The sequence below is a fragment of the Dendrobates tinctorius genome, unplaced genomic scaffold (assembly GCF_039654945.1).
Source record: "Dendrobates tinctorius isolate UK_male_01 unplaced genomic scaffold, ASM3965494v1 ptg000107l, whole genome shotgun sequence".
Taxonomy (NCBI): Eukaryota; Metazoa; Chordata; class Amphibia; order Anura; family Dendrobatidae; genus Dendrobates; species Dendrobates tinctorius.
In genome coordinates, this window is record NW_027361775.1 from 9,029,274 (window position 1) to 9,173,452 (window position 144,179).

The 144,179-nt window shown below is 44.4% G+C and overlaps 1 protein-coding gene across 1 annotated transcript; it reads right to left on the bottom strand.

Moving 5' to 3' along the window:
- Positions 1–37,385: 37,385 nt before the first annotated feature.
- Positions 37,386–103,899, bottom strand: AGPAT5 (1-acylglycerol-3-phosphate O-acyltransferase 5). The gene is made up of 8 exons (XM_073589173.1): positions 103,421–103,899; positions 94,502–94,568; positions 91,121–91,236; positions 89,881–89,970; positions 68,315–68,405; positions 63,948–64,109; positions 40,836–40,959; positions 37,386–40,201 (listed from the first exon to the last, which is right to left on the bottom strand). The coding sequence occupies exons 1-8, from the start codon at positions 103,637–103,639 to the stop codon at positions 39,976–39,978; spliced, it is 1,095 nt and encodes a 364-aa protein (XP_073445274.1). The 5' UTR covers positions 103,640–103,899; the 3' UTR covers positions 37,386–39,975.
- Positions 103,900–144,179: the final 40,280 nt, after the last annotated feature.

The window sequence follows — 144,179 nt, forward strand, 5'->3', positions numbered from 1 at the left end:
CAACGGGCACCACCATGGGGAGACAGTAGAGGAGTCAAGCTAGCCAGATTTTTAACAGCCGAGACCATAACCCCTCCAATGGACGAGATATTGGAGTGAACAACAGACCATGCGGGAGTCCACTTCAAACTCAATCTGGCCATCCACTGAGATAGGTGGCGGAGTAGATGGAAATTCCCCAGAGGAAGACCCCAACGGTTTCAAAAGAGCTTTATGGAACACGTTAGGGATCCGCAGAGACGGGAGGAAGGCGCAAACAGAAGGCCACACAATTGACCACCTCCATGATCTCATAAGGGCCAATGAACTTGGGCCCCAAATTAGTAAAAACTTTAAGCTTAATATTTTTGGTGGACAATCAAACCTTATCTCCCACCCGGAATACTGGCCCCACAGATTGTCTCTTATCGGCAAAGAATTCATACCTACCTACCTACCCTGAGCCTTCCCAATGTTCCTCTGAACCTCCTGCCACACCTCCCCCAATTGCCGAACCATTAAATTAGCTCCAGGACACCCTGAAACAAGTCGGGAAAATTTAACAAAATGAGGGTGAAACCCATAATTGCATAAAAAAGGGGAGGTGCCTGTGTACTGCCACCGGCAAGGAGGAACACCAATCGTCCTGCCGAGCAGTGGCCAGACATTGCAAAATCTGTTCTAGGGACTGATTGGTCTTCTCCATCTGACCATTAGTCTCAGGATGATATGCTGAAGAAAAGGTCAAACTCATACCCAACCTTTTATAAAAAGTCCTCCAGAACCCGGACACAAACTGCACCCCCCTGTCTGAAACCACACACAAAGGCACATCATGCAGCCGCACCACATGCTCCACAAACAATCTAGCCAGCATCTCCCCATTAGGCAGACCTGTCAGCGGGTACAAAATGCGCCTGCTTACTAAATCTGTCCACCACCACCACCAAATGACCATATTACGATTAGAAGGACGGTGATAAAATCCATGGACAAATGAGTCCATGGAATATCAGGAATTGCCAATGGCACCAATTTCCCCAGCTGGCCGATTATGGGAGTTTTTCACACGAGCACATACCTCACATGACGCCACAAACTTCACCACATCCGAGGCCAACGAAGACCACCAAAACAAAATGGAGATACCTCTACTGGTAGCCGAGATCCCAGGATGACCACTCAGGGCCAAGTCATGAAGCTCCCGTAGTATCCTGAGATGCAACTGAATAGGCACAAAAAGATTATTAACAGGCAAAGACGGAGGGGCCAGGAACTGAGCTTCATGCACCTCCCGCTCCAATACCGAAGAAACCCCAGCCACTACCACACCGTGCTGAAGAATGGAGGAAGGAGGTTCAGGGGACGATACTGGGTTCAGACTATGAGACAAGGCATCAGCCTTGACATTTTTAGAACTGGGCCATAAGGTAATAGTGAACTGAAACCGCGAGAAAAAAAGTGACCATCTAGTCTGTCTCAGTGTCAACCTTTTAGCAGACTCGATGTAAGCCAGAGTTTTGTGGTCTGTAATCACAGTGATAAGATGGACTTCCCCCTCCAAATTATGCCTCCATTCTTCAAACGCCGATTTAATGGCTAGTAACTCCCTATTGCCCAAATCATAGTTCCTCTCCACAGAAGAGAATTTCTTTGAAAAGAAAGCACAAGGTCTTAAATAGGTAAAAGTGGCCAGTCCTTGCGACAATACTGCCCTCACCCCCACCTCTGAAGCGACAACCTCCACAATAATCGGTTCCGACGGGTCTGGTTGAATTAATACAGGGGCAGACATGAAACATTTTTTCAACGTAGAAAATGCCGCTATGGCTTAAGCTGACCAATTCTTGGTATCCGAGCCCTTTTGAGTCAAGTCAGTGAGAGGTTTAACAATCTGTGAAAACCCCCTTATAAATTTCCTATAATAGTTCGCAAACCCCAAGAAGCACTGGAGACCTTTTAGATCTCTGGGTTGCACCCAGTCCACAGTGGCCTGAACCTTTCTGGGGTTCATACGAAACCCTTCAGCCGACAAAATAAACCTCAGAAAGGACAATTCCTGGATTAAAAACAAACATTTCTCAGGTTTTGCAAAGAGACAGGTCTCCCGGAGTCTTTGGAGAACCGCACGAAGATGACCAATGTGGGCCTGCATCTCCACAGAATACACAAGAATATCATCAAGATACACTACCATGAACTGCCCAATAAAGTCAGCAAAGACATGATTAATGAAATTTTGGAAAACAGCCGGCGCATTAGTCAGATCGAAAGGCATAACCAAATTTTCGAACAGACCCTCAGAGGTGAGGAATGCAGTTTTCCACTCATCCCCCTCCTATAAGCGGATAAGATTATATGCCCCTTGAAGATCTAATTTAGAAAACCACTTAGCCCCAGACAATGGGTTGTATAATTCAGGGATAAGTGGGAGAGGGTACGTATTTCTCACAGTGATCTTATTTAACTCTCGGAGAGTGTGGAATGGGCGCAACCACCAAAAAGAAACCAGCCGCCACAGGGGACACAGAGGGGTGAATGTGCCCTTTACGAAGACTCTCAGAGATGTATTCTTTCCTGGCAGTTCGCTCAGGACCAGATAAATTGTATAAACAGGCCTTGGGCAATTTAGCATCAGGAACAAGATCTATATTACAATCAAGTGGGCAGTGTGGTAGTAAAACCTCAGCCTCTTTTCCGGAGAACACATCTGCAAAGTCCTTCAGGTACACCAAAATACCCTCCAGACTGACAGATGACAGAGACATAGAAGCAAGACAACCCTCAGAACAGTTAGGTCCCCACTTCACAATATCCCGGGACCCCCAGTCAATAAACCGGGTTATGAAGCTGCAACCAAGGAAACCCTAACACTGGGCCAGCAGGGAGATTATCCAAGACAAAACATGAAATACACTTCTGGTGAAGGGCCCCCACCTTGAGGGTGAACTCTTCAGAGATGAAATTAACACTGCCCTTGGTGAGAGCTGTAGAGTCAATGGCCACAATTTTAATTGGAGTACCCAATCTAACTGTCCCTAACTTACAGCTGGCCACCAATTTAGAGTCAATTAGGTTCATGGATGACCCACAGTCAACAAAGGACGAAGTGGAAGTGAAGCAGTTCTCAACACCAAGTTCCACTTTTAACAGTGCTTTAAGAAATGAGGAAAAAAGTTCCTGTGAGTCCAGGCAACCTCCTCGGTAGTTACGCAGACTTAGGAGTTTCCCGACACCTTGGGAGTAGGAGGACAGGAGGGACAGTCCTTCTTCCAATGTCCTGGAGCACCGCAGTAAAAACAAAGCTTGCCTTCCCATCGACTTCTCCTTCCATGGGCCCACCAGTTTTTGAGGGTTCTGGCTTAACCGGAAGGAAAGGAGCCTCCCATTGCTTGACTCCTCTCTCCCGTAACCTCCGATCCATGCGGACGTCATGAGTCATGGCTTCTTCCAGAGAGCTGGGAGGAGGATGAAGAGCCAAATGGTCAAACAGTCCCCTCCAGAACTGACACCTCAGTGCCGAGTCGTTCAAGGACACCTCTGGGGACCATTGCCGAAATTCCGAAGTACCATTCGGCAGAGAGCTTTCCATGACATAGACCCATAATAGTGTCCTCTGCCAATCTGCCTCGGTCCGGTTCATCATAGATGAGCCCAGAGCCTCAAAGAACTTATCCACAGACATTCTCTCAAGGGAGGTCAGGGGTGAGGAAAAGCCCAAGACTGCGGACCCTCCCTCAGTAAAGATATAACTATCCCCACCCGCTGATTCTCATCCCCTGAAGATCGGGGTCTAAGGGAAATCAATAGTTTACAACTCTCCCTGAAAGTGCGGAACTTATCCTTCTCACCAGAGAAGGTGTCAGGGAGTTTCACCAAAGGCTCATGAGAGTGCAGAGACACGTCAGTCACCTCACCAGTCTTACTGACAGAGGCAGTCCCCCGGGGCTATCCTAACTGTCTCAGCAACCTCCCTCTGCACCTGCTTCTGAGAAGTAACCAAAGGCCTGTGCTCCACAGATATTTCCTGCATCACCTGAGTAAGGTTGGCCATTTGGTCCGCCAAAGTAGGGATCAGATCCATACCACCACACACAGTGAAGGAGAAAAGAAGGGATCCCCCAAAATTATAAGAGTCAGTGATAATGTTGTGTTGCCATGGGTGCAGTACCATAGGCAACCACCAGAGGGCAACCACAGCTCACCTTCAGGGGAGTAGAGGTGCAGCAGCGGGCGCCACCAAGGGGAGACAGTAGAGGAATCAAGCTAGCCGGGTCGTTAACAGCCGAGAGCGCGGTGCCAGAGATATGAGATGGAGAGCTGAGTCAGAGAACGAACCAGTGAGTCAAAGCCGGACGGGGAGCATGGTATCAGAGACTGAAAACAGGAGGAGGGGTCTAGAGTTGAAGCAGAGTCATACACTGTAGGGAAACGCTAAGTCAGGGATAGGGAACGGGTAAGATACAAATACGGGAAGTCAGAGGCAGAAGGATCACTAGGGTATAACGGGTAACCTGCTCAAGTCAAAGACCAAAACTATCACTGACAAAGGCTGCCAGCAATAGCACCAATAAATAGCTGTCCCAAACTCAAAGAGAGGCAGGAAAAGTTAACCCCACCATGACCAGGCCGGAGAAGGAAAAGGAGAAAGTAACCCTGGCCTGGATCATGACAATAATGACTCAAAGATTCCCAAGTTAGTGCCATTGAAACTAAGGGTGTGACAATATCCCGATGAAAAGAAATAGTGATGATTCTTTAATGAGTGGATATAATTGAATACTGCAGTAGTTCTACAGGAAGCCATGAGCTTCTTTTTGTACATATCTTATTAAAAGAGGTTTTTCCAAGAACAAAGTTAAGTTTAAAGTTGATTTTAATCAATACATCTTGGAATAATAATAATTTCCACAATTGGATGTGTTTAAATAAAATGTTCCTGTGCTGAGATCTTATAAATGTGCCCCTGATATGTACTGTGTAATGGCTGTGTCTGAGACTGTGCAGGGACATGGGCTGGTCATACCACATCTCCTGGGCAGGGGGGCGAGGTATACAGACATTACGTTTGGGATCTCAGGTTGATTCTTTTGTGAGATAAAGCATTTCCCTGCATGTTTTTAAAAATGTTTTGCCTCAAAGAAAACAGTTATAGGATTATCTCAGCACAGGAACATTACTTCTAAACACATCCAACTTTGGAAATTATTATTATTCCAAGATGTATTGATTAAAATATACTTTGTTCATGGGAAAACCCTTTAAGATAACGCTAGTAGCACAACAATGTCTCCAGCGCCATTCGGGCACCCATTGTAGTTTTTTGCAATATTCGAGTGGCAGAGTGTATTTTTTTTATATTATTCAGGGAATATGGTGTGTTTTTAATATTCAAGAAAGAACAATACATTATATTATCTTTATATTAATGGGGCATTGTGCTATATTTTTAGTATTTAGGTAGCACAATATTGAACAATTGGTTGAACTAGATGGACTTAAAGTCTTCCTTCAACCTTAATAACTATGTTACTACAGTATGTTACAATATAATTTATTTTAAATTCTGGCCACACAGTTATGATGCACACTACATTATTTTTATATTATGGCGGTGCAATATATTAATTATACATTTAGAAGGCATGGACAGTATATTATTGTATATTTAGGACGCACAGTATAATTGCTTTATATTCTGGGGGTGAAGCATGTTAATTTTATATTCAGGGGGCACAGTATCTTAATTTCTGGCTTACAGCCCAGACAGAGTATCTTGCCATCTCACGAAACAAAGAAACAGTCTGCTTTCTATTGAAGAAGATTTGAGAGTGCCTTCTCAAAAATCCACATATATACAATATAATCAGGACACTTTTAGGAATCAGGAATATTTAACAAATTAACTACTCTTAGAAGTCAAATTACTGGACTTTGGATATGGATAAGGAAAATAAATTGAAGACAATGTTCACAGAACTTTAGTATCACAGATGCGCTGCTGCCCCATACATCAAGACTTTCAGTCATGCGATGCTTTGGGAGAAGCACGCCCTTCTTCCTGATTAATCTTTGCCTTGTACCACTTCTTTAAAATTGTTGCTCTCTAATGTCTGTAAATGGCAATTGTGATAAAAAATACAATTATAGCAGAAATGCTGTTCATTATGATAAAATTATTCACAAACCAACCATAAAGAAAATAGACATTAAAGGGATTGTCCACTACTAGGACAACTTCTTGAGCTAAACGTTTGGCGCCAATGAAATAAAAAGCCTACACTCACCTCTCATGTTGGCGCCATGCCAGCGGTGCTGGCACTCACGTTTCCAGGCCTCCTGTGCATGAGCCTGGCGCCCAAATCCAACATCAAGAGGAAGAGAGAGCAGCCGCAGTGTGGGGTATGAGAAGGGGTTGTTCTAGTAGTGGTCAACTTCTTTAAAGTTCCCTTAGTAAACTTTTATGATTTACTCTATATGCTCGTGTATAAGCCAAGTTTTTCAGCACCTTTTTTTTTTGCTGAAAAAGACCCCCCTCGGCTCATACTCGAGTCACACTTACTTGGCATCTGCTGCAGTACGGGTGTTCCCCGTCTCTCCTGCTCATCTGCATGTTCCCCTGCAGCCTCTGTGAGTGTTCCATTTGCTGACAGGGTCAGCAATCGGCGTTACCACCAGGGCAAGTGCCAGGGTCCTGAGCAGGCAGGGACACCGGCACGCTATGGGGGCCAGGTGCCTGTGCAGCCGCTTGCTCAGGCCCTCAGTACTGGCGATGTTCACCTCTCCCCGTTCCACTGCTGCGGTGTGTCTTCCATGTCCTCTGACTGTGAAGTTCATGTCAGAGGATGCAGAGAGACAGCAACGCTGAAGAACAGCGGTCAGCAACGAGAGGTGAGTATGTCATTTTTTTTGCAGCATTATAAAGTATATGGACATCTTATAGGGCCCATCATGAACTTTATGGAGCATATTGTATGGGGCATATTTTGTATAGAGCATGTTATGGGGCCAATGATCAACTTTATGGAGTATTATATGGGGCATATTTTGTATGGAGCATGTTATGGGGCCAATTATCTTCAGGAAAGCTTACAGCCTGCAATGATCCCCGCTGCCTCCTCACCATCACTGGAGCTACCGCAACCCCCCCAATCTACTGTCTCCTTCCCCATTATTCTGTAGAATGTAAGCCCGCAAGGGCAGGGTCCTCTCTCCCCTCTATATCAGTCTGTGATTGTTAGTTTGTTTACTGTAAGTGATATCTGTAACTTGCATGTAACCCGTTCTCATGTACAGCACCATGGAACCAATAGTGCTTTATAAATATATAATAATAATAATAATAATAATAATAATAATAATAATCAACTTTATGGAGCATTATATGGGGCATATTTTGTATGGAGCATCTTATGGGGCCCATAATCAACTTTATGGAGCATTATATGGGGCATATTTTGTATGGAGAATCTTATGGGGCCCAAAATCAACTTTATGGAGCATTATAAGGGGCATATTTTGTATGGAGCATTTGCTGCATTTCCACCCTAGGCTTATACTCTCGTCAATAAGTTTTCCAAGTTTTTTGTGGTAAAATTAGGTGCCTAGGCTTATACTTCGGTCGGCTTATACATGAGTATATACGGTACTTGTGGGGAAAAACCAGTGTGGAACATTACAAAAAAAGTAAAATGGAAAGATTTTCCCCTCTTTGTTGTTTTGGATCTGCTCTTTGCTGTGCATTATAAAACGCTAATTTAAATTCTGAACTTAATAAACCTGTGTGAATGTGGCCCAAATGGACGCTCAACTACAGAGCTACATACCAATAATAAAGGATAGGACAGAGAAAATTACACAAACAAGTGAAAAGGAATTTATCGTTGACTTTTCACAAGCAATAGTTTATCAATTTTTAGAATATTTGTGCAATATTTCTGAAATCTGATTTGTCAATTTAACAAAATCATTTTTGTGCTGTCTGGAAAACATCTGTCAAATTAGAGGACATACTCCTGAATATAGGCAATGCCAACATAGAACAAAAGATGGCAGCAGTGCATTATACATACCTCTGCAGAAAAGCCTGATTTTTTAAGTGCACAAAACATCATTATTACTATATGATTCACATACCAGTGACAAATAAACAGGTAGTATAGTAGTAACAAACAATTATAAAAGATAAAGAGGTCATTGCTAATGACAGTTACCTATATAACGTCAGGCTGTATGGAATGTAATTACTTATGTTCTCTTACAGCATGTGAAGGGTTTATACATATAATTTGTACTTTGTTCTCCTTGTCTATAGAATCGCGTTAGCGATATCTGAAACTATTATTTGCTATTACAAAAGTCATGCTATGAAGTAATTGTTCATTAGTTAAAACCCACAATAATAAAACTACTAACAGAAATAATAATGAATTAATTGATTAACGTATAATAACTGATAAAAAATAAAATGCTTAAAATCATGAATTTTACCTTCGCAGTGAGTTACCACATTACCACTGCATAAAAAATAATAAAGTACATTACTAAATATTTAGCTACAAAGGAGTCAGATATACATTACTGCATAGCATTCAGGCAAATAGTATGAAACAACATCCAACCCCTTATTGTCAGTACCTCTGTCAATCCAGGGTGCTGAAAACATTAAAGAGGATATCCGGGACTTTAAAAAAAAATGGCATGCGGTTGCTAACAGAGGCAACTACCTGTCTGCTGTACCAGGTGCCGGTCATTGATCGCTCCTGGGAGAGATTCAGCTACATCCTGTCAGCAGAGCAGAGGGACTACTGATGTCATGCTGATTGACAGCTGGCTCTCCACTGCTTAATTTGGGCAAACCGGCTGTCAATCAGCATGACACCAGTAGTCCTGCCCTGTCAACAGGAAGAGAAACTGCTGCTCTGTTTGCAGAGAGCAGCTGAATCTCTGGCAGAAGTGGTCAATGAACTGCATCGGGCACATCAGACAAGTAGTTGCCTCCCAGAAATCCCCTTTAGGCCGGCATCACACTAGAGAGGAATACGGACGAATGAGAGGCGATAAAACAACACATTGCACACGGACAAATGATTCTCTATGGGTAGCTCCCATCAGCCGTATTTTTCTCTCGTATTTTCTACAGTCCATGCCAATCGCAGCATGCTGCGATTGTCAGCGTATTACGACCGTAGTACGCCAATGCAAGTCTATGGGTGTGCAAAAACATCGCATTACACACGGACCACCCGTGTGACTTGAAAGAAATACGCCAGACTTTTCCTGGTGACAGGAAATGGGCCAATCCATCATCAGGAAGCTTAGACATGCAAATTAGCTCAAAAAGCGCTCCAGACATACAGGAAGTACGCCTCCACGGAGTACAGCATCATGGCACCCTACCAGAATCTCAATGTGGAGCTGCTAATTGTTCTTGTGCATAATCGCCTGGAATTATGGGAGCAACAGGATGCACATTATGCCGACCGGGAAAGAAAGGAGGCTGTATGGAGGCTGCATGGAGGCGCATATGTCGCAAAATGTTCCCTGATTTTGGTGATCGGCCACGTGAGGAGTAGCAGAACATAAGTACGTGCACATAAATTATGTATGTCAAATTACCTGCCATCCCAAAAAAATGTTATAAGTAGGCCCCCCACATCCTGTGCTTCTGATATTGGGCTCTTGTGTCTTGTAAATTATTTTTGGACCCACTGTTTGACCCTGAGAGAATGTTACCCTGTCCCCAAGCTCCTCATAATGCCTAGCAAAAACAGTTTAAAGAGTTGCTAATTGCCACATGAGCTACTGTGACCCTGTGCATCTGGTCTGGTTGCACCAATGCTATTTTCCACCCTGGGTAGAACTCACACCCTAGTAGGCCACATGACTTTGATACTAGTTCAAAAACTTGTTTTACGCAAATTGTAAGTTTTCATTCTTTTATGTCACATTGCAGTCGAAGATGTGATGAGACGCTGGCGCAGCATCCGTGACCAGTATCGCCGTGAGCGCCAGCAACGGGCAAGAAGTGGTTCCCACACAAAGCGGAAATATGTTTATTTCGACCGCCTCTCGTTCCTCGCTCCAATTATGGATCTCAGACCGTAAGTATGACAAAAACACCGCATGACACAAATGCTTTATAGGGCCCAATCAAAAATTTCCTTTTTCTACATTTTATATTTAATCACAGAACTCAGTTTAACCTCACTGAAAGGGAGACAGGGTCTGAATCAGAGGCCATCGATCCTGTAGGTGGAGGGGTTGAGCTGTCTCGACCATCTTGTGCGCTTCCAAGGAGCCAGGCCCAAGTCACTTCTCCGGCTCGACCTGATCCTGCCCTAGAACCTGGGCCGCCACCAGAAACACCACCACCAGGAACAGAGCCACAACAAGGACCGTCAGCTGCATCACCACCCGACATTCATGATGAACAGGGCAACAGCAGCAGCCCAACTGTTTGCCTAGAGGGCTCCCCCAAGCCTGCTGTGCCATCCAGGCGACATAGACAATGGTGCCATATCCCTGCCACTGATACCACGACCAATGTGGATACAGGGGCCCAAAATTCTCGTAACAGAGTTGCCACTGATGATGGGGAGGAGTACTCACGCAGCCTTGCCCATTATCTATGCTCCCTTCCCCGTGAGGTGCGGCTATGTGTGCGAGGATCCATTCAGATCCTAATTGACGCAAGCACACCCCCCAATACCTCTTATGTGCTGTTTGAGTTTCTGGAGAGGTGGCAGCTGTCACCCAGGAATCTCATGCGTCTTAACCCACACCCCCAAGTGCTTGCTCAATCAGGGTCTGAGGATCCTCCAACACGTGGGCCTACACCTCACCCCCTTCCCCCCCTACCCAACATTGGCAATATCATTCCCAAATGTCAGGGTATAACCCAGCACACCAATATGGCCACTTGTTCCCAGCCAATGTTGGAGGCTGGTCCCAATCTGGTTGGGGACGACATGGCCATTTTGGTGGTTTACACTCACGGCCCTACCAGCCTCAACAGGAGAGTCGTCTCCAAAATAGTGCCCAGTATCCACCTCAAGCCCATGAGCCAGCCAACTACTTCCATCATGGGCAAGAGTATGCCCCCACACAGGCCGAGGGCCAAGGTTGACACACTAGCCATCAGGCAACACAGGTTGGGCTGCCGCCTTCTCCACCCCCTACATACTACAATTTATAACTTTGTGTGTGTTTTTGTGGTTAAATGCTGTATTTTAACATTGGAAAAATTTGTTTGTGTTCAAAGGCCAATTCTGGCCATTTTGATAAATAACATAAGGCTTCACAAGGCCTTTAAAAAAAGGGTTCATAAAAAGTTTTCACTTTCAATTGTTGTTGTGTTTATCAATGATGCACTTACATCACGACATGCTGCCATATGCTTACACATTGATTTCTAAACAGAGAAAAGACATAAGGGGTTGCAATATATATAGATTCCCAAAGGCCAAAAAGAAACATTTACAACATGGACACAGCATGCTCTTGCCAAGAAGTTTCCCCCTCAGGTGACAAAGTAATTTGTGAAAATATCAGGCACTTTGAGCCCAGAGAGCGTTCTACGTTGATGGTTGATAGGTGGTCTTGCCCTACATACATTGTCTGACCCACGCACAACACCAGCAGAGGAGGAACAATCAGGTATCCTGGTGAAGTTATGGCCAACGCCACATGCTTTAATTACTTCATTTACATTTTGTTCACTCAGCTGAATGGCAGACTGAAGGACCCGCCATTTTGGCCAATGAATGCCAAAGGAACACTCCACCAGTTGCCGAGCACGTGATAGGCGCAAGTTACAAATTCAGCGCCGGTGATCCAGGTTGCGTCGGGGATATGGCCTTATGACATTGCGCGTTAACTGAAAAGCCTCATCTGCGACAAGGACATAAGGGACTGATTCTTGAGTGGATCCTGGTAGCTGGCGTGGTGGTGATAGATCCAACTGGTTGTTGTGTAGCCGCCGACCCATAATAGAAGTATTGAAGACTCTAAAGTCTCCCGTCCCTCCATAGGCCCCAATGTCAACAATTATAAACTTGTATTGAGGGTCGGCCAGAGTCAACAATACAACAGAAATGTATTGTTTCTAATTGAAGAATTGTGAGCCAGAGTTCGGCAGCTTACGCACCCGAATATGTTTGCCATCAATGGCCCCAATACAATTAGGAAAGTGGCATTCCTCCTCAAAGTCCCTTGATATCCTCAACCAGTCTTCCATCCTGGGCTGGGGCATGACGAGTTGATGTAGTGTTGACCATATTTGACTACATGTCAACCTGACTATGCCAGAAATGGTAGATCTTCCAATGAGAAAATCATGGTGGAAGGCGGCGGAAGACAGGCCAGTGGACAGGAAGCTGAAGAACAACAGAAATGGAACATTTTAGAATGCACAAATTAACAAAACACCAGGTACATACATACCAAACTTGCTAGTGATTCATATCTACTAAGACACATATATTTGGTCGCACAATCACTACGTGATATTCAGTACATATTACACATAACATTCTGGTCTGTAAGTTTATATATATCTGGAATAAGGTGAGGGCATTAAACTTCGGACCAAATAAAAAACAGAGTTTGGGCAACACATCATGAACATAGAGAATGTGGTTGTGTACATACCGTAATGTGAGTAGAAGTCGCTCCTTTGCATATCTAGCTTGGAGCATCCTTGTGTCCTGAAAGGTTATCCCACAGTGCACTGTCTCCAAGAGTAGATCAAATGTTGCAAGGCTCATGTGACAGTATTTGTAAAATGTTTCCGGGTGATCCCGCAGAGAAGAATAGAGGGGATGAAAATGACCTCTTGTGAGTCGTTGCCTCAAAAGTGGATGGACCCACATGCGTCGCCTCCTCCTCGGATCAACAATCACTGGGTATGGCTGGCCAAAGCGCCTGGACAAAACCCAGTTGAAGAGAACACGGTCAGTTGGGGTGAACTGAAGTGTGTCAGACATGTTTGCTAACCAGCAAGACCCCCACACAAGCAGAGCACCAAAATGGGCAGATTGGAGGCTGCCACTTGATGTTGAGGCAATAAATAGGGTTGGTGCTGATGATTTAAATTATGTGCAGGCCTCAAAACTGATAAATGTCCGCTTTGCAAGCCTGCGAGAAAAAAATGGTACACGGATGCCATACGGATTACATACGGATGCTTACATGAGAAAAATACGCGGCCACACCCTGACAACGGATGACATACGGAGCACTATTTAGGGACCATTTATGCGTATTATGGACGTACAATAATGTCTGTATTTTTCTACGTTGTGTGTGACTCCAGCCTTAATGTCAGTTGCTGGTCTAGGGCAGTAAAAGGGTTATTGTTAGTAATCATAGTGGTGTTAAACAGTGAAGGTGTTATAGTCCGAAACATTGGTGGCTCAGAGAAATATAGAGGTTAATATTAGTATCTCTGGTGGTCTAGAGGATACAAGGGGCTAATTCCAATATGACTTGTGGTCTAGGGAACTGGAAATTGCTTATGTATAGCTTATCCTGGGGAACAATCTCAATGAATGTTTCTATGGCAAATGTGCCTTTTGGTGGTCTGAAGTTGCTTTTCTGTCTAAAGCCTAGTACAGAGAGGATAATTAATGATGATCTGGTAAGACCAGATTCGTCATAGTGGATTTGGATTTTTAGAAACGATTTTTCAAGCAAAGGTTTCTGTAGAAATGATGGCGCTTCATTTCAAATTCAAAGGTACGGAATTTGTAGGATGGGCAAAAAGATAACCATTTGTGCACTAAGCACATTTCAGCCAGACCTAAACTATTAGAAGAGATATTAACAATCATTGATGGTGGCCTACTTAAAATCGAGTCACCATCCCTCGACCTTTAGCGCATGGAACAATGCCCCCCTCATTGAGTCTACTTGAAGGTTTCCTATGTTGTCTATAGAGATGGGTTGTATCTGTGTCATTTGCTGTCGATGCTTGAAGCAGAATAATCGGTAGCACCCAAAGAAAACCTTCCTCCCATGCTTCTATCGACTTCTAACTTCAAAGATAAATTAGTGGGTAGAGACATAGCCCCCATGGCAGGGTTTTAAAACAATAATTCATCCACACCTTGAAACAGGGTATCTTTTCTTCCATACAGGGTAAAAAGAGTTGCAAAGTGCATTACCCACAGATGGGCAAAATGGACTTTTTCACAAGTGAGTCATCATTTGCGGTTTAAATAATCAAGTGCCCGTGCAATCTTAGACTTTGGGTAGACCACCCAACATTTATGGCACAGCATCTCAAAGCCAAAATTGCCAAAGCCAAAGCACAAAGCCACCACTCGCCGCAATAATCTACTCTTGCCACTACCACACAATTTTTTTGCCAAATGAGCAACAATATTTCACAGCTGAAATTTCATATGACTGAGCAAGTGCAATTTCCTCATCATGTCATAAGACAGATTGTGAAGTGAATTGCACACTCTCCCTCATACTTCTTTATTCCTTTGCATGGATTCTCATTCATGTGATCTGAAGATGTTATTGTGTTTCTTCTTTGGCTCATTTCTACAATACTGGTGGACATCATGGACAAAACAGGGCCAAGATCAAAATATGGGCCCTTGCAGTTTAATAGCTCATCACAATGCACAATTCTACCTGGAAATGGGCCCCCTTACCTCTAGGCCCCTGTGTGTTTGCCTTTTTACTAGTGCTACACTTTTTTTAACCTACACAATTATCATAAGCGCAATCCAGTAAGGTACCTTTCCTTAGTCACATGTTGTTGAGTACCAGTTGGTTTGCATTTATATGCATATTTCTCTATGGTTTGCTGTGTCTGTATGCTTATGATTATATGTCTATGTATGGGTTTCAATAGAATCATAATGTGCTACTATGTTTATTCTACTTTGTTTCACATAGAAACTTGTCTGGTTATTATCTACAGTACATACTGATTGGTTACACTATCAGGTGCATAGGGTAATAGTCATGGACTAGGGCTGCTGTGTTCCCACACGCTGGCACCCCACATATAAACAGCGTCCCGATTCTCCTGTGCTATGCGTGTGGTTATCAATTCTCACATTTTGCTTGCAGGCCTCTGTTTTCTCCAGTTCTTCAACTTCAGGAACTGCCGCACACAAATTAGGGGACATCCAATTTGTTTTATAATAAAAAACTTTACTTAACAGTCCATTTTCGTTAGAACGAGACATGCAGTATCGAGCACATTGCTGTTTTCAAAGTCCATAACACAGCACATTCTGATGTCTACTGTTTGCGTACCCTGAGCTATCCCTTCCTGATCTGACATCTATAGCCTCTGGGATACTCTGTGCCTCAGTTGGATCATAGGCCCCGGACGTTCCAGGAATGTCCGCTCCGAGTTTATGACTGACTCTCTGTGGCTGCTGAAAAGCCTGTGCTGCTTATGCCCTTGGGACCTCCAACTACTGCTATCTCTCCATCTCAACTATCATGCTATCTCTGACTGACTTTAATCAGGAAGTCCTCCTCTTGTTAATGTTCCTTCTCATCCCACACTGGAGCGGTTCCGGAACGCATTGTTTCTTAACCTGTACCTATCTACTTCCTGATTCTATAGTGCCCACCACTGCACTTTCCCATTCCTTATCTATATCTAATGCTCTATCTATACCTATGTCCTATACATAATCCTATATGTTATACAGAAGGAGCATTACACTTTCTTCACATTACATTAACTGCCCACCTTAGGAGGAGAGGCGTATGACCGTCCCTGTTACACTTTTACAACACCAACTATATTTTTTGTATGCATTTTATTTACCATGATGCTGACACATCATGGCCATTCATCTCTATGACACATCTTCCCATCTCCCCTGCTTCCTACTTACCCATCTCACCATAGACATTTGATCTCTCATTCGCACTATACGTGAGAATGCAGCTTTCACACAGTCGAGATGTTGCTTCCCGAATCTTCTTTTTTTACCTTACATGTGGATCCTACCTATATAAGGGATCTCTCACACCTTTAATGTTAAGATTGTATTTCCCTTTCTACCACACACATTTACATATGAAGCCACATACTGTACATTTATACTTGGTCTGTAACATCAAAGTCTCCATTTACTTATGCTTTCATGTTTAGCTGACCCAAACTTCTGTATATTTCAAAATTATTATTATTATTACTGACATGCTTAGTTTCCTTTGAGAATTTTTGTAGAAGGTCAAAGTTATCGACTGAAACAAATACATGTTGGATTGCAAACAAGTGTCGCCATTACCTGGTTAAGTGATCTGCAGAACTGGTACAAATCCATCAGCGTTCCTGGTTCTGACAAACCTCAGTGCTCTCCCCATTTCTTTTCTCAGTGTTAGGAGACATTCACAAAACCGTATTTAACTGTGTCTTATGGCTGCAATGTCGTGCCCAAACGCAGGTCTCCTGGTCTGAACAACTGCATAATTAGCATATCTGAGCCTCTTAAGTCCTGAATCCCTCACTTGGGTAGGTTGTTGTGGCCATAACATGTTCATGTGAGCGCAACATTAGAGATAAAAGCTTTGAGGTGTCCACAGTGTGACTGTAGGGAAAATAATCTACAGACTCTGGGGGGGCAAGGATAATAGGCTGTAAATAAGGAGAAAAGCACTTGTAAAAGAAATAAAACCAGTATTAAAGCTGTGCCGATATATACATTAGGGAAGACAGCAGTACCCCAGAAACACAAGAACTCACTTGCAACATGTATTTTAGAGGAAATACACACTTTTGTGTAGAAGAAAAAAATCTGGAAGTTGGCTAAGGGTACTTTTACACTTACCGGGTTTTTTGCTGCCCGTTATTGCGGCCCATTTTTGAAAGCCATATCGCCGCAAAAAAGGCAGTCTGCCACAATAACGGACCACAAAAAACTTGCGGATCGACGTTTTTCATGTTTCCAATACTATGTAAATAGTATTGGAAAAAAACGGCATTCCGCAAAACCGGAAGTCACGGTGCACCGCAAAAACAAACGTCCATTTGTTTTTGTGGCCCCATTGATTTTCAAATGGGGGCCGTGTCCGTATGCCGTGAAAACAATCGAGCAGGCTCGATCTTTTTTCACGGCCACAAATACAGCCCTCATGGCCGTACGGCATGCGGCGCATCATAGAGTTTTTGCGGGCCGCAAAAACGTCCTGCAAAAACATAAGTGTAAAAGAAGTCTAAGGCTGCCAACTGCATACCTGGGGATCTTAACATTATTATTTTTTTGTGTAACAAAAAGTAACTAACTATTAACACTTCTAAAATCATTTAGTCCATGCCAAAAGGTGTCCAAATCCATTCATAGTGATTTTTTAAGATCCACTTGAAATTGGATCAGTGATTCCTGTTATTGCTCTAAGACACAGTGACACTAATGTGAACAGAGACCTAGCAGATACCACTACTTTCATCGCGCACATCACACCAAAAGCTACCACCTATCTATGATGGATTACGAGACATTGATCGTCTTATTTTTTTCAGCAATGTCTGCTAACATCTACCGTATTTTATGGTTTCCAATTTTTTATCCTCTCCTCAATATAGTGAAAACTAGCAGTATATTAATTTTCTAAAATATGATGGCAAATAGGTTTAGTTTTATAACTATGTACTGAGACAATGGAAATGCAAAATTCTGGAGATTCTCTGTTCTCCACCGATAAGTCAGCAGTCAGTTAATAGGGTGTCAACTCCAGACTAATGGAGAAGCTGTTTCAGCATTCGATAGAGGATTGGCAGCCAGAATTTGTGTAATCATTGTCCTGTTGAGACTTTAATATTTGTTAGCTGCCACTGCACAAAGAAATAACATTATTAAACTAATCTAGTTTCATTCTCATTATAATTTTAGTCTCGTGGGAAATCAAGGTTTCTGTTTGCCGGGAAAATACATGATTTTTTTCTACTTGTTTTTGCTTTACTAATTAAAATAGTAAATGTAAATTATTATGTAATTTTTAGACTTGTATTTTCCTTTATTGCCAAGGGAAAATTAAAAGTTTTCTCTTCTGACATCATAGAAAAATGGAATAAGATAGCTAGGAGTCAAGGATGTACATATCACATAGACACCATGTGGCTCCTATCGGGCCCTTTGATAGAGAAGGACCAGCCCTGGTTGGCTTCATCACCTGGCCTTTATCACTTTATGCTATCAGGTAAGAAGGACTACATTGCTAGAAAGGAAGAATTTGCTCCATTGGTCAAGGAAACCACAACTAACAACTAATATAGTAATGGAACTCTGTTTCATTAATGTATGTCACTGTAGGGGCCAAGCTCATAGACCATTGTAATGTTTCTTCTGAAATGTCTTTGTCTAAACCAGATGTTCTCCTTGAGCCGTCCTTGCTGTGAAGACTTCACAGACAAGAACAGGCAAGCACTCTCAGACTATCTATTTTTCTGACCAACTCCTGGTTTTGGTTTACAAATACTGATATGAAATACTGACCAAATACGGATACTGCGACCGTAGCTTAAATGTCCAATAGCAAAGGAAGGACCCGCAAAGTACAATTCAATTAACAAATACACAAACGCAGACTAGGACAGGATGACTACCAGGGCAAAAAAAGTGAAAAACTACAAAATGTAAAATATTTTATTAGTGATAACAATAATAGCATATCAGCTGGTAAATAGGGTAGCCTAAAATTGCTACTAGGTGTAGTCCCAGTAGTAAGACAGCAGCCAGAAGAAAATAGTACAATCAGTAGAATTATCTAATGGTTTGACATGTCCGCCGAAGAAGCAGGGCGAAACACGCGCCAGGGTGGAGGGAAGCAGTGCCGTACCTAGTTGTTGCCATGGCTGAATCATGCTATTCATACTAGTAGGTAATTCTTTATACTGACTATACTATTTTCTGTTGGCTGCCACCTTACTAACAGAACTACACCTAGTATAGCTGTTACCAATATTTAGGCTACCACTATTTACCAGCTTGTTTCTTTCAGCCTTAACAATATGAAACTTTGAAGATCCATAACTGAATGATTTCTCCTCTCTTAGGCTTAGATAGCTATTTCCAAATTCTAACTTAGCATTGTTTTACCAGTATTTCTACATTTTAAGAGTTACAGTGATTGACATACTACAAATATGCTATAATTTACTAATGACATACAATAGTTATAGAAGTTATTTTCACATCATTTAGATTACACTGAAAAGCACGTACAACAATTTTTGGACTAACATGGGCACCTTGTGCACATCAGAAGAACTGTTTCTCATGGCAAACACTTTAGATACAGATGGTATGCATGTGTAGCTAATGCATATGGGCACAATGCTATTGGTGGAGTACAACAGCCATGTCCTTTATATATTTGCCTAGAGTCTCTATTTATTTGATAATTTGCATGCAATTACTAATTGTATTTTATTAAGGTTTACTTAACTTTTGCATTTTCTGATCTCCTGACCTGATCATGCGATACTTTTCATTTGTTCTGTGCTTGGTATATTGCAAGCATAAAAATGACATTATTTCATCAGGATAAAGAATGTGGACAATTTATTTTCACTGCATGTAATGTCATTCTGTAAGTTTTGCTGCCAGAGAAAACATCCAATGTGCAAATATGTTTCAGATTATCTACAGCCTGTCAAAACTAATGGTTGCATTTGACAGGCAATAACAGATTTTTCTCCAGATGCCTCGTGTAAGAGTATGCCGTGCATGAAAGAGTGTCTAAGACTTTGTTCACATCTATGTCATGGGCTCCTTTCAAAACTTCTATCACAAATTCCATAAAACTTTACTGAAAAATAGAACCGCACATGACGGACATTCAAGACAAAGTAGACCCCTTGTAAGTTAATAGGATCTGTCAGCTGCTGGAGGTGTCAGTCATGCATAAGTTACAACTTTATAATAATAAGTGCGACTCACACTAGAAAGGGACAAAAAAGGAAACAAAAAAAAAAAAACCTGTCCATTTTCAAACAATCCTACATGTTAAATTCCTTTTTCGAGATACTTTGTGATGACTTATGTAATGCTGGTGTCCCTGCATGTTTCTTCACCCTCCCACCCGCAGGGATGCAGACGTGCTAATCACCATGGCCGCTCTGCAATTCCCCCTGCGTAAGCTTCCGCCGCAGCTCCCGGGGCCCAGAACCTGCGCACGCCATGCAGGTCTCCCGGTAATGCTGTTAAGGGGCAGCGCATCATGTATTTAAGATACCCATCCCCTGTAGAGCAGTGCTTAAGCAACTTTAGTGTCTAGTTAGTCTTGCACTTGCTACTCAGTTGTTAGGTCTCTGTTCCTGAATCCGTCCTGTCTGAACCTGAATCCGCTTGAACCTGAACCCATCCTGTCTAAACAAGCTGTACCAGTATAAGTGATCTGAACCCATCCTAAATCAGCCATCCAGTCTGAACCTGCACCAGTATCCTGCCAATGTTCCTGTCCCACCGGACATTCCTACTCCATAGCTGCAATCCTGACCCTTGGGGTCAGATACTGCAGTACTGGGGACTGCCCTGGAGTGGTACCTGGAGGCTACCTGCAGCTCACGCCTGACATCACCATCAGAGGCTCTAGTGAAGACAAGGTACTCCCTTATTTATACCTCTCCAGGCTAAGAGCGGCCCGTGGTGCACTGGGTTCACACCCACCAGCGTGACAACTTGTGTATTGTTAATTATTTCTGCAATCACTTTTGTATTCCATCAACAGCAAATGCATACCCTAAAAATGAAAGCTACTTTCTATTTGTTTAGTTATTTTTTCTGTTGATTTACACTACCGTTCAAAAGTTTAGGGTCACTTAGAAATGTCCTTATTTTTTAAAGACAAGCACAGTTTATTCCAATGAAGCTAACATTAAAGGATTCAGAAATACACTTTATATATACATTGTTACTGCAGTATATGACTATTCTAGCTGCAAACCTCTGGATTGTAATGCAATATCTTCATAGGTGTATAGAGGCCCATTTCCAACAATCATCACTCTAGTGTTCTTATGGTACTTTGTGTTTGCTAACTGTGTAAGAAGGCTAATGGATGGTTAGAATACCCTTGAAATCCCTTGTGAAAGTATGTTGGCACACCTGAGAACAGTTTGGCTGATTAGAGCAGCTATAAACCTGACCTTGCTTTGAGCTAGTTGAGAATATGGAACATTACATTTGTTGGTTCCACTAAACTCTCAAAATGGCTAGAAAAAAAACTTTCATGTGAAACTCGACAGTATCTTCTTGTTCTTAGAAATGAAGGCTATTCCATGCGAGAAATTGCCAAGAAAATGAAGATTTCCTACAACAGTGTGTACTACTCCCTTCAGGGAAGAGCACAAACAAGCTTTAACCAGAGTAGAAAGAGAAGTGGTTGGCCCTGCTGCACAACTGAGCAACAAGGCAAGCACATTAGAATCTGTAGTTTGAGAAATCGACGCCTAACAGGTTCTCAACTGGCAGCTTCATTAAATAGTACATGCAAAACGCCAGTGTCAACGTCTACAGTGAAGAGGCGACTCCTGGATGCTGGCCTTCAGAGCAGAGTGGCAAAGAAAAAGCCATATCTGAGACTGGCTAACGAAAGGAAAAGATTAATATGGGCAAAAGAACACAGACATTGGACAGAGGAAGATTGGAAAAAAGTGTTATGGACAGACGAATCCAAGTTTGAGGTGTTTGGTTCACATAGAAGAACATTTATGAGATGAAGAACTGAGAAGATGCTGGAAGAGTGCCTGACACCATCTGTCAAGCATGGTGGAGGTAATGTGATGGTCTGGGGTTGATTTTGTGCTGGTAAAGTGGGAGATTTGTACAATGTAAACTGAATTTTGAATAAGGAAGGCTATTACTCCACTTTGCAATGCCAATTCCATACCCTGTGGACAGCGCTTGATTGGAGCCAATTTCATCCTACAACAGGACAATGACCCAAAGCACACCTCCAAATTATGGAAGAACTATTTAGGGAAGAAACAGGCAGCTGGTATTCTATTTGTAATGGAGTGGCCAGCGCAGTCACCGGATCTCAACTCCATTGAGCTCTTGTGGGAGTAACTTGACCGTATGGTATGCAAAAAGTGCCCATCAAGCCAAACCAACTTGTGGGTGGGGCTTCTAGAAGCATGGGGTGAAATTTCTCCAGATTACCTTAGAAAATTAACTGCTAGAATGCCAAAGGTCTGCAATGCTGTAATTGCTGCAAAGGGAGCATTCTTTGACGAAAGCAAAGTTTGAAGGAGAAAATTATTATTTCAAATAAAAATCTTTTTTTCTAACCTTGTCAATGTCTGGACTAGATTTTAAATTCATTTGGCAACTTATTTGATTAATAAAAGTATGAGTTTTCATGGAAAACACAAAATTGTCTGGGTGACCCCAAACTTTTGAACGGTAGTGTATATACTCAGACTCACTTTAATTAGGCCTCAACTTATTCTTATATATTTGTGATGGTCCAGCACCTGGAACGGAGCAAGAGAATGGTTAAGTACTGGACTGCAGGCGGGCGTTTCTGTTATGGGACCCTGGTAAATTATTATATATCATTTGAATGGCTCTATATGTCAATATGCTACTTTCCAGTCAATGAACCTACCTTTGTGTTTTTACAACAAGGCTGACTAAATACCCCTAACCCATGCAAAAAAAAGTACTTTGTGTATGTTTCTCCACAAAAAGAATGTTCCCTTCCAAGAGCTGTAAAAAAAAACTCCTTGCATGTCTTTTATAAAGTATGGAGATTATAGTAAAAGCAAATGGTTTACTCAACAAATTTTAATATATAGTCAAGTTTCAGAGGCTTGAATGCCATCTGACTTTTGCATATTAGCTAAAAAAAATGTAACAAAAACCTTTTTAGCTTGTGATTGGAGATGGTTATTTTCATAACTCCAAAATAAGTTAAAGGAGAGCTGCATGTGCCATTTGACTTAGGATAAGAAACCAAATTAAAAGCAATGGAATTTCAAATATTGTGGCAAGGATTTTTCCACAAATTAATGATTTTTCATATTAGCAAAAAATGAACTATTTTTTATACTAGCCGTATCTTTCAGACCATAAGACGCGCCTAGGTTTTAGAGGAGGAAAATAGAAAATTGAAGCAAAAAATTTGGTCGTCTGCATTAATATCCCCCATTGTTATATATATATATATATATATATATATATATATATATACACACACACACACACACTAGATGTGTGCCCGATGCCATCGCATCGGGAGGGCAGTAACATCACGATGGGGGCAGCTTTGTGGTTCTGGGGATGGCGGCCCACCCACTTCCGTGCAGTCACATCCGGCAGTAATGACGGTGTTTTGTGGCCTGTGCTGGAGATGGTGCGAGGCGCCACCAGAGGGTGGCCGCACCCAATCTCCAGCACAGGCCTCAAGCCGCGGTCTTTCCTGCCGGCTGTGACTGCACGGAGGAGGGTGGGCAGGCAGCGGCGGGATGCGGCGCGTGTAGTCAGGCGGTGGGTCCTGGTGGGGGGCTGGCGGCATCCCTCTCATTACACCCCCTCAGTACACCCTCTCATTATACCCCCTCTTTACACCCCTTTCACAGCCTCGTGATCACAGCGACGGCCTGGATCAGAGCAGCAACTGGGATCCAAGCGGCGGCTAGGATCCAAGCAGCGGTGGTCGGGATCGCAGCAGCGTTCGGGATCACAACGGAAGCCTGGATCCGAGCGGCAGCTGGGATCCCAGTGGCGGTTGGGATCGCAGCGGAGGCCTCGATCCGAGCGGCAGCTGGAATCCCAGCGGCGGTTGGGATCGCAGCGGTGGCCTGGATCTGAGCGATAGCGGAGATCCCAGCGGCGGTGGGGATCGCAGAGGCGTCCTGGATCTGAGCAGCAGTCAAGATCGCAACGGCTTTCGGGATCGCAGCTGCGTCCTGAATCCGAGCGCATCACTTGGGTGTTCCAAAATGGCGGTCGGCGTACTTCCGGTGCGGCGGATTGTGGGATTCGGGGACATCCAGACGGAAGTGGATGACAGACAATTTAAGGCAATTATATATACAGTGTGTATATATATATACAGTGGGGAAAAAAAGTATTTAGTCAGTCAGCAATAGTGCAAGTTCCACCACTTAAAAAGATGAGAGGCGTCTGTAATTTACATCATAGGTAGACCTCAACTATGGGAGACAAACTGAGAAAAAAAAATCCAGAAAATCACATTGTCTGTTTTTTTTTCATTTTATTTGCATATTATGGTGGAAAATAAGTATTTGGTCAGAAACAAGCAATCAAGATTTCTGGCTCTCACAGACCTGTAACTTCTTCTTTAAGAGTCTCCTCTTTCCTCCACTCATTACCTGTAGTAATGGCACCTGTTTAAACTTGTTATCAGTATAAAAAGACACCTGTGCACACCCTCAAACAGTCTGACTCCAAACTCCACTATGGTGAAGACCAAAGAGCTGTCAAAGGACACCAGAAACAAAATTGTAGCCCTGCACCAGGCTGGGAAGACTGAATCTGCAATAGCCAACCAGCTTGGAGTGAAGAAATTAACTGTGGGAGCTATAAGTAGAAAATGGAAGACATACAAGAGCACTGATAATCTCCCTCGATCTGGTGCTCCACGCAAAATCCCACCCCGTGGGGTCAGAATGATCACAAGAACGGTGAGCAAAAATCCCAGAACCACGCGGGGGGACCTAGTGAATGAACTGCAGAGAGCTGGGACCAATGTAACAAGGCCTACCATAAGTAACACACTACGCCACCATGGACTCAGATCCTGCAGTGCCAGACGTGTCCCACTGCTTAAGCCTGTACATGTCCGGGCCCATCTGAAGTTTGCTAGAGAGCATTTGGATGATCCAGAGGAGTTTTGGGAGAATGTCCTATGGTCTGATGAAACCAAACTGGAACTGTTTGGTTGAAACACAACTTGTCGTGTTTGGAGGAAAAAGAATACTGAGTTGCATCCATCAAACACCATACCTACTGTAAAGCATGGTGGTGGAAACATCATGCTTTGGGGATGTTTCTCTGCAAAGGGGCCAGGACGACTGATCCGGGTACATGAAAGAATGAATGGGGCCATGTATCGTGAGATTTTGAGTGCAAACCTCCTTCCATCAGCAAGGGCATTGAAGATGAAACGTGGCTGGGTCTTTCAACATGACAATGATCCAAAGCACACCGCCAGGGCAACGAAGGAGTGGCTTCGTAAGAAGCATTTCAAGGTCCTGGAGTGGCCTAGCCAGTCTCCAGATCTCAACCCTATAGAAAACCTTTGGAGGGAGTTGAAAGTCCGTGTTGCCAAGCGAAAAGCCAAAAACATCACTGCTCTAGAGGAGATCTGCATGGAGGAATGGGCCAACATACCAACAACAGTGTGTGGCAACCTTGTGAAGACTTACAGAAAACGTTTGACCTCTGTCATTGCCAACAAAGGATATATCACAAAGTATTGAGATGAAATTTTGTTTCTGACCAAATACTTATTTTCCACCATAATATGCAAATAAAATGAAAAAAAACCAGACAATGTGATTTTCTGGATTTTTTTTTCTCAGTTTGTCTCCCATAGTTGAGGTCTACCTATGATGTAAATTACAGACGCCTCTCATCTTTTTAAGTGGTGGAACTTGCACTATTGCTGACTGACTAAATACTTTTTTTCCCCACTGTATATATATATATATTTATTTATCTCTCCTCAATCCAGGTATACATGGTCCCCTCATCCCCCATTATGGTATACATGCCCCCCCATCACCATCCTGGTATACATGGTCTCCTCATCCCCATTTTGATATACATGGTCGCCTCATCCCCATCTTGATATGCACTCATCCCTACCCTGGTACAGATGGCCCCCCATCCATATCCTGGTATGCATGGCCCCCTCATTCCTATCCTGGTATGCATGGCCCTCATCCCTATCCCCATCTTGTTATGCATGGCCCTCATCAGAAAAACATAAAAAAATAAACCATTGTGGAGACACGGGGGTCGGGGGTCATGGATAGCTCAACAGCCTCTCCTGCATGTGTTGTGACAGTGAAAAAGCCGCAACACATGCAACTGCGGCGCCAAACAGCTGATTATCGGAAGCCCTTTAGGTATCAGGTTACCGATCCAGCTAGTCGGGAAGCACTATAGCTATACGGATAAGCACTTATCCAAAGCTATTCGATCAACCCTAGTCGTAACCATGGATAACCTCAGCTACATGCTCGTATAAGACATTATTCGAACACTTTCGCTCATCATTAGTGATCTTCCATCCTTGTACTAATCTAGTTGTCCACTTTTGAACTAACTTCTGAACATCCTTTTTAAAATGTGGAGCCCAAAACTAGATCTCATTCTAGATGTGCCCTTGCAAGTGATTTATAAAGGGGTAACAATATGTTATAATAGCAGGATTGTCTCTCTCCTTTTATACATCCTAAAATCTTGTTTGCTTTTGCGGCTGCTGCTTGACATTGAGTACTGCTACCCAGCTTACTTGTAACCAGAATACCCAAGTCCTTCTCCTGCGCTGTAGTCCCAAGTATGCTTCTATTTAATGTATATGCAGCAATAGGATTACTCCATCCTATTTGCATTACTCTACATTTATCAGTATTAAACCTCATTTTCCAAGTGTTTACCCATTCAGACATCTTATCCAGATTGTTTTGCAATATTGTAATGTCATGGTCAATTGTTAATAAGCTACATAGTTTGGTGTCATCAGCAAAGACTGACACTTTACATTACATTAATAAAGAGGCTAAAAAGAATCAGTCCTAGCACAGATCCCTGTGATACCCCACTGCTGACTATATTCCATTTAGAGAATGAACCATTTATGACAATGCATTATTTTTCCTGTCTTTTAGACAGATCCTTACCCATCCGCATATAGTTTCCACCAGTCCATTCCTCTGTATCTTCAGTATAAGACTGTTACGTGGTACAGTATCAAGTGGCTTTGCAAACTCCAGATAAATCACATCAACCGCATTACCAACATCCAGATTTGCCCTTACCGCTTCATGGAAATCCAACATGACGGTTAGTCACAACTTATTCTTCATGAATCCAAGCTGGTGGTCAGTTATTATATTATCTGCAATATATATTTGCAGGTCATCTCTTATAATACCCTCAAAAACTTTGTACACTACCAATCTAAGACTTACCGGATAGTAGCTGCCTGGATCCACCTTACCTTTCTAAAACGGTACCACATCAACCATCCTATAATACTGTGGCACTATGTTACAGGAGAGTCTAAGAAGATGAGATTCACGGGTCTGTCAATTACTCGACTCAATTCCCTCAATATCCATGGATGAATTCCATCTGGCCCAGGGATTTCTTAGTATTTAGTTTCCTCAGATGCAGCTGGAATTCTTGTGTTAAACTATTTAAAAGTGGTGAACTTTGATTTTTGCCCTGTTGATCAGTTCACTGGTGAACATGGATGAAAGGTGCCTGCTCAATATATCTGCCTTCTCTTTGTCCTCTATAATAATCCTGTTATTTAAGGAGCTGATACGATCAGTTTTTTCTTTTTGGCATTAATCACACCTAGTTCTGTTTTTGTTCACTGCATTAAAACGAGTCTGTGAAAAATGGACTGAATGTGGTTGAATAAAGCCTTACTTTTATTGCTTTTTGGAGGTGGGATAAATATTACTTGTGCAGCAAATGACATTACAGACACAGCAAAAATTTATTTTTTTTATCTTTTCAGTAAATTATTTGAGTCTGCACCAAATCAGTGCTGAAATTTATTCTTCCCACTGTGACGGTGGAAGGAGTTAAGCCCAATGTATGACAGGTTGGGAGAGTAATGTCAGTTTAGTATAAGATTTTCACTGGAGTCACAAAATACATTTTTGCATCAATTGTTGATGTAACTTTTTGAGCCAAATAATTTTGGGCATATACAGTAGTGTTCAAAATAATAGCCATTCCATATGACTAACCAGATTATTCAACGTTTTTGGTATGAATTATATTACCTCATGCGAAACAGTTTACTAGTTGAAGTAGATTCTAAGAAAACCAACAGGCTCAGCATTCATGATCTGCATGTTTTTGGAGTCTGTGAATTAGATTAATTGCAAGGGTGTGTGTGCAAAATAATAGCAGTGTGGAGTTCAATTAGTGAGGTCAATCATTCTGTGAAGAAACAGGTGAGAATCAGGTAGACCCTTTTTTAGGGGTGAAGCCAGGACATGTTGTACACGCATTTCTCCTTGAAAGCCTAAGAAACATAGGTCGTTCGAGACATTGTTCAGAAGAACAGTGTACTTCGATTAAAAAGTTGATTGGAGAGGGTATAACTTATAAAGAAGTGCAGACAATGACAGGCTGTTCAGCTAAAATGGTCTCCAATGCTTTAAAATGGAAAGCCAAACCAGAGAGATGTGGAAGAAAACAGAAGACTACCATTCGATTGGATGGAAGAATATCCAGAATGGCAAAGCTTCAGGCAATGATCAGCTCCAGGATGATCCAAGACAGTCTCAAGTTACCTGTGATGACTGTGACAGTTAAGAGATTAGCTTCACACAGACATCTTCTACAGTGAGGTCCATATATATATTTGGACAGAGACAACATTTTTCTAATTTTTGTTCTAGACATTACCAAAATGAATTTAAAACAAAACAATTCAGATGCAGTTGAAGTTCAGACTTTCAGCTTTCATTTGAGGGTATCCACATTAAAATTGGATGAAGGGTTTAGGAGTTTCAGCTCCTTAACATGTGCCACCCTGTTTTTAAAGGGACCAAGAGTAATTGGACAATTGACTCCAAGACTATTTCATGGACAGGTGTGGGCAATCCCTTCGTTATGTCACTCAATTAAGCAGATAAAAGGCCTGGAGTTGATTTGAGGTGTGGTGCTTGTATTTGGAAGGAAACATGTGGTCAAAGGAGCTCTCCATGCAGGTGAATCAAGCCATCCTTAAGCTGCAAAAACAGAAAAAACCCATCCGAGAAATTGCTACATTAGAAGTGGCAAAATCTACAGTTTGGTACATCCTGAGAAAGAAAGCACTGGTGAACTCATCAATGCAAAAGGACCTGAGCGCCCACGGAAGACAACAGTGGTGGATGATCACAGAATAGTCTCCATGGTGAAGAGAAACCCCTTCACAACAGCCAACCAAGTGAACAACACTCTCCAGGAGGTAGGCGTATCAATATCCAAATCTACCATAAAGAGAAGACTGCATGAAAGTAAATACAGAGGATTCACTGCACGGTGCAAGCCACTCATAAGCATCAAGAATAAAAAGTCTAGACTGGACTTTCCTAAAAAACATCTAAAAAAGTCAGCACAGTTCTGGAAGAACATTCTTTGGACAGATGAAACCAAGATCAACCTCTACCAGAATGATGGAAAGAGAAAAGTATGGCAAAGGCGTGGTACAGCTCATGATCCAAAGCATACCACCATCTGTAAAACACGGCGGAGGCAGTGTGATGGCTTGGGCATGCATGGCTGCCAGTGGAACTGGGTCACTAGTGTTTATTGATGATATGACAAAGGACAGAAGCAGCCGAATGAATCCTGAGGTATTCAGAGCCATACTGTGTGCTCAGATCCAGCCAAACTGATTGTCCATCTGTAGTATGAAACGATGACCCAAAACAAAGCCAAAGCAACCCAGGAGTTTATTAAAGCAAAGAAGTGGAATATTCTTGAATGGCTAAGTCAGTCACCTGATCTCAACCCAATTGAGCATGCATTTCACTTGTTAAAGACTAAACTTCAGACAGAAAGGCCCACAAACAGCAACTGAAAACCACCGCAGTGAAGGCCTGGCAGAGCATCAAAAAGGAGGAAACACAGCGTCTGGTGATGTCCATGAGTCAAGACTTCAGGCAGTCATTGCCAACAAAGGGTTTTCAACCAAGTACTAGAAATGAACATTTTATTTACAATTATTTAATCTGTCCAATTACTTTTGGTCCCTTTAAAAACAGGGTGGCACATGTTAAGGAGCTGAAACTCCTAAACCCTTCATCCAATTTTAATGTGGATACCCTCAAATGAAAGCTGTTTAAAATTCATTGTGTTAATGTCTAGAACCAAAATTAGAAAAATGTTGTCTGTCCAAATATATATGGACCTAACTATCAAGAAGTCCCAGCAAAGTCCCACTGTTAAAAAAAAGAAAAAACAAACAGAAAAATGTACTGAAGCGGATACAATTTGCCAAAGAACAAATCAACTGGCCTAAAGAGAAGTGGAGAAACATTTTGTGGACTGATGAAAGTAAAATTGTTCTATTTGAGTCCAAAGGGCACAGACAGTTCATTAGACGACCCCCAAACTGTACATTCAAGCCACAGTACACTCTGAAAACAGTGAAGTATGGTGGTGCAAACATCATGATATGGGCATGTTTCTCTTACTATGGTGCTGGACCTATTTACTGAATATCAGGGATCATTGACCAGTTTGCATATATTAAAATGCTTGAAGAGGTCATGTCACCTTATGCTGGAGAGAATATGCCCTTGAAATGGGTGTTTCAACAAGACAACGACCCTAAACACACCAGTAAACAAGCAAAATCTTGGTTCCTGTCCAACAAAATTGAGGTTATGGAGTGGCCAGGCCAATCCCCAGACCTTTATCTGATAGAACACTTGAAGGGTGACATTAAAAATACTGCTTCTGAGGCAAAGACAAGTAATGTAAAAAAATTGTGGGATGTAGTCCAAGCATACTGGGCTGGAATAACAGTTGACAGGTGTCAGAAGTTGGTTGACTATGCAACATAGATGTGAAGCCGTTCTAAAAAATGTCAGCATACAGCTAAATATTAGGTTAGTGATTCACAGGAATGCTACATCCACAAAAAAGTCCATATTGTGAGTTTGTATATACAAATGCAGACACAGCTATTTTTTTTTTTTTTTTTTTTTTTTTAGAACAGCCCAATGTTAATTTTGCTAATTTCTGTAAAGTAGTTAAAAATTCTATACATTTCTCTTCATGTTTTGAATTAGAAAACAGTGTGCAATGTTACCAATGCATAGAAATAAAAACTAGTGAAGGTTTTTGAATATACTATTATTTTGAACACTACTGTACAAGTACAAGCTGCAGTACTTCAATTGCCTTTGCTACACACAGGCGATGATCAGGTCGCCTGTGTATAGCAGAAATGCTAACTTGCTATGAGCGCCGACCATGGGGTGGTGCTCATAGCAATCTGGCAAAGACAACCATAGAGGTCTGCTTTAGACCTATGAGTGTCATTCCGACCCACAATCACTCGAGGTCACCAAGGGGCGTGATGAGCTTCTGGTAAGCACGAGTTAAATGCCGCTGTCAGAGATTAACAGTGGCATTTAACTAGTTAACAGCCACAGGTGGATCGCGATTCCACCCACAGCTGTTGTGGGCACGTCAGCTGTAGATGGGTGGAAGCCAACACCAAACGAGGAGTTCGACGTGGGCATTCTATTACGCCCAACGTCCAAAAGGAGTTAAATAAAGGCCACCTAATTCACACCGGTTTCTTTGCAGAATGATTGACCTCACTAATTGAAGTCCACACTGCTATTATTTTGAACACATCCCTTTTCAATTATTCTAGTACACAGACTCAAAACAAGCAGATCACGAACGCTCAGCCTGTTGGTTTTCTTAGAACCTACTGCACCAACGGGTAAATTGTTTGACATGTGGTTATATGATTTATACCAAACACGGTGATTAATCTGGTTAGTCATACTGCACTGCTATTTTGAACACTTCTGCAGGAGGCAGAGATCCGAAACCCATTTCGGTCTATGGTTTTACCTGTATTGGGACTAACCTCTCTCTCTTTTAGGTCTGGAGAGTACAGCCTGTAGTGGTCAGCAGGCTAGCTACACCTAGCCTACAAGCATCTCAGTTTAGACTAAAGTCCTGTAGGAGGAAGGGATCTAGACCTGTTCTGCCTATGCTTTTTCCTGCAATGCGGCTAACCTTTCTTTTACCTTTTATGTCTCGAGATAAGAGACTGTAGTCAGTCTGTAAGCTCTCTCATCTGGATGGAAGGACCACTGTACCTTGATGCAGGTTTCTAGATGGACAGTCCTATAACTTTTTGACTACTGCCTGCTTAACCACCAGATTGGTGCATTGCATAAAGAAGATGAATCCAGAGCTACCAGGACCATAGAATAAAGCATCTTCAGGACATTCAAATTTGTCCCTCAACTTGGTCCTTTTACAATGGCTCATTTCCCTATGGCTGCATCATCCCACTCCTCGCGGTGCCAACCCTTAGCGTTTCCGGTCTTCAGTGGTGTGGATACCTTCCTTGTTTGCCCACCTACGACTTTTCCTATTGACTGCCATGCACCCCTACCCTACTAGCATCTCAACCCCTTCTGAGGCTACACGACTCCATTACTGTGGTGCCCCTAGTTCTCCAGTGGGGCTGGGACTCTAATTCAGTCCCCAAATTAACTTGCAGTCTCGTCAGTTACCCCCCTTTTTTGCTGTCATCTTTCCCCTGGCATTGCTTTATGGATGCCTGAATCACTGTACACTGACAGCTGGTCACCTTTGCTTCTACAGGAGCCCTCAGCCAGGGGGAAATCTCTCCAGGTCTGGGAAGGCTTTCTGCTGGGGGAAGAAAGCTACAGTAGCATTGGTCCAGCTATCTTTTTAGCCGTTTGCCTTCTCTGTTCCCTATCATGTCTAAACCTAGAAATGAGTACTAGTCAGACTGCCCTGGTTACTTATTTTGCCTGCCCCCCATGCAAGCGTAAATTTTCTTCGGGCTAACCCACAGCTACCTGTGCTGCTTGCACCTATCGTCTCAGTAGATGTCTGCTAAGAAGTCTCCTGAGGCCTGCACACCCAAACTCTAGCATGGGCCATAGTACTGTTGTGAAGTTTCTGCATACCTTTACTCCCATCTCTGGCAATTTTATCACTGCCCAAAGCAAGTCAGACACACCACCTACTCCGCACCAACAATGCAGATTGCATAAGTGGTCTGAGCAACCTCAGATGAGTTCATCTTCCAGGTCTCCTCCTGTCTCAGCACTTTCTTGCTCCCACTCCCAGTTTACATAGCCTAGCTCCGATTTGGAGTCAGACCAGGAGGTAAAGGTCATATACAGGTGCTTCTCACAAAATTAGAATATCATCAAAAAGTTAATTTCAGTTCTTTACAAAAAGTGAAACTCATATTATAGAGTCATTACAAATAGAGTGATCCATTTCAAGTGTTTCTGTTAATGTTGATGATTATGGTTTACAGTCATTCAAAACCCATAAGTTCTCGCAGTAATTAGAATACTTTACAACACCAGCATGAAAAATAATTTTTGTTCTGCCCATTGAATAGAGGGCAATATGGTTCGTATTTATGTGCTGGTTTTTGTGTTATAGCACCATCTAATGGTGGCTGAATTTATGACCTGTGTCTTTAACAACAAATAGAGTGTTGCACTGTGCGATTAAACCAAGGTATGCTGGGAAGAAACTCCATTTTCTTCTGTGTACTTCTCGGAACATACGTGTTTATTTGCCCTCCTGTAACTGCTCCAACTTGAGTTTGCTATCCTGGTAAAGTATATCTGGTAAGGTTAATTAATATCTTTGTTCTTACAATACAGTATTTAACAGAAATGTGATTAACGATATAGCAGCCAGTACAAAGGAGATGAGATTAGAGATCTGTGTAATCCCATGTTCAAGTTTGCACACACTGTATACTTTCCTGTTAATTGTAAAGTGTCAGCTGTGTGATTATTTGCCCAATACTTACCTATGTTGTTGTATTCTTATAGTTTTACTATATGTTCTATACCTGTTAACCAATAAACAAGTTAGACTACAGAGAACGGTCTGCTTATTTGGAAGACAGAAGTGGTTTATGCTGTATGTCTGATTGCACATCGTGTCAACGTGTATGAAGACAGAACAATTTTAAAATCCGAAATGTTGGCCTACTGAAACGCATGTTCAGGAAATGCACTCAATACTTTGTCGGGGCTCCTTTTGCATCAATTCCTGCATCAATACAGCGTGGCATGGAGGCGATCAGCCTGTGGCACTGCTGGGGTGTTATGGAAGCCCAGGTTGCTTTGATAGCAGCCTTCAGCTCATCTGCATTGTTGGGTCTGGTGTCTCATCTTCCTCTTGACAATACACCATAGATTCTCTAAGGGGTTAAGGTCAGGCAAGTTTGCTGGCTAATCAAGCACAGTGATGCTGTTGTTTTTAAACCAGGTATTGGTACTTTTGGCAGTGTGGACTGCTGGAGAATGAAATTTCCGTCTCCAAGAAGCTTGGCAAAGGGAAGCATGAAGTGCTTACAATTTCCTGGTAAACGGCTGTGCTGATAAAACACAGTGGACCTACACCAGCAGATGATATGGCTCCCCAAACCATCACTGATTTTGGAAACTTCACACTAGACCTCAAGCAGCTTGGATTGTGTGCCTCTCCACTCTTCTTCCAGACTCTAGGAACTGGATTTCCAAATGAAATGCAATATTTACTTTCATCTGAAAACACCTTGGACCACTGAGCAACAATTCCAGTTCTTTTTCTCCTTGGCCCAGGTAAGACACTTCTGGCGTTGTCTATTGGTCATGAGTGGCTTGACACAAGGAATGCGACACTTGTAGCCCATGTCCTGGATACGTCTGTGTGATGGCTCTTGCAGCAATGACTCCAGCAGCAGTCCACTAACTGTGGATCTCCCCCAAATTTTTGAATGGCTTTTTCTTAATCCTTTTAAGGCTGCGGTTATCCCAGTTGCTTGCGCACCTTTTTCTACCACACTTTTTCCTTCCACGCAACTTTCCATTAGTATGCTTGTATACAGCACTCTGAACAGCTAGCTTTTTTAGCAATGACCTTTTGTGACTTACCCTCCTTATGGAGTGTGTCAATGACAGCCTTCTGGACATCTGTCAAGTCAGCAGTCTTCCCCATGATTGTGCAGCCTACTGAAACAGACTAAGGGACCTTTTTAAACACTTAGGAAGCCTTTGCAGGTGTTTTTTGTTAATTATTCTAATTTACTAATGACTTTTGGGTTTTCATAACTGTAAGCCATAATCAACACTAACATTAACAGAAACAAACACTTGAAATAGATCAGTGTTTGTAATGACAATATAATATGAGTTTCACTTTTTGTACAGAAGAACTAAAATAAATTAACTTTATGATGATACATACAAAAACGATTCCAAGCTTCTATCAAAGAGCCAGGAAAAAAAAAAAAAAAAAAAAAAAAGGGCAGCATTCACAACTCACACATGGCAACTGAGATCTATCTGTTCCTTTGCCATTTACACAAATAGAAGATTTTGATCCACAAAAAGATTAAAAGGCTATGTGCACACGTTGCGGAAGTTACCGCGAGAATTCTGGAATTCCATTCCACGGGAAAATCACATTTTAAATTCCCGAGGAAATACTAGCGAATTGCAAGCGTAATTAGCTTGCAGAATGCTAGCGTTTTCCAAGCGATCTGTAGCATCGCTTGGAGAAATGATTGACAGGTTGGTCACACTCGTCATAGTGTTTGACTAGTGTGACCAACTTTTTACTATTGAGGCTGCCTATGCAGCATCAGTAGTAAAAAGATCTAATGTTAAAAATAAAAAAATCTGGTTATATTCACCTTGCTGCGTCCCGTGCAATGCAGGGCTGTGGAGTCGGTAAGCCAAACCTGTGACTCCGACTCCTCAATTTCCCTTACACCGACTCCGACTCCAACTCCGACTCCGACACATATTGCTTATATTTAAGTGAAAAATTTATTGTAGTACAATGTGAACCTCAGACATTTAATCATTTTTATGATCCAATAATCAAGATATTTAGATAGAACAGAATATATATTGGTGTACTACCCGGTTTTCATTCTTTTTGGTACAGATACGATATGGATAGACAGATATGGATAAATGGATAGATAGAGCAGATTTCTAATCTGCTTTTGCTATTGAAAACATTATCTATGAGCTCAAAAACCTTTCAGGTGATGCAGTTTTTTAAAAAGATGATCAGCTTTTCCAGCTGAAAAACGTATCCTCAAAAAACACAGGAAAAACGCTGTGTGTGAATGTAGCCTTAGATCAGGAATAGAACAGCCATTTATAGGACATTTCATAACTTTCCCAAACTCCTATGAAAAAATATTCAGCACATCCTGCATTGAATTACTGTACCCAATTTATTATATATTTTAGGAGTCGGTCCATTTTATACCAACTCCAACAAAATGAGCACCGACTCCACGACTCCGACTCCACAGCCCTGGTGCAATGTTCCCGGGCCTCAGCGATGCTCCCGTTCCCAGTAATGCCTTGCGAGACCTTTGATGACGTCGTGGTCTCACGATGCTGTAGCGGTCTCGCGAGGAATAGGGACCGCTACAGTATCGCGAGACCGCGACGTCATCAAAGGTCTCGCAAGGCATTACTGGGAACGGGAGCATCGCTGAGGCCCGGGAAGGCTGCGCGGGATTCCGGAAGGTGAATGTAACCCAATTTTTTATTCTATTTTTTTACAGGGATATGATACCCACAGCCCGGTGGACAGTCTCCTCTCCTCCGGACCATGGGTATCATCCGCAAATGTTCTGCTTACTTTTCGCATGGTGGGCACAGCCACATGCGGAAAGTAAGCAAAACAATGCATTCCTATGTGGGCGGAATCGCCACGAATCCGCAAAAAGAATGGGCATGCTGTGGATTTTTCCATGATGCGATTCCATCGCGGGAAAATACGCAGCATTAGCACAGCATTGCTGAATCCCATAGGAATGCATGGGTTGCTGGGTTTTTTTGCGTTTTCGCGGCAAAAATGCGCGTTAAAAACCGCCGCGAAAAAAACGAGATGTGTGAACGCAGCCTAATTTTTTTTTTTTTTTTTTTTTTACAATCAGTCCAAAATACCTGTCCCAAAATAATGAACATGGACTTTCCCAAAAACACTGATGAAATGCATATGTGAAGCAAGAAAGCCTGACTAATGTAATATTTTTGAGCAGGTAGTAAGGTGAGATACTAGAAACTTGGCAAAAACAGCAATTCTACACAATGGATGCATCTCTGCAGGTCAAAATCTCTCTCGAGTTTCTAGCAATTGGCACCTATTGTCACATAATAGTAACTAGAGTTGAGCGACTTTGGTCGGATCGGGTTTCGTGAAACCCGAATGAAACAAAATAAGTTTCAGATGAAACTCGTCCGACTAGAGCAAAACAAAGTCGGAGTTTCGTCCGAAACCCGACCCCAATGCAAGTCAATGGGAAATAAAAGTCGGACGAAACTCCGACTTTTTTTGCTCTAGTCGGACGAGTTTCATCTGAAACTTATTTTGTTTCATTCGGGTTTCACGAAACCCGATCCGACCAAAGTCGCTCAACTCTAATAGTAACATGAGGAACACAACTTGTAATATTAAATGTAGATTTTTATTTTTTTTACTTGGCAACACAGCACAGAAACTTTACATTAGGTAATGGGCATTTTATATAAACACACAAAATAATTATGAATGCGCATGATGTAATAGTGATACACTTTAATATATATCGTTTTAAACAAATACATTGTTAAAACTAATTTTTTGGCAACAGAATGTATTAAATGTGATAAAGACCAGCAGTGCAATCTCCATTTTTCCTACAGAATTCATTATTCCTGACACATGAAAAAGAGTCTGAGTGCCCACAAAGGCTGGATATAGTGTAGACATCAAAGAGCCAGAAAGTTCTGGGGGCCCTTGGTTATCTAGACAAACAACTTTTACTAATATATCTTCCTCCCACACATTCAAAAAAATCTGTCAAGTGTCAGCTCAACATGGGTGAAACATGGCTCCCACAAGGAATTCGAAATCATGGTTTTTCCAGAGTAAATTTCACATCGTCATATGATACATGAAAAGCAATGCAACAAATTTTTCAGAAAAACAAGTTTAAAAGAAAGACAATGAAAACTGCTCATTTCAAGTAAACTTGTATTAAAAAGGACAAAGCATCAAAGAGGGTGACAAAGGAGCAAACATGTAATGCGGCTTAAACAGGGGGAAAAATGTAATTGTGCTCCATCAGATGAAGGAAGAAGGAACGTCCTTCCGTCCTCGTGTCTTCCTGGAGGTATGGAACAGCATTAGTAGGATACACTATTTGATACCAGAGTCCAGAAAAAAACCCCCCAGAAGTTTGCACGTTGCTGAATCCGTTATTGCATACAGGAGATACCAAAAGAGGAAGAAGTTTACATTGGGTAACTGGGGAATGTCAGAAACTATGTAATCAAAATAGGGAATGAACATGGCTGAAAAACGATCCTTTAACCCTCAACCAAATACAAAAAAACTCTTCCATATAATTTAAGTGAATATTTTCTAAGCCACAGTTGTGCCTACAAGTTGTGGCTGCCCGGCTCTTGTTGCAACAAGCTGACCGACCCTCCGAAGAGCGGGCGACATGGAATGAAACCTCGACGTAAGTGCCGATTATTGTACCATAACCGGAGAGAATGCTCTATTCCAGGTCTATGTTCTGGGAAACTACACATCTACATCTAAAGTTCTGGATATTTACTGCTTGATCACGCTTACAAATTAAATATCCACCCAGTTACCATTAATTTCATTAAGTTATATTCATTTTTATTAAATCTAACAACTTCTTTAAGGAATAAATTATAGAGACTATAATCATTGTTAATTTAATTTATGCAATCAATATCTCTCCGATTGTTAAGCATTTCTAAGCAAAAAGGCCATAAACAAAACAGAACGTAAAAAAGGCACACAAGCATTGATGGGGATGACGACTCCATACTTCTCTACAGCATAGGCCAGCAGTAAGGCATAGCACCATATCGGACGGTATTGCTTAAACCCATGACACGTACTATCAAACAATACTGCATTACTTCATTCATTACAATTTTTAGACATGGCTGAACGCTTCCATTGACATGATTGAGCAAAGCAAGGTGTAAAATGGAATGCAAAAAGCCTATAAAATTACAGCGGTTAGAGATGTAACAGAGGAAAACAAACACGTTTTCCGTGAATGCAGGATGCTAGCACCACTGATTCAATTAGACTGAAAACTGAGCAGAGTCTAAGGAAAAAAGGGTATTTAACCACTCACCGATTATGACAAACACATGGAATGGCCTTTTAAGAACACTGCTGCACTGCAACGTTCCTCTAGTTACGTACAAATGTATTCTACAACAACAAAAGCTTTTATCAGATTAATATTAAGCAAGAGAGTTGCTAAGGATGAAGAATCCCTCAATTGTACGTCCACAGGGGTCACATACATAGCCGATTACTATAATAATGGGGTGATTGATCAGATTTTACAAATCTCATCCAAAGCAGAGAGAATCTGCTGCAGAAATTGAGCAGTGCTGTAGAAGTGATATCCGCCGCTTGTCAATTTACGGCTCACTTTTCCACCGCAGACTTCATCCTTCGCAATGTAAATGCTGAAAACTATAGTAAATTCACAAAATGTAGCTGAAAGGTCTCATGTGGAAACATACGAAATGGGAGAAAATAGACCAAGATGCCATTACATAAGTCAGTCTGTTACCTTTTCAGATGTACAATGGCCATGTGATAAAATATGATGGATAGGCAAAGTCTCCCAGCCGCCAGCGTTCTTGGCTGACGTTACAAGGCCAAGCATGCCACTAACATCATGGCAGGGTTAGTCATTGGCACATGTGTGGCTAGCATTAATGGATGTTGCATTCAATAAAATGATGCTCTGGTAAATGGGAAGCATCAATGCTGATCAATTTAAGGATGGGTTATAACAATAGGCATTTTGCTGAACTTTAGGACACTACAACAAATCTCACACAAATTGCGATTGAGACTAGACACATTTCCAGCACGCTTACATTCTACCGATTTCAATGTAGTCATGAGTAAGGCAGAACATACAAGGTGTTCGGTTCTGGACAAAAGATTTGGTATAATGTGCAACTGGTAAAGACTAATGGTCCCTTTAGGCTTTGATGCTGACCCAAAGGCAGCCAATTAAAGTTCCATATAACCAAGTGTTCATGTAAACTTTCCTCCCAGTTTCTGTGCAAAGCATGCCAGCTGTTATACCAGTTAAAATGAACAAGGATGGCACAGTTTTCTTCAAGCTGAGCTTTGCAATGTCACCTTCCCCAGGAAATTTATTACGTTTTTCAGGATCCGTAGCTTCGTAAAACTCTGTAAGTAACCTAGCAATACAGCAAAAAATAAATAAAGATTAGATTTTCTTACTGGAACTATATTCTACCTCGAGGGGGGAATAATGATAATCGATGAAATATGTATGGTATAAGTGCAAACTGCCTCAGGAGGCCAATAATGCAAGGAACGAATGAGCTCTAATAGCAGACACTGCCCATGCTTTCAATCAGATGCATAAAAACAAATGATCTTTGATAGGAAAATACTTAAAAGGAGGTGTCCAGGCCTAATAGTTACAATACAAGTCATCCATAAAATAGGTAATCAATATCATTAAAGTCAGGGTCTGACACCCACCACCCCCACAGATCAGCTGTAATCATTGTAAGGAGCTGAACATCACATCTCTGTGCATTATGTAGTGGTCCCTCCCAAATACTGCAGACCAGTTTTTGTTGAAAAGAATAGTAGCCAATCTGCAGTACCTGGCAGCGGCTGTTACACAATAAATGGAGGTTTTCAGTTCAGGTTTGTTCACCGCTTACATATGGCTAGTGCTAGTTAATCAATGGGGAAGGGAGGGTGTCTATTATATGTCTAGACAATCGTTTAATGTGTACATTTAGTCCATGCTAAATCTGACATGTAACCCAATTTATGCATCCCAATTTAGTGACATACCTATCTTTAATCTCAAAGCGCTCATGAAGCCATCTTCTCATGAATGACTGCTCTGTTGGTATATCCTTAATATCGATACGATCCACATTTATGTGAATTTTTGGACATTCCTTGCAAAGAAATTCTGTAGAAATAGGGAGAAAAATATTAGACTGCAAGAAAAAAAAAAAAAAAAAAAAAAAAAAAAATAATAGAAATGTCTATAGCTGAATGAAATGACATGCATCTCACACTTCACTATCATAAAAACAAAAAACAATTCATAAATGAGACCGTAAGAACAGAACCATATCCTTAGGGAGGTGCAACCAAAAACGGAGAAGTCTCAACTGAAGAAAGAAATGACATGGAAAACACGGGTATTACATACCTGGTAATGTGTTTTTTCAGGGGACATGACGGCACCACGAGAGAGGGGATCCGCCCCATGAGGACAGGAAACCTTCAAGATAAAAGGGGGCGGCTCCTCTCTCCGCATCAGTTGTTTTACAGAGCACGAGAGGAACTCCGCAGGTTAGTGCACATATAAATAATACATACTGCTAAATTTCCAACACCAAGGGAGTGTATAATACTAACAAAACACCCAACTAATGACGTGATCAAATAGGGCGGGAATATAAGGGTGCCGTCATGTCCCCTGAAAAAACACATTACCAGGTATGTAATACCCGTGTTTTTCCATGGTACATGACGGCACCACGAGAGAGTTACAGAGATTTGTATTCTCTTTAGGGGGGGGATCACTGCCTGTAACACTCTTCTCCCAAATGTGAGATCAGAGGTGGCAGATAGGTCTAATCTGTAATGTCTAAAAAAGGTAGATGGAGAGGACCAAGTGGCCGCCTTACAGATTTGGTCGATGGAGGCGTCCGCTTTCTCCGCCCAGGACGTTGCCATGGCCCTCGTGGAGTGGGCTTTTAGGCCCTCTGGAACAGCCCTACCTGCACTACTATATGCTAGAATGATGGCCTCTCTCACCCATCTAGCTATAGTTTGCTTAGAGGCTTTAAGGCCTTTCCTTGCCCCCTGATACGAGACAAATAAGGCCCTCTGTTTCCTCCATGGTTTTGTCACCTCAAAATACTGTAGGATACATCTCCTAACGTCTAAGCAATGTAATCTCTCTTCCTTTTTGTTACCGGGGTTAGGACAAAAGGATGGCAAGGTTATTTCCTGAGCTCTGTGGAATTTCGACACTACCTTAGGGAGGTATGCTGGATCTAATCTCAACACGACTCTATCGTCCATAACCTGAGTGTATGGTGGATCTGCTGATAGTGCGTGTAAGTCCCCAACCCTACGTGCCGATGTGAGCGCCACTAACAAGGCTGTTTTTAAAGTTAACACTTTATCTGATGTTGTGCTTATTGGTTCAAACGGACTTTCCGTTAGAGATGATAGGACTAAATTTAGATCCCAGGGAGGAGGTTTAGGAGATGGGACAGAGTCAGCTCTAGCACAGGCCCGGATAAATCTGGCGACCGATCTATCGCTTGCCAGGTCATAGTTAAATAATGCTGCCAGGGCTGAAACGTGTACTTTCAGGGTGCTGACCGCTAAGCCCAGGTCCAAACCCTTTTGTAGGAATTCTAGCACTGCCCTCACAGGCACTTCCCCCTCCTGTATTGGGCCTGAGGTGGACAAAAATTTCCTCCATATCCTCCCATATATTTTTGTAGTCACTGGCTTTCTGCTACTTATTAGGGTGGAAATCAATCTTACTGAAAACCCTTTCTTCTCTAACAGTGACCTTTCAAATTCCAGGCTGTCAAATGCAGCCTGGAATTCGGAGGATGATTGAAGGGACCCTGTGTTAAGAGGTTGTGATCCTCTGGGAGCACCCATGGGTCTGTCACTGACATCACTCTCAGCCAATAGAACCACGGCCTTTTTGGCCAAAAGGGAGCTATCATAATTACTCTGGCTTGGTCCTCCCTGATCTTTTTCAGGACTAATGGAATGAGGCATATCGGAGGGAATGCGTACAGGAGACCTGATGTCCATTTTATTCTGAAGGCGTCTATCGCCAGTGGCATGTCTGCTGGTCTTAGGGAGCAGAATTTTTGAACTTTTCTGTTGGTTCTTGAGGTGAAGAGATCTATTATGGGTTTTCCCCACCTCTGCACAATTTGCTGAAAAATGGACTCTTTTAGGCACCATTCTCCTTGCTTTAAGTGGTTCCTGCTCAGAAAGTCCGCCTTCAGGTTGTCCGCACCTCGGATATGCAGGGCCGATAATGAAAGGAACTGATGTTCCGCCAGAGTCAGGATTCTTTTTGCTATTTCCATCAATGACCGAGAACGAGTGCCCCCTTGATGGTTCACGTATGCAACCGCTGTACGATTGTCTGATAGGACTTTCACATGATGTCCTCTCAGGTGTGTCAGTAATCCTTCCAGCGCTCTTTCGATGGCTAGCAGTTCCCACTCGTTTGAGGATAGATCTTTTTCCTCCTGAGCCCAAGGGTCTTGGAGCCACAGGGTGTCTAGATGGGCTCCCCAGCCCCAGGGACTGGCATCTGTCGTGACTACTCTGGAGGCTGCATATGTCCAGGGTACTCCCCTCGGAGCGGACTCTATCTGTAACCACCATTTTAGCGACTGGAGTACAGGATCCGGGATGGTGAGCTTCTGTTCTAACTGCCCCTGAAGCATCAGATCGCTTTGTAACACACACCACTGAAGTTCCCTTGCGTGAAATTGTGCCCATTTTACCGCTGGTATGCAGGAGGTTAGGGACCCCAGCACTGACATGGCTTTCCTCAGAGTCATTGTTGGCTTTCATAGTGTTGTTCTGATTAGGTTTTTGATTTTCTCTTCTTTTCCCTCTGGGAGGCGACACTCCTGTATTACCGAGTCTATTGTTAGGCCCAAAAAATTCCTCTAAATTTCTTCTTTTTTTTTTTTTAGACCAGCTGGTCTCGCACCTGTTCCGCCTGCTGTGCCCGTGCGCGCCCCTTGCGTCTGCGTGCTCCCCCCCGGGACCGCGCACACTTCCTGCCTCTCCCAGGCCCCGCGGTGCTGTGCGCCCCCTTCACTTCCGGGTCGCACGCAACCGCTTCCGGTTCGTCGGCCATTATGCGCGCTCCGAGTGCGCGCCCCCGGTGCGGCCAGACGAACCCGGGCCGGGTGAGCGCTTGGGCCCTGCCTGTTTCGGGGCCCCCAGACACCCCTTACCCCCGATGGACCTGGACCACAGATCAGTCACACTTGAGCCGCATCCGTGCTGATATCATCCATGGTGGGATCTGATCCCTGGACTCCCATGCTGCAGAGCACCTTCTGACTGCAGGTACGCTGTGGGGTCCGGTGTCTGGGCTTCGACAGGGAGGGTCACCGTCTGTGGCCTCCGAGGAGCTCTTCTGCCTGGGCACCGATGTGTCTCCTGGGCTGCATGGCCACTTGTATGTCAACAGGGAGGGAACACTACAAGTGGCCTCCCTGGACCTGTCTTGTGTGCTGCCATCTTGGAGGGTCCACCGCCAAGGTATCTCGCTTCGCCTGGGCATCTGCCCTCCGGCTGTGGCCATGCTTTCGCTCAGGGGGGACATAGACATATATGGCCCCCGAGGCGACTACCGGTACCCGGCGTCGGGCGTAGCAAACCCATGCCTGCAATAAATCACCAGACCCAGGTCCAGGCATCCTCTTCGGAACCTTCAAAGAGGCTTTCATCTTGAGGGTTCCCCGTCAAGGACAGGAAACCAACTGATGCGGAGAGAGGAGCCACCCCCTTTTATCTTGAAGGTTTCCTGTCCTCATGGGGCGGATCCCCTCTCTCGTGGTGCCGTCATGTACCATGGAAAAAGCTATACTATAAATCATAAAAATTATGCAGACAAACCAGAAAGATAGAGGATTCTAATAAATGATTTTTTACGAAAAAAGTGTAATGGCCGCTTTATATTAAACCCTTCCATCTCTAGGGGAAGTAATTTCGGGTCCATGCCAGTCACCCCAGTTTGGATACAAATATATTGGCCAAAACAATACAAAGAAATAGTGCTAATTGGAAAAGGTCACTTATTATAACAAGCACCTAACAGGTAATAATGCGATAATTCTTAAAAAAGAAAAAAAAAACCTTCAGAATATACCTTGCCAAAATTCTCTTTGGTTTCTGAGCCGCTCCTGCTACAATCTGATCAAAGCACAGAGTTCAGAGATTTCCAGTCTGTGCTGGGATTTTAAGGTCTTCTGCCAGTTACACACAAGCTTTTGCATGCAAGAGATGGGCCTCAACGAGCAGCTCACATTGTACTCTAAATGGCATGACTTAGGAAAGTCTGACTGACGGCTTCACTGTAATGACCCCTCCCAAAACCCACACTTACCCCTTCTTAACTTAAATAAGACACGACTGCGTGACATTGGATGTAAAAGGCCACAGCAGCCCCGTTTATTAACACCAAACAAGCAATAACATTTTATCCATAAACGTAGAAATATTCCATAAACATAACCACCAGCAAAAGGAGGGGGGGTAAATGAAGAGTCCATTGTACATGATTGCAACACCAGCTCCACCACGTGCCCTCAGCCGCACCACACCGGCTCGAGGACACCCAGCCGAGTGTTGCAAAACCCATTGTACATGATTGCAACACCAGCTCCACCACGTGCCCTCAGCCGCACCACACCGGCTCGAGGACACCCAGCCGAGTGTTGCCCAACCAATGTCCTGCTGGGACCCAGCCCAGCAGGGACCCACGTTAACATGCCCCGCTGTGACCGAGCACAGCAGGGTCCCACGTTAACATGTCCCGCTGTGACCCAGCACAGCTGGGACCCACCTTAACCAAGTATACCATTGCACCACCAGGGGTAACCCGCTCCTGCACTGGGTTCACCCCCCCGCTCTTTGTGCAATCCACCGACTTCAAATACCCCCCTCCTTTCCGCCACCGCGAGCACGTATGACACCTTGTACGTGCGAGTACCACCACCAAAAACCCAACCCGAGCCGACTCTGCGGCTTGAGTAACCAATGTTTCTGTACCAAGACCAATCAATCAAAACTGATCCCCATTAGACCTCACAATGCCAACCTACACCAAAATACCAGTAAAACAAGGTCAGCCACACCCAAGACCTGCAACTAGCCAACCACATCGTCCAATCCTATGCACCGCCTGAGCGACCAGTCCCCAACCTGAGCCGTCGCCTCTGCCTCGTTGAGACCGCAACATTGCAGGCGCCTCCGAAAATTATACTTCACCTAATAATTAATCAAAGCCAACCATTATTGCCGTGAACAAAAGAACCTACATTGGTTCCCCAAACCTCCGATAGATTCTTGAAAATGTGCCCAGTAAAACCCACTATGTAGTCATTCCAAACAGGAGCCCCTATGGACACCAACATGAGCATGGCTCCCAGGCAGAAAATTGCACTCCACCTGATAATAATCAAAGCCAACCATTATAGACGTAACAACAGAACCTACACTGGTTCCCCAACCTCCGACAGATTCTTGAAAAACGTGCCCCACTATATAGTCATGAACAACAACACGAGCATGGCTCCCAGGCAGGAGCATTCAGGCCCGATGTCTCAGATCAAACTCCTTGACGCCCCAGCGACCAAGTCTCCACCACACACGTGCAGTACCAAAACGCTGTTGGTCCCGTCAACCCTGCGTGATAGAATCTATCTTAAAATATCCACCCAACTAGAAAACAAACCAATCCACCCCGTAATCACCACGACCCGGAACGAATTAATTGTGTGCATCACCCGTGCACTTCGAACCCAGAATCACAACACTATTGTTGCCACCCTCTTACCAAAAGTGAGATGTACTCCGCACCCATTCCCCGCTGAACTGCGGATTCGACACTACTCACAAAAGAAAAGTGACTCCACACCACCTGAAGTCCAGGAAAACTCAGACACACATCACGTCTCCCGAAAACCCCAGACACCATAAACCCGGGCCATCCGTCAAAACATTGCACTCACCGGTGCCCGATGCTTGTCCACCACTCAGCCTTAAAGCACCGCAAAAAGCACCCCCAAACGGAGCACAGCCCCAGATGATTACCAGGTCCTTAGAATCATTAAAAGTCAATGCACATCGCACTAGCTTCCCCTGCCACAGTGTACCACCAGCCCAACATTAATGAAAGTAATGTTATAGCTGCAACCTGCTAACCCACTACCTAAAGTACACCTCCCCCGCAGCAGCGCTGCACCACAACCGTGTCCCCATAATACCAGCCGGTCCTGACAAGTGCGCATAACGGAATAAATGACAGCCATGTATTGCCGGACGGGCTACACCCACACGGGAGGACATTCACACGGCCATCAAAACAACATGTCCTGCCTCATGCTCTATACAGAATTCCTGACAAATGGAACAACACCCGCTGGATAAACAAACCGTTCACCAACCAGGACCCCCGAGACCAGTAAAGCACACGCTGGGTTACCCAACTCAAATGTTGCATCATCCTTGCGCAACACTTCACCCTGGCCCCCCCGTCCGGGGGCACCCAAAAAGAAAAGACTCTAAGGAGAGCTGTATACCCAGAAGGCAAAGCAGGACCAGCTGCACCCACAATAAACCTCCTAGCCCATTGTAACGAAAAACTATCCACTCTGTATAATAAACTCCTACGTAGCTACAATCAACGGCTGTAACAAATACCCCCCGATACAGTCTGCCAAAAGCTCAATCGGCGACCCTAAAGAACCACAGTGAGAACCCACCAGTCCTTACGTACAAAAGTTGTTAAAACTGCCCCAGGGCAGCCACGACCAGCAAATTACCGTAAGAACGCCATATGACTGCAGATCATGCAAAAACCCCCAGTGGATCGTAGCCCCACGTATTCAATAACCAAAATCAACCCCCCAAAACAGCAGCGCGATATACACGGGAACCTAATAACGACCCCCGACCTGACACGATGTACTCGTTAACCTAACCTGACTTAGACATAGGGCCCCAGGTGAATCAAACACTTTGACTTATCCAAACACATGATAACCGCAACAACGCCCTGAGCATGAAGAAACCCAAAGTAGTCAAGGGTTGGACCATGAACAGAAATAAGCACACCACCTTCCCTAATACCAGATAGTAGTTCCAGGTTGGACCATGAACAGAAAATAAGCACTGCACCATCCCTAATACCAGATAATCCCCGACTACCACACAGAAACCAAACCACGGACCTCAACAACCGGACATTGACCAACCATAACCTCACCAGAACGTCTGCCGCAACAAACCAAAATGCCCCTAGTGAACATGAAAACCCTTAGTACACTCAAAGCCCCTATTGGAGAACCGAACCCGGCATATAAATAAAACACACCCTAATGAAAACTCGACCACCTACCCCCTCACCTCTGACCAGCAATAGAACACACCCCACTGTAACGTGAAAGATTAAGCCGCCCGATGCACTAACCAAACAGATCACCACGTCAGTGAACTGCCATCCAACCAATATCAAATACTTGGCGCGGCGATAATCCTCCAGCCCAAAGACCCCATGCCTATAACAATAAACCATAAAACTGGCATGGATATGGCTATCCACCACCGCTCTGCCAATATCCGTATCACCACCTGAATTACTCACAAACCGCCATGGAATCACCACCAGTCATACACAAACACCCAGAGAATGCAAGCACAATTATACTAACCAAAATAAAATGATGTCGTCACCTATAGATATACCCACTATCATAAAAGCAAACTAGCATGAAATTAAAAAATACCTCCCAACACTCATGAAGTGCACAAAACAGCCTCCTGGACCACAAAGCAACCATTCCCTCACAGATTCGAACGCTGTCCACATGGACCAGCCGCGCATCTTTCCGAACCCCCAGACAAACACCCGAAACCATACGTAGCAACACCCTTCCCAACCAATATAACCTAGACATTAATAAAGGTTTAAGTGAGCCTTACTTACTAGGCTGACTCCGCGGAACCCCACGGAACAGCCGTCACGTGTCCTCCGCGTCGAGCACCGCAACTGCGATCTTCTCCATGGATCTACGCCGACTGCAGCCCTCCTGGGCCGCAGCGCCAGTGCCCAGACCGACTGTCCGTCCGGGAACGCATGGCAAAAAGTCACTGGCTCGGAGCCTCAAACAGGGGGGGGGGGGGGGGGAGGTTGGCGCTCCAGCCGCAGGCAACACCTCCTGTATCTGGCACCCAACGCCGGGGGAACGCGACGCCGGACCACATGACCTGTGGCCCCTGGCAGCTGAAGGGTGGCCACATGACCGAGCCACCGCCCGCTTCCCCCCAGCGCCGCGAGAAAGGAAATGAGGCTGGTGAAGTCACACACCACCTCGCCACCGGGCTCCTTGCCGCGTCACGTCACCGCCGTCCACCGATGCCGATGACCGCGCCGGGTCAGGTGACCACGCTGGGTAACGTGGCCGCGACGTGCGCGTCACCACTGTGTGACGCGATCCGAAATGGCGGGGAGGCCGGCCACGTCACTCACCGCCCCGTTACCTTGCTGCCTGCTTCTCGACTTCTGGTCCGGCCCCGCGATGTCTTCTGCAACAGGTCTGCTAATGGGGCTCATCCTCCGCTGCAAACTTAACTCCGGGCTGAGGTGCTCAGCAGGCCGTGATCGTCGCTGCCGCTTCGGAGGCAGAGGGGTCCCATCTTCTCCGCCGTCGCCATCACCAGACCATCGCTGCAGCTGTTCCTTCATCCACTGCTGGCCGCGCTGCTCCATCATCCTCTTCATCTGTGCCACGAGGTATTCCATCTTCTGGATCCAAAGATTCAAGCTGAAGTCCCAGTTGTGAGGAGCTGACGATTCCGGACGTCTGCAAGGTAAGGAATGACCATCCCCCCACAGTTCTGCCCTATATATCCATCCCACTATTGACCACTCCCTGCCAACTCACATTGCACAATAAGCCCCATAGCTCCAACCCACACCTTCCCCACAAGCACAAAGCACTACTGACCACTCCCTGCCAACTCACATTGCACCATAAGCCCCATAGCTCCAACCCACACCTTCCCCACAAACACAAAAGCACTACACCTTACCCTTCACTAACCCTCAGGCCTAGCATCCCTCCTTAGTCATGTGCGCCCTCCCTGTAGCCCCTTTGGGGCAGGCGTCCGGGCTTGCCTATATCCTAGGGAGGCATGGGCAAGCAGAAGCAGTGCAGGGTGCTCAGATACATGACTCATTTGTCTCCTACAGCTAGTTTGGAGACAATGTCAGAAAACATCCTTTGTTGCACATTAAAGCTGGGAATGCTGTAGTGTCTGAGGGCATTCTATACTATGTGAAATCTGTGAGAATTGTTAAGAAACTAAGGCACCAATTTATCCATCTTGAGACTTGATAAGAGTCTCAGGACGGTGTTTTGTAGATGGAATGGGTAGGCACTGATAGCGAGAATGTGACAGCTGTTGCAGACAAATTAAAAGTACATAAAGTAAAGGCAAATTATATTGTTAAAAAAATTCTCATTGGCAAATTAGTGATTACATTTGTGTTGTGTGAAGAGGGGATGAAAAGATCCCCCCAACCCAGGGGAAGCCTTAAAGGAATCCCGCACATAGCTGAATACTGTGGGGAGAAAATAAACTTTGCTTCCTCCTCGGCAGCGTTCCGTTACAAGTCATGGGGGCTGCCTGACCCTATCTGACACTCGCTTTGCATTGGGGCTAGCTGCCAGTCAGGGCCAAGGGCACGGTTACAACCGCTGATCTCTATACTCAGAGCGGTAACAACCAACGCCACCCCAGGAGGGAATAAAGTTGATTTTCTCAGCAGAGTTTGGCCAAGTACAGGCACCAGACAGGTTAATAAGGCTATTAACCTGCAGATTAGCCACATACCTGCAGGTTAATAGCATTTTTTCTGGTGGCAGGTTGCCTTTAACATGGAAAATTTTCTTATAAATAATTCCACATGAAAAATGGTTTGTGAATTAAGATCGAAAAATAGTGATTCTTGGGATAATCTCCTCAATACAATCTTTTCCTTGCAGCAGAATGTACTATACACCTTTTGTTCAACCAAAGTGTCAGACGAAAAAAGAAATAAGTATGATATGGCCTTTACTGAAAGATTAAGACATCTTGGAAAAAAAATACCAAAAAAGTATCCCACATTAGCCCTTTCAATATTAAATATTCAGATGGACTAATACACTATGTGGCCAATATAGAAACATGCATACATAGTATGTCACCACACTGCCATAAAAGAATAAACTTAAAGTGTATAGCAATAGTAGAGTTAAGGGGGTTTTACACTAAGCAATATCGCTAGCAATATCGCTAAAACGTCACTGGTTTTGTGACGTTATAGCGATATTGCTAGTGATATCGCTATGTGTGATACTTACCAGCGACCGGCTCCCCCGATGCTCATCGCTGATCGCGCGAGAATGTCCGGCTCCATTTCTCGTCGTCTGCTTCCTGCTGGGGCTTCCTGCTGTGACGTCCAGTGACGCGTGGAGGCGGGCGGGAGGACGCCAGGATCGCTGTGTGTGAATGGTAAGTATCGTGCGCTGCGTCGCTGCTGCATCGCTGTGAGATCTTTCTGTATGAAAGCTCACTAGCGATCATTTAGCGATGCACCAGCGATCCTGACCGGGTCGGATCGCTGGTTGGATCGCTGGTGCATAGCTAAATGTAAAAGGGCCTTTACTTTGTTAATATTTTTTCATCTAAAAGCGTAAACGCAATCTTGCCATGTCAAGATGACCTCAATATGGATGTTCCGTAACTCTAAAGACAAAACTCTGCATGTGCCCAAACAGGCCTCAAGAGAAATTGGGAAAGATACAGGTATTAGGCTAAGCTCTTAAAACTTTTTTTGTGACAGATGGATGGATGAGAGTGCACAGCTTGGAGCCACACCTATATGTATATATGTTTGTATATTGCCCACAGTTACATAAGCGAGGTCGGAACATATCGAACGGCGCTCGCACTGACGTCACTTAGGTGAAACGAGTTAATTGCACAAAAGTGACATTACCAAAAACTGGCAGCCTGTCAAAAACTGAGAAGACCAGAAGAAAGTTAGTCTCGGAGAATGCCAAGAAAACTTTAGCAACATTGAAGGACCTGCAAGAATTTCATGTACAGGTTGAGTACTGCATGTGTGAGAAATATCCTATATTCTTCATAAATATGGCCTTTGTGGTAGGGTGGAAAGACTGAAGCCTTTTCTTGCAAAGAAACTCATCCAAGCCCAGATATGTTTTGCTAAAACCTAAATCAAGTCTGCCAAAAACATTTGGGAAAACTTGTTATGGTGTCATAAGACAAAGATTGAACTTTTTTTGTCCCCTATTCTAAAAGTTATGTTTGGCACACAGCCAAAAGTTTAACATACCAACAGTCGAGCATGGTGGGGGCAACATGCTTTTTGGGTTATTTTTCAGTAGCTGAAGCTGTGCTTTAGTCCAGTTGAAAAGAATTATGATTCATTCCAAAATCAGTCGATTTGGCATGGCATCAAAACCTTCAGGTCTGTGCTAAAAACCTGAAGATCAAGACAAATTTCGGTAGACAACCACCCCAAGCATTCATCCCAATTAAAAATAAATAAATAAGAAGTTTGTTTTGAAATGGTCCAATAAGAACCCAGATATGAATCCATTTGAATATCTGTAGGTTGACATGGAGAGATGTACACAGATTTAGGGCGCAACTGCACAGATGAAAGAGTGGGCAAGGACTGTCAATTCTAGATGTGCCGTGCTGATAGTCTCCTACCCAAAATGATGACGTACCCTTTGAATTTGACAGTATTCAGTCTAAGGATTAATTTTAGGGTATGTTCACAATGGGCGTTTTTGCTGCTTTTTTATGCCAATTTTCAGCTGCTTTTTACAGTACCAGCAAAGCCTATGAGACTTCAGAAATCTCATGCATACACATTGGTCTTTTGTGTCATCAGGATTTTGTGCTCTGCTGCTTTTATTGGACATAGAGCATGTCACTTCTTTCAGTGTTTTTCACTCATTTGCGTGAATGGGTGTTGAAAAAAACGCTGCAAAAACGCAGGTATTATTTGAAGCGCTTTTTTCTGCAGAAAAGTCATGGACGCATGGACAAAGACATAGGTAGATAAGCTGTTCAACAAGCAGCCATCAAGTGAGTCCGGAACATAAAGTATGCAAAAAGAGTAACATTAATATTCATTACCAGTGAGGGTGCAGGAGTCCACCATACCAGATGTGCGTTTCGCAACAAAATGCTTCGTCCTATGGCCGCTATCTCTACTATTTATGTATGTTTGCATTATGCTCTAATATTTAAGGGGTTTATATTTAAGCAGTCTTCAAATAGACTTATCCAACTAGGGTGTTTTATTATGATTAATATATGTTGCTATTTGTAAGATTTTTTTATACTGTGTCCAGGCTTTGCCACCTATTTTCCTCATCTTGTGCTGTTCTCACCTGTTTCATATTTCTTAATGGATTGGTTTTATTGTGTTTTGAGATAAAAATTGACTTTTTAATCATTACCTGACCTTTTATAGAGCTTTGCTTGGTGTTTATTATAGCTGTCACACACTAAAAGACGCTTTTTATTGCAAAAAGTAGTTTTTGCAGAGCTATAATTTTTTGAGAGCTATAATTTTTCCATATGTTGGCCCACAGTCATGTGAGGTCTTGTTTTTTGCGGGACGGTTTTTTTATTGGTACCATTTTCGGGCATATGATATTTTTTGATCGCTTTTTATTCCGATTTTTGGGAGGCAGGATGAACAAAAACCAGCAATTCTTGAATTTCTTTGGGGGGGGGGGCGTTTATACCGTTCCGCGTGTGGTAAAATTGATAAAGCAGTTTATTATTTGGGTCAGTATGATTACAGCGATACCTCATTTATATCTTATGTTTTGGCGCTTTTATACAATAAAAACTTTCATAGAAAAAATTATTTTTGCACCACTTTGTTCTGAGAGCTTCAACATTTTTATTTTTCCGGTGATGGGAGCTTGCTTTTTGCAGGACAAGATGATGTTTTCAGCGGTACCACGTTTATTTATATCAGTCTTTCTGATCGCGTGTTATTCCACTTTTTGTTCGGCGGTATGACGATAAAGCATTTTGCCTTTATTTCTATGGTGTTCACTAAAGCAGTTAACTAGTGGGACAGTTTTATAGGTTGGGTCGTTACGGACGCGGCGATACTAAATGTGTACTTTTATTGTTTAGATTTTTTTATTTATTGAATATTTTTTTTTATTTTTACAATTATTTTTTTTTATTTCAATCTAACTTTTAAACTGTGTCCCACTATGGAACACTTATTTTGTGCAGGCTGATCGCTTATATGGCGTGCAGATATGCATGCTATAGAAGCTGTCAGCACTGCACTCTGCACACTGACCTCAGACTTCCTGACATGCAATGCGCATGACAGGAAGTCGCCGAGCTCTGTTAACCCGGTTGTCATGACGAAATCGGGTTACCACGGGAGCGATCAAGATCCCGTATCATGCCGCACGGTCTCCGATCCAAAAGGCAGAGGGGCTGTCAGACCATCTGGAAGCTCCAAATGAGGCACGGGAGAAGGTCATGTGGTTAGATGAGACAAAAATAGAACTTATTGGTATCAACGCCACTCGCCGTGTTTGGAGGAAGAAGAATGAACACAACACCAAGAACACCGTCCCGTGAAGCATGGTAGGGGACACATCAGTCTTTGTGGGTAATTTTCTGCAAAGGGGACAGGACGACTGCACCGTATTGAAGGGAGGATGGATAGGGTCATGTATCGCAAGATTTTGGCCAACAACATCCTTCCTTCAGTAAGAGTATTGAAGATGGGTCTTCAAGCATGACAATTACCTAAAACACACAGTAGGGGCAACTAAGGATTGGCTCAGTAAGTAGCATTTCAAGATTCTGGAGTGGCCTAGCCAGTCTCCAGATCCGAACCCACTGAACCCAATATAAAATCTTTGGAGGGAGCTGAAACTCAATGTTGACCAGCGACAGCCCCGAAACCTGAAAGATCTCGAGAAGAGAGCCAAAATCCCTGCTGCAGCATGTGCAAACTTGGTCAACAACCACACAAAAAAATTCTGAATTGCACACTTTAGTGCAGACAATTGTGAGGTTTTACAACATAGAAGAGCGGTCAAACTGAAGTGAACATGTAAACTATTCAGAGTAAAAACAAATGTTATGAATAAAAAGCGATAAAAAAAATGATAAAGGCATTACTCCAACTTTCTTTTTCTATATTCACGCTTGAGAATATGTTGCTCTGAACCAATGCTTTACATTTCACTGATATATTTAATCCTACTCAAGTTCTCATCATAAACATTATTTCCATACAGAATGGCAGAACAAATGGCTTCTTATCTTCTATTTATAATGTACAGGACAACTCTGCAGGACAATTTGTCTGATGTGATTAGGTCACAAAGTCCTATAAGAACAAGTCACGGATAAGAACTTGCAGACCAGACAAGATGCCTATAGTAATTAGGCGCTTTAAAAGTCTATACTATCTATTAATACTTTACATCCTAACATTATGTATAGTCTATGTGATGGCAGCACAAGGTGTGTTGAATTGGGTTTTAAAAATGTCTTCATTTCTATATTTTTGTATTTGCCTTTGCACAAGACAATATTTTGCCAAGCAGAGATGAAAATCTAAAAAGGTAGACAAGAAAGGGTGACCTGCAACCAGAAGGATGAACGCTAAATACAGACAACATGATCTGAGGCTGAAGCCTGAAACAGAAGGCAAAGCTTGGAGACATGTCTGCGAGGGGACCTACTGGTTTGGAGTTTTTGTTAAACAATCTCTTGATTTTACAGAACAGCCTTTTCATCCAAGGCTTGTAGTTCAACTGTGCTGCAAAACCAAACCACTGCTCGGCAGAAAAAAAAAAAAAAAAAAGGTAGCGTCTGCTTGCTGTTTAGAGGGGTATTCCAATCTTTTCCTAATTCTGAAAAACACGAACATACTGATTAAAGTCAAACCAATAGAAACACTGATGTCAGAGTACAGAAAACAAGAAAGCCAAGGATTAGAAAATTGACTTCCCAGCTCAGAAATGCCTATTCGGGTGGAGTAGCAGCTTTGGATACTGTTCCACAGATAATATATACATAGTTTTGAATTTAACGTGCACAAAAACAGGACATAGCTTCACAAAACAATGTCAGAAATTCACGTAAAGAAATGGAAACAAGAGAGAGCACTCAGAGCTACAAGTACACCCTGCTGTGGGGCAAGTGCCCAAGGGGTCAAAACAGATTTGCATTCCTCAAGTTCAGGCACATTCCTGTGGGGAACAAATGCAGTGCCCTTAGGGTATGTGCACACGGTCAGGAATGGCTCAAGATTTGTTCAGGATTTGAAGCAGGTGAAAGCGGCACCAAATTTGCATCTGCAGTCACCTGCGTTTTTGATGCGATTTTTTCATTGCATGCGTTTTGTCACTTGAAATAAAGCTAATTAAAAGTTGGCCTCTGGGAAGGAAAGAAAGTGATTTTCCATTAGCAGATATATTGGGGGTATGTGCACAGTCCGTAAACGCTGTGGGCTGGACGATTTGTATGACATCCGCAGCATCCAGCTGTTACAGCATAGTGGATGGGATTTCAAGAAATCCCATGCCCACTATGCGTGCACCGTCACCCACGGAGACAGACATGAGGCGCATCTTTCCAGACCGTAGCATATCAATTTATGTAGCTGAGATGCTGAGTCTCCGCTGCATGAATTACCCATACACTTTCATTAGATGCGGGTAAAACCACATTATCTTTCTTTTAAGTGCAGGAACGAAGCTTACTATGAATGTGCACTAATTTAAATAACGGTAAATCTTGAGACACAGCCGGACGTACATGACACAGGAAGTGGAGGAAAGCACAGAGAGGGGTCCCCTCCTTTTTTAATATTAAAATAGCGTGGGATCCCCCTATATTTGTTAAGCAGCCAGAGTAAAGCAGACTACTGGGACTGATATTTCAGGCTGGTAAAGATCCCATATCCATGAACCTTACCAGCCTGATAATGCCAGGCCACAGCAGTCTGCTTACCTCGGATGGTTAGCAAAAAGAGTGGAATCGCCTATATATAAAAAAAAAAAAAAAAGTGTGCGGTCCCCCTATTTTTGTTAACCAGTCAAGGAAAAAGCTGACAGCTGCGGCCTGGTATTCTCAGGCTGGCAAGGCCCATGGATTTTGGCCCTCACTAGGCTAAAAATAGCAGCCGCCCCACAATTGGCACATCCAAAGATTGTGGCGCTTTACCCGGCTCTTCCCACTTGCCCTGTAGCACTGACAAGTGGGGTAATATTTGTGGGGTTGATGTCACCTTTGTATTGTCAGGTGACTTAAGCCCACAGCTTAGTAATGGAGAAGCGTCTCTAAGACACCTATCCATTACTAAGCCTATCTTTTATGTCCCACATAAAAGATTGGTGAGTAAGATGAGAATGCGTGTAGATGGGTAGGTAGCTGGCTTAGTGATAGAAAACAAAGAGTGGTTATTAATGGTGCATACTCAGAATGGGCCAGGGTTACTAGTGGGGTACCACAGGGTTCTGTATTGGGCCCCCTACGATTTAATTTATTTATTAATGATCTAGTGGATGGCTTACACAGTAAAATATCAGTATTTGCAGATGATACAAAACTATGTAAGGTAGTTAACACAAAGGACGACAGTTTGCAACTACAGACAGATTTGAGTAAATTGGAGAATTGGGCTGAAAAATGGCAAAAGAGGTTTAACACAGATAAGTGTAAGGTTATGCACATGAGAAGGAGAAACAGATGCTACAATTACTTACTAAATGGGAAAATGCTGGGGAAATCAGACATGGAAAAAGACTTAGGCATCTTAGTCAATAAGAAGCTAAATTGGAGTGCCCAGTGTCAGGCAGCTGCCACCAAAGCAAATAGGGTCATGGGATGCATTAGAAGAGGTCTGGGGACACGAGATGAAAACATAATTCTCCCTCTGTACAAATCACTCGTCAGACCACACTTGTAGTATTGTGTGCAATTTTGGACGCCGGTGCTCAAGAAAGACATTACTGAACTTGAAAGGGTTCAAAGTCGGGCTACTAAAATGATAAATGGAGTTGGTTCACTACAATACCCAGAAAGGTTATCAAAATTAGGTCTATTTACTCTAGAAAAGAGAAGACTTAGGGGAGACCTAATATATATGTAGAAGTATATCAGAGGGCAATACAGAGATCTCTCCAATGAACTGTTTGTATCAAGGACTGTGACAAGAACAAGGGGGCATTCTCTTCGTTTAGAGGAAAGAATTTCTGCACCAGCATAGAAGAGGGTTCTTCACGGTAAGAGCAGTGAGACTCTGGAATTCTCTTCTTGAGGAAGTGGTGATGGCTAACTCACTGAATGAATTTAAGAAAGGAATGGATGCTTTTCTTGTGAGTAACAGTATAGAAGGTTATGAATAACAGAATATTATAGGTAGATGGTTGACCCAGCAAAGGGGAAGGAATTTTTTTTCCCTATGGAGAAAATTGGCTTCTACTCTGTGGGTTTTTTGCCTTCCCCAGGATCAACAATGCAGAACAGCTGCACTAAAAATAGGCTGAACTAGATGGACATAAGGTCTTCCATCAGCCTTCAAAACTATGTTACTATGTAAAGCAAGAACAAAGCCCTTTATTAGAAATAATCACACAGACTCCTTTAACCCCTTAAGCCCCAAGGGTGGTTTGCACGTTCATGACCGGGCCAATTTTTACAATTCTGACCACTGTCCCTTTATGAGGTTATACGAGAATGGGAAAATGGAAATAAATACATTTTTTTAATTTTATTATTTTTCCCCTAACTAAGGGGGTGATAACGGGGGGTTTGATTTACTATTTATGGTGGTTTTTATGTTTGGCAGCTGTCGCACGCTAAAAGACGCTTTTTATTGTAAAAATAGTTTTTGCATCACCACATATTGAGAGCTATAATTTTTCTGTATTTTTACCCACAGAGTCATGTGAGGTCTTATTTTTGCGGGACGAGATGACGTTTTTATTGGTACCATTTTCGGGCACGTGACATTTTTTGATCGCTTTTTATTCCGATTTTTGGGACGCAGAATGAACTAAAACCAGCGTTTCATGAATTTCTTTTGGGGGGGTGCGTTTACACCGTTCCGCGTGCGGTAAAATTGATACAGCGGTTTTATTCTTCGGGTCAGTACGGTTACAGCGATACCTCATAGGTCTTTTTTTATGTTTTGTCAGTTATAAGCAATGAAAACTATTTTATATAAAAATAATTATTTTTGCATCGCTTTATTCTGCGAGCTATAACTATTTTTTTGCGGATGACGCTGTATGGCGGCTCGTTTTTGCGGGACAAGCTGAAGTTTTCAGCGGTACCATGGATATTTATATGCGTCTTTTTGATCACGCGTTATTGCACTTTTTGTTCGGTGGTATGATAAATCATTTTTTGCGTCGTTTATTTTTATTTTTTAAGGGGTTCGTTAAAGGGGTTAACTAATGGGACAGTTTTATAGGGCGGGTCGTTACGGACGTGGCGATACCAAATATGTGTACTTTTATTGTTTTTTGTTTTTTTATTTTCAAAAAAGAATTTATTGGGGAATATTTTTTTTTTACTAATTTATTTAGTGATTTTTTAAAAATTATTTTAACACTTTTTTTTAACTTTATTACATTGTCCCAGGTGGGACATCACTGTCCTGTGACAGATCGCTGATCTGTCACATCACAGATCACTGTGACAGATCAGCGATCTGTCACAGGCACTGCTGCAGACTTCCTCATGCCTGCGCTTTGCAGGCAGTGAGGAAGTCCGCTCCCTACAGGCCCTCGAAGGTCCCCGTCGCCATCTTGGATCCGGGGGCCTGTAGGGAAAGAGCCCCCCGCAGCAGCGCTGCACATTGCGCTGCCGTGGGGGGCTCAGGGAAGCACGGAGGGAGCCCCCTCCCTGCCAATGCTTCCCTTTAACCCCCGGTACACTGCGATCGTGTTTGATCGTGGTGTACAAGGGGTTAACGTGTCGGGGCGGTCCGAGACTGCCCCTGACACATTGTGCCGGGTGTCAGCTGTGATAATCAGCTGACAGCTGGCCGTGATCAGCAGCGCTCACCACGTGGGCGCCGCTGATCGCTATGACGTACTATCCCGTCCCTGGGAATTAAGTCCCAGGGCACATGGACAGGAAAGTACGTCTGCTGGCAGAAAGGGGTTAATAGCTCTTAATTAAACCATACTTACTGCATCACCTATTCCAGCGACACCCTTGTCTACTGGAAGAGAATTAAAATAAAAAAGCAACAATATCCTTACCTGTCCAACGAGAAGATATACATACTGTCCCACAACGAGTCCAGCTCTGCTACATCTGGATGCCTTTGGCTGGATGGTGGCATTATGCCACTATTCAACCTGACATACAGAACATAGTTGAGCTTGAAGATGATCACTAGAGATAGCTCAGTCCCCGTCGGTCACGTGCACTACAGTTGTCGCGGTCAGCTGACCGTGAGAACTTGGCTAGAGATTGGAGATAACCCCTCCCCCAGCGGCCACGTGCACTGCAGTTCTCGTGATCAGCTGATCGATCGCGAGAACTGCAGTGTAGGTGACCACCATTATTTAAAATTAGTACACATGCGTAGTAAGCCGACTTCCCGCACTTAATATGCTTGTGACTAAGAAGATAATGTGGTTTTACTGCAGCTAAAGATCGTGAATGGGTAATTTACGCAGCAGAGACTGAGTGTCTCCGCTACATAGACATGCTGTGGTCTGAAAAGACGTGCCGCATGTGCATCTCCACAGGTAAGCTGGAGGCGCCGTGCACGCATAGTGGGCATGGGATTTCATGAAATCCCATCCACTATGCAGTAACATCTGAACGCTGCGGATGGACTCAGCATCCAACCCACAGCGTTTACTGACCGTTAGAACATACCCTTTCTGTTCAGAGATAGAGAATAGTACCAGAGTTGGACATGCAAGAAAAAAAGACTTGTGGCATATCCACAGACTGACAAATGTCTGAGAAGCAAGTCCTACTTCTGAGATCCCGCCCCGCAGTGTGAATAAATCAGAACAGAGTGCGGGGCGGGATCTCGGGCCGCGCGTCCACGCAGGCACGAGAAGGAAGACATCATATGATGTCACTGGACGGGCAGCGCTAACTGCGCATGCCCAAGAAACAAGATTACAGCACAGGCGCCGGGTAAAAAACAATGCTGAAGAGGCGGCACCCAGAAGAATGGAGGAAATGATTGATGGCCGTGAGGCGTCTGTGTCCGGAGGGAAAGACCTGCCCCCCCCGGACAAACTAGAGGTATGAGGGACAAAACTATAAAAACGATTCTTTCAGCGGTGGAAGGGACCCCAACTAAAAGAGCCACCTTGACAGAATGCAGCATTAGTGCTGCACAAGGTGGCTTTTTTAGTTAAAAACGCATGGGGGGTGGGGGGGGGGGGGGGTGACAGGTTCCCTTTAATAACGTTTGGTTCCGACCTTCCTATAAATATAGGCTTGACCAAGTTATTAGCCAGAGTTAAGTGTTCACACTAGGCAGTTAGGTTAGAGACCCATTCGATCATGAGATTAACCTTGACGTTGGTGAATGGGCTCGCATTTTGTGCTAAGCATCTCATGTGTTTTTTCTAAATTTCAAAAGCCATTACGCTATTCACACTTCATATATTTCATACTGACATGTCTTAAAGCAATTGAATGCAACCATTTTTTCATTTTGATATGCATGCTGTTTTTTGATATATTCAGACTAGTTCTTGATGTGCTGTCAGTTTTCTGTTATTTGCATAAAGGACATCATAATGGGGTTCATTATGAGAAAGCATACATACAAAAACCAAGATAGGGTAAAGTAGATGATCACAAAGTGATCAAAGAAATAAAGTCCATAAATAGGAATAAGTAGGCAAGCCCAAGTGGCATTTTGCCATCTCATCAGTCCATGAAAAAAAAAAAAAAAAAAAAGCACCCGATGCGCATTTCGCGCCTAGCTCTGTCATCAGATCTGTAGATGTGTTTGTAATGTGACAAAGCTCAGCTCTGCCCCTCCCTCCACAGTGGCTGCTGTGTGATTACATACACCTTTTAGCTTTCATCACATCTGTTCCCTACACTTTGTAATCACAGCAGGCAGTATGTCCATAGATGTCTCACACTGGAGAAAGCCTGTTTTAAGCTATTATGGTGTAGTGTACTTTATTCCATTGTTCCATTGTATTTTGCTGCCTACTTATAATTGGTTACTGTCAAGCAGGGGAAGAAGTACACACCCATAGAGTTTTACCATCTAATATCTCAGCAACAGAGGCGAATATATATATGCCATGTTCAAACTTGTGAACGGTCCTCTTTAACAGTTCATGGACTACATTGATGCAGAAAGGCTGCCCTGTACAATAGTGTTATGTCTACAATAAAAAAAAAAAGACTTCTCAGAAACAGCAGATGGAGATTTTTAGTCTTTTGTCAGCAGATTTTGAGTGTGTGCTGACAAAGCTACTTTACAGCATGTACCTATAAATGTTAATGGCCGCAGCTCGAGACAAGCCACACCATTAGATCTCAAACTCAACAGGGAATCTACATTTAAGATTTAATTTAAGGAATGTCATTATTGAAAATTACATATAAAGCAAAATGTGATACATGATCAAAATGCACTGTATTCAGGAGTATAAAATATGATTTCAGACATATTTGTGAGCACTTATTCTCATGCCAAGGGGAAAAAAAGCATTGCAAGAACATAGCTTTTCTTAGGTACAGTGTTTGTGAAAATATGAAATACTTGTCAACACAGCCATAAACCTAATCTGGAATCCAAACAAATGGAAGAACTGGCAAAGGAACACATTCTGGACTGAGGAACATCCTGAATATGACTGGAAGAGGCTATATATTTATACGGCACTTTAATAGAGATAATAACTCAAGGGGAAATTACCGTCACACAGTGAACGGCTTGTCCTGGAAGACATTTGGCGGTGAAGCACAAAGTGATGCATCTTATTTAGAAGAAGAGGCTTCACTAACGGATTTACAACTGATTACACAAAGCAGAACTTTTCTGTGAGAAGCTTATCATCACGCTGGAGAATGTAAAGTAGGAATTAAAGTACACCATCATAAATCCATGCAGTGTAGCTCAATGTCTACTTGCTTAATCCAGTTTATTAAAAGATGATTAATAGACTACGGACAGGAGTCCATTTATAGGGATATTTTTAATTAATTGAAACCAAATATTATTGCAAAGTTTGTGTCCTGTATAAAATGATATGTAGGAAACAATCTCATCTTTACAAAGAGGTTCCCCAAGGGAAAGACCTTGGGTGATCAGAAGATTACCGCAGGCACGGATCCTGGCAAACAGCAGATTTTGCAATAGAAAACCAAGATGGCATTTCCCTTTCCATGGCTGATGCAAGGAAAATGTCATTATATGTAATAATGCATGTAATAGACAGATGGCTCAAGTTCACCAAAACTGGAGCCACTTCTACAGAGTGACTTTCCATTATGGCTGAGCAACAGACCACCTCTATACAGTTCATATGCTCTAATACAGTGTTTGGACAGAGGTTAAAGGGAATCGGTCATAAAAACGCTATTAACCTGCAGATATCAGGTATATATTTGCAGATATCAGCCCCTGATGAGAAGCAGCAGTTTCAGTACCGACTGATGGTAGTTCACAGCCCATGAGAGACCACTTGTAATGCAAAGTAATGCGAGCGCCTAGAGTCAAAGCACTGATCCCGGACCCAAGTATGTCTAAGTTTTATTTGAAGCACTGACGCATTAAAAGAAGCTGTCAGCAAGTAGTGGACAACCCCTTTATGGCTATTTCCCTGCCCATGGCTGGCTGCAGAATGAGTTTACTCAAAAACTTAGGGCTCATTCTGATGCAGAATTTGTAAGTTGTCTTTTACTGAGCTTCTGGTGATTTATGACCATAGACCACAATGGAGAGCTGAACTTTTATGTGGTCATACAAAAAGCTCTATATACCCTCCAAAGCCAATGCTATAGCAAACCAATGCATTACAGCCATGTCCAGAAACTGAATAGAGTATACTGTAAAACTACCTGTCATGGAAGGGGCTTCTTTCCTTTGGCCACCCTCAGTGATAGTCTTCTCATAAGCAACAGTCACATCATATACAGCATCCAAGTAGTCATGCATGGTCTCAATCGCTATGTGAGTTGCCTTGACCCGTGGTGTCAGCACGTGTTTAAGAACGGGTAGCCCTAGGAAAAAAACAACGTACTGTACAATTAGTTATGGAAACAGTATATTAGATATCCAAGTTAGAACATTTAATGATACAAAGAATTTATCAGAAAAAAAAAAAAAAAACACCGAATCAAAAGCATGGAAAAGCAAAGCAAATGTGTATACACACATATACATACATATTATATACAGCTCTGGCAAAAAAAAGTAAGAGACCACTGCAATTTAAAAAAAAAAAAAATCAGCTTCTTTACATGTCTGATAGCCATTCCAGTCCAGTGTCAGTTGAATTCCAGCCAGAGTACACCTCATTCTACTTAATGTGCTTCTGATTAGGTGATCACCTGAACCAAATCTTATTTAACGAAGGAAAGTATAATATGTGCACACGTTGCGGATTCCACTGCGGAATTTTCCTAGCAGATTTTGCTAAATCCGCAGGTAAAATGACCTGTTCTTTACCTGCGGATTTAGTGCAGATTTCCTTCGGATTTCACCTGCGTTTTTACACCTGCGGATTCCTAAAATGGAGCAAGTGTAAAACGCTGCAGAATCCACACAAAGAATTGATATACTGCGGAAATGAACACGCAGCGGTTCTGCTGCAGATTTTTCCGCAGCATTTGCACAGCATTTTTGTACAACGCAGGAGAATCTGCTGCGGATTCGCAGGGCCAAATCGGCTGCGGATCCGCAACAGAATCCACAATGTGTGCACAGGGCCTAAATAACCCCGCTGTGGTGCTCACAATCCTCTTGCAATAGGACAAGCTGGATGGGAAAACAACTGCTAGTAATATCCCAAAAGTAATAGGAATGAAAAAATAACTTAACCATGCCAAAGGAGTTGAAAAGAAAAGTCTTGAGTGAGGAAAAGGGCTCAATTCTGGCTTTACTAGCAGAGGGATACAGTTAACGTCATGTTGCCTCCATCCTTAATTTCTAAAACGGCAGTCCATTATAACAAGGTCAAGCAGCAGACAATAGGGACAACAAAGCTACAGACTGGTACAGGGCAAAAACGACTCTCCACTGACCGGGATGACCATCTTAATCGAATGTCACTCAGCAACCGCAGGAGGACATCAAGTGACCTACAAAAGGAATGGCAAATGGCAGCTGGGGTGAAGTGCACGGCAAGAACAGTTTATAACAGGCTCCTAAAGGCAGGGCTCAAGTCATGTAAAGCTAGAAAAAAGCCTTTCATCAATGACAAGCAAAGGAGAGCCAGGCTGAAGTTTGCCAAAGACCATAAGGATTGGACTATAGAGGACTAGAGTAAGGTAATCTTCTCTGATGAGTCTAATTTTCAGCTGCCCAACACCTGGTCATCTAATGGTTAAATAGAGACCTATAGAGGCGTACAAGCCACATGTATTGCACCCACTGTGAAATTTGGTGGAGGATTGATGATGATCTGGGGATGCTTCAGCAAGACTGGAATTGGGCAGGTTAATCTATGCGAAGGACGTATGAATCAAGCTGCATACAAGGTTATCCTGGAAAAACAGTTGATTCCTTCTGCTCAGGCAATGTTCCTCAACTCTGAGGACTGGTTTTTCTAGCACGACAATGCGCCATGCCACACAGCTAGGTCAGTCAATATGTGGATGAAGGACAACCACCTTAAATCTCTGTCATGGCCAGCCCAATCTCCAGATCTGAACCCCATTGAAAACCTCTGTCATATAAATCAAGAGGAAGATGGATAGTCACAAGCCATCAAACTGAAGAACTGCTTAAATTTTTGTACCAGGAGTGGCATAAGGTCACCCAAAAGCAGTGTGAAAGACTGGTGGAAAGCATGCCAAGACGCATGAAAGCGGTGATTAAAAATCATGGCAATTCCACAAAATATTGATTTCTGAACTCTTCCTGAGTTAAAACATTAATATTGTTGTTTCTAAATGATTGTGAACTTGTTTTCTTAGCATTATTTGAGGTCTGCAAGCACTGTATTTTTTTGTCATTTTGACCATTTCTCATTTTCTGAAAATATAGAAAATTTAGTGCTTGGAAATTCGAAGACATGTCAGTAGTTTACAGAATAAAATAGCAATTTATAATTTTACTCAAAAATATACCTATAAAGAGAAAAATCAGGCACACTGAAAATTTTGCAGTGGTCTCTTAATTTTTGCCAGAGCTGTAGGGTTTTTGCAATATGTCACTTACGGGGCAGCTTAGTGTAGTTTTGATAAAATGACAGCATTATCTCACTAGAGGACTAGTAAACCTGCTGCCAGGTAGTCAAGCATATTCATAAGCTCTGTATAACCCCGCCTCCACCACTGATTGGTAGCTTTGGATACACTGTACATGGGCAGAAAGCTGCCACCCAGGGCTGGAGGCAGGGTTATACAGAGTTCCGCATTCAGAAAGCTGCTAGATCTACAACAGAGAAAATCATGATTTTATCAAAATGTCAGCAAGGAGCCCACTAAGTGACACAGGGTTTCTGCTTCACATTATGCTCCTGTCAGATTGAGTACCAAAAACCTGATGGCAAAGTCCCCATATAAATAATCATTAAAAAAAATTAAGATATATATTTTTTTTCCCAGGCAAAGAAAAGTACTAGGCAAAGGCCAGAAGGGTTGTGTGCAGCTAACTATTGGCCTCAATTCCATATAGAGATGATAGTATACAGACATGGATGGAAACTTAAAGCACCTAGATATGAAATCAGTAATACTAAGCAGAATCAGGCAGAATTTTGTTTTACATGATGACTGCATTATTAATTTACTACTCTCACTTGAAGGTTAATTGAGGACAGCTTTGCTTCCTTCCTCGTGGACAGATGCACGGACTTGGAGGATAATTCTCGGAGATACTTTCTGTAACTATCACTTTGCATAGTCTCCAGTGAGACAATAAGTTTTAATCGTGTATTTTTGGGCACATACTTGACTTACGAGTCTGCTCTGACTTTGATATTCTAAGTCACTATTTCACATTTCTAAATATAAAAAAAAAAGTTCAGCACAGAAGTATACCAGAGGCCGACAACAATGGGGCTAAGAATGCCTGTGTTCTCCAGCCAAATCGCTCAGAGTTCTGGAACAACAAAAACCTGCTTGAAATAAGATAGTATTTGGCCACGGAGCCATAAACACACTCAGCACGTATATGGTGAGCGTACAAAGAACATTGCTGGGTCTGAAATGGTTTACCCAAAATAGACACATTCGTGAACAAGGCGTTCAATAACGGCGCCCAGTACTCCACATCTGTGTGGGCGCACTAAGTTTATCGTAGTCGTCTCGTATAGCCTAACTTTAGACCTCAGGGAAAAAAAAACGCTAATGCACGCGACTGCCGCAAGTGAACAAACATACCCTTACATGGTGCTGATCCTATATTTTTTGCAGAGACTGCTACGATGTGCATGAAATCTAAACCTAGCGTGCTTGTCTACAGTATAGTCCAATATTGTTACATTGGGGGAAAACTGTTTAAAGCAGATCTATTGCCATATTTCACAACACAGTCTGCATGCATTTTTAAATCGATATCTTGGACCAGATAAGGCAGGTGCACTTATTTTTAAGATCCATGCAAGCATGGCTGTGTAATCCTGATATTAAGTCCAACTACAGAAAAAAATATCTCATGAGTCCAAAGCGTATTTAACCTTGCCAGCAATCAAGAGAAATGCTGCATAAAACCTCATTTTTTTGCAGCCTTTTTTCCCCCCATTCATTAGTATGAGTGAAACACACTGCAAAAATGCTGAAAAATGCAAATTATGATTAACTGGTATTAAGGACCTAATGTGTGCCAAGAACCCACTACCACTGCCCTGAACTACTCATACAAGAAAAAAAAAATAAACAAACTATTTAACTTTAGGGCAGCATGGTTCAAATCCCACCAAGGACATCATCTGGAGTTTGTATGTTTTCTCCGTGTTTGCGTGGGTTTTCTCCTGGTTCTCCGGTATCCTCCCACAATCCAAAGACATACTGATAGGGAATTTAGATTGTGAGCCCCATGGGGACAGTGATGATAATGTGTAAAGTGCTGCAGAACAGGATAGCAGTATATAACAAAGCATAATAAATACAAGCTAGACTATGCAAAATGCAGTGTGCCATCTGGTACAGGAAAAATGGAAAATTGCAAACAGAGAAGCATGAAACCCCACGTGAAGATACGGATGGGAATGACGTAAAGGACCTTGTGTGTAATCGTTGGTGGGGGTTTGTTGCCTTACCCTCTTTCATAGCAAAAGCTTGACTATCAGCAATAACCTTCGGTATATCCGGATTGTATCGTGTTCCTTCTGGGAAAATCACAAGGTACATCTGTAAAATACAAATGAAAATGAGTTCTTTTTACCTTTAATGTCAGAATGACAGTCGGTAGTTTTACCCACATTGATGGCGATGAGTAGACCAGTGGTCAGGAGAAACGTGTAGCACGTGGGCAAGCAGATTTTTACTCTCTCTCAAAAGTGCACCCTTAAGAAATTGAGATCTTAAAGAGGCTGTCCAGGACATGAGATATTTGGAGCTTATATGAAGTACCTGAGAATTTGTAGCCAAGTGGCAGTACCCAGGAATGACCACAACACACTGCGTGCCCAATTTATCAAAGCTTTAAGCCAGTATTCTTGACAGACAGTGTTGTAGTTGATCAAAAATAAAACAAAAATACAAAACTGCCTAATAATTGTGCAGAGTGTAATTGTACACAGAAGCAAACAGCTGACTGGTGCAGGTCCTGTGTCTGGAATCCACCCATTGGATTGATGACCTATCATAAGGTAATCCTGGAAAATCATTTTAAAAATATTTCACTTGCATTAAAATAGCAAATTTATGCCTACTGAAAAAAGGTCTTAAATTGTGTACTACAGCGTCTAAGGATAGCCTCACTGTAAAACTAACGGACACATCCATAATATTTCATTGAACATATCTGTTTACAAACGTTTCAAGGGTTGATTTGGACAGGGGTCTGCGTGCGTGGGCTTAGCAGGCCAACGACTCCCTGCTCACCCATACAGCCTGTCTGTCCTGAATTTCAGTGCGGCAGGTGTGCGGAGCGTCGGTTCATACTCTCTACAATACAGAGTGGAACAGCACATCAGGGGAACAGGGTTAGGTGAGTAATTATATATCATGTGTGTGGGGTTCATAATATTCTATGGTGGCAACGAAAGGTGTACAATAGTGGGTGAGAACACCAAAGGGCTTCAGCAGGGACACAATTACTGTACACGTGCCAAAACATATGTCCTCCTCTCTGATTTTGAAAGATGGAAGGTATGTGTGACTGCAGGTCTGTGCAGAGACCACATCCACTCCGTTGAATATTTTTTTTTGGGGGGAAGAGGTGGGTGATAAGGGTGCCTATATAGGACTTGACTGGGGGGGGGGGGGACCATGATTAAACTCCTTTTTTTCCCCAAAGTACACTCTTATTAATCAGAGATAAAGCACCTAGATTTAAAGAGGTTTTTCCACTTTCAGAAAGTTGGTCCCCAAATGATTAACATAAAATAACCAAAACAGATAGGCGAGTGCTACTACTACTCTGGTGTTGGCTTTAAAGGTGATGTCATGTATATAGCTCACATCACTCTACAACCAATCACTGAGCTCAGCAGCTCTGCCGATGTAGATGGTACAAGAAGCTGAGCTCTGTAATCTGCTGCAGCAGCAAGTGTGCAGTGTCGGTGTGACGTCACAGCTGCAGTCAAACACAAACTAAAGCAGCAGTGAAAGGCCGAAGTGGTGGAGAGGGAATAGGGTGTTATTTTATCAGAACCTGTTCGGAGGTCCACTTTTATACAAGCAGGAAACCCCTGTAATAAACGGGCAAATAAGTTGGCTCGACATTTCTATAGGACAGCTAGAATCCCCACAAAACAGCAGCTCTATGAGTCTCTATGGTCAAGGATAAAACGTTGGGCATGACGTTATCTGGAAAACTAAATGCAATTGGGGAAAAAAAATAATTTCTTTAAATTAAAAAAGCAAGTTTTCCCCTGATTTAACATTTATTAGTACAGGTATAAAAGGTATAATAGCCATTGTAGCTACCAACCTAACTAATCAACCAGAAGCAGTTTCTTGGCAGGCTTCCTAGTAGACTTATCACAGAATAATCCTCAGAGAATGCCAGGTCTTTTCATCTACGGATTTATTAAGCAACCGTTTGCTTCATTTTGAGAAACAGGCCTCATATATGCGAGTCATATGAATTTAATACCTGCTTAGAGGCGCTAAAGCTAAATGCAATTACATTCAATGGGGCAGACAACTGCTAAACTAACAGCATATATATTCTCAAACTCAATTTTTTTTTCAAACTGAGTTTGTAGCATCGACCAGAGGTATGTGTCATACGGATAAGGAATGAAGATAGAGCCCCAATGAGGACCGTGACGACGAAGCCTGTAAAGCACTTTGGAATTAATGGAGCTATATAAGCGAGTAAAGTATGACTTTGGTAACTCCGATACACCAATTAAGTCAGCTCCTAGCCGTGCACTCTGCCTTCACAAACATTTCTGAAACAATGGATTGTTCAAAAGAACTCATCAAATTTGGCTTTGTTAGAACACCAAAATTTTATCCAGTCAGGTCATTACACTGCTTCAGTCCTAAATATTCCACAATCATCTGTGAGTGAAAGCATTTAGGAAGTACAGCAACTTATCTATGAAGTGGAGACCACGTAAATTTACAGTACAATCAAGTGCTGAATGCCAAATGCATATAAAAGTGTCACCAACCCTTGGCTGCCTCAGTAACTGCAGAACTCCCACATCCCCTTTTTTGGCGGATCCTTTTTTTCAAAAATTGGCGGATTATGACTGACGGGAAAAAACTGATGTGTGAAAGATTCTTAAGCAGATGCACGTAAGACTTACAGTGAGGAGCAAAAGGTAACAATGTTTTGAACTTTTGACTTTCAGGCTCCATATCTCAAAATCCACTACTGCTTTAAACGTGAGACTGTCATCATTTCATAGACAATCATCTTGGATATCTCATACATGAACTTGACTTGCAACTATTTAGCATATTATTTGTGCAGGGCCTTGTCATGTCTTCATTGGTACTGCTTTGCTCCTGGTGGTGGAAAAATATTTTCTCTTCCCGAGTACTACAAAATACAACCTGTTATCACACTCTCTAATCTCTCAGTATATTAGGTTGATTGACTGAATTTTTTTTTTTAAACAGTGGAAACCCTCCACAAGTGACACCATTTTGGAAGCTACACCCCTCGGGGAACTTATCTAGATGTGTGGTGTGCTCCTTGAACCCCCAAGGTGCTTCACAGAAGTTTATAATGTTGAGCTGTGAAAAAAAATTCTCCACAAAAACTTTTTTTACCCAAATTTTGTATTCTCACAAGGGTAACAGGAGAAATTGTACCATACAATTTGTTATGCATTTCTCCCGAGTACGCCGATACCTCATGTGGGGGAAAACTACTGTTTGGCCTCATGGCAGGGGTCAGAAAGGTGTGACGTTTTGGAATGCAGAATTTGATGGAATGCTCTGCCAGTGTCCGGTCTCGTTTCAAGAGCCCCTGATGTGCCTAAATCAGTGGGGAAAAAAAAACACCCACAAGTGACATCATTTTGAAAGCTAGACCCCTCAAGGAATGTATCTAGTTGTGTGGTGAGCATCTTGAACCCCCAGCTGCTTCACAGAAGTTTACAAATTTAGAATCGTGAAAAAATAAAAAACACATTTTCTTACAAAAATGTTATTTTAGCCCCCAAATTTTTATTTTCACAGAGATAGAAGAAAACAGACCCCAAAATTTGTTGTGCAATTTCTGAGTACACCGATACCCCACATATAAGTTCTGATTTTGCTGGACTGGTGGTCTGAGGATGCCATGTCACATTGGCAGAGCCCCTGATGTCCCAGAAGAGCAGAAGCCCTCCATAAGTGATCCCATTTTACAAACTACACACCTCAATGAATTCATCTAGGGGTGCAGTGATCATATTGACTCCACAAGTGCGTCAGGATTTTATACCATTGAGCAGAGAAAAGAAAAAATAAATTTTTACCACCAAAATGTTGTTTTAGCCCCAAATTTTACATTTTCACACAGTGAAATGGCTAAAAATGGCACCAAAATTAGTCGCCCAATTTCTGGTGAAATTAGAAATACGGTACCCCTTTTGTGGCTGTACAGTACTGGTTAGCCATACGGTGAGACTTAGGAGCGACGGAGCACTATTGGCAAATAGCGTTTCATTCCTCCAGTCTTGCAGTATGGCTAAGCAGTACTGTTGTACAGGAGGCATCCTGAAGCACAGAATTTTCTATAATAGTTTAGACTCCATATACAGAGCTCCTAAGTGCCGGAAGAGCAGAATCCCCCCTCAGGTTACCCCATTTTGGAAATTATACCCATTTGGGAATTTATCGATAGGTGTTGTGATCATTTTGACTCCATGGGTATTTTCCAGAAACAAGCAGCAGTGGATGTTGCTGACCAAATATTGTAAACCTCGACTGTAGTCCCCAGTACGTTGTAGTGTTCGTACATTGTGCCAAGTTCATGCTTTTGGAACTATGCATCTGTGAATTAGGCGGGATCTCAACGCTACAGAAATGCCAAACATGTGGACACTAACTGCGGTTTAGACACATTGGGGGGATCAGAAGGGGGGGTGGGGGGGTGGTTGGTTTTGGGAGCACAGAATTTGCTAAATTTCTTTGGGAGGGCTGGGGGGAGGGGCATTTAGCTTTTCCAGAGCCTTTGTGCTACCAGAAAAGTGGAAGCCCCTATATTTCAGTTAACACATGATGGATCTGTGTGGGGGCTATTTTGCTGATTGAGTTATGCTTTCATTGGGAACATTTTACATAACATTTTTGGATCATATTTAACCTGTGCTCTGTGCTGAGCACTTACATCGGGACTTCCCTTTAAATCTCTGAGTGACACAATTCAGATATGACCAAGGGATCCATTCACTATAATGAGGCAGCAGAGATACTCTGGACTTTCTGGGCTCTGATCAGCGCTGTCCTTTTTTCAGAAGTGCACAAAAGTGTGTCCAACTGCACTTTCATGCACTCCTAATAAAAAGACGGACACCGCCAGATCACAAGTCAGTGTCCACAGTGCCTCCAGCCGGGGGTTCGGTCTGAGTCACGTATTTCAGAGATTTACAAAGAAACCCCAGAGTAAGTGCTCAGCGCAGGATAAATTTGAGCCGAGCCTTACCGCGATCTTTGAAAGGCAGAGTGAACAAATCAACAGCAGGTGAAAAAATGGTTTTTTTTTGTTTTTTTTTTTACACCATTCCTTGTGCAGTATAAGCAATTAGACTTTATTCTTCTGGTCGGTGCGATTTACAGTGATGCCAGATTTATATTTGGTTTTTATGTTTGGCTGCTGTTACACACTAATTAGGATTAAAACAGCCGCACTCATAGGTGAATGCAAACAGTACAAAGGCACCACTCCTGGCACTGAGAACTGGGTGTCAGCTGTCAAAATCCGCTGACACCAGGCAGGGCTCGCACAGGCTCTGTCCATTTATATGTCCAAGGTCATTAAGTATCAGTCGACCTTGATGTATGGATAAGGTTAAAAGTGATATACTCTACTAAATAGGCGCTTAAAAATGACATGGGTTGTGAGCTTACCAATTTTGACCAAAATATAGCCCAATAGCCAATGTAATGTAAATATCTTAAACATAATTCATTTTTATTGCACTTTTTCCATTTTTATGCAGGATGCAGCCAGGCCCTTTAATGTTGGTTGGGTGAATTGGGGAGTCTGCCTTGTGGGGTGCACTTATATAGTGCTGGACAGTCCACCTGATCTAATACTATGGGCATCGTCAGGCTGTTACCAGACAATGTGAATCACAAATCTGTGTGACTGGCATCTTATGCAAGCTCCAACTGGGTGCATGTTTAAAACTACACAGCCAACCCCTCCATGAATTGGTTATTATTATTATACATTTATATAGCACCATTTATTCCATGGCATTTTACAGGGAAAAGGGGAAATATAGACAAGTACAATAAACATGTGCAACACAAGGGACACGCGAGTACAGAAGGAGAGAGGACCCTTCCCACGAGGGCTCACAGTCTACAGGGATGGGTGAGGATACACTAGGAGAGGGTAGAGCAGGTTGTGCGGTTGTTCAGTAGACCAAGGATCATTGCAGGCTGTAGGCTTGTCGGAACAGGTGGGTCTTCAGGTTCTTCTTGAAGGTTTCCGTTGTTGGTGAGAGTCTGATGTATTGCGGCAGAGAGTTCCAGAGTATGGGTGAAGCACAGGAGAAATCTTGTATGCGATCGTGGGAAGAAGAGATGAGGGGGGAGTAGAGAAGGAGATCTTTAGAGGATCGAAGGTTGCGCGCGGGTAGGTACCAGGAGGCCATGTCACAGATGTATGGGGGAGACAGGTTGTGGATGGCTTTGTATGTCATGGTTAGGGCTTTGAACTGGAGCCTCTGGACAATAGGAAGCCAGTGAAGGGCCTCGCGTAGGGGGGAGGCAAGGGAATAGCGGGGAGACAGGTGGATTAGTTGGGCAGCAGAGTGTAGGATACACTGGAGTGGTGCCAGAGTGCTGGAGGGGAGGCCAGAAAGTAGGAGGTTGCAGTAGTCGAGGCAGGAGATAAGGGCGTGCACAAGTGTTTTTGTGGTTTCATGGTTGAGGAATGTGGTAAATATTTTTGAGTTGGAGGCGGCAGGAGGAGGCAAGGGCTTGGATATGGGGTTTGAAAGAGAGGGCAGCGTTGAGGATCACCCCAAGGCACTGAGCATGCGGGACTGGGGAAAGAGAGCAGCCATTGACATTGATGGATAGGTCTGTTGGAGGGGTAGTGAGATGGGGGAAAGATGATGAATTCTGTTTTGTCCATGTTCAGTTTGAGAAAGCAAGCAAAAAAGAAGGCTGAAATAGCAGATAGACATTGTGGGATTTTGGTCAGCAAGGAGGAGAGGTCAGGTCCAGATAGGTAGATCTGCGTGTCATCGGCGTAGAGGTGGTACTGAAAGCCGTGGGATTCTATGAACTGTCCCAGGCCGAAGGTGTAGATGGAGAAGAGTAGGGGTCCGAGGACTGAGCCTTGAGGAACACCGATAGACAGGGGGCGAGGTGAGGAGGTGGTGTGTGAGAGGGAGACACTAAATGTTCAGCCTGTTAAGTATGATGAGATCCAGGATAGGGCCAAGTCTGTGATGCCAAGAGATGAGAGAATCTGCAGCAGGAGGGAATGGTCCACGGTGTCGAAGGCAGAAGACAAGTCCAGGAGAAGGAGGACAGTAGTGTCGCTTGCTCTTGGCGGTTAGTAGGTCGTTAGCGACTTTAGTTAGGGCAGATCCGGTTGATTAATGGGTCGGAAGCCAGATTGTAACCAGTCAAAGAGGGAACAGTAGGAAAGGTGGGAGGACAGTTCAAGATATACATGTTCCAGTAATTTTGAGGAGTAAGTGAGAAGAGATATTGGGCGATAGTTAGACACACAGGATGGGTCGAGGGAGGGCTTTTTGAGGATGGGTGTGATTGAGGCATGTTTGAAGGAGGAGGGAAAGACACCATTTGTAAGTGAAAGGTTGAAGAGGTGTGTTAGAGTTGGGATGAAGATAATAATGAAGATAATAATAATAATAATAATAATAATAATAATAATCTATTTATATAGCACCAACATATTCCGCAGAGCTTTACAGTTTAACAGTTCCAAAATACAAGTCATGAGTAACAATGTTAACACAATAATTAAAGCAAAATAAGACGACCCTGCTCGCGAGAGCTTACAATCTACAATGAGGTGGGGAGATACAAAGTACAGGTGTGTATTTACAATGATGTATATACAATAATGCTCCAGCCATCTTGAGGGAGTGAGGAATAGATGGAGATAGTGAACGGGCTACACACGCATGACTTTGATTAGTGAACGTGATAGGCCGCTCTGAACAAATGCGTTTTGAGGGCGCATCTAAAACGATGCAAATTGTGGATAGTCCTGATTTCTTGGGGTGGAGCATTCCAGAGGATTGGCGCAGCGCGGGAGAAGTCTTGGAGTCGGGAGTGGGAGGTACGGATTAGTGCAGAGGTTAGTCGAAAGTCGTTTGCAGAGCGCAGCGGTCGGTTAGGCCGATAGACAGAAATGAGGGAGGAGATGTGGGGGGGGGGGTGCTGCACTGTGGAGAGCTTTGTGGGTGAGAACAAGTACTTTGAATTGGATCCTATAATGAATGGGCAGCCAGTGTAATGGTTGGCGAAGAGTGGACGCGTCTGAGTACTGATTAGCCAGATGGATGACCCTGGCTGCTGCATTAAGTATGGACTGGAGAGGGGAAAGTCGAATAACGGGAAGGCCAATTAATAAAGTGTTGCAGTAGTCCATGTGGGAGTGGATCAATGAGACAGTGAGGGGTTTTGTGGTTTCCATGGTGAGAAAAAGGCAGATTCTAGAGATGTTCTTTAGGTGTAAGAGGCAAGAGCGGGCAAGAGATTGTATATGGGATGTGGAGAGATTGGTGTCAAACATAAAACCCAGACAGCGCGCCTGCTGCCGGGGTGTTATTATGGTGCCACCCACAGAGAGGGAAATGTCAGATTTAGGGAGGTTAGTAGACGGCTGAAGCAGAAGTTCAGTTTTTGAGAGGCTGAGTATCAGATAGAGAGCAGACATGATGTTGGAGACTGCGGACAGTCACTGGCGTTCTGTAGTACAACGGGGGTAAGGTCAAGGGATGACGTGTATAGTTGTGTTTCATCAGCATAAAGATGGTACTGAAAGCCAGATCTGCTGATGGTCTGTCCAATTGGGGCTGTGTAGAGAGAAGAGAAAGGGGCCAAGGAATGAGCCCTGAGGTACCCCAACAGCGAGAGGAAAAGGAGATGACATGGAGCCAGAGAACAAAACACTGAAGGAGCAGTCAGAAAGATAGGAAGAGAACCAGGAGAGAGCAGTGTCCTTAATGCCTAGTGACTGGAGCCTAGAGAGTAGAAGACTGTGGTCAAAAGTGTCGAAAGCTGCAGAAAGGTTGAGAAGAATGAGCAGAGAGTGGTCACCGTTAGATTTTGGTGTCAGAAGGTCATTGGTAACTTTGATGAGTGCAGTTTCAGTCGAATGTAGGGGGCGGAAGCTGGACTGTGAAGGGTCTAGGAGGGAGTGAGTGGAGAGGTAACGGGTAAGGCGGGAGTAGACTAGGCACTCCAAAAGTTTAGAGATGAGGGGGAGATTGGAGACTGGTCAGTAGTTTGTGTAGGATGGCTCGAGAGCGATTGATAGGTTTGTGAGTGGCAGTTTGTATCAGAATTTTGCACCTGTGCTGCCCCTGCCTTTATCATAGGGGTCTTCTGCATCCTGCTAGTGCATTGGTAATTGGACCTGGTGGTGGTAATGCTGCATCATTTTTCTGTGATGTTTTTCGAAATTTTGTTCTATGTCAGCCACATTTAGATGATAGGCCATACTCAATATAAAACAGAGATATTAGTGGATCATTTACCGTAATAAACGGACGTTTCAGCTTGATAACCCTTTCAGTATATCTGAAATTATGACATTACTACTTAGTGACAAATGTCTAATAGGAATCAAGAGTGCATATTTCTGGCAAAAATTAAGAGGGGCCTCCATATGGAGTGTCCATATGCGACAATAGTAAGGATTGGTAGCTATGGGACAGGGCAACATTTTGTTAAAATGAGTTTTAATAGTTATTTTACTCACTTATATAGCGCCATTAATTTACCCATTATGGACTTCATCACTGTCCATATTGAGGCTCACAATCTAGATTCCCTATCAGTATGTATTTGGAGAGTGGGAGGAAACCGAAAAACTCAATTCAGGGGTAAAATCTATATTCAGTGAAGACATTACTGAGACAGTTGCTTCTTTTCACCTTTTGTATGACAATTTGCAAAAACAAATCAACATTGTGAGGAGCAAATTTAACTACCGTAATAGGTTTTCCTGTGGAAGTACTCTGCAGCAAATCCAAAGCATAGAATCTTAGCGTTAGGATGAAAATTAAAAATTCTTGTTCCTTGGCTACCAAAGACAACCCCCCCCCCCCCAACAAAACTAGCATCATGAAAAAATTAAAAAAAAGCTACAGACTATGAAAACCAAATAGTGCATGAAGATACAATTTTTCCAAGCAGGCATTTCTTGAATGGCTTTCTAACAAACCATGCCTGCTGAATGCAGAATTAATAGGTGGTGTCCCTGGAAGGCTACAATAATATATGAATGACTACTACTACACTGGTATTTAACACTCATTAGAAATAAAAATATTTAAAAAAAAAAAACACACAATTGGAACTGTTCATACACAACTTGTTTCAATGCAATATGAAAATCAGTCCAAAGGTCAAAAAGCCATTTCTGGGAATATTTAAGCAACCAAACCATATTCATTTCCACCGCTTACGGTCACATTTAACACTTTACTATGAATACCTTTCATATTACCATAAGTCTTACTTGAAAAATAGCAGAATTGACGTTACAAATGTTGTAATTTCATATTTTACAGATTAAATTCAAATTTAGAGTAAAGATTCCATGATATTAAGTCACAGTATCTGATTTACTGAGATATTAATATTAGGGAAAATAAAACTGGGATTTATCAAATGTTGTCAAGTGATTCATGAAACCAACAACACCGAGAAATCACTATGACATCAAATCTAAAAAGTAAAATAATGTGAAGAATTTAGTTACAATCTTCATGAAAAGTCATGGGAAATTTCATCTGGCACAACAAGTATTCAACTATCAAATTTAACCCCTTCACCCCCAAGGGTGGTTTGCACGTTCATGACCGGGCCAATTTTTACAATTCTGACCACTGTCCCTTTATGAGGTTATAACTCTGGAACGCTTCCATGGATCCCGGTGATTCTGACATTGTTTTCTCGTGACATATTGTACTTCATGTTAGTGGTAAAATTTCATTCAAATAACTTGCGTTTATTTGTGAAAAAAACGGAAATTTGGCAAAAATTTAGAAAATTTCGCAATTTTCCAACTTTGAATTTTTATGCCCTTAAATTACAGAGATACGGCACACAAAAAACTTGATAACTAACATTTCCCACATGTTTACTTTACATCAGCACAATTTTGGAACCAAAATTTTTTTTTGTTAGGAAGTTATAAGGGTTAAAAGTTGACCAGCGATTTCTCATTTTTACAACACCATTTTATTTTTAGGACCACATCACATTTGAAGCCACTTTGAGGGGTCTATATGATAGAAAATACACAAAAGTGACACCATTCTAAAAACTGCACCCCTTAAGGTGCTCAAAACCACATTCAAGAAGTTTATTAACCCTTTAGGTGCGTCACAGGAATTTTTTTGAATATTTAAAAAAAAATGAACATCTAACTTTTTTTCACAAAAAAAATACTTCAGGTTCAATTTTTTTTATTTTACCAAGGGTAACAGGAGAAATTGGACTGCAAAAGTTATTGTGCAATTTGTCCTGAGTACGCTGATACCTGATTTGTGGGGGGGAACGACTGTTTCGGCGCATGGCAGAGCTCAGAATGGAAGGAGCGCCGTTTGACTTTTTCAATGCAAAATTGGCTGGAATTCAGATCGGACGCCATGTCACGTTTGGAGAGTCCCTGATGTACCTAAACAGTGGAAACCCCCTACAAGTGACCCCATTTTGGAAACTAGACCCCCCAAGGAACTTATCTAGATATGTGGTGAGAACTTTGAACCCACAAGGGCTTTACAGAAGTTTATAACGTACAGCGGTACAATTAAAAAATAATTTTTTCCACAAAAATGATCTTTTCACCCCAATTTTTATTTTCCCAAGGGTAACAGCACACTAAAAGTTATTGTGCAAATTGTCCTGAGTACGCTGATACCCCACATGTGGGGGGTAAACCACTATTTGGGCGCATGGCAGAACTCGGAAGGGAAGCAACGCCATTTGACGTTTTTGGCTGGAATTGAGATCGGACACCATGTCGCGATTGGAAAACCCCTGATGTACCTAAACAGTGGAAACCCCCCACAAATGACACCATTTTGGAAACTAGACCCCCCAAGGAACTTATCTAGATGTGTGGTGAGCACTTTGAACCCCCCAGTGCTTCACAGAAGTTTATAACGCCCGGGCGTGAAAATAAAAAATTCGTATTTTTTCCACAAACATGATCTTTTAGTCACCATTTTTTTTATTTTCCCAAGGGTAATAGGAGAAATTGGACCCCAAAAGTTGTTGTCCAATTTGTCCTGAGTATGCTGACACCCCATATGTGGGAGAAAACTACTGTATGGGAACACGTCGGGGATCGGAAGGGAAGTAGTGATGTTTTGGAATGCAGACATTGATGGAATGGTCTGCTGGTGTCATGTTGCCTTTGGAGAGCCCCTAATGTACCTAAACAGTGGAAACCCCCCACAAATGACCCCATTTTGAAAACTAGACCCCCTAAGGAACTTATCTAGATGTGAGGTGAGCACTTTGAACCCCCAAGGGCTTCATAGAAGTTTATAATGCCAGGGCATGAAAATAAAAAAATCGTATTTTTTCCACAAACATGATCAATTAGTCCCCAATTTTTTTATTTTCCCAAGGGTAACAGGAGAAATTGAACCCCAAAAGTTGTTGTCCAATTTGTCCTGAGTATGCTGACACCCCATATGTGGGAGAAAACTACTATATGGACACACGTCGGGGCTCGGAAGGGAAGCAGTGCCATTTTGGAATGCAGACTTTGATGGAATGGTCTGCGGGTGTCATGTGCGTTTGGAGAGCCCCTGATGTACCTAAACTATTGAAACTCCCAACAAGTGACCCCATTTTGGACACTAGACCCCCCCCACGGAACTTATCTAGATGTGTGGTGAGCACTTTGAACCCCCAAGTGCTTCACAGAAGTTTATAACGCTCGGACGTGAAAATAAAAAAATCATTTTTTTCCACAAAAATGATATTTTTGTCCCCAATTTTTTATTTTCCTAAGGGTAACAGGAGAAATTGGACCCCAAAAATTGTTTTGCAATTTGTCCTGAGTAGGCTGATACCCTACATGTGGGGGTAAAACACTGTTTGGGCGCATGGCAGAGCTTGGAAGGGAAGGAGCACCATATGACTTTTTCAACTCAGAATTGGCTGGAATTAAGATCAGACGCAATGTTGCATTTGGAGAGCCCCTGATGTGCCCAAACAGTGGAAACCCCCAATTCTAACTCCAACCCGAACCCCAACACACCCCTAACCCTAATCTCAGCCCTAACCCAAGCCCTAACCCTAACCCAAATGGAAATAAATACATTTTTTTAATTTTATTATTTTTCCCTAACTAAGGGGGTGATAACGGGGGGTTTGATTTACTATTTATGGCGGTTTTTATTTTTGGCAGCTGTCGCACGCTAAAAGACGCTTTTTATTGTAAAAATAGTTTTTGCATCACCACATATTGAGAGCTATAATTTTTCCGTATTTTGACCCACCGAGTCATGTGAGGTCTTATTTTTTGCGGGACGAGTTGACGTTTTTATTGGTACCATTTTCGGGCACGTGACATTTTTTGATTGCTTTTTATTCCGATTTTTGTGACGCAGAATGAACAAAAACCAGCGTTTCATGACTTTCTTTTGGGGGAGTGCGTTTACACCGTTCCGCGTGCGGTAAAATTGATAAAGCGGTTTTATTCTTCGGGTCAGTACGGTTACAGCGATACCTCATTTAGGTCGTTTTTTTATGTTTTGTCGGTTTTATGCAATGAAAACTATTTTATATAAAAAATAATTATTTTTGCATCGCTTTATTCTGCGAGCTATAACTTTTTTATTTTTTCGCTGATGATGCTGTGTGGCGGCTCGTTTTTTGCGGGACAAGATGACGTTTTCAGCGGTACCATGGATATTTATATGCGTCTTTTTGATCGCGTGTTATTACACTTTTTGTTTGGCGGTATGATAATAAATCATTTTTTGCTTCGTTTTTTATTTTTATTTTTTAAGGGGTTCGCTAAAGGGGTTAACTAATGGGACAGTTTTATAGGGCGGGTCGTTACGGACGCGGCGATACCCAATATGTGTACTTTTATTGTTTTGGTTTTTTTTTTTTCAAAAAATGAATTTATTGGGGAATATTTTTTTTTTTTTTTACTAAATTTATTTGGCGATTTTTTTAAAGTTATTTTTACACTTTTTTTTTATTTTTTTTTTTTACTTTATTACATAGTCCCAGGTGGGACATCACTGTCCTGTGACAGATCGCTGATCTGTCACATCACAGATCACTGTGACAGATCAGCAATCTGTCACAGGCAATGCACAAGGCTTCCTCATGCCTGCGCTTTGCAGGCACTGAGGAAGCCAGCTTCCTCCAGGCCCCCGAAGGCCCCCGTCGCCATCTTGGATCCGGGGGCCTGGAGGAAAGGAGTCCCCGGCAGCAGCCCTGCACATTGCGCTGCCGTGGGGGGCTCAGGAAAGCACGGAGGGAGCCCCCTCCCTGCTGATGCTTCCCTTTAACTCCCGGTACACCGCGATCATGTTTGATCGCGGTGTGCAAGGGGTTAACGTGTCGGGGGCGGTCCGTGACCGCCCCTGACACATTGTGCCGGGTGTCAGCTGTGATAATCAGCTGACACCCGGCCGCGATCAGCGGCGCTCACCACGTGGGCGCCGCTGATCGCGCTAGACGTACTATCCCGTCCATGGGCATAGGGGCCCGGGTCCCATGGACGGGATAGTACGTCTGATGTCAGGAAGGGGTTAATATACGTTGCTACAGATGCTGAAAGAAACGCAACTAGAATCCAGCGTTATTATTTAAGCAGAAGAACAAAGATGAGAACATGAAGGGCCTTTTACTTGGCCCGGTGCAGGGCCACTCTGGTGACAGAGCGCCATAAGATTCCACTGATATCCCAAGTGTGTGCTTCATTATCTGAACATTTCTTAGCACCTGTGTAGATTCTTCCAAGACGGAGGACATAGGCTTTTTTGTGGTGTAATGCTCAATAGGGAAAAATCATATTTGTGTAAAGTAATCGTCAAATAATGCTTGAAAAAAAAAAGTCATATTACGCAAAACATTCAAGTGGGTTAAGTGCGTGTAAATAGTTTCTCATGCAGATTGGCCTCACACAATTTAAGGCGACTTCCTGATATGACAATCACTTTAGATAAATATGTTAGCAGTCCCTCCAGTGCCTACATGTGGGGTATGATGCACGGTAAAATTGCGCCACTGTCTGTAATGGACATCAGTACTGTTAAAGAGGACATTTCACCACATGTTACATGCTAAACTGCCCACATCATGATAAAATGGCAGAAGATCTGAATAAAACCGTTTTTATTTGTCATCTCCATTGCAGAAATATTAGCGCAGTGCTGTGGAGTCAAGGTTGGTGTCCATTTTGGTGGCGTCGGTATAAAGTGGACCGACTCCTAAAATAAATAAATTGGGTATAATGGTTCAATGCATAATGTGCTGTACATTTTTTCATAAGAATTTGGGAAAGTTAGGAAATGTCCTATAAATGTCTGTTCTGTTCCTGATCTAAGGCTCTCGGCTTTTCAGTGAGATGAATCTGTGCTGCACTTTATGTACATACTCAGTAGTGAAGCTCCTTCTCTACTGATGAAAGGAGTAAGGACACTGGGAAGGAATGCCTGGACTCATCTCAGAACTGCTAGAGTGAACAGGAAATAGCTAGATTATTATATCATAATGGTGATGAAAAGCCTGATGTTACCATTTTACTACAGTAAATGTATCACTTAAACATGAGACTGTGCCAGTTAGTCTGCATTTACATTTAACCCCTTCACGCCACAGCCCTTTTTCATTTTTGCATTTCTGATTTTCGCTCCCCTTCTTCCCAGAGCCAAAACTTTTTAATTTTTCCATCAATATGGCCATGTGAGGGCTTATTTTTTGCAGGATGAGATGTACTTTTGAATGACAATATTGGGTCTACCATATCGAATACTCAAAAATGGGAAAAAAAATTCCAAGTGCGGTGAAACTGCAAAAAAAAGTGCAATTCTACAACAGTTTTAGGATTTTCATTTACAATGTTGATCAAATGCTAAAACTGATTTGCCATGACCATTATGATTCTCCAGGTCATTACAAGTTTATAGACACCAAAATGTCTAGGTTATTTTTATTTAAGTGATGAAAAAAAAAATACAAAGTTGGAAAAAAAAAAAAAAGAAAAAAATTGCGAAATTTTCCAAGACCTGTAGCATCTACATTTTTCGTGATCTCAGGTTGGGTGATGGCTTATTGTTTGCGTGCCGAGCTGATGTTTTTAATGATACCATTTTGGTGTGGAGACGATCTTTTGAATGCCCATTATTGCATTTTAATGCAATATTGTGGTGACCAAAAAACGTAATTCTGGCGTTTTGACTCTCGCTATGCCGTGTAGCAATCAGGTTAATCTTTTTTATTGATAGATTAGGTAATTCTGAATCCGACAATATTAAATGTGTATGTTTGTTTTTTGTTTTTTTGATTGTTTTATTTTGATTGGGGCGATTTGAACTTATATTTTTTAAATTTTATTTTTACCGTACATACTTGAGTATAAGCCGACCCGAGTATAAGCCGATGCACCTAATTTTGCCACGGGAAATTGGCTAAGCTAAGCTTATTGACTCGAGTATTAGCTGGGTATGCATTGTCCCCTGTCCTGCTATGTGTGGTTCCCCCTGTCCCCCTCCTTGTATGCATGGCTGGGCTCCCCCATCCCATCGTTGTATGCATAGAAGAGCTGCCGCACCGGGACAATGGAGATGAAGGGACATTCAGCGACGGCGCAAGGAGGGCGAGTATGTCGTCACAGCCGCCGGCTCCTGATCCGCTGCTCCCCTCCCCTTCTGGCTTTCTGGACAATGACTTGTGTATAAGTCGACAGGGTATTTTCAGCACAAAAAAAAAATGTGCTGAAAATATTGGCTTATACATGAGTATATACGGTACTTTTGGCATGCTTCAAAAGTCTCTCCATGGGCTCTGCTACATACAGGCGATAATCAGATCGCCTTATGAGCGCCGATCACCGGGTGGTGCCCACAGCAATCCGGCATTGACAGCCATAGAGGTCTGCAATAGACCTCTGGTTGTCATGCTGATCCATCGGTGACCCGCAATCACGTGACGGGGGTCACCGTTGGGCGGATTTCCAGCACCATTGCCAGAAGCGCGCGTTTAGATGCCGCTCTCAGGGTTTGACAGCAGCATTAAACAGGTTAACAGCCGCTGGTGGATCGGCGATTCCACCCGCGGCTGCTCCGGGCACATGTCGTCTGTTCAAAACTGCCTACGTGCCGGAAAAGATGTGGGCTCAGCGCTGGAGCCGACATCAAAAGGGGGAGACATGACATGCGGCATACTAGTATGGCGCATGCTGTGAAGGGGTTAAAGGGAAACTGTCACCAGGTTTGACAGCTATGAGATATGGCCCCACCACCCTTCAGGGCTTATATACAGCATTCTATAATGCAGTACAGCTCTGGCAAAATTCTCAATTTGTCTGATTTTTCTCTTTATAGGTATATTTTTGATAAAAATGTAAATTGCTCTTTTATTCTAGAAACTACTGACATGTCAAATTTCCAAGCACTAAATTTTGTATTTTTTCTAAAAATGAGAAATGTTCAAAAATAAAATAACCAGTGCTTTCAGACCTCAAATAATTCAAAGAAAACAAGTTCATAATTGTTTAGAAACAACAATACTAATGTTTTAACTCAGGAAGAGTTCAGAAATCAATATTTTGTGGAATAACCATGATTTTTAAGTCACAGCTTTCATGCATCCTGGCATGCTTTCCACCAGCCTTTCACACTGCTCCTGGCACAAAAAATTTAAAAGCTGTTCTTCTTTGTTTGATGGCTTGTGACTATCCATCTTCCTCTTGATTACATTCCAGAGGTTTTCAATGGGGTTCAGGTCTGGAGATTGGGCTGGCCCTGACTGGGTTTTGATGTGGTGGTTTCTTAATTTTTGCCAGAGCTGTAGTTCTGTGAGGGAGTGGTTGAAGATTCCCACTCCACACCCCTTCAAAAACTATTTTAGTAGATATTACCTATGCAAACATAAAAGAGGTTATTGGTGTTTTAGCCACTAGATGGCAGCGGTTTGCAGATACATATGACTGGTGCCTGTATATCAGTTGGTACACGGAAATAACCAGTTTGAGCCGCCCCCAGCGACAGTTGGAAAACTGAAGAATGACAGAGCTGCTGCAGGTGGCCATCGGAGTGCAGTTGGTAAGAGACAGATGTGACAGGAGTTCTGTAGAATGGGTATGTGCAGTGTGCTTGGAGCTGGTCAGATTACTGAGGAAAGGTACAACTGCGATTCCTGTCAGAGAAGAATCACGCTCCAGGTGACAAGCCCAGGATCCACTCTACGGTCTCAACTAAACAGCTGATCGGATGATCAGACAGCCACTTCTGTGTTCATTTAACGGCCAGTAAGTCCTGAGCTCAGGCCCCACCACAGGGATCCCGGTGGGAGCGTGCATGCAGACTTCCGACTATTCCCAGGGTAACATAGTAACATAGTTTTGAAGGCTGAAGGAAGACCTTATGTCCATCTAGTTCAGCCTATTTTCAGTGCAGCTGTTCTGCATTGTTGATCCTGGGGAATGCAAAAAACCCACAGAGTAGAAGCCAGTTTTCTCCATAGGGAAAAAAATTCCTTCCCCTAAGCTGGGTCAACCATCTACCTATAATATTATGTTATTCGTAACCTTCTATACTGTTACTCACAAGAAAAGCATCCATTCCTTTCTTAAATTCATTCAGTGAGTTGGCCATCACCACTTCCTCAGGAAGAGAATTCCAGAGCCTCACTGCTCTTACCGTGAAGAACCCTCTTCTATGCTGGTGCAGAAATTGTCTTTCCTCCAAACGAAGAGAATGCCCCCTTGTTCTTGTCACAGTCCTTGGTACAAACAGTTCATTGAAGAGATCTCTGTATTGCCCTCTGATATACTTGTACATATATATTAGGTCTCCCCTAAGTCTTCTCTTTTCTTGAGTAAATAGACCTAATTTTGATAACCTTTCTGGGTATTGTAGTGAACCAACTCCATTTATCATTTTAGTAGCCCGCCTTTGAACCCTTTCAAGTTCAGTAATGTCTTTCTTGAGCACCGGCGTCCAAAATTGCACACAATACTCCAAGTGTGGTCTGACGAGTGATTTGTACAGAGGGAGAATTGTGTTTTCATCTCGTGTCCCCAGACCTCTTCTAATGCATCCCATGACCCTATTTGCTTTGGTGGCAGCTGCCTGACACTGGGCACTCCAATTTAGCTTCTTATTGACTAAGATGCCTAACAGTAACAGTTTTTGTTGTTAGTAAAAATTAGTTACTTAAATTGCTGGTCGCGTTCTTTGTCCTCAGCCTGCTGTATTTTGGAAGAGACCACCCTGGTAACCGGTCTACATATCTGCCCCCAACTCAACCAGAAATACAAGAAAAAAGACCTTCTATTATACGCACCTTGGGCTGGTCCGAGGGTTGTCACTGGTCTTGGTCCGGCGCCTCCCTTCTTGTGATGCTGTCCTCCATCTTTGCTTTGTGTGGATGACGCGTCCCTATGTCATCCACACAGTGTTCTTCGGCATCGCACTCCTGTGCAGGTGTACTTGAGGGCAGAGCAAGGTACTGCAGTACACAAGTGCCGAGAAAGGTCAAAGAGTCCCAGCGCCTGCACACTGCAATACTTAACTCTGCACAAGTCAAGCCAGAGAAATACACCTTTGCCGGAGCGCGATGCCAGCGAACACTGTGGATGACGTAAGGACGAGTCATCCACACGAAGCAAGAAGGCGAAAGATGAAGACCAGCAACACCCATCTGTTCAAAACGCCCTTGCTGGCAAGTATAATAAATGCTGTTTTTCTTGTCTTTCACATCAGGTTGGGGGTATATATACAGCATTATAGAATAAGCCCTGAAAGTTGGTGGCCGTATCTCATAACGATTAAACATGGTGACAGGTTCGCATTAACAATTCTGTGCCGTTAGAGCCGATCAATTAATATTTATCAGTCGGTGATCTGTTTATTTAAGCAGACCACACTTCAGACGCTCATGGGCAGCCATTGTTTTCAGCAGCACAGGTTGCTTACAGATGATGTGCTGCCGAAAAGGATGAACTTTTTGGCAAAACATAATTTCGCCTAACAAAACGAGCATTTTTCTTTTTTATCGAGTGATCACCCACCTGTTTACACTGCACTATTATCGTAAAACAACCGCTGCCTCCAGGGATACACCTTTAGTCTAACATAGGCTCTCTCAAACTTATCTTCAGAAGCCTCGCCAGACCAACAAAGATGGCACCTGGGTCTCGTCATTAGAGGTTAAAGTCTATATCAAAATGAAAAATACGGCATAATTTTCTCCTGTACAATATAAACCAATTACTGCAGTCATTTAAAGGATTTTAATCCCTTTTGTGAATACTAAATCCCAAGCTTTACTAACGGGTGCCTCAGTGTGAGAAGCACTGCTCCAGAACACAACTCCATTTTCACGTATAAGCTTTCTTAACATTTAAAGACCACACAACACACACAAGGAACCCATTTTCTTGAAAGACCTGCATGAGAGAACAAGCCCTACAGCACTATAAAAAATTACAATCACGTTATTCCAAAATGAAAAATATAATGGTGTATGGAATTTGATTTAAAATGGAAATATGCAGTCAGAGAAGAAAGCACGCGTTTCTCCTCACTGGGGACACAATGCGAGGACTACGACTGATCACAGGCAGTAAACTGCTTTCAGGAGACTTTGCACATTACTTAGATCGAGCAGAAGGGACAAGAGAGAAAGAAACCCACATGGAGATACTAATATCTTCCATGGAAAATCAAGGAACCAATAGTTTAAATTCCAACCTACCAGTACCTTGCTTTGACCCGTATTCCACAGTCCAATGAAGTATTAGACTACGTTGAGTGCACGAAAATAAGGAAAATAGCTTAAAATGGATCCATTAACAGATTTGACAATACAATCTGCATATTTTTTAAATAGATCTGTTAGGCCTGATGTACTTTCTTTGAAAACCTGTGTTAAAATGCCTGCATAGTCCGGATATTAAAATGAGCATTTTATGAGTCCAGCTAACAAATGAGATGGCTCATGAGGGCAATTAAATCTTATCCCACCTGCCCTGACCGCTGTAGATTGTACGGCGAGACACCAAGTAATTGTCACATTAGGTGGGTGGAGACTGAATTAACCAGTCATCAAGATTTCAAAGCAAGTACACCACTCATCAGGTTCATGAGGTCCATGTAATATGCATGCAGTTTGTATTGTAAAATCTGGTGATAGATTTGATTTATAAGGAGTTTCTTAAGCCAAAATTGATGGAAGAAAATGAGCACATAGCTTTGTAGGGATAAAACTCCTATAATGATCTCAGCTTTAGTGGTCTAATTGGTGTTTATGATCTGCAGTTGTCAATCACCAGTGAGGGAACCTAGTGGGAGGACCAATGCCCTGGGCACCCTAATAAGATCTTTGATGAAACTTCAGTTTCTGCAGAACAGATGCAGCAATAATATCACTACAGCTGTGGTTTTTATAGGGTCTCTTTGCCCTAAAAGGCTGTGCGCTTAGCTTATACGGTTAGTTTGGACTCGCATATCCCCCCTGTAAGGAGTACCTAAATGTGGCTTTTATGAAAAACAATTTCTGCTAACTGACAGTCAAGTAGGTTAGCAAAACATATCAGCTGAAAGGCCTACTACACATTAGAACTTACGGGGGTTTCCGCCTTCATCTGGGACTGCAGCTTGCTTTTCATCCTTGTCTCATTAAACTTGGCACTTCTCTTGACATAAATTCCACCATGCTGTCAAAAACAGTTAAGGATCACTGCATTAATACTGTCAAAGTGAACATTTTTTACCATCATACAAAAAAAGTTTTTATACAGATCATTAATGAAAACTGACTTCTAGTAAATTAGTTTTTGCTTCTAAAACACAAAAAAATAGCCAAGTAGAGAGTTTGCCTAGTATTCTGAGGCTGTGATCTTACTTTTGTTGTAATCTATTGAGATCTATGGAAACTTAACTACTCACTGGAAAATTTTTTTTTAGAAATCTTAGATTTAAGACCGTCACTGTCTAAAAGAATAGGGGACACTAAGCCTACCTCCCGCAGGAGAGAGTGGAGCAGCGACACTAGAATATCCACTGACACGGAAATAGTCTGTATGGTGGGGGTACGCTGGACACAGCCTGACTAAGGATTTAAGGCCAGTTTTTCACATCGGACTTGATAAGGGGGCTTTCTGCAGCCAGACAATCCTGATTCATGAAGAGGTGCCTGTCTCTTTGTGAATCTGGAGCATCTGTGGGTTATGCCAGAAATCTCAGGGACAGAAGTGAGATTTCCGGTGAATGGAGTGTCACAGCCAGTCATGGATTAAATGAGCTATGGCGTCACGCACCTGCCGCACCCTGGTTCTATCCATTTTGGCAGAGCTGGGGGAAACTGCAGTGAAAATGCCAAAAGTCGCAAAATTAAGGTGCTACTCAGAGCTGTGTCCAAAGCTTGTGACTTTTCAACAGCTTTTACGTTCTAATTTTGGTGTCAAAGCTTTGACAAATGAATTTAATTTTTATCACCTACACAATTCAGACAGGTGATGTCTGTAGATTGACTATGCCTTTAAAGTGTTCAATAAAATGCCCATTCTAAGGCCAGCCCTATAGGTTAATTCATTTGTAGTCTGGACGAGTTTTCAACCCAAGTGATTCAATTAAATGTATAGTGAATGTGGTGCCAAGATGCTGGGCTTCCAACGCAGCCTCGTACAGCAGCTTACAAATGTGCTCTAACAAACCGTGCCTGCTAAATGTGCACTTCATTCATCTTTTCAGCAGGTGTGAGATCAGAAAAAAAATAAATAAATATATCTGGGTTGACTACATTTTTTTTTTTTTAATTTGGAAGTAGCGTAGGCTCTAAACAAAATGTTTCATAAAATAAATTACCTGGGAAAAATACCAGCCATACAGAGGAAGAAATTTCAGACCATCTTTCAGAACGTAGCGAACGTGGCCCAGTGCATTTTGTTGTACAGCCATCATGTTTGCAATAATCCAGTCAACTGCCAAAGACACCAATAAATTACTGCCAGCATCACGACTCAACGACTAACTACAAAATTACCACTCATCTGCTCACCAACATATGCACTTGTCAATGATTGGGAAAGATCATTTAAAGGGAACCCGTCACCAGGTTTGTCCCACATAAGATACGACAGCCACCACCTTTCAGCCCTCATATACAGCTTTCTAATATGCTGTCTATCTGGCCCGATCCGGCCTGAAAAAAAAGAAAAACCCCTTTTACTATACTCACCTATGGGCAGTCGAGTCCAATAAGAGTCGCTGGTCTTGGTCCGGCGCCTCCTTTCTTCTTTTGATGCCGTCCTCATTCTGTGCTTTGTGTGGATGACGCATACTACGTCATCCACAGAAGTCTCTTCGGCATCGAGCTTGTGTACTTCTCTGCCCCGACCAAGGCAAAGTAAAGCACTGCAGTGTACATGCGCCGGGTCTTTGACCTTTCCCAGAGCATGTGCACTGCAGTACTCTGCGCTGCCCTGGTCAGGGCAGAGAAGGGCACCTGCACAGGGGCGTGATGCCAGGGAACACTGTGGATAACACAGCACGCGTCATCCCTACGAAGCACAGAAGAGGAGGACATCGAAAGAAGGGAGGCGCCGGACAAAGACCAGCGACACCCATATGGACCCGACTGCCCCGCAGACAAGTATAATAAAAGAGGTTTTTCTTTCATATCAGACTGGGGGCATATATACAGTATATTAGAATTCTGTATATCAGGGTTGAAAGGTGGTGGCTGTATCTCATATGGGACAAACCCAGTGACAGGTTCTCTTTAGAAGCCATAAAGTGACTACAGCCATGGCAATATTACATCTCCATGTGAGAGAAATATTGACCCCAATATTCAGGATCAGAAAGCCTTTTGCAAGTATTTTCCGTCTTCTCCTGCCAAGCTGCAGTCATTCTCTCTTTTCTCTGTCTGCTAACCTCCCACCACCTCATGATCCATGCCTACTAGTTTCACAGCTTCTTTATTATAGTCATAGCTCCCTCCATGTTTCTGGACACGTCAAAGATGCAAACATAGGGTGCAATCAGCTACTGTACAGCCATGACAGTATAATGGGTACGGCTATGGTTTGTTTACAGTCACTCACAACCTGTATTTGCAGCTTCTTTATGACATTTCCAAAAGTGTGAAAACAGCTATGAGTGTAATAAAGGAGCTCTGAACTAGCAGGCATGGATCCCGAGGGGTTGGGGCAGACAGAAGAGATAGAATGACCGCCGATTGGAAGGGCAGGCCATACACCCTTATCACAGACTGCATTGAAGATGTTACCAGGGGGCTGGTTAACAGCAGCCAGAATCAGGCCCAGCCCACTGACCTGAGATATAATGTCCCAGAAGGGATGGGAAGCACTGAGGAGTAGATCCACTGTTACATTCAATAGCAGATGCGGTCCGTATTTAAGCAAACCTGCCAGCAGGATTTTGCTCAGTGACCTACAGACAGTGTCAGGTTGGCTCAGTTATACTGATACCTGGGTTGATGAAATCCATCTTGTGGTTGTGGTTTAATCTTTATTTGTAGTTTGCAGTTAATGAGATTCTCATTCTTCTGGGCGGCCTGTGGGGGGGTCTTCGCGTGGTGCTATGCTTAGCTATTATTCATCAGGATGCCTTCTGATCGGTCACTGATCCCTCTTTGATCTGCCCACCATTTTACATAGTGCATATACTATGGTGGGTTAGAAAAAAAACATCAAAATGGCGCTGGCCCTTGCACTGTAGCATGATACATGCCTATATGCAATATGCTTATGATATTGTGGGGTAAAAAAAAAAAAACAACAAAAAAAATATATATTTAAAATGCTGGTTTTAAATCACAGCGGGACCCCATAAAATCAGGAGTCCGCCTTGTCGTTGGCTGCTGGGCATGCAAGAACTGGCCAAATTATGGGCCAAGTACCTCAATTTTTATCATATTCAGATGCCTTAACAATAAAATAAAGCTGCACTCTGTAGTGCTATGTATAGAGATGGCTACTCTTACTTTGCACCTGTTCACACCAGTTTTCGGATTTGGAAGTGCCAGTCAGTCGTTATTTACAAATTAGGCTGGTTTCACATTAGCGCATTTTCAGCGCGCGCACGGCCGGGGGTAGCTCCGCCCCCGAGCCGGCTCTCTGCCCGGCGTGCCCGCCCCTTCCTTGTAGCGCCGCCTCCTAGCGCACAGCTGCGCCTGCGATCGGCGCACCCTATCTTTAGCATAGGGTGCGCAGATCGTGCGCAGGCCGTGCGCTAGTTGCGCTTTGACCTGCGCTGCGCACTTTTGACGGTGCGCCGTGCGCGCCAAAAATCAAACTTTTCGGATTTTGGCGCGCACGGCGCACCGTCAAAAGTGCGCAGCGCAGGTCAAAGCGCAACTAGCGCACGGCCTGCGCACGATCTGCGCACCCTATGCTAAAGATAGGGTGCGCCGATCGCAGGCGCCGCTGTGCGCTAGGAGGCGGCGCTACAAGGAAGGGGCGGGCACGCCGGGCAGAGAGTCGGCTCGGGGGCGGAGCTACCCACGGCCGTGCGCGCGCTGAAAATGCGCTAATGTGAAACCAGCCTTAGCTCTCTGAGCACTCCGCCCTGCAGCCTGTGGTGGTTTTATTTGCAGCAGGATCCTACCTACCCATAAATTCAGGCTTTAACCTAAGAAAGGTTTGCAGCAAAACCGGAAATTGCTTTGTCGTTGGCTGCTGGGCTTGCATGAATTGGTCAAATTATGTGCAGAGTATCTCCATTTTTTATTATTATCTAGAGCGGTAATGCTATTCATAGTTCATATTTGCATGCCTTAGCACTACAGTGTGCAACTTTATTTTTTTTGCTATGTATAGAGATGGCTACTCTTAGATCGAACCCGGTTTCTGATCTGGAAGTTACTGAAGGATTGTGGCCTGTCAGAAGCCATACAGATGAATATGTAAGCAGAGCACCACATGAAGACCCCCCACAGGCCGCCCGGAGCACGAGTCTCATTAACTGAAACCCACAAAAAAAAAAAAAAAATGAAACAGCCACAAGACGGATTTCATCAAGCAAAGAAACATTTTAATCAGTATAATGGCGCCGACCTAACACTGTCTGTAGGTTACTGAGCACAATCCTACAGCCAGGTTCCCTTTAAAAACAACACTATGCATGTTGGTATTATAGTCTATGAAGGAATGTCCAGGAGAATATTCTCTCTCTCCCTGGAGTACACCTTTAATGTACATTGCATTTTCGCGATATACAAACCTGTACATTGATGATTGGATAGATACAAAATTCTCTCTTTTTCTGGCAAGTGTCCATATATCACTATCTGACAAAAGAAAAGAAAATAGCGATTTTAGTATAGGAGAACTAATACTGTGAAAAAAGCTCTTAGAATATGAAAGGTCACTGTGGCGGTATAATATACGTTAAAAGAATATACAAGCAGGTAAAATTTACTGCTATCTTCTGATTGTTGTAGTCGATGCGATTTTAAAAGAACAACAAGCAGAGACCTGCTGGCCCGAATTGGCAATCACTAAACAGGAATAAAAAAATTAAAAATTAAAAAAAACAAACAGCTGAACTAAATCTTTACAAAAGCACGAACAGATTAAAAGAAAAAAAAAAGCTGCCTAATGCTTCTTCACATGACCGGGCTCTTAGGACCTGGCACAAGACCATACAATGATTCTCACAACATATAAAAAGTCTACATTTGTATTTATTATTGAAACAAGAGAGTTTAGTAAAGACTGATACATTACTGCAAGGCAGAAGAAACCTTGTGTAATGGAAGAAAGAGTGGGGCCGCTCAGGAATGGAAGAGGCAGCCCTATAGGATCTCTGTATGCCCTACAAGTTGATGGACATCCCACACTTTATTGAATGGAGCCTGCTGGAGGATATTCATAACGACAACTTCCAGAAGGAGTTAAGTTTATGAATTTTTCCAAACTTTCATTAAAGAGATTGTAAAATAAAAGCAATATTCTTTGCTCTAAAGTGGGACATTTTACCCTTTCTAGAACCAAATTGTTCTCCCATATTACAGAGAAAGGATTAGAGGTTAATGAGGCTATATGGTAAGAGACAGTCTTGTGAACACAACCTTCATTTAACTCTAGGACTGGCTGTTTCAATGGAATTCCAAGTAGACAGACCAATTTAATATTTTAAAGAAAAAAAAAAGTGGGAGAACTATATAAAGGCTGGTTGACCCCTCTTTTGGGTATTCCTTTTTCTCCTAAGGCTAAGTTCACTTTAGATGTTGTTGCAGAGTTTCTTTAAATGCATTTTTATGCAAATTTTCAGCTGCTGCTTGCATTACCAGCAGAGTCTAGGACATTTCAGAAATCTCATGCACACCCCTTGGTAGCTGCCAACAGGTTATTGACCGCTCCTGCCAGAGAATCAGCTGCTACCTGTCAGAGCAGCAGTTTTGCTTCCTGCTGACAGGGCAGGCCTACTGGTGTCATGCTGATTGACAGCCGGCTTGCCCCAATTAGGTAGTGGTAGCGGGATATCAATCAGCATGACACCAGTAGTCCCGCCCTGTCAACAAGAAGAGAAACTGCTGCTCTGTTGACAGGGAGTAACTGGCAGGAGCGGTCAATGATCGGCGCCTGGTACAACAGAGAGAGGTACCTCTGTTAGTAAGTACATATCTTTTTTTCCCCCTCAAGTCCTGGATATCCTCTTTAAGGAGATGGGATGTAGATGCCACCACGTAGGCATGAGGTAAGCTTTGTGGTGGCATAGCTTATTGATAGGACACCCTTTTAAAATATTATGCTGTTCTCAACTTAAAAACCTGCTGATGGATTCCATTTAAACTGAATCTGTCAGTAGGTTTTTGCCAGCTCATCTGAGAGCAGCCTGATGTAGGCAAAGAGATGATGGAATCCAATAATTTATCACTTAATTTCTGGGTGCAGCCATTCTGACACAGTCTGTATATTTAGCAATGCACCAGAGCTGGAAATGGGACCCAGCACACCACAGGATCTGTATGTAGAATGCCCATAGACCGTGAGGTGCTTATCACACGAGGGGGCGTTGCCGAACTAGTTTAATCCAATGTTAATCTTAGTGATAAATCCTTCACAGTTAGTAAACAAGTGACACATATCTGAATTTGTGCTTCAGCCGCTATCTCCTGCTTCAGATTACATTGTAAAAACCTGCTGGCAGATTCCCTTTAAGATTATGGAACCACAGCACTACCATTACTTGAGAAAAGTAATAGACACCAGAAGGCAGCAACTGGCTCGAAATCTGCTCCTTTGCACAGGAGGAACTGTAGTAGGAACTGTGCTATAAGCAAGCACATCACTATTGGTATTAGCCAAAATTGCCAGAATTCATAGACGAGAGCAGGTTCGTACTGAGCATATGATGTGAGGATGTGTCTCGAGATGCCATGGTGAATGCTATGCTGCTTGACAAATCATTCAATAGCACTGATTTCACAGTGGGTCATTGATGGTCTGGGGAGGCATATTCTTGATGGGGAGGGTCGCAAAAACCTCAACATGACCCATCAGTACTGTGACTGATGCCAAGCCATTGTCTGACCTGACACTATTGTAGTGTGGGCCCAGAGTTACTTGTAGTGCAAGACAATCACTGGCCTCATGTGATCAGATATAATGTAGGTAATGATGCCACTGACTGTCCATCACGGTCCAAAACTGAAAACAACTGACAACTTCTGGGACATTATGTACCACAGCACCCAACTCCGCCAAGTAGTGCCACAGAAAGATGTGGAACTCGAAGAAATACATGCAAATCACACACCTTGGAATGCTATAAATGAGGTTATTAATGGTTGTACATGGCAGCTCGCTTTGCCATTGACTGTGGTTTTATTTTTTTTTTTTTATATAATTTCATATCTGTAACATGTCTATAGGTACTGTGACTTTCTCAATTTCCTTTAATAACTGCATATTTCTATAAGCTGAATTTTTCTCTACCCGTTCATCTACAAGATCGTTTCATGTGCCTACGACATACACCTAACAAGATTAGAGGTTTCTATTATTAAGATCACATTGCCAGCCTGCGGCTATATTCCAGAATCATGATGACAGACAACACGTTGGTCCCGGCAGACTATTACTCGGAGGTAAATATACTTTAAAAAGGTTCAAAGGTGGAAACTAACTACGATGTACAATAAAGTCTACAGTACTGATAATCCACTGTTCCACTGTCATATTTGGAGGGTGAACTCCTATATCGAAAGCTGTTGTAGACAAATCACGTTGGAAAATAAGGGTCTAATGGGCAACTTCAATCACAGCCCACATAGTTAGGTCCATATATATTTGGACAGACATTTTCTAAATTTTGGTTCTAGACATTACCACAATGAATTTTAAACAAAACAATTCAGATGCAGTTGAAGTTCAGACTTTCAGCTTTCATTTGAGGGTATCCACATTAAAATTGGATGAAGGGTTTAGGAGTTTCAGCTCCTTAACATGTGCCACCCTGTTTTTTAAAGGGACCAAAAGTAATTGGACAATTGACTCCAAGGCTATTTCATGGACAGGTGTGGGCAATCCCTTCGTTATGTCATTCTCAATTAAGCAGATAAAAGGCCTGGAGTTGATTTGCAATCAGAATAAGCAATATAAAGTGCACCGTGCAACTGCGCTATATGGGTGGTATGGTTAACCAGGAACTTTTCACTGTGAGTAATACATTTGGATCAGTTTGTGATATATAATGATTGCTGGATCAAACATTTTTGGCTGGTAGCTTTTTGGAGCAGTGCATGAAGCACTTTTTATCATGCCATTTTTGTTTTATGCAGTATGATACCTTTTGGTCAGGAAATTACAAGGAATGGTGTACTATACACTGCATTTCATAAACTGGCCCTCATATAGCGCAGTTGCATGGTGCACTTTATATTGCTTTTTCTGATTGCAAAAAAAATTTCTCAAATTTTTTTCTAATTTTTTGTACTGATCATTATGTGGCACAATTGCACGGTGCACTTTTCATTGTTTTGTTAGTTGTTATATAATACATGCTCATATACATTTCTCTTTTGCTATGTGTGTAACTATATATCTCGTAGCTTTCCTGGTTTTTTTATACCTCCGGTTTTTTACCTGAGGATTCCTTGTTTAGGTGTCATTATTTCAACATGTTTGAATAAAATTATTTTAATTAATACTGTGTCAAAGCCTCTATATCCCCATTCACATTAAGGTATATAGTCTATGAAACACTGATGCTTTTCAAAAAAAAAAAAAAAAAAAAATATACACCTATCTGCAATCGAGTACTCAGGATTAATGATGAGGAAACGTAGCCTGATAAGGTGTTCTCTGAGCATGCTCAAGCTTAATACAGCATCTTCAGCACGCTCATACTTTTAAGGTATGTGCACACGTTGCGGATTTTTCTGCAGAATCCGCACGTCAATATGCCTGCGTTTTACCTGCGGATTTTGCCTGCGGATTCCTATAATGGAAAGGGTGCAAAAATGCTGCGGAATCTGCACAAAGATGACATGCTGCGGAAAATAAACCTCTGCGTTAGAGATGAGCGACTTTGCCTTTTTTAGGGTCGAGCCGGGTTTCATGAAACCCAACTTTCTCAAAAGTCGAGTAGGACGAAATCGGCTGACTATAGGGAAAAGTCGGAGGTCCGACTGAAACACGAAACCCAATGCAAGTCAATGGGGAAACAAAGTCGGCAGAGAGTGGAGGACAGGAAACACACCTACATGCCGGAACGCTTTTTAGGCTGTGTGCCCACAATGCGATTTTTAAGCGTTTTTGCCGCGATTTTCGGCGCGAAAACGTTTAAAAATCTTGTACATGACGCCCCCCATGCATTCCTATGGCATTCCGCACATGCTGTGCTAATGCTGCGCTTTTTTCCACGGCGGAATCGCATCGCGGAAAAAAATCGCAGCATCATTCTTTTGTGCAGAATCGCAAAGAATTGACGCGATTCCGCACCCATAGGAATGCACGAGAATCGCTTACTTCCCGCATGTGGCTATGCCCACCATGCGGGAAGTTAAGCGTCTCATGTGCGGTTGGTACCCACGGTGTGGAGGAGAGGAGACTGTCCTCCAGGCCCTGGGCACCATACCCCTGTAAAAAAAAAAAAAAAAAAAAAAAAAAAAAAAAAAAAAAAAAAAAAAAAAATCGGGGTATATTTACCTTCCGGCATCCCGTGCAGCCATCCCGGGCCTCAGCGTTCTCACTAATGCCTTGCGGCAACGTCCTGTGATGACGTAGTTTCACGAGATCGCTATAGTAACGCGAGACCAACGTCATCACAGGTCTCGCAAGGCATCGCTGGGAACGCTGAGGCCCGGGATGGCAGCGCGGGACTTCAGAAGGTAAATATACCCCGATTTTTTTTTATCATATTTAACATTTTATCTTTTACTATTGAGGCCGCATAGGCAGCCTCAATAGTAAAAAGCTGCTCAGACTTGTCAAACACTATGTTTGACGAGTGTGACCAACCTGTCAATTGCTTCTCAAGTGCTTGAGAAAATCGCGGAAAAAAACGCGCGGAAAAAAACCGCGCGATTTCTGGGAAGGAGTCCGGTTTTCATTGTGCGTTTTAAAATGCTACGTGCGTGGGCCCATAGCCTTAAGGCTGTGTGCCCACGTTGCGTTTTTGTAAGCGTTTCCGCAGCGTTTGTGCCGGATCAGACACTGCAGAAACGCTTACAAGATGCATACAACTAATTTGCATGCATTTTTGGCTTTTTGTGCCAACGCATGCGTTTTTAACCGCTCAGGAATCGCTTAGCGGCTAAACGCAGCTTGCTCATTAATTTCCGCATAGCTGAGCGTTTTTAGCATTCCTCCAATGTTCCCAAAAAATGCATGTCAAAAAAGTGTGGCTTTTTGACAAAAACCGCGCAAGAAGCGCACGGAAAAAGACATGCATTTTCTGGGAAAGGGGATGCGATTCCTGAGCGTTTAAAAACACTAGCGTGGGCACATAGCCTTAAAATGCGCAAAATCTCTCTCCGGACGCTGCACATGTCATCTCGTTGTCCACAGTGTACGTCCTTGCTCATTGGCTGAAGAAAAAAAAAAAAAAAGTCACGTGCAAGCATTCTGTGAAATTCGACGTTGGTGCTCGGGTTGACAACCGCATGGCCGACCTCATGCTATGGTCAGGTTTCGCTCTGCGAAACCCGACTTTGGGAAAAGTCGACGAATTTTGAATCTGACCGACCTGTTTCGCTCAACTCTACTCTGCGGAATTTTCCACAGGATGTGCACAGCGGTTTTTGTTTTCCATAGGATAACATGGTTCTGTACATCCTTTGGAAAACTGCAGACGTGTCCGCAACATGTGCACATACCCTTAGACCCTGTGCCTGCATGTGTTGCGGCTGTTCGACAGCTGCATCACATGCAGGGATTGCCTGTCTGTTAGGAAATCCCTGCATGTGTTGTGGCTGTTAACTGTGAGACATGCAGCCACAGGGAATGGATCATATTATTAGAACACGTCAAAGACATTCTGTTGGCACCCGAGCATGCTCAGATAACACCTTATCCAATCACGTTCGCTAATCACTACTCGGGATTTGATTCGTGCTGCCCATGGATTGGGCAACATGAGTCAGATGACAGTAACAGCAATTCACAAAGCCTACACTTACTGTGCTTGTTTTACTGCTGCAGAGACTTATTCTAAACAAATTCTTAGCAGGTACTTTAGTTTTACTACTATTTTTCTTTTAAACCTGTGTGTAATATACCCAAATACAAAAGTGAAACAACCTAGGCAAATACAGCTTGGATATTCCTGATAAAGTATTTTACTAATTTCCCCTTAGATCCAAAGAATTCAATAAAGTAGTTTTCACAAGGATGGTTCACCCAGCAATGTGTTGTGGAAAAGGTGACACAAAGCCCTGCCACCATATCACAGGGAGACACATGGACGGGTAAGGCGGCTCCACCACGTGAGCACAACACGCCAAATATGTGACAAAGAGCAGAGACAGGAAAAAGTACAACATGAATATACAGACGGTTGTCGACCCTGTGCAGAACGAAGGGAGGGAACTTCCGACAGTCAAGGTCACTGCAGACGACTATACTGTATAAAGCACTGTGCACACGCAGCACCAGGCAGCTGCAGGCCGGGCGATTCTGGCTGTGCATTATTCAACATGCACAGATCCACCTGATTGACAGGATGCCGCTTGTGTGCAAAGCTGTCAGCAGAGTGGCGGGGTTCTGCAGAATCTAAGGCTGTGTGCACACGCTGCGGAATCTGCTGCGGATTGATCTGCACGGATTTTCAAAATCTGCAGATAAATCCACAGGTCAAAAGACCTGCGGTTTATCTGCAGATTATCCTGCAGTTTCACCATCTCCAGAACGGAAGAGATGGTAAACCGCTGCGGAATCCACAGAAAGAATTGACATGTCAATTCTCTCTGCGGTTTATAAACCGCGGAAAATTCCGCAGCATCTGCACTGTGGTTTCCATTTCCCATAGGGAATAATGGTACTGTACACCACAGAAAAAACTGCTGCGGATCCGCAGGGCCAAATCCGCTGCGGAACCGCAGCAGAATCCGTAGTGTGCACACAGCCTAAGGTTTAGCACATACTCTGGTTTGTCCCACACCTGGTGTTTCTTTACTCCTTGTTTCCATGTGTTCCTTCCAGGGTTTGGGGGTTTCAGTCTCAATCTACAATGTGCACAGGCATGGCCAAACTTTTTGCTTCTATGCACACAATTTTGGAAAGAACTCGGCACAGATTGTTCCAAAAACTGTCTTTAGCATAAGAGAAAAAAAAAAAAAAAGGGGAGCACGTTCCTGGAAATGATGATCCGGCCCCAGAGCCCTGATCTCAGCATCATGGAGGCCGTCTGAGATTACATGGAGACAAAGATCTGTGCCATCCTATACCCACAGAAGATCTGCGGTTAGTTCTCCGAGATGTTTGGAACAATGTCTCTGGAAGGAGTTCCTTCAAAACGTGGGTGCAAGTATATCTAAAGAACTGCTGCTTCCGTGCTGTTATGACGGGATATACATTTTTCATTCACTTTACAATTTAACTGATAAAAAACTATTACTATTAAAGCATTCTTATGCTGCAGCAATTTTTCCACACATGGCTGAAACTTTTGCATACTATATATATTCTGATTATATTGTACATGTACACGGAGTATACGTCACCGGCATGTGCGCAGGCTAGACGTCACCTTGCACAGAATTCACATCAGCAGTATGCAGTGTACATAGGAGGCAGTACAGCGGAGGGGGCGCGCCGCCGGAGGGCAGTGTACGGCGGAGGGGGCGCGCCGCCGGCGGGCAGTGTACGGCGGAGGCGTGCAGTGTACGGCGGAGGGGGCGCGTCGCCGGCGTGCAGTGTACGGCGGAGGGGGCGCATCGCCGGAGGGCACTGTACGGCGGAGGGGGCGCATCGCCGGCGGGCAGTGTACGGCGGAGGGGGCGCATCGCCGGCGGGCAGTGTACGGCGGAGGGGGCGCATCGCCGGCGGGCAGTGTACGGCGGAGGGGGCGCATCGCCGGAGGGCAGTGTACGGCGGAGGCGTGCAGTGTACGGCGGAGGGGGCGCATCGCCGGAGGGCACTGTACGGCGGAGGCGTGCAGTGTACGGCGGAGGGGGCGCATCGCCGGAGGGCACTGTACGGCGGAGGGGGCGCATCGCCGGAGGGCAGTGTACGGCGGAGGCGGCGCGTCGCCGGAGGGCAGTGTACGGCGGAGGGGGCGCATCGCCGGAGGGCAGTGTACGGCGGAGGCGTGCAGTGTACGGCGGAGGCGTGCAGTGTACGGCGGAGGCGTGCAGTGTAAGGCGGAGGCGTGCAGTGTACGGCGGAGGGGGCGCGTCGCCGGCGTGCAGTGTACGGCGGAGGGGGCGCATCGCCGGAGGGCAGTGTACGGCGGAGGCGTGCAGTGTACGGCGGAGGGGGCGCGTCGCCGGCGTGCAGTGTACGGCGAGTAGAAGTTGCCAGTATACTGCCGGTGACGTATACTCAGTGTACATACCGGTGCCACGTACATACTCTTATCAGCAGACCCCATTCACCAATACCACATGTAACAGCCATAGCACGTGCTGTACCAGTGCCTGTGCCCGCACCACCTGCCCCCGTGTCTCCCCACATCCCCGGCAGTGAGCCTGACCTGCACCCCGGTGTAGTGCTGGAAGAAGAAGAGCACCATGCTCTGGTAGACGTTGTACAGCCGGTCGTCCCACCGCCGGTAGACGCTTTCCGGCAGCACTGCGCTCAGGGCCCTCCAGCAGCCCCATGCCAGAAAGTAGGTGGGCGCCGTGCCCAGCATGACAGTGGCGGGGAGCATGTACCGCAGGGAGTAGGTGTGCAGGACGGCGGAGAGCAGCATGGTGCCGGTCAGTCCTCACCCGGAGGAGACACTTTTGCCCTACACTGCTCCTACTGACACCCGGCAACACGTGAGGGGGAGGGGCCGGGGTGGAGACGCCGTGCTGCTGGCTGACAGCTGAGTGAATGGAGCAGCTGCATTGCCCGCACTGATGGCGATATGGCACACACGTGTGCTGCCCTCATCACTGTGAGGCGAGGGCGCCGGGCTGAAGTCCGGGTCACTAGCCTCATAGCATGTTCAGTGATCACCGCAGCGAAGGCGGAGCTTCAGGAGGCAGGTGTCCAGCGCGGTGACGTCACACGTTTGCGGAGTGGGCGCCATTTTTGTTACTGGAAGCAGGGACTTCCTTAGGGGACGACAGTTAGAAAACTTAATAATACGTGCCATGAAGATAAAGTTTTGTGCAGACCGAGTCTGGAGCAGAAACTCCACTATTTTCGGAGGTTTGCATTTTGAGGAGGATTTGGAGAGTTTCTGCTCCAAAAATTACAAAAAAATCTCAGCGTGCACCTACTCGTAGAGGACAGTTGTTAGGGTATATGCGCACACATTTACAGCGACTGGAGTAAGGCTGTGTGCACACGCTGCGGATTTTGCTGCGGTTCTGCAGCGGTTTTGGCCGCTGCGGACCAGCAGCAGTTTTTGCTGCGGTGTACAGTACCATGATTCCCTATGGGAATCAAAAACCGCAGTGCAGACGGTGCGGAATTTTCCGCGCGGATTATCTGCGGTTTTCAATCCGCAGAAAGAATTGACATGTCAATTCTTTCTGCGGATTCCCCTGCGGTTTGCCATCTCCTCTATTGAGGAGATGAAAAACCGCAGGACAAAACCGCAGAGCAATCCGCAGGTAAAACCGCAGGTATTTTGACCTGCGGTTTCACCTGCGGATTTTACAAAATCCGCGCGGATGAATCCGCACCTAATCCGCAGCGTGTGCACACAGCCTAAGATTTCTGACGTAAAGAACATTGCATCTCGTCCGGAATTGCCAAAAACATTTCATTGCAAAAATTTTGCAATTTTTCAAAGTGTTTTACACAGTCATTCTCATGAAAACAAGGACCAATTCTATTGAGGAGGATTTGGAGAGTTTCCGATCAATGGCTGTGCAATGCTAGTGCAGCCGACAAGTTTTCCAAGGCAAAACTGCTTCAGGAGAAAGCTGGAGTGGCTCTGCCGGTGGGCTGCCAGGGGGCTGACTCTGCCAGTGGGCTGGCTGTGGCAGTGGACTGACTCTGCCGGTGGGCTGCCTGTGACAGTGGGGTGGCTGTGGCAGTGGACTGACTGACGGTGGGTTGGCTGTGGCAGTGGACTGACTCTGCCGGTGGGCTGCCTGTGCCGGTGGGTTGGCTGTGGCAGTGGACTGACTCTGCCAGTGGGGTGGCTGTGGCAGTGGACTGACTGCCGGTGGGTTGGCTGTGGCAGTGGACTGACTCTGCCGGTGGGCTGCCTGTGCCGGTGGGTTGGCTGTGGCAGTGGACTGACTCTGCCAGTGGGCTGGCTGTGGCAGTGGACGGACTCTGCCAGTGGGCTGTCTGTAGCAGTGGACTGACTCTGCCGGTGGGCTGCCTGTGCAGTGGGCTGGCTCTGCCGGTGGACTGGCAGTGGGCTGACTCTGCCGATGGGCTGGCTATGGTGGTGGGCTTGCCCTTGACCATGCAGCGCTCCTCAGCCAGCGTCTTTTCCCTTACAACTTCACTATGAGAACAGAAGTCACCTGAAGCCTGAACAAGTTTCTTCTGTTATCCACTCCATGGTTTCTAGACCCTGAGGCCATTAACAGAAGTAACAAAATACTTAGCATGTGCACAGCAATGTTACTTTTACATTGCTGTGCATTATGTCCATTGGACATGTGTAAATGTTTTAAAAAGACCACAGCAATCTTTCACAAAAATACATAAGTAATAAGTACATATATACTGTACGTGTAAGTGTGCTCTCACACTGCGTTCTTCCCCACGATCAGTGGTCCTAACGGTGGTTACATCCGAACTACCCGCATACAGGATGTACTCGCCATTGGGTCCTTTGACTATAATCGTGCAGGCGGAGTAACCAAGTGCTTTGCCCTGCATCGTTTCCGGTTTTATAAGCCTACTGGAAGAGGACAACCAGACATGGTAAACTACATCTACAGGAAGAACGCAATGTGAAAGCACCCTAAGAAATGTGTAAAAAGTGTTTAAAAGGTGTATACTGCTGGTTGTCAAGAACACCGCACTGCACTTGCTCACTGAGCCAGTGCGCGGGTCCTGAGTACAAAGACTGTGCATAAAGATACCTGCGGAGCAGGGTCTCAGTGGTGACGATGCATGCTCCAAGCTCACAGGACCTGAAGCATGTGACTGCTGGGGGTGTGGCCTCAGCGCCACAGAGCCAGGAGCTGCAGGGAAACTCCTAGAATGGTAACTACAGGGCAGTGTTACCAAGGGGCATAGACAGAGACAGAAACCAGATCAAGCCGTGTCAAAGCACGAGATAGCAATACAGTACAAAAGGGTTAGACAGAATGGATAGTCAGGACGTAGCAATAGATCAGAAAACCAGAACGGGCAATGGACAGTACAAGAGGGACAAACTGTAACGGAGTAACGATAGCCAAGCCAGGAGATCAGAACCAGAAAAGACAATAGTACCAAAACGAGAGACGGAGTACAGAGTGAGGGAACGGACCGGGTCATGCACGGGAAGCAAACAAGCAACGCAGAATACACGCACACCAGGGGTCAGACACACCAGAACAACAGTATAGCTGACAGAGAACCCTGGTAAAGAGTGAGTATAAATACCCCTCCCAGATCCAGAATGAGGCCATGAACACTTAACCCTGTGAGTGCAGGGCAAGAACCCTGTTCAAACCATGACACTGGTATGTTACAAGCAAATACATTGTGGTGTAGTAACCACTGTGTCCACTAGGGGGCGCTGTGTGGATGTCCCAGGAGAAAGGATGAATGGCAGAATACTGAATGGCCATTATGTATCTCAAAATTCTGGGCTTTGAGATGGAGACTTATGTGTTGATCAGCAGTGATACTGCTGAGGTGCTGCTTTAATGTGACAGGGAGAAGTCTCCAGGTAACTAGGGAGATGGGCGGGCCAGTTACCTACAAACCCACCCAGGGGGTGTGTTTAAAGAACACTGTTGTAAAGAGTGTGTAAGTGCTTGAAGGACCTGTGATGAGGTCAGAGTCATGTGACCCAGTGGGCGTGGCTATGAACCATATAATGTGGCCAGGGTAGGTCACATGTGGGTGAATGCTGGGACCTGATTGGTCCAGTGTGGAAGGTCCCGCTGAGATGGAGCGTCCTGGCTAACAGCCTGTGAAGTGGCTGTGGTGAATAGCTGCATGTGTCTGAGAGTTCCCAGGGGAGGGAATGAACGTCTGCAGTAAGCTAAAGCAGCCATGAGGAGACCTGGACGTGGGTGAGATAACACTGACCCTGAAGAGCCTGTGAAATCGACATTTGCATTACCTGTGCGACCATAAGGATAACCAGAGTGAAGCTCTATAATGGACGCTATGCTGTAATGCTGTTGTATATTGCTGCTGTGGGTTTATGATGGAGGAATAAACCGCATGGACTATGTTATGTTGTGTGGAAAACCTGGTGCCGGTTGTGTTGTGTTCGCTGCCTAGCGAGGATCTCCTAACGGAATAATAGCGCTACCTCACAATTGGTGGAGAAAGCTATGGGCATTGTTGTAGCCTTGTTGCTGGGAGCAACGGAAGAGGACTGCAAAGTTGGTTGCTAAGGGCAACGCTGAGCCAGGAAGGCTGACGGTTGGGGAAGCCACTGCCCGGCTGTGGTTCTGGAACCGTGGGGTGGCCTAGTGAGTAAGGCACTGTCCGGATCGGTGAGCCCAGTGTGGCCGTTTCCCCAGGAGAAAGAGACTTATAGGATACCTCTGCGGTAGAGGGGTCCGAGAACCTGCGCGGCCAGCAGGTGACTGACGTGAAAACCGTGTTGTACTGACCGGGGTCAGTGAGAAAGAGACTGGTGATTGATAGGGTGCCTCTGTGGAGAATAGGTATCCGAGGACCTTTGGGGCCAACACAGGTAACGGACAGGTGTTTGTGTTGTACTAACCTGGGTCAGTGAGAGAGACGGTGTACCTGGAGGGTTCAGTGAGCAAGGTCCTGGAGGGTCAGTGTTGGGAGATTCTAGGAGAAGAATCGGATCCCTGGAGCACGTGGTATGACCTTGGACCTGGTGAGGCGTGAGTGTTGGGCAGTCTCAGGAGGAGATGGATGTCCTGAAGAGCACCCGCTAAGCCCCTGGACCTGGTGAGGCTGGTGTGTTCAGAAACCCTGGGAGGAGGGCCGTTCCCTGAATAGCATCCGGTGCGCCCTGTGTGTTGGACGGTCTTAGGAGAGGAGACAGAACATCCTGAATAGCACACAGAAAGGACACGTGAGTTTTTTGTGTAGTGTTTTTTTTCTTTTCTCAACTCAGCCTGCGGTGGCTCAGTGGGAGTCAAGAAGGTGACAAGCGGCTTCCTGTAACTCGGCGGGGTTACGAAGGGGACACCAGCCGCTGTGTGTGAACAGCAGCCGGTGGTGTTGGTGATCAGTGACAGCAGGAGCTGTGGTGGTGCCAGCAAGGACTTGTGTGGTATCGTTAAAAGACATAAACTGTGTTGTGTGAAGGGTGGTCTGAGAAGACCGGTATAACGGACATGGGGAAATCCCAAAAGGGGGCGGTGGCCCAAATCGGGGTGGTAGCCCAAAAGGGGGTGGAGTCCCAGAAGGGGGCGGTGACCCAAATTGTGTTGGTAACCCAAAAAGAAGTGGAATCCAGAGGGGGGGGCGGTGACCCAAAAGGGGGTGGAGTCCCAGAAGCGGGCGGTGACCCAAATTGAGGTGGTAACCCAAAAAGAAGTGGAGTCCCAGAAGGGGGCGGTGACCCAGATTGGGGTGGTAACCCAAAAAGGGGTGAAGTCCCGGGAGGGGGCGGTGACCCAAATTGGGGTGGTTCAGGAAATGGCAGCACTGGTTGCCTCAGTGGGTATGTCTGGGGAACCGCAGTGTGTCTGTATGAGTTTTGAGGAGTGCAGCATGTATTTTCCGGATAAAGATGGGCCACAGGTGTGTGCCGTGATGCTGCATCGGGAAGGAGTCTCTGGTAGACTTGACTCAGAGAGTCAGGTGACTCTGACAGGAACTCCTCTCGTTTTGTCTCTGACCGAGAAAACCGCCAGGGTTCGCTGTAAACACGGGGTCATGCTGAACTATGCAGCAGACCGAGTAATGTTCGAGGGGAACAAAGGTGGTGCGTGCCAAGGAGGCAGGATACCACGGGACTTAGTCTATGCCTTGGAGAGGGGCCGGGACTTTGTTTTGTTTGATGTGTGGTCGGACGATGGAGACGTTTCGACTGTGGGGCCAGCAGACACTGAGACAGTGACGGCTCCTGACGTGGACAGGTCAGAGGTAGAACTGACCGGAAGAAGTACATCTGCCCAACTTACGGACCTGACGTCTCGTGATATGACGGATGGTGGGCTGGGAGATGAGACGACTGGGGTAAAAACACAGTTAAGGCCTGTTTCACACTTCCGTTTTTGTGTCCGCCAAATGGATCCGTTTCCGTTTTTTTGACGGAAACTGATGCAAACGGATCCGTTTTTTGTGACGGATCCGCGGTAACCACTAATGGAAGTCTATGGGACAAAAAAAACGGATCCTGCAAAAAAATGGCGGATCCGTTTTTTTACGGAAACCAATGGATTTTGACGGATTTGAAAAAATGGAAGTGTGAAACAGGCCTAAACGGTAACGGGAAGGTTCACCTGGCTGACGGGACTGACCCAGTGGTACACTTTGACAATATAATCAAAGAAGTAGTGGTGCGACACGTGCTGGCCAAAAGGGAACAATATCATGAGATACAGTTAATAAAAGAGACAGTGGAAGAACATTTCGAACAAGAAAGAGTCCTGAGACAAATGGCCGAGCACAGGGTGGAGGGGCTCGAGAAAGAAGTCTGGGGGCTCAGAGGTCACCTGTCCACCTGGCAAAGTGTGAACAAGAACCTCAAGGAAGAGATGGAGGAACTCAGAGGAGTAGAAAAAAGTCTTCTGCGGGAGAAGTTGGACGAAGACTTACCGCGGGTTAGCGCGAGTGATAATAAGACAGAACTGCCAGTAGCCAGCGTGGCAAAGGGTCATGAAGTGATCAAATCATGTGAAGCTGGAGAGTTAAGAACTGAAGAAGACAGTCACCCGGTCGGGTCAACGGTAGTGAGGGAAGTATCCGTGGTAAAGCTAGAGCCTTCGGTCCAGGAAGAGAGTAAGACCACGACCTTCCAGTCTGTGATTGATGTACCAGAGGACATGCAAGAAGCCTGTGCTGAGGAAGGTGTGCATGAGGCTTTCAAAGAGGCGGTCAAAGCGTGTAAGGTGCGCTGGAAACCTGAAACTCGGTAGTTGGTGATAGTATGAGCCAGAGAAGATACATCAAACCAAGTAGCTGTCCTGAAGGAGATGCATCTACAATGTCTCCACACCAAACAGCTGGTCAGGCGGAGTAATGTGAAAGCTGCTCGACGCCTAGAGTTAGCAAGGGAGGCTATGGATCGGCTGGGTTTGCGGAAAGATGTGGTTCCGGTACCCAAAGCTCTGATTGGGAGAATCAGTGGAAGATCCGGGAAGGTAATGCAAGACCTTGTGAATATCTCCGATGTGATGAGGGTGAGGATCCCTCCTGATGATGAAGACCAGGTATCCAGTGAAGAGGGTAGGATCCCCATCATGGTGTTTGGCTCTGTGAAGAGCCTGAGAGACTTTCGGATGCTCGTGGAGTATCGAGTGGGGTACCTGCAAGAAATTGAGCAGTTGAGATTGGACCGTCGGCGAATTAATAAAGAGGTACGGAATACCAGGTGGCGGCCGCCTCCAACCCAACAAGATGTAAGGACCCGAAGGGTTCCACCAAGAAGTGACAGGGCAGAGGGCCGAAGAATGTCACCAAATGGTAGTCCGACTTGCAGGATGACGTTGAGAGGCATTAGTTCCTGTGAGACGCTGAATGGGTCAGACTCAGGCCAGACAGTAGGCCCAACTAAGACTGATGACCGTACCAACCGGGGGAGCTGGTAGGGGAACGGAACAAACAGGGAGAGGAATGTGGTGACCAAACAGTGTCTGATGATGCAGACAGACCGTGACTGGGGGGTCAAAGCCAATGACCGATATTCTGACCACTGGAGGCGGGGGAGGTCTAACGAAGGAACGAGGCCGTATGACAGATGGAGACGGTTCTCTCGACCTGTGGAGCAAGGTGTAGTGAGTGCCCGGTCGCGAGACCCTGGTGTAATGTTGTGTGTTCAACCCCACAAGTTTGAACAGAGGGGGGAGGTATGTGGTGTAGTAACCACTGTGTCTGCTAGGGGGCGCTGTGTGGATGTTCCAGGAGAAAGGATGAAAGGCAGAATACTGAATGCCCATTATGTATCTCAAAGTGGGTGGCTTTGAGATGGAGACTTATGTGTTCATCAGCAGTGATACTGCTGAGGTGCTGCTTTAATGTGACAGGGAGAAGTCTCCAGGTAACTAGGGAGATGGGCGGGCCAGTTACCTACAAACCCACCCAGGGGGTGTGTTTAAAGAACACTGTTGTAAAGAGTGTGTAAGTGCTTGAAGGACCTGTGATGAGGTCAGAGTCATGTGACCAGGTGGGCGTGGTTATGAACCATATAATGTGGCCAGGGTAGGTCACATGTGGGTGAATGCTGGGACCCGATTGGTCCAGTGTGGAAGGTCCCGCTGAGATGGAGCTTCCTGGCTAACAGCCTGTGAAGTGGCTGTGGTGAATGGCTGCACGTGTCTGAGAGTTCCAAGGGGAGGGAATGAACGTCTGCAGTAAGCTGAAGCAGGCATGAGGAGACCTGGACGTGGGTGAGAACACTGAGGCTGAAGAGCTGTGTAATGGACATTTGCATTACCTGTGTGACCATAAGGATAACCAGATTGAAGCTCTATAATGGACGCTATGCTGTAATGTTGTTGTATATTGCTGCTGTGGGTTTATGATGGAGGAATAAACCGCAGGGGCTATGTTATGTTCTATGGAAAACCTGGTGCCGGTTGTGTTTTGTTCGCTGCCTAGCGAGGATCCCCTAACTGAATAACAGCGCTACCTCACAATTGAAATAAGTAATTTTGTGGATTAAGTAACAGAAAGGTTGAAAGACCATTTTTACCAAAGAATAAGTTCAGACATTAAAGCATTATGCAAGCATTTTAAATTATACAGTAGGAAAAAAAGTACCCTATTTTTCGCTTTATAAGACGCACCTGATTATAAGACGCACCCCCAAATTAGGTGACGAAAAAGAGAAAAAATTTTTTTTATGTTAAATAGAGGTGTGTCTTATAATGCCAGTGTCCGTCTTTCAAATCATATATATGTCCCTCATCCTGGTATCTACAGAGCCTTACGAAAGTATTCGGCCCCATGGAACTTTTCAACCTTTTCCCATATACCATACTTCAAACATAAAGATACCAAATGTAAATTTTTGGTGAAGACTCAACAACAAGTGGGACACAATTGTGAAGTTGAACAAAATGTATTGGTTATTTTAAATTTTTGTGGAAATTCAAAAACTGAAAAGTGGGGCGTGCAATATTATTCAGCCCCTTTACTTTCAGTGCAGCAAACTCACTCCAGAAGTTCGCTGTGGATCTCTGAATGATCCAATGTTGTCCTAAATGACTAATGATGATAAATATAATCCGCCTGTGTGTAGTCAAGTCTCTGTATAAATCAGGGGTGGGGAACCTCCGGCCCGCAGGCCGCATGCGGCCCTCTGCGACTTTTCATGCGGCCCGCGGGCAGGTCCCTGGAGACCCCAATGCCCGGGCAGCAGCCGTATCCTGTCGGCTGCTGGCCCTTTAACCCCCAAGTGCAGGGCACGCAGCATTCACTACATAATGCTGCCTGCCCTGCACATGAATGATGACTGACTGTGTGGGCGGGGTTAGCGCCCAATGCTCTCCCGTCCTCTTGTCCCGGAAGAGGATATGCTGCCAGAGTCCAGAGCGATCTCTTATCCGGCAGTGTGCTTTTTCTACTTGTTATCTGTGCCCCTCAGCTTGGCACCCCCTGTGATCTATGTGCCCCCCAGCTATGCAGCTATATACCCCTTGTGATCTGTGCCCTCCAGCTATGTGCCTCCCTGTGATCTATGCTCCCAGCTATGCATCTATATGACCCCTGTGATCTGTTTCCCCATGTGATCTGTGCCCGTCCAGCTATATGCCCCCCTGTGATCTGTGTCCCCCCAGCTATATGCCCGCTGTGATCTGTGCCTCCCAGCTATGTGCCCCCTGTGATCTGTGCCCTCCAACTATGTGCCCCCTGTGATCTGTGCCCTCCAGCTATTTGCCCCTTGTGATCTGTGCCCCCCAGCTATATGCCCCCTGTGATCTGTGCCCTACAGGTATGTGCCCCCTGTGATCTGTGCCCCCCAGCTATGTGCCCCCTATGATCTGTGCCCTCCAGCTATTTGCCCCCCGTGATCTGTGCCCTCCAGCTATATGTCCCCTGTGATTTGTGCCCTCCAGCTATGTGCCCCCCTGTGATTTGTACCCCTGAGCTGTATGGCCCCTGTGATCTGTGCCCTCCAGCTATATGCCCCCTGTGATCTGTGCCCTCCAGCTATGTGCCCCCTGTGATCTGTGCCCCCAGCAATATGCCCGCTGTGATCTGTGCCCTCCAGTTATATGCCCCCTTGTGATCTGTGCCCTCCAGCTATATGCCCCTTGTGAGTTTTGCCCTCCAGCTATGTGCCCCCTCTGATCTGTGCCCTCCAGCTATTTGCCCTCCTGTGATCTATGTGCCCCCATCTATGCCCCCTGTGATCTGTGACCTCCAGCTGTATGCCTCCGTGTGATCTATGCCCCAGCTATGTGCCCCCTGTGATCTATGTTCCTCCCAGCTATGCATCTATATGCCCCCTGTGATCTGTTCCCCAGTTATGTTTCCCCATGTGATCTGTGCCAGCCCAGCTATATGCCCCCCCTGTGATCTGTGCCCTCCAGCTATATGCCTCCTGTGATCTGTGCCCTCCAGGTATGTGCCCCCTGTGATCTGTACCCTCCAGCTATTTGCCCCCTGTGATCTGTGCCCTCCAGCTATGTGCCCCCTGTGATCTGTGCCCCCAGCTATTTGCCCGCTGTGATCTGTGCTCTCCAGCTATTTGCCCTCTGTGATCTGTGCCCTCCAGCTATTTGGCCTCTGTGATCTATGCCCTCCAGCTATATGCCCCCTGTGATCTGTGCCCTCCAGCTATACGCCCCCTGTGATCTGTGCCCTCCAGCTATACGCCCCCTGTGATCTGTGCCCCCCAGCTATTTGCTCCCTGTGATCTGTGCCCTCCAGCTATATGTCCCCTGTGATTTGTGCCCCCCTGTGATTTGTACCCCTCCGCTATATGCCCCCTGTGATCTGTGCCCTCCAGCTATATGTCCCCTGTGATCTGTGCCCTCCAGTTATATGCCCCTTGTGATCTGTGCCCTCCAGCTATATGCCCCCTGTGATTTGTACCCCTCCGCTATATGCCCCTGTGATCTGTGCCCTCCAGCTAAATGTCCCCTGTGATCTGTGCCCTCCAGCTATATGCCCCCTTGTGATCTGTGCCCTCCAGCTATATGCCCCCTTGTGATTTGTGCCCTCCAGCTATGTGCCCCCTGTGATTTGTGCCCCTCAGCTATATGCCCCCTGTGATCTGTGCCCTCCATCGATTTTTCCCTCCTGTGATCTGTGCCTCCATCTGTTTCCCCATGTGATATCTATGCCCCCTGTGATCTGTGACCTCCAGCTGTATGCCTCCCTGTGATCTGTGCCCCCCTTGTGATCTATGTGCCCCCAGCTATGTGCCCCGTGTGATTTTTTTTTTTCTTTTTTTTTTTTTCCCCATGATCTGTGCCCCCTAGCTATATGTTCCCCTGTGATCTCTGTGCCCCCCAGCTATGCGCACCCCAGTGATATCTGTGGCTCCCAGCTTTGTGCCCCCTGTGATCTATGTGCCCCCCTGTTATCCTTGTGCCTCCTTGCTGTGTTCATCCTGTGATATTTGGGCTCCCATGTGATCTTTGTGCCCCCTGTGATCTGTCCCCTCCAGCTATGTGCCCCTCCATGATCTCTGTGCCCCCCAGCTATGTGCCCCCCTGTGATCTCTGTGCCCCACCCCTGTGATATTCGTGTCACCCCGGTGATGTATGTGGCTTCCCGGTGATGCCTGTCCCCCCAGTGCTGCATATCTCCCCCCTATGGCTGTATGTGCCCCCAAGTGTTGTGTATATTCCCGAGTGCTGCATTAACCCCAAAAGTGCTGTATATCCACCCAAGTACTGTATATCCCCCACCTGTGATATATATAGCCCCTAATGATGTATGTGACCCCACCAGTGATGTATATTCCCCCCAGGGACATATATACCCCAGTACTGTCTGTGCTTCCTAGTGATGTCTATTCCCCCCAGCCTCCCCGGTGATGAATATGTCCCAGCATCTCCTGTGATGTCTATGCCCCCAGCCCCTCCTGTAATTTATATGACTCCAGAGTCTCCTGTGATGCATATAAAGCAGTCTCAATGTTTCCTACATTATGTCTGTACAGCAGTCTCAATGTTTCCTATGTTATGCATGTAGCAATCCCACCACCTTCCCGTGTGATGTATATACAGCAGTCCCAGTGTCTCCTGTGTGATGTATGTACAGCAGTCCCAGCGTCTCCCATGGGATGTATGTACAGCAGTCCCAGCGTCTCCTGTGTGATGTATGTACAGCAGTCCCAGCGTCTCCCATGGGATGTATGTACAGCAGTCCCAGCGTCTCCCATGGGATGTATGTACAGCAGTCCCAGCGTCTCCCGTGGGATGTATATACAGCAGTCCCAGCGTCTCCTGTGTGATGTATATACAGCAGTCCCAGCGTCTCCTATGTGGTGTATTTAAAGCTGTCTCAGCTTCTCCTATGTGATGTATATATAGTAGTCCCAGTGTCTCCTATGTGATGTATATGATTTACAAAACTTATGACAAAAAGATGACTGCTCTCCTGGCCGACACAAACCTGGAAAAACAGCTGTGAGGAGCAACATGATCAGTATCACTTAACATCACAGCTGCACCAAAGAGAAGCAGCTCCAGCCATCACATTAATATACCCCTGGTATAAATGCACCTGCTCTGTGATAGTCTCAGGGTTCTGTTTGACGCACAGAGAGCATCATAAAGACCAAGGAACACAACAGGCAGGTCCGTGATACTGTTGTGGAAAAGTTTAAAGCCGGATTTGGATACAAAATGATTTCCAAAACTTTAAACATCCCAAGGAGCACTGTGCAAGCGATCATATTGAAATGGAAGTAGTATCATACCACTGCAAATCTGCCAAGACCCGGCCATCCCTCTAAAGTTTCTTCTCAAACAAGGAGAAGACTGATCAGAGATGTAGCCAAGAGGCCCATGATCACTCTGGATGAACTGCAGAGATCTACAGCTGAGGTGGGATAGTTTGTCCATAGGACAACAATCAGTCGTACACTGCACAAATCTGGCCTTTATGGAAGAGTGGCAAGAAGAAAGCCATTTCTCAAAGATATCCATAAAAAGTGTTGTTTAAAGTTTACAACAAGTCACCTGGGAGACATACCAAACATGTGGAAGAAGGTGCTCTGGTCAGATGAAACCAAAATCGAACTTTTTGGCAACAATGCCCAATGATATGTTTGGCGTAAAGGCAACACAGCTCATCACCCTGAACACATCCCCACTGTCAAACATGATGGTGGCAGCATCATGGTTTGGGCCTGCTTTTCTTCAGCATGGACACAGGGACAGGGAAGATAATTAAAATTGATGGCAAGATGGATGGAGCCAAATACAGGACCATTCTTGAAGAAAACGTTGTTGGAGTCTGCAAAAGACCTGAGACTGGGACGGAGATTTGTCTTACAACAAGACAATGATCCCAAACATAAAGCAAAATCTACAATGGAATGGTTCGCAAATAAACGTATTCAGGTGTTATAATGGCCAAGTCAAAGTCCAGGCCTGAATCCAATCGAGAATCTGTGGAAAGAGCTGAAAACTGCTGTTCACAAATGATCTCCATCAAACCTCTCTGAGCTTGAGCTGTTTGCCAATGAAGAATGGGCAAGAATTTCAGTCTCTCGATGTACAAAACTGATACAGACATACCCCAAGCGACTTGCAGCTGTAATCGCAGCAAAAGGTGGCGCACCAAAGTATTAAGTTAAAGGGGCCGAATAATATTGCATGCCCCTCCTTTTCAGTTTTTGAATTTCCACAAAAATTTAAAATAACCAATAAATTTTGTTCAACTTAACAATTGTGTCCCACTTGTTGATTCTTCACCAAAAATTTACATTTGGTATCTATGTTTGAAGCATGATATGTGGGAAAAGGTTGAAAAGTTCCAGGGGGCCGAATACTTTTGCAAGGCACTGTATATAACCCCCATCCTGGCACATTGCCCCCCCATCCCATCCTGGATATGGACCTTCGGTCACTATATGCCCCCCTGCTGGCACATGGCCCCCCCTCTCTCTATATGCCCCCTTGCTGGCATTCACACGGCCCCCCGTCCCTATATTCCCCCCTGCTTGCACTTAACTCACTTAACTCACCTTCTGATGATGGCTCCTGCTTCCAGCATCCCCGTGGTTCTTCCTGTGTCTGTGCTGACATCCTCCTCCTGTGAGGGCGCGCGGCAGCAGCTGCTCATTCAGGCAGTTCCTCATAGCTTCAGGACCTTCCGTCACGTGACTAATAGGACCTGTGGTCATGTGACTCGCAGTGCACACTGAAGCTATGAAGGAACTGCCTGAATGAGCAGCTGCTGCCGCGCGCCCTCGCAGGAGGAGGATGTCAGCACAGACACAGGAAGAGCCACGGGGATGCTGAAAGCAGGAGCCATCATCGGAAGGTGAATATAGTGACGGGGCAGGGGGGAGAGGGAAGGCTCATGTAATATGCACCGCTCCCCTGTCTACCAACTCGGCGCGGCTTCAGCACCGAGGTGATGGACAGCGGGTGCAGTGAATATTACATGAGCCTTATGAGCGGGAGCACGTGACCACTCGCTGTCTCTGCAGCCCGCAGCCAGCCCACCCCAGCCCCCTGACACCATGCCAGAGCGGCCCCCCCTACTCTATAGCACAGCAGCACACAGATTCGGATTATAAGACGCACCCCCCACTTTCCCCCAAAATTTGGGGGAACAAAAGTGCGCCTTATAATCCGAAAAATACGGTATTTAGTCAGCCACCAATTGTGCAAGTTCTCCCACTTAAAAAGATGAGAGGCCTGTAATTGTCATCATAGGTAGACCACAACTATGATTTTTAAGAAATCTCAAGATGGAAGAGGCCAGGAGCCATTTGGTGAGCTGCATTTCTTGCTACATGTTCACAGATTTACCAGTGGGAAAAGCCAAACTTCACATGCCACAAGTGCAAGCTTGTGTCCCTGTTGGAGGAAAATCTGCAAAATCTCGAAGAGAGGTTAGCTACGTTGAAGATCATTAAGGAAGGTGAAGAGTTCTTGGACAGAGCAGAATTATCTCTTCATGTTACAGAAAGAGAAGAAATTCGAAGTGCACCTGAAGAAACAGAGGAATGGAGACATGTGACCCAGAGAAGCAGGAGAATCAGGAGGCAGTCAGCACCCATACTGCTCAGGAACCAGTACCAGGCTCTCACGCAGGAAAACGATGAAGAAATACATCAGGATAAGACTTTGCCAACAAACAGCAACCTTGTACGCCTTCAGAGTCCTCCTGGATGGAGAAAGAAAAATGTGAAGAAGAAACGGAGAGTGGTGGTCATGGGGGATTCCCTGTTGAGAGGAACAGAGGCCGCTATCTGCAGACCGGATATAACTTCAAGAGAAATGTGCTGTCTTCCAGGTGCAAAAATTAAAGATGTGTCTGACAGGATATCAGGACTCTTCAGACCTACAGATGACTACCCATTCCTGCTACTACATGTGGGGACAAATGACACCGCAAGAAATGACCTGGAAACCATCTGCAGAGACTTTGAAGACTTAGGCAAGAAAGTGAAAGAACTGGGAGCGCAGGTGGTCTTCTCTTCCATCCTCCCAGTGGATGGCCATGGAACAAGGAGGTGGAATAAGATTCTGCAGGTGAACAACTGGCTACGTCGATGGTGCCGTCAGCAAAGATTTGGATTTCTGGATCACGGAGTGAATTACTTATACGATGGACTACTTGCTAGAGATGGGGTGCACCTTACGAAGACTGGAAAACATGCATTTGGAAGTCGCCTTGCTACACTTGTAAGGAGAGCTTTAAACTAGAACAACATGGGAAGGGAAGCAAAAGACCAGAAAAAGCCATACACCTGACAAATGCTATTGAGAGCTCTGCTATTAGAAGTGAAAAGGAAGAACAAAGACAAAAGAATCTAATTAATAAAAATATTGGAGAAAGAGAAACCAATCACAAACTAAAATGTTTCTATACTAATGCACAAAGCATGGGCAACAAACAAGGAGAATTGGAACTACTAACACAGGAAAAGAAATATGATGTCATTGGAATCACTGAAACTTGGTGGGACGATACACATGATTGGAATACAAGACTAGAAGGATACAACTTATTTGCAAGAAACAGACTTGATAAGCGAGGAGGAGGTGTCGCATTGTATGTTAGAAACGCGTATATCTGCACAGAGATTGAAGCTTCAGAGACTGGGAGTTCTGTGGAAACTGTTTGGGTAAGAATACAAGGACAGAACAATGGAAAGGACACCATTGTAGGCATTTACTACAGGCCGCCTGTGCAAGCTGAAGATATGGATGAACTCTTTATGCATCAAATGGCCAAGTTCTCCAAAAAATATGACATAGTTGTCATGGGAGATTTCAAATATCCAGACATTTGTTGGGAATCTCTCTCAGGCAGAACTAACAGGTCAAGGAAATTCTTATCCTCTCTTGCTGACAACTTTATCTTCCAGAAGGTAGGGGAGAAAACAAGGGGAACTTCTACCTTGGATCTAATCCTTATAAACAGGGAGGAAATGGTTGAGGAGGTAAAAGTGGCTGGGAGCCTAGGAGGTAGCGACCATGCTAATTTAGAATTTTGGATAACTAGAGGCGGAAGACCTGTGAAGACTCAGACGTCAAGGTTAGATTTCAGAAAGGCAGATTTTAAGGGATTCAGAAAGAGAATTGGAGGGATCAAATGGCTGGATATCCTTAAAGACAAAAATGTCCAGGAAGGATGGGAAATCTTGAAAAATGAAATTCTCAAAGCACAGTTAACAATTCCGAAAAGAGGGAAGAATAGGAAGCATTTAAGGAAACCAGGATGGATGAACACAGAACTTAAGCACATGCTAAAAAGGAAGAAAAATATGTTTATAAAATGGAAAGAGGGAGGCATATCTAAAGAAGAATATAATGCTGTCTGCAGAACCTGCAGGGCACAAATCAGATTAGCTAAAGCTGAAAATGAATTGAGGCTTGCAAGAGATGTCAAAAGCAATAAAAAAGGATTTTGGGGATATGTCAAAAGTAAAAGAAAAGTCAAAGATGCTATAGGATTTTTACAGGATGAAAATGATGAAATGGTAAGACAGGATGTTGAGAAGGCTGAACTTTTAAATTCCTATTTTGCATCTGTTTTCTCTCAGAAAGGAAATGTAACATCAACTGTTCTTCACTGTCCTATTAAGGGAATAGAAGAATCCAGGATATCTATAAACAGAAAGATAGTGAGGAAACACTTAGCTAACCTAAATGAATTCAAGTCTCCAGGTCCAGATGAATTACACCCCAGAGTACTGAAGGAGATAGCAGAAGAAATTTTTGAACCCCTCTCCATAATCTTTGAAAATTCTTGGAGAACAGGAGAAGTGCCAGAAGACTGGAGAAGAGCAAATGTTGTTCCTATCTTCAAAAAGGGGAAGAAGGTGGACCCAGGCAACTATAGGCCGGTGAGTCTGACTTCTATACCAGGAAAGATCTTTGAACAAATTATTAAACAACATGTATGTCAGTACCTGGATAAGAATGAAGTGATTAAACAGAGTCAGCATGGGTTTGTAACTAATAAGTCATGTCAGACTAACTTAATTTCCTTCTATGACGGAATCACTGATTGGGTGGATCAAGGAAATGCTGTAGATATAGTATATCTTGACTTCAGCAAAGCATTTGATAAAGTCTCTCATACAATCCTTATTGAAAAAATGACTAAGTATGGAATGGACAAGGCAACTGTTAGGTGGATTCATAACTGGCTTAGTGATCGGACCCAAAGAGTGGTCGTAAATGGCTGCACATCCAGTTGGAAGAATGTCTCAAGTGGGGTACCACAGGGCTCTGTCCTGGGCCCTGTATTGTTCAACATCTTTATCAATGATTTAGATGAAGGAATTGAGGGTAAACTGATTAAATTTGCTGATGACACAAAGCTAGGAGGGATAGCTAATACTAGAGAAGAGAGAGAGAGGATTCAAAAAGATACAAATAAACTGGAGAAGTGGGCAGCAACTAACAGAATGGTTTTTAACAGGGAGAAATGCAAAGTACTACATCTGGGCAATAAAAATGAAAAAAGCATATACTGAATGGGAGGAATAGGGCTAAGTGACAGCACATGTGAAAAAGACTTGGGTATACTAATAGATCACAGACTGAATATGAGTCAACAGTGTGATGCAGCAGCAAAAAGGCAAATGCAATTCTAGGATGTATTAACAGAAGCATACAGTCTAGATCACGTGAAGTCATTATTTCCCTCTACTCCTCTTTGGTCAGACCTCATCTGGAATATTGTGTCCAGTTTTGGGCACCACATTTTAAAAAAGACATCAACAAACTAGAGCAAGTTCAGAAAAGAGCGACCAGAATGGTGACCGGTCTGCAAACCCTGTCTTATGAGGAAAGGCTGCAGGATTTGGGAATCTTTCGTTTGCAAAAGAGAAGACTGAGAGGAGACTTAATAGCTGTCTACAAATATCTAAAGGGCTGTCACATTGTAGAAGGATCAACTTTATTCTCATTTGCACAAGGAAAGACTAGAAGCAATGGGATGAAACTGAATGGGAGGAGACACAGATTAGATATTAGAAAAAACTTTTTGACAGTTAGAGTGATCAATGAGTGGAACAGGCTGCCACGAGAAGTGGTGAGTTCTCCTTCAATGGAAGTCTTCAAACAGAGGCTGGACAGACATCTGACTGGGATGATTTAGCGAATCCTGCTTTGAGCAGGGGGTTGGACCAGATGGCCCAGGAGGTCCCTTCCAACTCTACGATTCTATGATTCTATGATAACTATGAGAGTCAAAATGAGAAAACAAATCCAGAAAATCACCTTGTCTGATTTGGCAAGATTTATTTTGCAAATTATGATGGAAAATAAGTATTTGGTCACCAAAAAACATGCAAGATTTCTGGCTCTCACAGACCTGTAACTATTTCTTTAACCCCTTTCTGACATATGACCTACTATCCCGTCCAGGTGTCCTGGGCCTGAATGCCCATGGACGGGATAATACGTCATACCCGATCAGCCGCACTCACGGGGGGATCGCGGCCGGGTGTCAGCTGATTATCACAGCTGACACCCGGAACTATGTGCCAGGAGTGGTCACGGACCGCTCCTGGCACTTTAACCCCCGACACACTGCGATCAAACATGATCACAGTGCTCTGGTGGCATAGGGAAGCATCGTGCCAGGGAGGGGGTTCCCTGCATGCTTCCCTGAGACCCTCAGAACAACGTGATGTGATCGCGTTGTTCCGAGGGCCTCATTCCTGCAGGATTCCGGATCCAAGATAGCCGCCGGGTCCTTCCAAGTCCTGCAGGGAGGTCGCTTGTCAGTGCCTGCTGAGAGTAGGCACCGGCAAGCCTCCTGCACTGCCTGTCAGATCGCTCATCTGACACAGTGCTCTGCAAAGTGTCAATCAGCGATCTGATATAATACAGTGATGTCCCACCCTGGGACAAAGTAAAAAAGTGGGAAAAAAAAAAAAAGTGGAAAAATATTTTTAAATTCCAAAATAAAGAAAAAAGAATTATTTCCCAATAAATACATTTCTTTATGTAAACAAAAAAACCATAAAAGTATACATATTTAGTATCGCCGCGTCCGTAACGACCCGCCCTATAAAACTGTCCCACTCCACTGTGTTCCAAATTATTATGCAAAAAATATTTCCTCATATTTTCTCTAAATTACCTATATGAATTGCAGTCATTGTTATTTTCCAGTCATCTAATATCCTAGTATAATTGCAATGTTTTTGAACAAACTGCCTATGAAAATAGTATATTTTTAAAAATAAGAAACACTCAAAATGCATGTTCCAAATTATTATGCACAGCAGAGTTTTCAACCTTTTTATTTTGAACAAAAAAATGGTCAATTGTGAAATTATAAGCATTATCAGCTTATTACAAAATGAAATCAAACAGTTTTCAAGTCAAAACTTTATTCTATTTGATGTTACATTTGCACATAGGACCCCTTGTTGGAAAGAAGCTTCTGAACTCTCTTGTCCATTGAATTTGTCAGTTTTTGGATGGTTTGTGCTTCAATTGTTTTGCATGTGGACAGAATACTCTCCCAGAGCTGCTGCTTACATGTGAACTGCCTCCTGCCGTCATAGACACTCATTTTGATGATGCTCCAGAGGTTCTCAATGGGGTTGAGGTCAGGGGAAGATGGTGGCCACACCATAAGTTTGTCCTCCCATAGCAGCCAGAGATGCAGATGTGTTATTTGCAGCATGAGACGGTGCATTATCATGCATGAAAATGATCTTGCTACGGAAAGCACGGTTCTTCCTCTTGAACCATGGCAGGAAGTGCTGTTTTAGAAACTCCACATAGATTATGGAGTTCATCTTTACCCCTGCAGGGATCCTAAAGGGGCTGACAATCTCTCTCCCCATGATTCCAGCCCAAAACATTACTCCACCTCCTCCTTGTTGGCGCCATAGCCGTGTTTTCATGGGGTGTCCATCAACCAGCCATCCTCCACTCCATCCATCTGGACCATCGAGCGTTGCACGGCACTCATCGGTGAACAAAAGAGTTTGGAAGTCAGTCTTCATGTATCGTTTGGCCCACTGGAGCCGTTTCTGCTTGTGTGCAGTGGATAGAGGTGGTCGACAGGATGGCTTACGCACAGCTGCAAACCTCTGAAGGACCCTGCATCTTGTTGTTCGGGGGACGTTGGAGGCACCAGCAGCTTCAAAAACTTGTCTGCTGCTATGACAAGGCATTTTTGCAGCTACTCTTTTAACCTGACGCAATTGCCTGTTGGAAAGAGTCCTACATTTCTCCTTATCAGCACACACACGTGTGTGCTGGGAATCAGCTACATACTTCTTGATTGTGCGATGATCACGATGAAGTGTCTTGGCAATGTTGATTGTAGTCATGCCTTGACCTAAATACTCCACAATTTTTTGCTTCTCAGCAGCCGACACATCCTTTTTCTTTCCCATTTTGGCAAAAAATGTAGGCTGCTTAATAATGTGGAACAGCCTTCTTAAGTAGTCTTGCCTTTATTTGGACACACCTGCCAAACTAATTTGCACAGGTATCTGCAATTGCTTTCAGTGATAGTGAAGAGCCCTGATACACATCACCATCAATGAGTTTAAATGATAAACAAAAAAATTCTAACCTTATCACTCCTAAACTCTTTTTGCATAATAATTTGGAACACAGTTTAGTTAACCCCTTTAGTGAACCCCTTAAAAAAAGGCGAACAAACAATGCTTTATCATCATACCGCCAAACAAAAAGTGGAAGAACACACGGTCAAAAAGACGGATATAAATAAACATGGTACCGCTGAAAAGTCATCTTGTCCCGCAAAAAACGAGCCACCATACATCGTCAACAGCGAAAAAATAAAGTTATAGCTCGCAGAATAAAGCAATGCAAAAGTAATTATTTTTTTATATAAAATTGTCTTTATTGTATAAAAGCGCCAAAACATAAAAAATGATATAAATGAGGTATCGCTGTAATCGTACTGACCCGAAGAATAAAACCGCTTTATCAATTTTACCACACGCAGAACGGTATAAACGCCCCCCCCACAAAGAAATTCATGAATTGCTGGTTTTTGTTCATTCTGCCTCCCAAAAATCGTAATAAAAAGCGATCAAAAAAGTCACGTGCCTGAAAATGGTACCAATAAAACGTCAACTCGTCCCGCAAAAAAATAACCCCTCACGTAACTCTGTGGGCAAAAATATGGAAAAATTATAGCTCTCAAAATGTGTAGATGCAAAAACTATTTTTTGCAATAAAAAGTGTCTTTTAGCGTGTGACAACTGCCAAACATAAAAACCCGCTATCAATAGTAAATCAAACCCCCTTTATCACCCCCTTAGCTAGGGAAAAATAATAAAATAAAAAAATGTATTTCCATTATCCTGTTAGGGCTAGGGTTAGGGTTGGGGGTGTATTAGAGTTAGGTTTGTGGCTAGGGTATGGTTAGGCTTGGGATTAGGGTTAGGGGTGTGTTGGGGTTAGGGTTGGTTAGAATTGGGAGTTTCCACTGTTTCTGCACACCATGGGCTCCCCAACCGTGACATGGCGTCTGATCTCAATTCCAGCCCATTCTGCATTGAAAAAGTCAAATGGTGCTCCTTCTCTTCCGAGCTCTGCCATACACCAAAACAGTGATTTACTACCCCATACTGTATGGGGTATCAGCCTACTTAGGACAAATTGCACAATAACTCTTGGGGTCCAATTTCTTCTGTTACCCTTTGGAAAATAAAAAATGGGGGAGAAAATATCATTTTTGTGGAAAAAAAATATGATTTTTATGGGTCTACATTATAAAGTTCTCACCACACATCTAGATATGTTCCTTGGGGGGTCTGGTTTCCAAAATGGGGTCACTTGAGGGTTTCCACTGTTTAGGCACATCAGGGACTCTCCAAATGCGACATGGCGTTCTCTCTCCATTTCAGCCAATTTTGCTTTGAAAAAGTCAAATGGCGCACCTTCCCTTCTGTGCTCTGCCATGCGCCAAAACAGTGGTTCCCCCCCACATATGGGGTAGCAGCGTACTCAGAAAAAATTGCACAATAACTTTTGGGGTCCAATTTCTCCTGTTACCCTTTGGAAAATAAAAAAAATTGGACCTGAAGTAATTTGTTTGTGAAAAAAGTTAAATGTTCATTTTTTTTAAAAAAATTCCTGTGAATCACCTGAATGGTTAATAAACGTATTGAATGTGGTTTTGAGCACCTTGAGGGGTGCAGTTTTTAGAATGGTGTCACTTTTGGGTATTTTCTATAATATAGACCCCTCAAAGTGACTTCAAAAAATGTTGTAAAAAATCGTAGTTACTTACCTATAACGGTATTTCTCTGATCCCATGACGGCACCACAGAGGGAGAGGGATCCACCCTCAGGGACAGGAAACCTACAGATGAAAAAGGCGGTACCTCTCTCCCACATCAGTTGGTTTACAGAGCATTACACAGAACTCTCAGCTGCAACTCAAACTGTTATAAAAAAATCCAACATTAATCAAATTAAGATTAACAAAGGCACCGCGTGGCTAAGTACTAACGCTAACTAACTCACTCTTATGTGCACACCTGTGTGTGTGAAAAGGAGGGGATGTACAGGTGCCGTCATGGTATCAGAGAAATACTGTTATCGGTAAGTACGATTTTCTCTTTCCCCCATGACAGCACCATGGAGAGAATGACAAAGATTGTACATCTAGGGAGGGACCACCGCCTCCAGAAACCTTTTCCCAAAGGTGAGATCTGAAGAGGAGGTCAAGTCTAGATGGTAATGTTTGAAAAATGTAGAGGGGGAAGACCAAGTGGCAGCTCTACATATCTGATCTATTGAAGCGCCGGCTTTCCCTGCCCAGGATGATGCCACTGCCCTGGTTGAGTGGGCCCTTACGTCCTCCGGTATGGCCGCCCCGCAAGAGGAGTAGGGTGATGGCTTCTCTTATTCACCTCGCCAGTGTGGCCTTCGATGCTTTTTGACCCTTCCAAGCACCCTGAAAGCAAACAAACAGAGCCCTATCCTTCCTAAATTCCCTCGTGGTTGTTAAATATTGGACCAGGCATCTTTTTACATCTAAAGTGTGCAACACCTCTTCTGTTTTGTTTTTGGGATTGGGGCAGAAAGAGGGTAGGGAAATTTCCTGGGTCCTATGAAACTGTGACGACACCTTGGGGAGATATGCTGGGTCGGTTTTAACCCCCCCCTCCGTCCCGGGTATGGCAGGCTCTGCGTATGGCCCTTGGTGACCGCCGCCACCTGCCCGGCCCCTTATCAGATCGGCTGGGCTCTCCTGTAGTGACCGCCGTCACTATATTGCAGGAGGCCCCCCTTTTTTTTTTTTTTTTTTTTTCCTTCTCTTTTTTCCCTTTTTTCCCGGGATTGGCAGACTTCCTGGATTCTTCACTACCTCTCCCCACTCACCCTCAAGGCCCGCCGACCCCGATGGTGGTGCTTCGGGGGGGAACCTGTTCAAGGCCTCGACCCAGCCGAGGCAGGGAGCCCCGCTGCCTTATTGCCGGTCTGGATCGGTCCCCGGAATCCTGCGACGACTTCCAGGTACGTGCTGTAGGTTCCCCGTCAGGGACAGGAAAGCAACTGATGTGGGAGAGAGGTACCGCCTTTTTCATCTGTAGGTTTCCTGTCCCTGAGGGCGGATCCCTCTCTCTCCGTGGTGCCGTCATGGGGGAAAGATAAATTGAAAATTCGCTGGTTAACTTTTAACCCTTGTAACTTCCTAACAAAAAAAAATTTTGGTTCCAAAATTGTGCTGATGTAAAGTAAACGTGGGAAATGTTACTTATTAAGTATTTTGTGTGCCATATCTCTGTGATTTAAGGGCATGAAAATTCAAATTTGAAAAATTGCAAAATTGTTAAAATTTTTGCCAAATTTCTGTTTTTTTCACAAATAAACGCAAGTTTTATTAAATAAATTTTACCAATAACATGAAGTACAATGTCACGCGAAAACAGTACCAGTATCAGAATCACCAGGATCCACAGAAGCGTTCCAGAATTATTACCTCATAAAGGGACAGTGGTCAGAATTATAAAAATTGGCCCGGTCATTAACGTGCAAACCACCCTTGGGGGGGAAGGTACCTGTTTGAACTTGTTATCAGTATAAAAGACACCTGTCCACAACCTCAAACAGCCACACTCTAAACTCCACTCTGTGTGGATGAAGGAGCACCACATCAAAGACCCTGTCATGGCCAGCTCAATCTCCAGACCTCCACCCCATTGAAAACCTCTGGAATGTAATCAAGAGGAAGATGGATAGTCACAAACCATCAAACAAAGAAGAACTGCTTTAATTTTTGTATCAGGAGTGTCATAAGGTCACCCAAACGCAGTGTGAAAGACAGGTGGAAAGCATGCCAAGACGCTTGAAAACTGTGATTAAAAATCATACTTATTCCACAAAATATTGATTTCTGAACTCTTCCTGAGTGAAAACATGAGTATTGTTTTTTCTAAATGATAATAAGCTTGCTTTCTTAGCATTATTTGAGGTCTGCAAGCACTGTTTCTTTTTTATTATTTTGTCGATTTCTCATTTGCTGCAAATAACTACATTTTTAGGTTTAACCCCTTTCTGCCAGCTAACGGAATAGTACGTCAGCTGGAAGTATCCCTCGCTTTGAGGTGGACTCCGGCGATCAGCCCACCTCAAAGCCACGACATGTCAATGTAGGTACGTGTGCCGACTGGGGGGTGGTCCCTTTTTCGCCGCGAACAGACGAGACAGAAACCGATGTGCATTCAACAGGTCCTCTTTATTGGTCGTTCTCCCGATGACCACAGCAACACAACAGCAGCACGACAGCTTCTACACACAGGCCCGGGTACCTTTCATCTTCTCTTTCCTCTACAGTGACGTTCCTCGCGGTTCTTTCACTGTGGCTGCCATTAGGCCCACGGCCACAGCGCTTCCCCTGTCTGAGTCCGTCCGTCTGGTACCCCCGGGCTTCCTCTGTCCTGCGGCTCTCCTGTCAGGGTCACCCCCCTGACTGTTTCTCCTTCCAGTCCCACCCGGAGTTCTTCCTCTCTTTCTCTTCCTCCTTCAGTCTCTTCCTCTCCTGAACTCCTCCTCCGGACTGGCTCCCTTCTGGAACTCTCTCTACCTTCTTATATTTCCCTCTGTTAGGAATCTGGCTTCTACTGTGCCTATGCAGGAATCCAGATTCTCACATTTATCTCCAGAGGCTAAGTCCTTTTGTGCCATCTTCTGAGCATGCTCACGGGACGAGCTCTCATTGGAGTTCAGGAGTCAGGTGCTCAGGTCCAGATCCTATTGGCTCCTTTTGGAGACCTGGAGATTTCCGGCAGCTCCCGTACGCTATAAAAAGTGCGCATGGCCGTTCCGCCATGCGCTAGTATTTTCATACGGCTGCTGTATGTATGGTGATGGATGCTTGGACTGGTGACTGACTTATTAAGAACCCCTTCCCTCTGATAATACGTCTGTGTGAGTGTTTGGGCATCAGCCAGTATCAGCACCAGCGCGCACAAGCTTCATCTTTGCCAGCAGCTAGTGTCCTGCATCGTGCTTGCAGCATATCGGTGCTTTCTCTGCGGCTCAGTTCACACCGCGCTGCGGTTGCAGCCTGTCGGGCTTTCGCAGTTGCGACGTTCCGCATCCTATTTTTACGGTAGGTCTAGAAGGAGTAGTCCTGGTATTTAAGGCTACTTCTGTGACCTTTAATACCGTATCTGCATCGCTGGAGGTCTGTGACCCTGTACAGAGTCAGCGTTATTTATGCTTTTGTTTGCAGCTCTGTGCATATAGCAGAGTCTGTTTCAGTGCACTGGGTGCAGCTAAAACCCCGTGCACATTACCGCCTTAGTGCTCTGCCTCTTTTAGCAGCGGTTATTCCATCCACCGCACGGTGGACCCCGAGTGGCGAAGGCACTTTATTTATTTTTTATTTAGTGTCTTCCGCCACTCATAACACCCTCCCTGGGAATTCCCCTCTAGAGTCCATGTAACTCTGGCCACCATGACTATGTGGTTTCCTAGCTTTAAGCTGCTGTTAAGCCCTTTCCTCACTGCTCTCTGCCTCCATCTTGTGGCCAAACTTTAGTACTGCACTGTCTCTTTTTTTCTGCTGTTCTTGGTCTCCTAGTGGTCAAAACCCAGTACTTTACCATCTTCCCCTGTCTCTAGCTGTCTTCCCACATATATCTAAACCAGTTCATGTCAAGTACTTTTATGGCACATTTTACTTTCACCTTCCTGCTGCAGACAAGTCCATAGGTCAGTTCACTTCCCTACATCAGCTGTTTTAAACAGCTGACATGTGCCCACAATAGGCGCGAGCAGAATCACAATCTGCCCGTGCCTATTAACTAGTTTAAATCCTGCAGTCAAATGCTGGCAGCAAGCATTTAACTAGAGCTTCAGCGATGCGTTGTGTGATAAAACACTCCGGGATCGCCTTTGCTGGAGTCAAAAGGTCACGTGCGTTCAGCATGAAACTCAGGCGCAGAGCTGGGATTCGGGTATAACTGACACTGGGTCAGGTTTATTTAAGGTGAAAGCAATGCATAAAAGAAATAAAACATAAAACAAATCCTTGCCTGTCCGGCACTAACTAAACAATGGACAACCTAACTACCAACTGGCGGGCTTCTCCCGTCCAGCCAAACAACAGTTGCAGTGGGCACTGCTTTCACTCACGTGTGTCTCTCACACAGACAGGCTCTCTGTGTTCCCAGGCTGAGACACTCTCACAACCACCTGGCATCCTTTTATATCCACCTCCCATTATTCATTAGCAAGCAGGTGCGATACTGACCAGACTAGGCCACATAGGAAAGGAATCTGGGCGAGATATACCTGCCCTCATCCACTATTCCCACATGATTCTCACAGTTGCCATAACAACCTGAGGTCTCCTCGAGACCTCTATGGTTGTTGATGGCAGATTGCTATGAGCGCCACCCTGTGGTACATAAAGATTTAAATAAATACACATACACACTAAATATGTATGAAGCACAATATCTGTTTAATTTTCAAAAAATTTGTAAAATTGCGTGGGCTCCCACGTAATTTTCTTAATCAGCAGAGGGAAAGCCGACGACTGGGGGCAGATATTTATAGCCTGTTAAGGGGTAAAACCCATGGATCTTCCCAGGCTATTAATATCAGCACACAGCTGTATACTTCGCCTTTACTGGCTATTAAAATAGGGGAGTCCCCCAAAAAATGATGTGGGGTCCCCCTATAATTAATAACCAGCAAAGGCTATGCAGACAGCTGCGGGCAGATATTAATAGCCTATGAAGGGGCCATGGATATTTTCCCCCCTGGCTAAAAACATCAGGTCTCAGCTGCCCCAGAAATGGTGCATCTTATAGATGACACACTGACAGGAGGTGATCCTCCTGCAGTGTAGCAAAGTTCGTGCTCTCACTTTACGGCACTACCGCTGCATGAGAATTTTCTCACGCTGCAGTGCCGCAAGTGACAGCCTGAACTCCAGTGAACTCACGGCGGCGGAGTGATAAACTGCGGGAGGATTATCTCCTGTCACTGTATCACCGGAGGCCCTGTAGAGCAGTCACATCTCTCAATGTGAGATCGCCATGGGACACTCGTTATTTAGGACTACGATGGACCAGGGAGTATTTATGGTGGTTTATTATTTTATTTTTATAACAGGAGATAGAGGGCGTTGGAGATTAGCTATTTGAGTATGATTTTTTTTTATACTTTTCAACACAGTCGCTGGATGATGGGACTACTATCCTATCATCGGCTCATGCTGTCACTGTATATGTGACAGCAGACATAGCCGGAAGGAAGTAGAAGTCCCATCAGACGATTCCTGTATACACACAGAAACCCGCACACAGCCTTGCACACACCCACAGACACACACAGATACACAGACACCTGCAGTCATGCACATATGCTCCGCTCACACATAGTCTCCGCCCACACACTCTTCCCTCCTGCCTTTCTGCAGCGTTTTTCGCATGCATATCCACAGCAAATCCGCAAACATTTTTACACCTGCTTTTTTGCTGCAGATTTGACTGACTCAATGTAAGTCAATGGGTGCAGAAACACTGCAGATCCGCAAAAAGAATTGACATGCTGCGGAAAATAAAACGTTGTGAATCTGCGCTGATTCTTCCGCAGCATGTGCACACCAATTCTGGATTCCCATTCATTAAATTGGTTGGGCACTACATTGCGGATTTGGTGCAAATCCACGTGTCAAAAACACTGCGGATCCGCAACGTGTGCAAACAGCCTTATGACTCTTTCAAAAATGGCTTTCTTCCTGCCACTCATACATAAAGGCCAGATTTGTAAAATACACAGCCTCTTGGCTACTTCTCTAATTAGTGCTCTCCTTGCTTAGGATGTCAGTTTAGGTGGATATCCATGTCTTGGTAGGTTTGCACTTGTTCCATACTCCTCTCAATTTTGGTGATGGATCGAACAGTGCTTAGTGAAATGTTCACAGCTTGTGCTATTTTTTTTTAAAACCTGACCTTGCTTTACTTTTCTCCACAACTTTATCTATGATCTGACTGGACTGGTATGTATCTTGGTTTTCATGAGGCTGTTTGATGCCTAATGTTCTTAAACAACCTTCTCAGAAAAACTGTAGTTATACCGAGAATAAATTACACACAGGTGGCTCAGTTAATAATGTGAATTCTGCAGTCAGTTGGTCAATCAGTATTTTATTTAGGGGTATCAGATTAGAAGGGACTAAATACAAATGCAAGTCACAATTTTCAGATTTAGATTTTTGAAATATATGTAACCATGTATTATGTCTAGTGATGAGTAAGTACTAAAATACTCGGTACTCGAATCATGCAGCTCGTACAAGCTCGATTTGACTAATGAGTATAATGGAAGTCAGTGGGAAATTCAAGCATTTTTCCAGCACACCTTAAGGCTACTTTCACACATCAGGTTTTCGGCGTCAGGCGCGATCCGGCGTCGTGCCGGAATGCCGGATCCGGCAAATGTTTTGTAAAACCTGATGTGCCGGATCCGGTTTTCTGCCGGATCCGTCTTGTTCTTGACAGACAAAACCGGATCCGTCTCATCCGGTTCATCCGTTTTTCTATCCGTTTTTCGACGGATTACGCCGGATCTGGTTTTTAAAATTGACCCTTGTGGCCTTCCGAACGGGATTGGCTACTGGAAAACTATATATAGCATGTTCCTACAGCCCTTCTTTGACAGGTTGTAGAGGAGAAAGTGCAGGTTGGAGAGAAGAGCAAGTTACTGGCGAAGATGGATGTTGTCATTGGAAATATTACCACTAGAAGTTCTGTGACGGTTTCAGTAATGAGGGACAATTTTGCACTATACTTTGTCACCTCAAGGCAGAGTACACTGGCAGGATGACAGAGTGTGAAAGATTTGTGCCCTAACCAAACTTGTGTACCTTCTGGACAAACAGTATATACCTTTGCCAACCAAAGTTGGCTATCTTGTCATGGTCTTACTATTTTTAGCTTTAGGCCACAGGTGTGTACCTGGTTGTGTTTTATGCAAAGTATTTCACCTTTTAACAAAAGTTGTGTACATTGTTAGGAAATCACCAACAATAAACACAACTTTTCAGGTGAAATACTTTGCTTCAAACACAACCAGGAACACAACTGTGGCAAAAAGCTAAAATTTACCCACAGTTATATACCTGGTTTTGAATACCTTTTAAATACCCTGTATTTAACCTTTTTTTTAAACATATTTCGCCGCAGAAAGAAATGACAGACAACCAGTGTAAACAATAATTTAACTTTTATTTAAAATATTTTTTTTGTGTAAACTGTTTTTAAAGTTAAAAAAACTTTTTTAATAAAGGTTTGAAACCAACCAAATGGGCATTTTTATTACAAAAAAAACATTATAACTCGGTGTAGTGTGGGGTGGAAATACTGCTGGAGGGGCTGCGGGACACTTCGACAATGGGAGTGTGGAGAGAGGACTGGGATCGTGGTGGGGAAGGAACAGTTAGAGGTGATGGTGTGGAAAAAGCTACAGAATGGGTGGACATGTGGGAGGCAGAAGAGGTGGTGGGCGGTGGAGTGGAGGGTTGGGCAGGGACTGTAGGAGCAGATGATGTTGATGGAAAGTTGTATGGGGAAGGAGTTTGGTACGGGGAAGGAGTTTGGTACGGGGCAGGTTGCTGGAAGTGGGGAGATTTCTGGTACTGGGGAGGTTGCTGGTACTGGGAAGGTTGCTGGTACTGGTGAGGTTGCTGGTATGTAATAGGAGGGGGAGGATGGAAAGTGGCTGGAGGGGGTGCAGATGTAATAGGAGAGGGAGGATGGAAAGTGGCTGGAGGGGGTGCAGGTGGAGGAACTACAGTGGTGGGAGGTGGAGGTTGGGAGGTAACCTGCTGTAGAGCACCGTGGCACGAATGCATTACATGCATCTGCTGGGTAGGAGATAGTGTTGCCATGCGCTCCACAACAGACCTGAAAAAGGTGTGGTTTGGCGAAGATCTTGCTTCTGAATGCATGGTTTGCAGAAGTGTCTTCACCTCCAGAATGCTGGAGTTGATCTGCTGAAAGCCTGCGGAGATTTGCTCTGACAAGACTTTTAGACAGTTCTGGAAAGATGCATTCAGATGCAAGAACTCTGGCGCATAACTCTTTTCCTGACCCCTCTGCCGCTGCCGCCCAGTACCCGCAGGTGTACTAGAGGTGGTAGGGGCAGAAGGGTGGGGTAAAGGGAAAGCGATCTCCTCACCAGCAGCTTCATGTAATGTAGGCGGCCACGATGCTCCTGTGCTGGTGGATGGGACAGATGGGTCGAATGTGTGGGAAGGTGCAGATGTACCGGGGTGGTCGAAGTGTCCCTCGGTGCCGGTCTCCTCAGGGATCGCCTCAGAAGGGTCCAATCGTGCAGGCTCCCGAGTGCTGCTCACCGTGCTGTGGAATAAAGAGAAAAAAAAACAATTAAAATACTGACATGGTATGGCCCTGGCTGAAAAAAAAAAGTTACATCTAACATTTTTTTTCACATGTGGTGTGTAATATTTACCTTCTAGTGACCATTGTTTCCCGGAGGAACGACAGGGCTTGTGCGTACTTGTACTTGCTCCTGCATCCTCCAGATCCACTCGGGGCCCGCATCTCTTTATTGAACTCCTTCTTGAAACGATCCCTCACAGACCGCCACCGATTCACAATTCTGTTCCCTGAAACGAGAAAGGAGTGGTTAGTATACAACATCAGTGTTTCACAAACTCCAGTCCTCATGGTCCCCAGGGGTCATGTTTTCAGGATTTCCATAGTAAATAGAAATCCTGAACACATGATCCGTGGGGACCACGAGGACTGGAGTTCGGGAAACACTGGTTTACATCAAGCAACCGGTACTGTATATACTTACGCTCTTTAATCTGGGCCCGAACATCGAGGTCCTCCCAGTGGCCCACAAGGAGCGAACAGATTTCCTCCCAGAGTCGTCGGGTAACGATAAGGTCAGCGTGGCGGCGGTCAGCCATATTCCAGAGCGGCTCCCTTTCTCTGACGAGATCGATGAGGTGGTCCACATCGAGTCCTCCATCCTCACCGTCAGAGTCGGGAGCACGCTGTGAAGGATGTTAAAGAAAAAGACAAAAATAACATAATTAGCCTCCACAAAAGAAATGAAATAAAAAGTGCAAAAAAACAAAGCAAAAATATTTATACTTACACGCTGGTGACCGCCGCGTTGCTGTCGCCGACGACCCTGGGAGGCACTGCGAGGACCTCTTGGCCGAGTACCAGATTGGGAAGACTAGAGAAGAAAACAAAAAATGTTATGTCTTTGGATGTAGGCATTTGTTTGCTGTGTGTGGTCTGCAGAACATTGTTTTCTATGTGTTGTGTGTAGTGTGATGTTGTGTTTCTGCGTTTGATGCAAAAAACTTACCAATTGTGAGCCCACTCCAAGTGTCTGTCCACCCCTTCCTTCTTCTTCTGGGAGCTCCTCTTCATCTTGTGAATCCTGTTTTGAAATAAAAGGCAATGAATAGACATATATTACAGAGATGATGGATTTTGGAAATAAAAACTTACCGTCAAACGCTGACGATGCGAGGGAGGGCTCCCAGAAGATGATGTGCTGTCTTCCTGGTGGCCACACTCCATGCCTGTGGGTGGTGTTCCAGCTGCTGCCATTGCTGCTGCTGCATCTATTGGGCGGCTGTTGAATAAAGAGAAACAAAGGGCCAATGAATATCTTGATATTCAATAGCCCTAGTTTGGAGGAATGGGGGATTTGATAATTACCGTCTCTCATCTGCTGCTGGCCTCCCCTCCTCAGCATGTTCCATTTGCTGCTCCATTTGGGGTGGTGGTGGTGCTGATGGTGCTGCAGTGGTCTCCTGCCTTCTCCTGCTGCGCTTGGTTGCTTTCTTGGGTGGCATGTTGGGTGTGGCTGTGGGTCCCACTGTCTTGCTTTTATATATGTCTTGTGGGCAGAGCTACTGAGCATGCTCAAACCAAAAAAAACGGATCCGGCCACCGGATCCGGCTTTCGCCGGATCAGGCGCATTGCGGCACTCATAGGCTTTCATTGTGTGAAAAAGCCGGACGCGCCGGATCCGGCGTGTCCGGCTTTTTCGCCGGAGACAAAAAACGTTACAGTAGCCGTTTTTTCCAGACGCCGGATCGCGACACATTGCCGGATCCGGCGAAAACCGGATGAAACGCATGGCCATCCGGCGCGATCCGGCGCAAATGCAAGTCAATGGGGGGGAAACCGGATCCGGCATTGCATTTCGCCGGATCCGGTTTCTGTCAAAAGCGCCGGATCGCGCCTGACGGCGAAAACCTGATGTGTGAAAGAGGCCTAAGACCTCTTTCACACGTCCGTATATTTCCGATACCGGAAAGACCAATACTGGAGATATCCGTGTCCGTGTGTGTAATGCGTGCGTCACAGTGTGGCAACCATGTGTCGCATCAGTACCACACTGACAGCCGCCGGGAAAGAAGCGCTACTGTATGCACTGTTCCTTGGCGGCAGGTGCTGAACGCGGCTCTCATTCTCCCATGCTCTGCAGGCGATCAGCGCGAGCAGAGGAGAGTGAATGAATGAAAAACCCGACGTGGGTTCCCCCTGTGTTTTTGAACCAACCCAGCAAAATTCACTGGTGCGGGCTGCTCTTCTCAGGCTCGTAAGGGGCCAAGGATATGGGCCCCCAGCCTAAAAACAGCAGTTTTGCCATCTTTATTCTGCTAATCCAAGCGATGCCCTCATTCTCCTGTAATAAAGAAAAAATAATAAACCAACAATATACCATATCTGTCCGTTGCTCTGTCCCACGCTGTAATCCATATCTGGGGAATATCAGTTTACAACCAGAGCAGTGCTAAGATTCCACCGCCCTGGCTGTAAACCACTGATGAGTGAATGAGAAGCTGCGGGCGCAGGCTCAGTGAATAACTGTGACATCACTGAGTCTGTGCTCGCTGATGGCCTGAACTCCTGTGACCTCAGGACCGTGGTAAAATGGAAACAATGAGGTCACGGCAGTTCAAGCTCTGTCACAGTGACCTCATCACTTGCATTGATTCCTCAAAGTTTTGTAGAACCTCAGATGTCAGACATCCATGCCCACTGGTAGGCTAACCATAACACAGATGGGCATTTTGTAGCTGGCATTCAACTACTGCCCTCTGCTGCTGACAGATCTTTGCCATCATGTGTAATGTGGAGTTCCAGCGCATGGTCACGTCGCACACCAGTTGGTGAGCTGGCACTTGCACGCGCTGCTGCAGCACTGCCAGACCACCGAAAGCTGTACCTGACTTGCGGAAATGGGCGTTCATGCGGCGTACCTTCACAAGCAGCTCAGGAAAATCTGGGTAGTTTTTCAGACAATGCTGAACCACCAAGTTGAGCATGTGGGTCAGGCATGGTATGTGTGCAAGCTTCAGAGCCACCAGCAGGATAGGCTATTATCACACATGCCTGGTTGTAGGTTCAGCGGCCACAGATCTGTCTGGTCCGTTACAGCTTTTCACACCTTTCCTGCGGTGGTGTGCTGTTTTTCACCTAAACAAATTAATTTCAGCAGAGCCTGTTGACACTTCACCAAGGCAATGCTGCAGAGCTTCCAGCTTCTGACTGATATTGATGATGTGCTGCGAGATGACAAATCGGAGATGGATGATGAGTGTCATGCTTGCCTTGTCTGTCATGTCCGCCATGTCTGTTTTGCCTCATGTTCCCTAGAGCAGTATGCACACTCACCTCATGACTGTTGAGCTGCAGGATGCCTGCGTTTCTGCTCTGCCTTCTGTGATCGTCTCGTCATGTCTAGAACCCCTGATCATGTGTCCTTCCTATGTTCCAGCAGAGGCTGGTTCTGCATTCATCTCTGCATGTCTGGGACTCTGATCATGTGACCTGCCTAGGTTTCAGCACTGGTTCTGCTATCATCTCTGCATGTCTGGAATTCTGATCATGTGACCTGCCTAGGTTTCAGCACTGGTTCTGCAATCATCCCTGCATGTCTGGAATCATAGAATCATAGAATCATAGAATCGTAGAGTTGGAAGGGACCTCCTGGGCCATCTGGTCCAACCCCCTGCTCAAAGCAGGATTCGCTAAATCATCCCAGTCAGATGTATGTCCAGCCTCTGTTTGAAGACTTCCATTGAAGGAGAACTCACCACTTCTCGTGGCAGCCTGTTCCACTCATTGATCACTCTAACTGTCAAAAAGTTTTTTCTAATATCTAATCTGTGTCTCCTCCCATTCAGTTTCATCCCATTGCTTCTAGTCTTTCCTTGTGCAAATGAGAATAAAGTTGATCCTTCTACAATGTGACAGCCCTTTAGATATTTGTAGACAGCTATTAAGTCTCCTCTCAGTCTTCTCTTTTGCAAACTAAACATTCCCAAATCCTGCAACCTTTCCTCATAAGACAGGGTTTGCAGACCGGTCACCATTCTGGTTGCTCTTTTCTGAACTTGCTCCAGTTTGTTGATGTCTTTTTTAAAATGTGGTGCCCAAAACTGGACACAATATTCCAGATGAGGTCTGACCAAAGAGGAGTAGAGGGAAATAATGACTTCACGTGATCTAGACTGTATGCTTCTGTTAATACATACTAGAATTGCATTTGCCTTTTTTGCTGCTGCATCACACTGTTGACTCATATTCAGTCTGTGATCTATTAGTATACCCAAGTCTTTTTCACATGTGCTGTCACTTAGCCCTATTCCTCCCATTCTATATATGCTTTTTCCATTTTTATTGCCCAGATGTAGTACTTTGCATTTCTCCCTGTTAAAAACCATTCTGTTAGTTGCTGCCCACTTCTCCAGTTTATTTAAATCTTTTTGAATCCTCTCTTTCTCTTCTCTAGTATTAGCTATCCCTCCTAGCTTTGTGTCATCAGCAAATTTAATCAGTTTACCCTCAATTCCTTCATCTAAATCGTTGATAAAGATGTTGAACAATACAGGGCCCAGGACAGAGCCCTGTGGTACCCCACTTGAGACATTCTTCCAACTGGATGTGCAGCCATTTACGACCACTCTTTGGGTCCGATCACTAAGCCAGTTATGAATCCACCTAACAGTTGCCTTGTCCATTCCATACTTAATCATTTTTTCAATAAGGATTGTATGAGAGACTTTGTCAAATGCTTTGCTGAAGTCAAGATATACTATATCTACAGCATTTCCTTGATCCACCCAATCAGTGATACCGTCATAGAAGGAAATTAAGTTAGTCTGACATGACTTATTAGTTACAAACCCATGCTGACTCTGTTTAATCACTTCATTCTTATCCAGGTATTGACATACATGTTGTTTAATAATTTGTTCAAAGATCTTTCCTGGTATAGAAGTCAGACTCACCGGCCTATAGTTACCTGGGTCCACCTTCTTCCCCTTTTTGAAGATAGGAACAACATTTGCTCTTCTCCAGTCTTCTGGCACTTCTCCTGTTCTCCAAGAATTTTCAAAGATTATAGAGAGGGGTTCAAAAATTTCTTCTGCTATCTCCTTCAGTACTCTGGGGTGTAATTCATCTGGACCTGGAGACTTGAATTCATTTAGGCTAGCTAAGTGTTTCCTCACTATCTTTCTGTTTATAGATATCCTGGATTCTTCTATTCCCTTAATAGGACAGTGAATAACAGTTGATGTTACATTTCCTTTCTGAGAGAAAACAGATGCAAAATAGGAATTTAAAAGTTCAGCCTTCTCAACATCCTGTCTTACCATTTCATCATTTTCATCCTGTAAAAATCCTATAGCATCTTTGACTTTTCTTTTACTTTTGACATATCCCCAAAATCCTTTATTATTGCTTTTGACATCTCTTGCAAGCCTCAATTCATTTTCAGCTTTAGATAATCTGATTTGTGCCCTGCAGGTTCTGCAGACAGCATTATATTCTTCTTTAGATATGCCTCCCTCTTTCCATTTTATAAACATTTTTTTCTTCCTTTTTAGCATGTGCTTAAGTTCTGTGTTCATCCATCCTGGTTTCCTTAACTGCTTCCTATTCTTCCTTCTTTTCGGAATTGTTAACAACTGTGCTGTGAGAATTTCATTTTTCAAGATTTCCCATCCTTCCTGGACATTTTTGTCTTTAAGGATATCCAGCCATTGGATCCCTCCAATTCTCTTTCTGAATCCCTTAAAATCTGCCTTTCTGAAATCTAACCTTGACGTCTGAGTCTTCACAGGTCTTCCGCCTCTAGTTATCCAAAATTCTAAAATAGCATGGTCGCTACCTCCTAGGGTCCCAGCCACTTTTACCTCCTCAACCATTTCCTCCCTGTTTATAAGGATTAGATCCAAGGTAGCAGTTCCCCTTGGAATCCTGATCATGTGACTGCTCCCTGTGATCCTGGAGGACTGAACTGGAAGTTCTTCCCTGGTCCTGACCCGGAAGTGGAGGTGCTATGCCCTATATCAGACCGCCCCTTCCTATGCTCAGGGCCTGAGTATTGTGTTGCTTCCCTGCATGGCTGCTTGGTCTGCTGGGTCGCTCCCTCTATTCTGTGCCCTTGCACTTTGCTCTGTCGTGCGTCTCTGCACACGCTCCGTGCTCATACTCCGTCTCTTGTCTCATGTTTTGTCTAGTGTTTGTCCTTCGTGCCATGTTTGTCCGTGCCTTGCTTTGCCTTGTAGGACTTTCTATGTTCCCTACCTTGCCTGTTTTTGCTATGCCTTGTTCTGTACCTTGCCTTGCTCTGCCTTGTTCCTCCCTATGGTCTCAGTCTTTGCTTGCTCTGCCTCGCTCTCTCCTTTGGTGCTCTGTCGTGCCCTCTGGCACACGCACCATTCCTTCTCTTTCCTATTGTGCTCTCTTGCACGTTTCAAGGCTAGTCCCAAGGCTCGCTCTGGGCTTCGGCCTACACTCTGCTGCTAGCTCCGTTCTTGCTCTGATCTGACTCCGTGTTGCTGTCTATGCTTCCGTTCCTGGTTCCGTACTCTGCCTATGCTCTGCCTGGTTTCTCGTCTTGCTTTGCCTTGTTGCTTCGTGTGCCCTTTGCATGTGCCTGGCCTTCCTAGCCTCCTGCTTGTGCCTCAGCCATGCCCGCCCTAGCCGTGCCCGCCTGCTTGTGCCTCAGCCATGCTCGTTGGTCAGTGACAGCTGTGTCGCCTGCCATGCCTCAGCCGGGTTCGCTGGAGTCTTGCCCGTCTGTCAGTGCCGCAGTCCGATCAGCTAGCCAGTGCCCCAGCCGTGCTCTCTGTGCTTCCTTGCACTTCACGCTGTTTCTGCACTGTGCTCTGCGTGCTCTCTATAGCACGAGCAGGTCCTCGCCTGCCCTTGGCATACCTCCCCGTGCTTCTATAAATGTATGCGCAGGTTTTGCCATGTATCCTGTCGTGCCCTCTTGCACGCATAGGCCCTAACCCTGTTCTCGTACTCTGTCCCTGGCGTGTCCTCACACGCGCAGGCCACCGTCCTTGTGCCTCTCCCTGGCGTGCCCTCTGCACGCGCAGGCCTCCATCCTTGTACCTGTCCCTGGCGTGCCTCTCTGCATGTGCAGGCCACCATCCTTGTGCCTCTCCCTGGCGTGCCCTCTGCACGCGCAGGCCTCCGTCCTTGTACCTGTCCCTGGCATACCCCTTGGCATGCGCAGGCCTTCGTCCTGTGAACCTGATCCTGGCGTGTCTCCAAGCACGCACTCTGCCTTGAACCCTGGTGTGTCTCCAAGCACGCATCCTGCCTTGAACCCTGGCGTGGCTCCAAGCACGAACCCTGGCTTGCCTTCTGGATTCCCGAAACCTGCCGACCGCTGCCAGAGGTCCGGAACCAGATGACTGCAGCCTGATGTCCGGAGCTGATGTCCGCAGCCTGATGCCTGGACTCTGTTGGTCGTTGCCAGTAGTCTGGAGTCCGATGCCATCGCACCCTGTCTTGGATCCTGGCGTGTCCTTGCACGCACCCTGTCTTGGACTCTGGTGTGCCCTAGCACGCATCCCCTCTAGGAACTCTGGTGTGATCCCTAACACGTACCCTGCCCTTGACTCTGGTATGTTTTCGTGCACGTGTTATGTCTGGAACATTTGGCGTGCCCTTGCACGCACCTTGCCGTGTTTCACCGTTTGTGCCCTGCACCTGATTCCCTGTTTATGCCTTACACCCGAATAAAGTGTGAAACCACGTTTTGCTGAAGAAACCCTGTGACTTCGTTTTATGTTTGGTATCCTGTCCGTCCTATTGCCAGACACTCAATAGTGTCTCCCTGAGCCGGCCGTCTGGTCCAGCTGCCATGGTGGCTCACCCCCTTGGTCTTGCCCCTGACACTCCCTGTACAGGGGGTGGGTTCTCACTAGGTCAGCTCGCCCTTGGTGGGTGGGCGCCACGGCCCAGAGGGTCCACTCAAAAAAGGAAAACGACTCGGCGTAAGCTGACGTTCCTCATAATGAGGAGGGGATGCAGGAACTGGTGTAGGAGGTGGAGGAGACCCTGATGGAACTGGGGCCCGCAATCCATGTCATCAGTAGCACATGTTCCATCCCAGGGTCCGACTTGGTCCCTGCCTCCACAAGGTTCACCCCGTGTGCCGTCAGGGAAGTGTAGCATCCCTGGCCACAAGCATTTGTCCTCGTGTCAATCGTTAAGTGGACCTCAGTTTCTGCGTTGGTCAGGGCACAGGTGATGTTATTGGACACGTACTGGTGTAAGGCGGGGACGTCCAACTGAGAAAAGTAGGGGTGGCTGGGGACTGATTACTGAGGGATGGCTGCCGCCATGAGGTTGAGGAAAGCATCGGTGTCCACAGCCTAAATAGCAACATTTCCAGAACAAACAATCTGGAAATGTGGCCGTATATTGTTTGGGCCTTTCGGTGGGTGGCTGGGTATTTTCTTTTCCGTTCCAGTTCCTGGGGACAGCTGAACGCTGTATTGCCACATGAAATTGGACGTTGTTGCTGATGGTGCTTGGCCATCTCCTGACCAAAGCTCAACAACCTAATGTATGCATAGTAAATATGTGTCGGTGTGTGTAGTTAGGACAGTTTACTATGAAGGCAAACATAAATGAAAAGTAGAAACAATAATCAATAAATATATATATATATATATATATATATATATATATATATATATATATATAAAGGCTGCGAGCATGTTAAAGTGTAGCTCTCACAACATGTAAAATGTTACCAAAGTGGAGTAATCCTGACTGACTGAGTAACAAAAATACCACTGATGTTATCATTTAGTGAAGGAATCTGATGAGGTTCTATAGTATATCAAGGCTTTGCCCAAAAATGTAAAGCTCAAATAGAATAACTGCTTACCCATCATAAGTCCGGACCCTGCACAGCCCTCCTGCAACCCCTGATGCGCATTTCGCATGCTAACTTTAATATAGGGGAGTTAGTTCAGATGTTCTGTCTCTAGTGATCTATTTATTGGACTAAAACAGCGCCGATTATGGCGCATGCGCACCGGCGGACTCCGTACACATGTGATATCACTTCCTCTTTTGTTGTCAGTACACAGCTCTCATGCCGGTGATGTAGCACCCGATGACGTGATTAGACATGCGCACTGCATGAGTGAAACTCCCGCTGGAGAAGCAAAGTGCAGGACAAGTCACAGTGCGCACGTGCACTATCAGCGGCCATTTTGTTGTAGAACAAATGGATCATGGCCATCATACCTGCTACAGAAAAGCTATCAAACACATATGGTAGTTCCGATCTCAACGCAGACAAATGTATGCTACAGGACCAGGTAGATTAAAGATAGTGCAAAGTGAACTTAAAATCGCTTGAATAATAAAAAGAACTATAATGCATATAGGAATGGATTAAAAAAAAGAAAAAAAAACAAAAGGGACAAAATGTGAATATGAGAGAAATGCAAAAAATGACACATTTCTCAAGATGTGACACCCATGTTACCATTAAGTAGTCATCAATACGTCCGCACAAAGATTTTTTAATATAACTAGGTGAGCCTCAAAGAGCAGAAAGTTATTAAG

Coding starts and splice junctions, on each gene's coding strand:
- AGPAT5 (XM_073589173.1), bottom strand. CDS start 103,639: ATGCTGCTCTCCGCCGTCCTGCACACCTACTCCCTGCGGTACATGCTC. Junction 89,971..91,120: donor ATGGCTGGTATTTTTCCCAG/GTAATTTATTTT, acceptor TGTTTTTGACAG/CATGGTGGAATTTATGTCAA. Junction 64,110..68,314: donor AGCTTTTGCTATGAAAGAGG/GTAAGGCAACAA, acceptor TTTTTTTCCTAG/GGCTACCCGTTCTTAAACAC.